The sequence below is a fragment of the Carassius auratus genome, unplaced genomic scaffold (genome assembly GCF_003368295.1).
Source record: "Carassius auratus strain Wakin unplaced genomic scaffold, ASM336829v1 scaf_tig00022598, whole genome shotgun sequence".
NCBI classification, from domain to species: domain Eukaryota; kingdom Metazoa; phylum Chordata; class Actinopteri; order Cypriniformes; family Cyprinidae; genus Carassius; species Carassius auratus.
The window spans coordinates 1-106,561 of record NW_020525201.1 but is presented as its reverse complement, the minus strand read 5'-3'; the positions used below and the strand labels follow the sequence as shown (position 1 = coordinate 106,561).

The following is a 106,561-nucleotide window of genomic DNA, read 5'->3' as shown; positions in this document are numbered from 1 at the left end:
TGTGTGTGTGTGTGTGTGTGTGTGTGTGTGTGTGTGTGTGTGCATGCACATTCTCTTGAGGGAAACTCCATGGATTACTGGATCCTCACGATAAGGAAGTCAAATCTGAGAATTCACCTCAAAATACATTTATCGATTCAGCTGTTCTTTAATGTCTGTTATCTGGGCCTATATGATTTTAATTAGTTAGCTCAGAGGAATTGAAAAATTAAAAGTGATTTTTTATTTTATTTTATAAAGATTTCAAGCTCTGTGTAACTCTGAAGATAAGTGTCAATGAGTGCACCAGCTATAAAAATGTATATGCATCTGTCTGGGAAATGGGATTGTTGGTCATTTTTGTCTATCCAAGCATTTATCCAAGCAGATAAATTAACTCCGTACTAATTGAGTAGTAAATGTTAGTCTATGTGCATCACAGTGTTCTAATCAGGCGTGACGCGCAACAAGCTTTTGCTTAAGTGCAAGAAAGGTTTTGTGCCATAACCAGCAACAATCTATAGCACATATTATAATGATTTCAGCTTTGCCATCACTAAAATAAATAGATTTAAATGAGTACTTCAGTACTTGATTACTTGTGCATGTGTGTTTATGAAACATTCTAATATGCTTGTGTATGTGCATGATATTCAACTATAAGTATATTTATTTGTGTGTGTTTCTCATTACAGGAGCATGGTATTCCAGTAGATCAGGGATATGCCGTGGCACCTCATCATTCTGGTGTGTATCCAGTCCATATTCAGCTTTATGAGGCTGGAAGAAAGCATGGGGCATACGAATGACCAGCACTGAGGAATACCCACACCTCAAACCTGCACGCCACCGCAAGGGATTCATTCATAACGACATCATGGTACGGTTCAACACATCTTTACACCATACAAAAATCTTTTAAGTTTTTGATGTAGAATAAAATGCATTTTTCCTGGGATCAGTATCACAGGAAACAATACATCAGGTACTTGAAAGACTAGTATCACACAATATTTATATCAGAAACTGTAATTGTTTAATATTTAATAATTGATTTCTTCCAAATTGATTTTGTACAAGATCCCTCCTCAATGCCTGATTAAAAACGTAGTGTGTTATTATAATCTTTATTTCTGACTAACCAAAATATCTTTTCTTAACCTATTAGTGCCATGCCAGCAGGTTGAGCTGTCAATAACAAGCTTACTTAACATACACAGAATCAATTAATGTGGGCGGGCTGCATTTCATGCTTTGCAGGAGGTTGTATAGATTTGTAATCTGCCAGAGGTTGCTACGCAGGTAGTGTAGTGAAAATGCAGTGAGACTTGACTAAAAGAGACTGCCAAAATACAAGCAACAGCTAGCATAGCAAATCAATGAAACACACACACACACACTCCAAAAGAATTAATGATGACACACTGGGACTGAGATGAAATAGCCCATAGTGCATTAACCATAGCCCAAAGCACAGATTTTGCATAGATGTCCCCAGCCGCAGCTTTGAAATCAGTTTTTTAAATAGCTTTTTGCTGTCTCTGTCTCTCATTTCTGGTTAAAGGCCTCAATGATTATCTGAAGATTCATTTAAAGGGATAGCTCACCCTGAAATGAAATTTCTGAAATAAATCATTTACTCACCTTTATGTAATGTAACCCAGATGGCTTTCTCTCCTATGTGAAACACAAATAGAGATGTTTTATTTCACTTTCAAAAATTATTATTGTTATTTTTTAGATTAATATTTTATTTTGAGTTCCACAAAAGAAAGTTTTATAATGGGTAAAAAAAATGTCTTCCTGTTTTCCGGTTCCTTTAATTAAGATACATTTATAAATAGAGCTTATTTTGAAATAACCCCCTAATCATATATGACAACATGTCTTGAAGTCATTAGATTTTTCTTACCCAATTGCCAAATTGATTTTGTTGAGGTCAAAGCATAAACCTATCTACATTTTGTTAGATATATGCTTCCAGTAAGAAAAGCAATTTGCCAACTTTTAATCTTTTTTGCAATTTTAGAGAATTGGATTGTTTTAAGCTGTTTTAGATATTTTACTGAAAAAAAAAACACAACTCTCATGAAACAGCAGCAATTAATGCACTCTTTATTTGGTTTTATGAATACTTGTGCCTTGTTTGTGAAGTTCAGACAAACAAATTAGAGTACTCTCTTTTGTTAGAGCATCAACACACTACAACATGTCCCTTTTTGTTCTTTCTAGTGAATTAGAGAGCTGTCATATTTTCTCATTCACAATACAAAAGAACAAATGTTGGCAGGCCTAGTCAAGTCAGTTTTGTTTTTACATGCACTTTAGATGTCATCATCATCTCTTGCTTTTTAAGAGCGTTTTTAATCTAGCTAAAGACAGATGTTTTGCAGCAGGTGATTGTGAGCCCAGATCTGTCTTTTTATTTAGTGCATGCACCAAAACAGTTTTGGGTCAGTCGTTCGGACACCTGCGACCTAACGACTAGCATAACAGGTCTCAGATCAGAGATCCAGAGTACTGAATCCTGATGAGTATGGATCCGTGGAGCTATGAAGCATGTCAGACTGTTACAGTTCGGTCTGGCTCCGCAATACAGAAAAGTCAACATTGCCCCATAGAACTGACTGCTCCTTTCACAAACCACAATAATATACTGACAGGGCAAGTTACATTCAGTGAGAAGAAAGAAGAGGGAAGGTGGGTGGAAGGACGCATGAATAGAGTTTCATAAATTCTCCAGACATGCTGGTTTGACAGAAAGTTTAGTGTGTTTGCACTAGAATTGAATTTTAGTTTTTTTTTAGATTCAAATATTAAATCAAGACCAAATGCGTGCAATACAAGTTTTCTATGCCCGTCAAGTGTATGTAGTTTCAGCAAAGGCACGAGTTAAGTTGAACACGCGTGCCACACAATAAAACAGAGAGAGATGTTAAAGGGGGAAAGGCAATTAAGTTTAAGGTAGATGGAAAGATTGGAGAGGGTCCCAAAGATCTGTTCCAGTTTAATAAAGCAGTCCGAAAACAAGCACATGGGTGATGAAAGCTCTTATCAGTGCATTAGAGCCCAGTGTGTTTGTGGGGGTGTTAATGTAATAGATTTAGCTGTTTTAGCAGTTTGCTGGAGGAGTCTAGCTGACTCTCTGATTTACACACTGTTACACTGTTGAGAAGTGTACTGTGTTGGTCCTTAGAAATGTACTAGCACCTCTCAACCTGCCCCTCTCTCTGTCCGTCATGCACAGAGCAAGTATGTGGGACATGCACTTTACTGTTCAGAAGTGTGTGGTTGGAAAGATTTTCTGGAAAAAAAAAATCAGAGAAAAAAAAAAAGTTTTTGAAAGGGCTCACACAGGCTGCATTTAGTTGGTCAAAATACAGTAAAAATTGTCAAATATCATTACAAATTAAGATTTTCTTTAAAATATTTTAAAAATTTATTTATTTCTGTGATGCAAAGCTGAACCTTCAGCATCATTACTCCAGTCTTCATTGTATGAAGACTGGAGTATGTGTAGAAATTCACATTGTAGAGTGGCCTTTTATTGTGGCCAGTCTAAGGCTCACCCGTGCAATAATCATTCTGTCTAACCAGCATCTTGATGTGCCACACCTGTGAGGTGGATGGATTATCTCGGTCAAGGAGAAGTGCTCACTAACACAGATTTAGACAGATTTCTCAACAATATTTGAGAGAAATAGGCCTTTTGTGTTGAGAGAAAAAGTCTTGAATCTTTGAGTTCAGCTCATGAAAAATGGGGGCAAAAAATGGGTTGTGGGTTGAGATATTAAAGGAAAAGTTAATTAAAAATGTAACCCTTGTTGTTTAGTCACCTTCAAGTTCCAAGCCAAATATATTTTCTTTCTTCATCAAAATACAGGAGGAATTCTGAAGAATGAATGTCTGTCTTTTCTACAATTATACTGAATAGCAACTGGCAACTTTCAAAGCCTCAAAAAGTCTAGTTTCCAATCTGTTCATCACACAAAACTATTTCATAACTTTTCTATTTACAATATAAAACACAAGGAATTTCATAGACTACTTTTATGATATTTGTGTGGCGTTATATTGAAACCCGAAAGCCTCAGTCCACATTTGTTGTAATTACATTGAAAAGAGTGGCTGTTTTGTCGAAACACATGTATATAATGTGTTTTACTGTGACTGGACGAGTATGCTAGAGAAAAGGAGACAGCAGTTTTTGTGTTGTTGTCAAGCAGTAATTTTGTCACATTGAGTCACAGTATATTTTTTTTATATTCTCTTTCTCTTTTATTCTTATCTGTCTTTGCCTGTTTGCCACATATTTTATTGAAGCATTCAGCTTTTTCCCACTGAGACATGATCCTGTTTTCTTTGACTGATTTAGACAGAAAGCGAATGGATGAATATATATGAAGTTGTCTCCACACAACGCCAGAATAAATATACATTGATATGAGACCTAATAAAATGTCACGTGTAGAACTGAAACGGGGCAGTATTACATGATGAACGACAGAGAGGTTTATCAATCCACCATTAGAAGATTCATAATGAGGTTTCATTAGCAAATACAGAGTTTGGTTTGCACTGTATTGACTGCAAATCTTTGTTGTCCTAAACTGTGTGTGTGTGTGTGTGTGAGCAGGTGTTGCCCCGTCAGACATGCGGCTTATTCACACACACCATCTTCTATAAAGAGTATCCAGGAGGCCCTAAAGAACTGGACAAAAGCATACGAGGAGGAGAGCTGTTTCTGACCGTCCTGCTCAACCCTGTGAGTATAAATCACACAGACGCTCGCTCACACACTGCTACTCCCTGTCGTCTCCGCTCATTTCATTCTATCAGCCTGTTGTATTGTTTTTCTCTGTCTTATTCTGTCCTCATGCCCCCCTCCTCTGTCTCTCAGGGTTTCCATGTTAGTGTTGCTTATAGATTTGTTCTCCCAGCATGAATCACTGTTCTTATGCTGAAACTCTGCTCTGCTTGAATCAGCAGCGAAATGAACAACAAGAGCGTGTGTACAGTCGTGTATATGTGCTGTGTGTTTCTACATTAATTCAGTGCTCCTCAACTAGTGGGTTGCGGCCCAAAATTGAGTCACAGAACTATCCTGATAGGGTCATGAACTGCAGGAAATACAAAATAATGCATAAAACAATACATAGAGGTTATGAAATTTTAAAAGGGAAAAATGTTCCCATGTATTTTGCTATAGATGTCAAAGGTTGTGCATCCAATTTTTCCAATTTTTAAAGTCCATTGTAGTCTATTACAAGTCATTTTTGTAAAAGAAATAAAGCTGAAATTTAGCAATGTTGTAACTAACTAAAATCTTTCTAAAGGGCTAGTTTACCCAAAAATGACTCTCATAAAATCCATGATGTAGTTGACTTAATTTCTTGAGTAGAACAGTAAAGAAGATTTTTAGCTCAAATCGTGCTCCTTGGTGATTCAAAATTAATACACTTGCAGATATAATGAGGTCTTATGAAGTGAAATATTCGGTCTGTGCAAGAAACTGAACATTATTTACAACATTACTACAACTAGCTGTAATCCTGAGCCTCGGGCAATTCATTTTAACCAATACATTTTGGTGGACTTGATCCAGTTCACCAAATCAGACTAAACCATCTGTTGATTAAGATGAGTTTATTCTCTTTATATGCTTTAGACATCCACTAAACACATTATTATTTGATGCTTTATTAATATATATGTATATGTTATGTAAACAAACTAGTGAGTTGAAACAAAGAACCAGTTTGCGGTTTTGCCAGAGGCTCTGGATTACAGGTAATAATGTTATAAATAATGTTCAGTTTCTTGCAAAGACCGATTATTTCACTTCATAAGACCTCAATATATCGTCAGGAGCCACTGGGATTCATTTTGTGTTGCATGATATGCTTTTTTGACTCTCAAAGTGACAGTAGCTGATGAATTGAATCTTATGAATCACCAAGGACCATGATTTTGGCAAAAAATCTTCTTCTAAATCTACTAAAAAACTACTGTTGTACTCAAGAGTACAGTCAACTACATCATGGATGACCTCAGGGTGACTAAATTAATAGCGCATTTTCATTTTTGGGTGTACTGTTCCTCTAAAGTTGATGTACTAAAATTGCAAATACTAAAACTGAAAAACAAAAAAGAAAATCTAAATGGAAATACTTTATAAATACTGCTAAAATAGCACTGGTTGAGTTGCTACTGGATGTCTAATGTAAAATGTAGAGCATTAATGGATACTGTAGATGGGCTGATGAATAGATGCTGTATGTATTGTGGACATGCTCGCATTAACATCCTGTGCATTCTTCATGGGTATGAGGTATGAAAATTTGATGTTTAAAGAGTCTCTGCTTGTTTGTTTGTGTGAAAGGAGCATCAGAGTGAACCTTCTCCTGTGGCTAAAGGCCATTACTGACTGTTGACTCATTCCCATGGTACAGCACTGACCTGAAAAACAAGCTGAATGTAATCAGAGATTGTGTGTGTCCTCATGTTCGCACAGATCCTGATCATCTGTAATGCCAGCAATAACAAACAACCAACAGAGACGGGGGGGGGGGGGGGGTGAACATAGGGAGATACAGAGGTGTGAAGATATAGTATATTGTAGGCAGTGTGTGTGGGATGAGATTGTTCCCTTCACACTTACCTTGCCAAACCAACTATGTGTGATGGTTTGTTAATAGTGTGTTAACTGTTTGTCTGGATAAAAGAAGAACCGATGAGAAAGAGATATTGGCAATCATTTATATTCTTTGTATAGTGGATGTTATTTAATTGTGTTTTTAATTTATATTTTATATTAATTATATTCATATATTTGATTGTAATTATTATATATTTTATTATTATTATTATTATGCACATTACCAGTAACATGATCACACATCTGTCTTTCTACATCAAACTCAAAGTCATCACATACATATATTAATCTGACCGTAGGCTCTCTGATTTATTTATCACAGCCACATTCTTCTGTGTTAAGATGAATCACTGTTAACACGAAGACACAGCACTACTTATTAATGACACTCTTCTCTTCTCTTCTCTTCTCTTCTCTTCTCTTCTCTTCTCTTCTCTTCTCGCATCGATTAAACATTTTATGGCAGTGATAAAAATGTTATTAAATAGAAAGAAAAACAAAAACATTGGTAAAACATTGATTGAAAAAGGAAAAAAATTCCACCAGACTCTCTTGTGTTCTCTTTGTCTTCCTATCCAGAGGGCTTTAAGGGAAACTCATTTATCTGCCCATTCATTATTGAGGTCCTGAAACGAGGCATGTGTGTGTGTGGTGTGCTTGAGAGCATGAGGTTAACAGAGCATAAGATCGGTTACAGTGGGGAGAACACAGTGTTTTTGACACTCCATTTTACCTCATTTATGCCCTTCCCTGAAAACAGGACAGTATGCATGGGGCATCTTTTATAGGGATATCTTAAACAAAAATGTACATTCTGCCATTACTTGCTCACCATTATGTTGTATCAAACCCATATATGTTTCTATATATATATATATAATTTAATTAGCATACAAAAAAAACATATGCATTGCAATCCTTTAATTTTTAATATTTGACATGTTTGTGTGCTGCTATGCTTCCCTGTGTTTAATAAGCAGCGTGTACGCTCTTTAAATAACAAAGAAAAAACATTGCGCCAGACTTTAGACCAGGTTTGAGTTGGTCTATGGCACAGTCTATTTTCAGCTTTCATGTGCCTGAACACACCTCTTTTTTAGACCAGCACGCCCATGGGCGCACAAATGAGCGCAAATGCATTTGCTAATTAAACGACGTGGCACTGGATGGGAAAATGCGAATGGTGCCGGATTGAAACTAGCAAACACACTTGCGCTGCGCCTTGCGTCGCATTTCACCGGGTGTATTATAGGGCCCATGGTCTCTCAAGCTTTTATTTTGGCCAAAGGCTGCAGGGTGAACTTTAAAGGTGTGCTGTATTAGATTTATTTATTTTTTTTGACTATACCAAAGCAAAAAAAAATACCATAATGTGTTTGCAGATATTTAGGATAAAGGCTTAGTTCACATACTTGTTTCTCTGAAGAACAGTGCTTCAGCCAGTGGTTCTACTGTAAAATGCTCATTCTGTGACGGAAAGTCTGTTTTTGTTTTGGTCTGTGTGATTCCACCCACTGCCAGTTTAACCAATAGTATTTCAACACCCCGGGTTGCCAGTTGGTTGAAAACACAACCTATTGCAGACATTGATGCCAGCAAACGAACTGGGTCAGAGGTCGCAGATTCTAGCTGACCTATAAAGTTTTTGTCATCCATCTAAAAATCTCTGTGAGCAGAAGAATATTAAAATACAGATAAATCAACTCAGTGTAAGGCTCGTTGTCTAACATCTTTGGTTTTGCTTGCATCTGGCAACCTGTGAGTGCCGAGTCTGAGGAGGTGAAGAAACAACTCTCTCCAATATTTTTATTTGACTGCAGTACCCATTACAACCTCTAGCTGTTAATATTACAGTACATACTGCAGTTTCTGTGACAACAGGTTTACAAACACTTTTCCAAAATCACATTAAACTCAAGGCACATGCAGGGATGGAGTTCGCTGCAATTATTGTGAAAATGTTTTGTGTGTAAAGGCCAGATCATGAGCTGTTCATGTGTAAATGAACACAGTGCCTCACTTTACTTTGAAACACACAGAGATACAGACTATACTTATTTAATTAAATCAAAGCCTTTTGGATTTGATACATACACAATAAAAATAGAAAAAGAATACTTAAAATATTTCTGTGTTTCATACGTTTGGATCAACATGAGTGTGATCAATTTTAATTTTGGGGTGAATCGTTCCTTAAAAAGCAACACAACAAATTATTTAACATCATGTATGTTGATATCAACTTTCCATTATCCTGATAATGCATCGTCAAAGAACATGCAGCACTGAGAGAGAGAGAGAGAGAGAGACTATGCACATAACTAAGCAGTTTGTACAGGAAATAGAAGGGTGTCAAATCAGAGAAAAAGAGAAAGGGAGTATGTGTTTGTAAGAGAGAGAGCTTAAAGAACAAAAAGAGAGAGAGGAATGATGCTTGAGGACAAAATTTTCCAGCTGGACTCTCTTGTTAAATGAGCCGATGGGTGTGTGTGTGTGTGTGTGATTCTGAGTCTTATTAAGCTACACTATCTTAGGGAAAGCTAGTAATACATACACCAAAATGGTTGTTCAGCACCATCTTTATTAAATAAAATGTCAATACATTTAGCACTGAGAGGAACAGTTGTAGAATAGACATCAGAATATACAAACATGCCCTTCTTGTGTTGCTGAATTGTCCAGTATTTATGCATGAAATGCAAAATCATTTTTGAACCTTTTTGATCATAATGGAAAAGCATGATAAAATTCCAAGTTTTGTGAAAAACATATAGCTTTTATTAGGGAGGTCACAAATGAAGTGAATGTCAGATTTTTCGAATGAAACTGGTTGATCTACTTCACAGAGTCTCAGTCATTCCTTCATAAACCAAACTGAGCAGTGATCTGGTTGCAGAAGTTAACAGTTTTGCATCAACTATTCCTTTAATACTGTATTCTGTCTGTGTGTGTGTGTGTGTGTGTGTGTGTGTGTGTGTGTGTGTGTGTGTGTGTGTGTGTGTGTGTGTGTGTGTATGTGTGAGTGTGTTATTGCCATTGTCAGGCCAAGTCATTATAAGTACATGTGACAATCGTGTAGCACCAGTCTGAACAAGTAGGTCAAGATTAATACTACACAGAACAGAAAAAGAGATCAGGTTGGATTTTGCAGGTGTGCTTGTTATGGAGAAATAGAACAGAATAGAATATAGTATAATAATTGTAGGTTTTCTGTTCAAATTCATTGTTATATATATATATATATATATATATATATAAGAAAAAAAAGTACACAACGACTGTAGTGACAGTAACCTCTCGTTATTATGCCCCTTGTGTGAACATCACATCCTAATTTAAGTAACCTTACAGAAACGTCAGCTTGTAATGCTCATAGTCACAGTGAAAGGTGAGCAGTGGTAATTGGAGTCTCTCATCCTCTGTGTGTGTGTGTGTGTGTGTGTGTGTGTGTGTGTGTGTGTGTTTGCTGGTTAAATTTTCATGACTTTTCTAGGCTAGTGATTTATAATTCTGTCAGGTCCCGAACCTCTTCCAGAAGGAACATCTGTTTGGAACCCTTTAGATCCTCTCAGTGTGTGTGTGTGTGTGTGTGTGTGTGTGTGTGTGTGTGTGTGTGTGTGTGTGTGCATGTTCAATAGGTAGTCCAAATTTAGCTGTTAAATGGTGGCTTGTGCTGGCATTGTTAAGTGAGTGTTGGACAAGCAGGATGGATGCTTTTGGACCTGAGATCCTTTAAGGATGCTTTTTTTCTTTTCTTTTTTCTTTCGTTCACTCTCGTTTCTTCTTGTTGCTTGCTCTCTTTCTTTGCCCTGGCTGCTAACGCTAGGTAAAATGAATCATATATGGCTGTGTGTGTGTGTAGGGGTTGCTGTTTCCTGGTGTCTATTTCACAGAGCTTATGTGTGTGTTTGTTATTAACCGCTGAAAGCGCAACATAAATCATATCTTGATCAGTCTGTTTGAGGTACAGCAGAACTTGCTCAGTGGTCAGATTGATGTTGTACATACGGCAAAAGCCTGTGTGTGGAGCGAAGGCGAACATTCACCACAATCCCACCAAAATACTTTATAATGCATGACATCTTTTTAATATCACGGGTCCCATTCATTTTCCCCTGAGGGTTAAATTGAATTCAGCGGCTGCGAGTGTGTACGCGAGAGTGTGTGTTACACCGGTCCGGCATAAAGCATGCCTGTGTGACAGAAGCTGCTAAACTTGTCTCATTATCCCATAAATATTCCCCGCCCTGCTCACGGTCACCTCGCATCCCATCCATCAATCAAAGCCATTGCCGTGCCGCCAACATATCCACAGCAACCTTCTGAGGGAGCAGCACTTAGGCCCTGATACAGAGTCCATTACACGCTCCAACCAGATCCTGGCTGATTATAAAACACTTTCAGCTTACAGGAGACAGTGTGTTCTAATGGATCATGGTCTTTTCTTTTACCTTAGATCTAATAAAACTGATATATAATACAGCAGATCTCATTTCAGGATAAATGTACGAGTTATGTGGAAAATAAATTGATGTCAGTGGGTGAAGTTCTTTGTGGATGCTTAGTTGGCTTTAAAGACTTCTGCTGGATTTTGCTGGTTCATGTGCCTCTGCGTTTATTAAAGATTATTGATTTAAACATCACATTTTATTATTATATTTCATGTATATATAATATTTATATTATTGTTAATAATAGGATGGCCTAACGGTCTCTATCCTATACTACTCAATGCACCTGGACGAGTGTTGTTTCTCCCATAAAAACGTTGTCCTGTGTCGGGTGTGTTGTAGCGTCAGCTCTGCCTGGCTTTGCTGGGAGTGTCTGTTTTAAACTAGGCCACATATTCCCTCTCCTCTCGCAATGCAACCTACTAAACCAGTCAAGCATATTAGAGACCCAATAAAACTTCTTCACTCTTCCTTTTTCTCTGTCTTTCCCTCCTCGCTCCTCGCATCTTTTCTCTTCTCTCAGCAGACCCTTGTTAATCGTATTGATTCTAATCTCCGCAGACACTGTCCGCGAGTGACCTCACTCTAGTGGATTACATCAGAATTACAGCTCCCCTCCACATCAAGTGGACGCATCCGCTGGGTTTACCTCATTTGAAAGGCCGCTGATCGGCTTGCAGTAATTGAATGTGCCCCAGGGGTGCTCTGAAACACCCAATAAAGGGCCCGACGCAGGAAATCAGCACACCCTAGTGCAGCGTATAGCCTTTATCAGAGACTGCCACCGAACCAAATGATCAACATTACTGCAACATCTGCTGGGCCGTTTACAACACATTTGACAAATAAAATCATGCACGAGTGTGACTAACACATTTTTGTGGACAAATGTGGGTCGGTTTGTAATTAATGCTCTTATGAAAAAAGGGTGTTAGTATAATAAAGCAGCAAAGGTTTAAAACTTGAGCATTAATGTACACAATACTTCCACCTACAGGAAACACTGGGGTGTTACAACTATTTCACTCTGGGTTTTTATGTTAGCAAGTATGTTATAGTAGCAAAGGCTGCTGTTTACTTCTGACATGGACTTACTTATGAATGAATGAAAACTGTTTCTCTGTTTCTCTGTAGATCAGTATATTTATGACCCATCTTTCCAACTATGGGAACGACCGCTTGGGATTGTATACGTTCACTAATCTGGCGAACTTCCTGAAATGCTGGACCAACCTGAAGCTGCACACACTTCCTCCCCTGCAGCTCGCGCACAAGTACTTCACACTCTTCCCAGAGCAGAGAAACCCACTCTGGCAGGTCAGCTATGAAAGAGATATAGACATTATCTTATTTTAATTTACTTTCATGTTTAATCAGATTAGCACTGAGTGTTTTTTCCTAGTTTGACGAGAGAACTGATTATAAAAATGTGTGCTTTTTTAAATAAATGTATACTCTTATTCAACAAAGATGTGTTAAACTGGTTAAAAGTGACAATAAAAACTTTATTTAAATGTGTATATATATATATATATATATATATATATATATATATATATATATATATATATATATATATATATATATATATATATATATATATATATATATATATATATTTGAAATAAATGTAATCTTTCTATTCATCAAACAATCATCCAATCATGGTTCACACAAAAACTTTAGCTAGCACAGATCATGTGACACTGAAGACTGGAGTCATGATGCTGGAAATTCAGCTTAGCCAGAAATAAATAGAAAAAATTAATCAGTTTACAATAAATCATTGTCATTTCTTTCAAAAACATTTAAAAACTCTTATGAATCCCATTTTTTTTGTTCGTTTTTTGGTTTGTTTATTTTTGTTTTGTGTTAATATTGTTGTACATCGATCTACTCCATTTATCTCAAGTGGATGCTGAACAATGAAAAGCCACCAGAAAATGAAAACACTTGGATTTATGTGCATATGTGCAATATGTAGCATATTTTTGTTTGGTTGCTACAATTGTTTTATTTTGAAAAGATTTACATCTTAGCCTAATACAGTTTTACAATTACTGAATTAAAAAGAAAAAGATTTCTGATTGTTCTGTTTTCAAAATAAATTTTGTACATCATGTGCAAATTGATGACATGTAGACATCAGCAGTAACAATTGCAGACTTACTGTCCATCCTGAAAAACAGACCCTATATCCGAATAGGGCTCTAGAATATGTATTAATATCTGTCATATGAAATCTGAAGATGATCTCAATGATTCTTCATATTCTGTAGGCATCGAGATGCAGACCATGTCGAGTCCTCTGTCTCCATGCTTCATTTATTGATGCCTGATCTCATTTATGATGTTGTTCTTCAGAACCCATGTGATGATAAACGGCATAAGGACATCTGGTCCAAAGAGAAGACCTGCGACAGGCTGCCCAAGTTCATGGTGGTCGGGCCTCAGAAAACAGGTAATTCTCTTCTTCTGATGTAAGAGCATGTTTCTTTTTAAAGGGCTTCAAAGTCGTCAAAATGTGCGTGTGAATCTCCTCGCTTTGCTGTTCCCCTTGATCCTGCTTCACATCTCACCTGGTGCTGCTGGAAATGATGAAAGTGCAACTACGGGCTTTAGCTCTAGAGGAGAACAATACAGACACGTCCCCAGAGGGCTAGCGGGGTAGAACAAGGGAAGAGACAGAGCGCTGTTTTGGGGCTGTAAGATTTTGATTGGTGTCAAGACACTGTCTTGTTAAACACTTCTCCTCTCTGGACTTATCTTCTTCTTCCCTGCTGTATCGCAAACTCACAACACACACACACACACACACACAAAAATCCATAAGGTAAATGGTGTATTGATCCCATGTCTCTTAGTTTCTCTGTCTGTGGGCTGAATCTCCAGGCCTCGAATATTTCTCTTCAGTGCTATCAGCTCCACATGTAATTTCATCATTAGAAGGGGAAGGGCTCGTTGATTTACTTCCCCTCCTTCTTCCTTTCTCTCCTGCCCTCCTCCTTTCTCTATTCATCTCTCTCTCTCTCTCTCTTTCCAGGCACAACGGCGCTCTACCTCTTCCTGATCATGCATCCCTTCATCTCCAGCAACTTTCCAAGTGTGAAAACATTCGAAGAAGTTCAGTTTTTCAACACCAACAACTACCACAAAGGCATCGACTGGTGAGTGTGAAGTGTGCACCAGGCATGTGTTTCACTTTCTTTTGGAGGAATACACAACGGTTGTCACATGATTGTTTAATTGCAATTAAGTAGGTTATGCACAAATAATTAAACATGATCTTCACTGTTTTGGAAAATATTCTATGCCATGTATTGATCTGGAGAACAGTAGAATATGGTTTCTTTTCCAAGAAGTCACATTTTATTTCAAGGATCAAGTTTTCGCTATTAACCATTAGCTATGACTTTTGCCTCAGTAAACTCCTAATTTGCTGCTTATTAATAGTTAGCAAGGTAGTTGTTAAGATTAGTTTTGGGGTTGGATTAAGGGATATAGAATACGGTCATGTAGGATAAAAAATGAATATGTGCTTTGTAAGAGCTAATAAACAATATGCATGCTAATATAAGCAACTAGTTAATCGTGAAAATTGGTCCTTGAAATAGCCAAATGTAATTATAATTAATATTATTTTAAATAGAATTGTTAAAAAATAATAATTTAAATAACTATTCCTGATATCTATTCTAACTTAAATTCATAAATTGTTCTTACACAGGGGAGCAATTCTACTCACTGAGAAATTAAAGTGCTTGAATATGTTTGTGGCGTATTTGAAAATTTAATTTCTTCTTCTGCTATTGTCCATTTTTGTAGGTCAGTGGATTAATGTATGGATCCACCGTATAAAGTATAAATTGTTAAATCTAAAATCTAGTATTAACGTCTTGTGGCAAATGGCTTACAAGGGGTTCATAAATTATAAATATTTTGAATAGTTTTTGTGGGCCAAATTGAAGTCATGTAGTGTTTTTTTACTTTGAAAAATATATTTAAAATAAAACAACTTTTTGAAATTAATGTGTAAGATGTGTCCACTGACATGCACAAAGCCCCCTATGAATAAGTCTCCATGACTTATTAATTCATGGCTACATTTGATTTATTTGATCCACAATTTTAGGTAAATTCGTGGCTACGTTGTGCTAGTTTGTTCCCTTGAGGAACAAATCAGTGTAACTTGGCCATGATTTATGTAAAACTAAGGGAAACAGTAATAAATTCTTAATTTGGGGCACAAGGTGTAAAATGTACTTGGTGGTTAAACAAGATTTTCCTTTTTCTTTATCTTGGACAGTATTATTTGTCATTGACCTAGATATATTCCTGCCACAAGCACTTTTCATAAATTGGTGAGGAAAAAAATCTTCCATGGCAAAATCTCCCACTGTAAATGGCACCTACTGTAGGCGTGTGTGTGTGTGTGTGCGTTTGTCTTGTGTGAGTTTTCTCTGACTCAATATACCTCTCTTCTCAAAGGTACATGGAGTTTTTTCCTGTACCCTCTAATGTCAGCACAGATTTCCTGTTTGAGAAGAGTGCAAACTACTTTTCTTCAGAGGAGACGCCCAAACGAGCTGCCGCTCTCTTGCCTAAAGCCAAAATCCTGACTCTGCTGATCAACCCTTCAGACAGGGCATACAGCTGGTATCAGGTATGACTCTGACCAATCACTAAGCACAGACTAGTAGAACCGCACAGTCAGAGTTGTGTGGATGTGTGAAAGATCCCGCTGTACAGCACAACAGTCAATGCCACTGGTCATGTTTACATGTTTTCCAGTATTAATTAGGATCACATTTTTTGTTTTTTTAGCTAGGCCGCTTGAAATAAATTCATCAAGTGTGATTAAAATATAAAAAGTGACTATTCATCTATTTCAAATAAACGCTGTTCTTTTGAACTTTCTAGTGATCAAAGAATCCTGACAAAAAAGTATCACCGTTTCCACACAAAAATGAAGCATCAAAACTCTTTTTATCATAGATAAAGAATAGGTAACACCTATTAGATGCTTATTAGCATGCATATTACTAGATTATTAGCCATGTATTAGTGCTAATTAAGAACATATTAATGCCTTATTCTACATCCCTAATCTTACCCAATACCTAAACCTAACAACTACCTTACTAACTATTAATGAACAGCAAATTAAGAATTTATTGAGAAAAATGTCATAGTTAATAGTTAACAAGTGTTACCTATTCTAAAGTGTTACCGAAACTTTACACATCAGCATATAAGTATGGTTCACAGAAATAAATTAAAATAGAGTAGTAATTTGTATCGGTGCATATCCAGATGAAGATCATTCTGATTGCATATGTGACAGCTGTGAAAAGTCAAGCTGTCAGACAAATACATCAGAATACATGAAACATTAATGTGATAGGTACATGAGGATGAATGTGCTGTGCAGAATCACTAAAATGCATCTTAATAGATGCAGACAAAATAAGCATGAATCACATATTATTACATAAAGGAAAAAGATGTGTCTTACATGCATGAGTTTTAAATATAAAGGCAACACAAATTCATCCATAAAGCAATAAAGGGAAAAAGGGGTGAGAAGGGAGCTCAACTACCTGGGCAGACGTATAGAGGACAGTGTATTTTCTTACAGCATTACTACACATTTGAACTCTTGCAGAATAGTATACATAGCGCTTAAATCCATGAAATCATGTGTTGTGTGTATGCGTGTTGGTGTGCTTGGTGGATTTCCGTAGGAAGCAAGCGTGCACATGTTCATGTGTGATATTGTGGAGAGATTGAATATGTGTAAGTGTGAGTGAGAACATCACTGGGTGTAACCGCATGTTAGAGTTTGTGTGAGGGTGAAATCTCATCAACAGCGTGCACAGGGGGCACAGCATGAAGCTGCTACCACACCACACATCAATTGTATTAAAAGAATAATATTGAAGATTAAATACAGTTTAAGCCCTGTACATTATCAAGCTTATTACATGGACATGAAATTTAAATTTGAGTTGAAATTGTTATTTAAATAATCTTTTTAATATCGTATCTTCTTAATCAGACTAGCAACAAGACAGGCGGCAATATGACCGTTATACAAAAGTATTTGACCAGTTTGTAATTGTTGACCAATCGGAATCAGAATAAATATTAATGTTTAAGTCACTGCGCAGTTGGGTTTGGTTTTTAACATAGTTGTAATTTCACTGGCAGCATCAGAGAGCTCACGAAGAGCCGGCAGCACTGCAGTTCAGTTTCTATGAGGTGATCTCAGCAGACCAGCTGTCTCCACCTGAACTGCGCTCTCTCCAGAACCGCTGTCTCGTACCTGGACTCTACGCCACACACCTGGAGAGATGGCTCACATACTACCCTCCAAACCAGGTAACCAATCTGGACCAACACTGGTATTTTGGTATTTACACAGTACGTTTTCTGAATTTTCTACTTCCTGTCTGTCTCCTCCTGCAGCTAATGATAATTGATGGACAGCAGCTGAGGAATGACCCAGCTAAAGTACTGGACGAGCTTCAGAAATTTCTGGGTGTTACTCCCTATTACAACTACTCCCAGGCACTCACGTAAGGGTCACACACACATATCTTTTATATCAAGGAGGGGACCTCCCAGATTTACATAATTGCAGTCATTCTGTAATATGTTTAACCTAAAGTCTGTTTTTTTGCATTGTACATAAGCTAAATAAGTAGACTGTTCTAAAGTGTCGAGTTAAGGTATTTCTTTTTTCTTTTTTTTTTCTTTTTAAGAAGTTTCTTGTGGCCAGCACATCTGCATTTATTTACAGCAAAAACAGTAAAATGGTCAAATATTGTTACAATATAATATAACTGTTTTCTAGTTATATTTTAATAAATAATTTATTCCTATGGCAGAGCTGAATTTTCAGCATCATTACCCTAGTCTTCAGTGTCACATGATCCTTCAGAAATTATTTTACTATGCCATGGTGCTTAAGTTATATTTATTTTTATCAATGTTGAAACTAAATATTTTTGAGGAAACTGATGCTTTTTCAGGATTCTTTGATGAACAGAAGTTCAAAAGAACAGCTTGGATTTAAAAAAAGAAATATTTTGTAGTGTTATAAATGTCTTTACTGCCACTTTTGATCTTTTTAATGCAGCCTTGCTGAATAAAACTATTACATTTATGAGCGGTAGTATGCAAAATTTAAATCACTTAAACTATTTTAAAATGCACAGGAATGGCAAACACGAACATGCAAATCTCCAGTAATTCAAAAATGAAATCACTTTTCCAACTCTTTATGGATTTAATCTTAAATGTGTAAAGATATTTTAGCCATGAGCCTACAGTCATCCACTGGTGTTTGCACCAACATTTCTGTGAATGATGTTGTTTCACTTCATTACTGATATTTTGCTCGTTTCATTTTTTTTCAAATTAATGAAAAGGTTATAATGTCAAATTCAATAAATGCATTTACACTGTACAAGTACAACACATATTTAATAAATTGCATGCGTTAACTTTGACAGCCCTACAAATAAAAAAGGTTATTTTATGCAGCTGTGTGATGTAGGTCCAGAGAATGTCGTTTTTTAGGTTTAACTATCATAGTGGAAACATTTGGTCTGCACTTGGATACACAAACAAGAATATCCACACGCACACAGATGGACACAGGCTCATCCAGAGATACGATACAGGATCAAGCCTGTCATCCATGCTGTCCCTGATCCCATGTGTTTGAGAATCAGCGGATAAAACGAGGTGACAGATCCGTGTTCTGAGCAGTTGATGCCTGTTTAATCTGTACAGAGCCTGAATGAGATTAATTGTGATCATCTGGCTGTAGCCATTAGCACATGATTAACTCTCCAATTAAAAACGCTCGTTAGGCATCTGACACTGGTTGTTAGATTGCTCATAAGGTGTCTTGTACATTTGAACAATTTTGAAAACATAATAGGAGACAGAGAGGAAAGAAGGAATGTCGTTCATTGTTAAGCATGCTTGTGAATGGTTGGAAACCCACCGGTCAGAGGATGAGGTGACGCCTTGTCATGATTAATAATTTAAATTTAGATTATTAGCACTCAGCATGTTCAAACTGTAAGAAAGATCTTGTGACAAGACTTGTGTAACTTGTGACTCAAATTGATTTCAGACATAGAAAACGTCTGTCACAACTCTCATTTTCTAACACCTTTTAAAAGAGAAGTTCTTCTGATGAATAAAAAATAAATTAATAAAACAGTCAGCAAGTGTGGCAAAATGTCAAATTTGGACCATGTATATAAATCATATTGTACTATAATATATTTGATGAAATTCAATTGAATGAAAATTATATTCACTCATTTCAACTTTGAAAGAGAAAATGATCAAAATGAACATTATATAGTGCCTAAGTAAACTGTTCCTTTAAATAATGCATGCTATTCTATATTATAAAAAATTAGAAAATATTATATATAAAATATTTCCAGTGGCTCCTGAACCAAAAGGACCTCAAATGCATTGTGTTAAAAAAAAATGGTATTTTGAAATGAAGTAATGGCTGTATCAGATTATCATTCTTGATATAAAATGCCAAAACATTGAACTCAGTATTACCTGTGTGTGTGTGTGTGTGTGTGTGTGTGTGTGTGTGGTCATTCTGTGAGTCTCTGCATGTGTTCTCTATCACAGACAGCTCCATCAATCTTTGGCTTTTATTAATAACCTCCCTCTGTTTGAGTCTTTCTCACTTCATCTCTCCACATCTCCTCTCTCTTTCACTTACTGTCACTTCTTTTTGTGGCTTCACTTTCCTCATTTGGTATTTTGTTTCAGTCTTTCAGCAGTTTTCTTTAGCTCTGCCTGTCACTCATCATGCATGCCATACATCACTCTCTCTCTCTGTCTCTCTGTTGCTTTCATCCCTTTTTCTTGGGTACTTTTGACCTTGCTGACATTTAAAATAACCATCTTAAAACATACATTTTACACTCACAATTCACTTTTTTTGGTTAATTTATATCTTTTGTATCTTTTTTTCGCCATATTTTATTTAATGTCTCCACTAACAATGCTCAACAGGTGTTATCTCCATCTCATATGATGTATTGTGTTTGATAATGGTCTGTGATGGAAATTACATTTTAAATGTTCTGTTTTGGATAAAAAACTAAAAATTTAAAAAAAATCTAATCAGTCCTCCAATGGTGCATAATATATATAAAGAATCTTCTTTGAGCAATATGTGTTCTGAATTTTTCCAAATCACATTCGAATGCATAATTTGACAAAACTACAGATGATTAAATATACTTTTTTGTGAAGATTTTTAAACTTTTAAATGGATATTAATTATAGTACACTTAATAATGAAATAGCTGTTTAATTATATTGTCACCTTTGAAATAACAATAATATTTTAAGGGTGAAACCAAGGTTTTGAAATTAAACTTTAACCTTCAGAAAGCAAAAAAAAAAAAAAGCTCTTTGTTTTGAAATACATAAAGCTCTTATGTTCTCTATTCTCTCTGTATGTTCTGGTACTGAGATTAAACCAAGAATATCTGAGAAAACTGTAGAGCATGAAAGGGAAAAATAAATTAAGACAGACAGACAAAGAGAGAAAACAAAACAAACAAATACTTTGCCACATATTTTATGAAGTTCATGTTTCAAAATACCTTCTGCTTGCTGCTTTGTCAAAGAACGAACACAGACACAGACGCACACACACACTTTCTATCACATTTAGCTGAGAGTGGTTAGAGATTGCTGATTGGGAGTTGTTTGTAGAAAAAAATCTTTTAGATTGTAAAGCGTTCTCAATATCTTCACAGGTTTGATCCTCAGAAGGGCTTTTGGTGTCAGCTGTTGGAAGGGGGCAGGACTAAGTGTTTGGGGAAGAGCAAGGGCCGCAAATACCCGCCCATGGACTCTGAGGTACCACCTAACAACAGTAAACTCTGAGCAAAATGAGTCTTTAATCTTTAATGATTGCAGCTGTGCTATAGAGGCATGCCAACACTGAGCAATATGGGTCATAGAGAGAGAGAGAACTGTCTAACATGTCTGTAGCTCATGTACTGAATAACTGATACCTGAATACTGAATACTGAATAACTGATACCTACAGAACAACTCGGACTCTCGCTTCATGTTTCTCTATTTTTTCTTCTCTAGTTTTCCTCACACACACATACAAGAAAATTCTTACATTTACTCAACCTTGTGTCATTCTAAACCTACACTCTCAGAAAAAAAGGTACAAAAGCTGGGGAGTTACCTTTTCAAAAGCTAAACTTTTGTAACTAAAGGGTTTATATTGGTCCCTTGAAAACCACATGTTAGTACCTAAAATGTGCATATTAAAACCCGAAGTGTACCTTTTGAAAAGGCACTGTCCCAGTGATACAGTTTGGTATGTTTTCAGTATGTGAAAAATAAAACATAAAATTGCGTTGTCTTTCTGTGCTTTTATTTTTGGATGCAAAATGTTTTAGCAAAATGTATTTTTGATAGTGTAAATTATTGTGTTATTGTTAGACTAACAGTGCTTGTTGGATAAAGATTAACAGAGACAGGCTGACCTTTATGCAAAATGGATATGCAATACTTTCTAATATTTACAAATGAAAATACAACCATAAGATAAAAAAATATAAAAAAATGCATTACATATAACACACTGAAAAGATGTTAAGAAGATTCAAAACTATACTTTTGTGTTAGTTTAAAGTGCATCATTAGTTTAGTACAACTTGGATTGTGTTCTTTTCCTGAAGCAGTTATTTTTCAGATGCATTCACAACACTAGAGTATATCGATTTAAATGGTATTGTCCAATTTTACTTGAAAATATATATTTAGTATACCGCCCAGACCTAAGCTGAACTAACAACATCCAGTCAATGGTAGTCAACACAGCACTGTATTTGTTTTATACAGGTGTGCACCTAATTAAAAGCTGTTCTACTCACTAAAATATGTGTTGTTTTTACTCTTTCCTTTTCTAGTCACGAGTGTTTCTCTCCAGATTCTACAGGGATCAGAACATTGAATTATCTAAGCTGCTGCACAGACTGGGTCAGCCGCTACCAGCCTGGCTCAGAGAGGAACTACAGAAGGTCAGGTAGCCCTAACCAAACCACCGCTCCTCTGGGTCAAAGATCCGGATTCAGCCCTCAATGGAAACTGGAAACTAGAAACTTGAACAGTACTCAATGCCACCTACCTGCAAGCTTGCGGAGCAAAGGTCAAAAATTCAGCTCACCGTTTATTGGTGCCTCTGGAAATCCAAACAAAGCAGTATGATGTTTCCATGGCAGCATGAAAATTCTGTTACAGAAGGTCAGATTTTTTTTTTTTTTTCGGTGAGGTAACCGTGACCCTTGAACTTCAGATGCAGCTAACGAAAGACTGCATGAAAACTGTAACTGAAAAAAAAAAAAGTAAATGTCCACAAACTTCCTCCTATATATACTGTACGCTCCCCAATCAGACACTGGATATAAAGGTACGGCTTTAGATTTTATACGTCGTTACAGAGAGATTTAGAACTGCACAACCACTGTTCATAACCTCACTCTTGCAAATATATCAGTCAATCAATATATCAGTGAAGATGCAAAATGAATATGGAGAAATAAAGAGCACAGTCAATTTTTTTTTTTTTTTTTTTGCGTCAGCTTTCAATGGAGTGATGTCATTGTGATGTCAATGTTTCAGTCCACGTCCCAATTACTGTTGTTCTAGACACACTGGCATGAAGAGCCAGAATCATTTCAGTCTGTGTGTGTGTGTGTGTGTGTGTGTGTGTGTGTGTGTGTGTGTGTGTGTGTGTGTGTGTGTAAGCCCTTGTGTGAGTGTGTGTCTAGGCATATGTATGTAGCCAGGTAGCCTTAGCCCCGCCCACTGCACTGCAACTGGTTGGCTGATGGATTTGAAGTGTGACTTTTATTTTTGAAAACAATTTGCCTCAATAAGGTAAGAAAGTGCTTTGTGAAATATGTAAATAACTATATATATTCAATAAACACTGGAGAGAGACATGTTTCCGTAAAACTGTCCTTGCTAAGTTCTGTCTCTGCACATGATATATATATATATATACATACAAAAATGCATTACATATCACACATTAGACAAGAGGTCAAGAAGTTTTAAACAGTATGCTTTTGAGTTAGTTTGAAGTGCTTAATTTGAAGCAAATCTCACTTGGTTTTTGTTTGTACTTTATCTATATAGGGTTAGGGTTAGGTTAAAGGGTTAGTTCACCCGAGAAGGAAAATTCGTCCATCTTCTACTCATCAGAGTTATATTAAAAATTGCCCTTGCTCTTCCAAGCCTTTCAGTGGGGTTAAGCGGGGGTTTGTTGTCAACAGTTCAGAAGACGTGAAATAAAGTGCATGCATTTGTAATAAAACGTGACATTTTATTACAGATGCATGTAATATTTCACGTCTTCTGAACTGTTGACAACAAAAACTCACTGACCTCAATTGAAAGGCTTGGAGGAGCAAGGACAAATTTTTATATAACTTCGATTTAATTATTCTGAAATAAGAAAGTCACATACACCTAGGATGTTTTCGAGGTTGAGTAGAAGATGTACACATTTTCGTTGGTAGGGTGAACTAACCCTTTAAGTTACCTTACTGTTAGGATGTGTGTAGTGATCATGTTTTTAATTAAATACCTCCCTCTAGTGGTGACAGGCTGTACTAACATAGAAAACAAGGTATTACAACTATAAAATAAGTCAGTGCATCTGATCTGGCTGATTCTTCAGTTGAGAGTCTTGCTGGTATTGGCTATAAATATGGAGTGATTCTTCATGAACGCTGGTTACATGGGTCCTTTGCTTCACATGCACATTCTGGGGCTGCAGGCGACACTATAATATAGTTCAGATTATTACAGGCAGTGGTTAGCATTAGGACCCCCAGGGGAACATCTTTAAGCTGGAAGTAAGGTAACTCCTGCAAAGTGGGGGTGGCAAGCAAGGGACACCTTAGTAACTAAAGATTTTATATTTTTTTACTGTTTCCAGAAATAGACTCACCTCACCTACACTCTTCTTACTTCACAATATACATCACCAGTAGTGTGCACAGACCAATGGAGGGGCAGGGGAGAAGTGGCATGACAAGAACACAGTCGTGTGTGTCCCTCGGTAGAAATTGGGACCGAAAGGGTACTTTTGTGTTGGTGATTAAAGGGGTGGGGACTTGAAATTACATCATGCAAGAGTCTCCATTAAACCTTACCCCATTTGTTCAACATTTGGTTTCCGTGCTTCATTAGGCTGTCAAAGTACTGATAAGGAGACAATCAGAAACACATTTATGAAAATGCCATTGTACGTGCTTTATTATTAATGCAACACTGGGCTTAAATAAATCAGTTTTAAAATGCATAACAGAAGATGTGACGAGCATGATAAACAATCGACATGCTGTTTTCTCAAGCTGACAGTGTAAGTGTACAACAAAGAAAGCTGAATAAAAAAAGATTTTATTCTTCTGACAAAAGATTTCTGATTACCCTTTCTACGTGGATTCTTAGATGTGCTAAATGATGGTTCAAATACTTAATAGTGTAATGGTTCTTGTAGACAGAAGACATTTGGCCACACACTTTTAGACTTAATGGATTCTACGTGAAAATCTGTGTTCGTGCAGGTGGATCCAATCTGATGTACACAAAGTTAACAGAAGTATTTGAATTTCCTGTTTAGGTATTTGAGTATATGTTTTCAGGGTAGTCAGTATTTTTCAAAAATGTAAAAAGTAAAAATTGTTTTGTCATTGAAAATCTATTTTAATAAAAGTATTCCGTTTTAAAATGCACTTTGCACAGTGAGGTACAAACCCCCAAAATTATTAATTTCAGTAGGGAGGAGGACACATCTTTTAACCGAAAAGTCATGACTATGGCATTAACGCACAAAGTATGCCTAGACAAAATGGAACTTGTAGTGTAATTATGTTTATGCATGACTACAACACACGCCCAAAAGAACCTCCTCCAATAGAACGACCTTACTAATTATTCAAATGGCATGCAACAACCAATGGCAAGTCTTCAGCAGCAAGCTTCTTCAATAGCGTTTTGGATGTAGCATTATGTACAGATAAATCATATAAGACAGGTTTTTGTCTTACATAATTCCTTAAGCCTTTATTTTTGTGAGTGTACTTTTCAGCTTTCCAAACTCTGCAATGTGAACGCTGTCCCTGGTGCTCAAAGAGTCATGAAAAACAAAACCTTTCTATTTAGATTTTTTATTAGCCTACGTATGGCATAGAAGTGCTCATTATAGAGGAGCGCATTACCTTCCTCTATAATCAATGAAGTTGACACTGCACAAATAATCTTTCTATTATTAATTTATAGTCTTTATTATAATGAGATTATATTCGCGAAAAAAGCACAGAAACAAAACTCCGGCGTTTTGGCGGGATTCTCTGATTGGCCATTGAGTTAAAGGCAACAGAGATGTGTGTATATATTTGTGATATTACTAAAGTAAATGGTCAATTATTTCTAACATAGTCTTTGATCCTAATGAAAAGTGTAGCTGCAGAAACTAAGAAACTAGAAATTAAGAAACTAGAAATTAAGAATAGTAAACATATAATTGGATAGTTCCACGGTTTTGCCATGAGGCTGTTATTGTATTTACAGTACCTCAAGGTGGCGCTGTAACACTACTCTCAATCTCAATCACTGTAACAAATCTCTCTCTCTCCCTCTCAGTGAATTTTTTCATTCACATTTACTTTAAAGTAACAATGTTTTCTGCTTCTGGAAGTAGTGAATGAATACTAACAAACACTCTATGAAATGCATTAATGAAAATTAATTTCAGTCTATCCCATGATATGGTAAACTTTTCTCCATAGAGATGAGCTCAAAGGAAGGGTGTATCTGAAATGCAGCGTCAACACACACATACACACAATGGACCTGTAACTGTTATGTAAACAAAGGGCTTTCTGAAAAGACTAACTGTGCTAGCACTGCGCTGTCAGGTCTGTACACACTGATTCAGATCACTGTGTGAACAACAACACAGCTAGCTCGACTTGATAATAGTTTAGCGAGTGTGTTCAGAAAACCTAAAGCTAATTCTGTCAGATATGGATGTGCATGCACACAAACACACACCATACTGTATAGCCACAGACTATATGTAAATAAAAATATTTAAAGCAATTATCAAATATTTAATGCTTCAAACTGAATTGTAGCTTGTGATTTTACGTTCCCCTAAATATTTACAATTGTCTGTTTTGCTGTTAATGACATTGCAGTCCTCATGAATAGTGCACATGACTTACAATTTAGATAATAATAAAAGCAAAGGTGGGGGGGGGGTAACAAAGTAACAGTTTCGACATATTTCATAGTACAGTTTATTAACAAGAGATTACAATATGACTGAATGATGTATTAGAAAAAAAAAACATGAATTTACAAAAGCCTAAACTGCAACACCTTATACAGCAAAATACAAAATAACAGCTTGTGGTTGATCAGGGGTTTTATATACACAGACCAATGACGAATTGTGTTAAAAAGGGGGATGCAGTCTGTATAATTACTATGCTCATTAATTATTCTTATAGAAATGTAATATACATAGATCACAACACTAAAACAAGGAGGTATAAACCGCTTAGCACAGCACATAATTCCCTTTTCCCACAATCTCTGGCTTCTGGACGTGAGTGTGAAACTGCAAGAATATCAAGCAAATATATGATGTGCTTTTTTGTCCTGATGTTAAGATACCGTGAGCCTCAGTCCAGATATCATCACGAACATCTCATCTTTAACAATTGATGTCATGGTTCCTGTGGAGAATTACGATGTCATTTAATGTGTTGATGAGGTGATGTGGTCGGCAGTGGCCTGAATCATAGATCCTTGGCAGGAAATCAAGAATCTTCTAAATTCAGCATTAAAGTTTGAAGTGATTTCAAGCCATTGGAACATTCCTCAATCTGCTATGTTTCAAACTGGAAAAAGACTCTTCCCATTTTACATGTTCAGACACTGTCTGTCTCTAAATGTTATAAAATATAGTCACAAACATATGCTTTCATTATCACACTTGCAAAAAAAAAAAAATTATAGTAATAATTATAGTATAGTAATAATCACCGTTGTGGTCTCTTCAACCTAGAAGTGCTTTCATAAGAAAAGACAAAGAAAGAAAAAGAATAAAGACGTGGAATAATGCCAATTTGAGACCTATTGACTTGCCACTATTTTGATGGGCACAACCAGTTTTTATTTTCTGCCATTTAAGACTAAGGTGTTATGAAAATGTTTTTAACTATTATCTAGAAAACGATCTAAAACCAATCTGTTTAGCTCTAAGGCTTCTTACTATAAAAGTGTGCTTCTTTTTTCTGCCCTCATAGACAGAATGTCAGTTACAGGTTGATTTTTCAGAGTCCTACTTGCCAATGATCTTCCTGATCCAGGGCATGAAGGCTGAGACTTTTGTGTAGACGCCTGGTGCGTCTTGTAGTCGACACGCGTGACCCCATGATGTGACCCCATATACAACCCAACTTCCGCCAGGTCTCTCACACACTAACGGGCCGCCGCTATCTCCACGACAGCTGTCCACGCGGTGGTTGTTGTGGGAGGAGCCGGCGCACAGCATGCGACTGGTGAACTGGTCTGAATAGCGCTGCTCACACTGACGCTTGCTCAACATGGAAATCGAGGCTTGCTGGAGAGTTCTTGAATATGCACGACCTGCGAAAAGTAAAAATCCAACAGGTCAGAAAGTCCTCCATTCTTTTGAATTGAAGTCTGGAGTTAATCAGACTTAACTGTTCATTTATGCAATGGAGTGTGTAGTCGCTTTCCTGTCAATGTCATCACACACTTCATTCATCCCTCTTTAGAATACTTATACTGAGAGAAAACACAGGTGATTTACAACACAACGTGACCATTAGAATGAAATCAACATGTCACATGATAATCTGTAGTCGCTTAAAACTGACATTATAATTGCACCCAGTATGGGTCCTTGATGATTTCCTCATGTTCTCTGATTAGAGCGCTGTATGGATGTTACTACTGTCATGTATGTCCTTTTTGATGAGACTAGACAGCTGGACAGATGTTGCCGTAGTCTTCTGTGTGTATATCCTTGTGAAAAAGAAGTGTGCCTTATTGTACTGAATGTGTACTTCAACACTAAGAAGTATTGATTTATTTTACAGTCCTGTTCTGCATGTACTTACTATGAACTTTTTATAGTTATTATAATAACTGTGTAATAACTACGCATTAACCCTGAACCAAATCCTTAAACCTAATCATAACCCATGTAGTTACCTTATATCATCTAGTTCTTTCTTAGTTAAGTAGACTGCAAGTACATGTACTGTAAGTGTAAATACTGTAAAATAAAGTGCAACCATATATACAGGTGCATCTCAATAATTTAGAATGTCGTGGAAAAGTTATTTTATTTCAGTAATTCAACTGAAATTGTGAAAAGGTGCACTTGAAGTAGTTTAAGTCTTTGGTTCTTTTAATTGTGATGATTTTGGCTCACATTTATCAAAAACTTTTAAGTAAGTAAGTAAACTTTATTTATATAGCACATATCACAGATAAATCACAAAGTGCTTTACATATAGCAAATTAACAAACTTAAAAATTAGAAACATCATACAAAACATAAAACATATTAGCTCAGTCAACTGAAAGCTTGTCTGAATAAAAGTGTCTTTAGCTGTTTTTTAAAAGAATCAACAAGGTGATTCAAGAAGAATAAGGTGTAAGCGTGTCTGCGATATATTGGGGGGTCTGTCCATGTAATGCTCTAAAGGTTAAAACTAAAATTTTATAATTAATTCTAAATTTTACCGGAAGCCAGTGGAGAGTAAATAAAATCGGAGTAATGTGTGCCTTTCTGTTGGTACCTGTTAAAAGCCTGCCTGCAGCATTTTGCACCAATTGAAGACGGTTCAGAGAAACATTGTTAAAACAAGTAAAAAGAGAATTACAGTAATCTAACCTTGAAGAAATAAAAGCATGAATGATCATCTCCATGGTAGCTTTGGGCAAAATTTTTCTCAATTTAGAAATATTTCTCAAATGATAAAAACAGTTTCTGACCAACTGTCTAGAATGACCATCCAGAGACAATGATTGGTCGAACAAAACACCCAGGTTTCTTAGGCTCAACTGGATGGATGAGTCTAAGGAACAGAGGTGTTGTTTAATTTGAGGTAATTTTTGTTCTGGAGCAAAAAATTTTACCAAAAAGGTTTCCTGAACCTTCAAAATGGTCTCTCAGTTTGTTTCGCTAGGCTACACAATCATGGGGAATACTTCTGATCTGACCAACCTGTCCTCCAACCAATACGCTCGTATAGGTCGTTTGACCAAATCCCTGAAATACGACCCATCAGAGCGTATACTACAATTGTGTCTCTATCGACAAAAGGTCATTTTCATATGAATGTTTTGTACTCTTTTATTTGCACTCTGATTTGCGTTTCGTGTAGCTAAGTTGGTAAATTATTGCGTTATACCTTGATATGTAATCATGCTATCATTCGATCCCAGGAAACGGACGTACACGAAAATGTACATGCTCAATAAATCATAATTTAGCATGATTTCTGTGAGGGTTAGGTTTAGGAGTGGGGTTAGGTGTGGCCATTCGAACGAATAAGCCACTTAGTAAAATATGTAGGAAATACTGTGAGATCGGTGTAAAAAGCCCACACCATTGCATTTAAATAAATGTGCATTTTGATTGGTAATGACGTTATACGTCATTTCATGACGACAGATGCAACGCGATACTGTCATTATTTTTACGCCCACTAGAGGGCACTTAATTTTAAAACGTAAATATAGGTCGTAATTAGGTGCTTGCACAAACGACCTATATGGTCGTTTTTTGTTGGACAGGCTCGATCTGACAGATGTCCAGAAGACAGTCATTGACATCCTTCAAGAAGACACACACATTCAATGCCAAAGAAGCTGGCTGTTCACAGAGTGCTGTATCCAAGCATGTTAACAGAAATTTGAGTGGAAGGAAAAGTGTGGAAGAAAAAGATGCACAACCAACCGAGAGAACTGAAGGTTTATGAGGATTGTCAAGCAAAATCGATTCAAGAATTTGAGTGAACTTCACAAGGATTGGAACGAGGCTGTGATCAGGGAATTTGCTGAACAACAGACAATGTCTGAGGTGTCTTACCTGGGCTAAGGAGAAGAAGAATTGGACTGTTGCCCAGTGGTCCAAAGTTCTCTTTTAAGATGATAGCAACTTTTGTATTTTATTTGGAAACCAAGTCCTAGAGTCTGGAGGAAGGGTGGAGAAGCTCATAGTCCAAGTTGCTTGAAGTCCAGTGTTAAGTTTCCACAGTCTGTGATGATTTGTGTTTTTTGAAAACCAAAGTCACTGCACCCGTTTACCAAGAAATTTTGGAGCACTTCATGCTTCCTTCTGCTGACCAGCTTTTTGAAGATGCTGATTTCATTCTCCAGCAGGATTTAACACCTTCCCCACTGCCAAAAGCACCAAACGTTGGTTAAATGACCAAAGTGTTGGTGTGCTTGACTGGCCAGAAAATTCACCAGACGTGAAACCCATAGAGAATCTATGAGGTATTGTCAAGAGGAAAATGAGAAACAAGAGACCAAAAAAAAATGCAGATGAGCTGAAAGCCACTGTCAAAGAAACCTGGGCTTCCAGACCACCTCAGCAGTGCCACACACTGATCAACTCCATGTCACGCCGAATTGAGACAGTAATTAAAGCAAAAGGAGTCCCTACCAAATATTAAGTACATGTAAAGTAAATTAACATACATTCAAGAAGGCCAATTCTAATTTATTGAATAGGTGTTTTTATTTTTTAAATGTGAGCCAAAATCATCACAATTAAAAGAACTAAAGACTTAAACTACATCAGTCTGTGTGCATTTAATTTATTTAAAACACGCGTTTCACAAATTGAGTTGAATTACTGAAATAATGAACTTTTCCACGACATTCTCATTTACTGAGATGCACCTGTGTGTGTGTGTGTGTGTGTGTGTGTGTGTGTGTGTGTGTGTGTGTGTATATAAACTGTACTTTCATACAATATAATACAAATAAATAATTTATAACACAATATAGTACATATTACTGTATAAGTAAATGATGTTAGCTGTTAATATTTTTATTATCTCTCTCTCTCTCTCTCTCACTGGACATCTAGTTGGAGAAATTTATAAATGACATCATTTCACAGCTTCATAATCTCCCAGAACACTAATACACACACTTTTGTGATTATGAAGATGTTTCAATGACACTCACGCCATGTGCTCATGCATAAACCAGTGCTTACAAACACTGTTAAGCTAATGCACAACCTTATTTGCAAATACGGCCAGAGATACAAATAATTACAAAATGTCTGAGATGGATGATGCCTGATTGTTGCAGAAAAACAGATGTTTTACAGAAAAAATTATCTACATGTTCAGCGAAAAAGAAAATCAGAAATGCAAAAGCTGTTTTATCTCATATTAAGCCGTTTCCATACTTGTTGCCTAAATACAGATGTGTATTGTTCAGGTTCAAGTGAAATGAGTTTATCCGTTAAAATGGTGAACTTTGCACTCTAGACAACTTTGTAATAACACATTAGTAATCCTTTGTTACATTACATTATGTCAGGACAAACATTTTGTTGTAAAACGAATAATTCTGAATCTAAATACTGAATAGATGAGCTACGTGCAAGAACACATATGTTCTTAAAGGAACAGAAACATTTTTTTTTCGACCCCACTGTTTTTCATTTTATGGATGACAGCAGTTGGTACATTTTTCAAAGTATGTTCTTATGAGTGCCACAAAATAAAGAAAAACACACAAGTTTGGACCAACATGTGAGTAATAACAGAATTTTAAATGCATTTACATTTTTGGGGTGAACTTTTCTTTAGTCTGAGGCCTTTTGTGGGGGGAAAGTGCACTTTTAATTGTATTAAATTTTACTAAACGTGCCCTTTCTGCTGTTCTTCAAATCTTTAAAGACACTACCTGCAGATAATATAAGAATGAAATAAAAGCCCACTAAAGTGTACATAAAGATTACACTTTTGTGACTGCTTCTAAACTCACTTAAGTACACAAAGGAGCACTTTGTGATAATGTCGAATTAAACATTCAATATTACATTTAAAGTAAATATTACATTTAAAGTAATATATTTTAATATACTAAATTACAATTTCATCATTACAAATATTAGTTTTTTAAATACATGACATACAAGTTTCAATATAAATTACATTAAGATATATTTTAGTTTACATAAATGCTTGTCAGTACATTCACCAGTACACTTGTATTCCATACCATATTCAAGGACAACAGAAGTAATTATAAAATTACATGTAAAGATATACTTTAGTTTTACATAAGTGATTAAAAAAAACTCAAAAACAATATAAATTTATATTATAATGCACTGTCATTTAATTGAATTGATTAATTAACGTGCAGTAAATTGGTGTCCAAAAACATTACATAGAGTTAGCACGTATTGGGAGTATATTATTAGCAATCTTTTTAAAATTATGCTGAAGTGCACTTCGTTATCTTGAGCACTTATAAATAAATTGATAAATAAATAAATAAAATGTTCTAATTTGGTTTACTTTTGAAACTCAGTACTTCTGAAACGGATCATGCTTTTCGTGATTTGCACATATTTTGGGTAAAAGCATCTGTTAAATTATTAAACTCAAAAATGACATCACATAATTTTACCAAAAGCTTTGAAACTGACATGTCCTGTTTGCCTGTCTGTGGGTGAGAGTGAGGCAGTGAGAGAGTGATTGTTTCAGACAGAACACAGAACGAAGGTTATCACTGTCAGCTCAGCTTTCACACTGTCTGATCACATCTTATGCCTGTCAGCCTGCACGATACAGTGGAGCCAAAAACACCTCTAATTTACACACACCGCTTTAGTTCTTGGTTTAAATATGCACAAAGCATCTTAAGCGTCTTCAATTGTTAATGTCTCAAATAGTTATATCTGAATCAGATCTGCACGCATTTCTCTAGTTTTAAAGATGTATAGAAAACTGTATGAATGCATGTGTGTGTTTCATGGCATCTCCAACCTGTGTCGCCCCAGCCTGTGATGAAGCAGTTGGCAATGCCCTTTGGCGTTTTTTCCCTCTTCATTGGCAGGCAGGCGGGCAGCACGGAGCGGCTCAGCGTGACGCAGTGGCCCGGGACACCCCGGTGAGCTCGGTGGCCAGACACACGCACCAGTGCCAGGTCGTAGTCATTGCTTTCAGAGCGGTAGCGTGGGTGAAGGACGATCTTCTCCACGCCATACTCTTCCTCATACTCCTCAGGAACCAAAGAGTGATAATCACCCACACGAACCTTATACAGCCCAGAGCTGTTACCGTATCTAAGAAAGAGCACATACCAGACCCATAACTAAAGTGGTAAGACCTCACTAACTGCCCAAAAACATGACTAGTTTTTAACAGATGGTGATTAACAGAGCTGTCTTTGTACACTTTAAATTTGTACCATATTGCTTTTCATTTAAACTTTCTACAAAAAATATATTAACCAGAAGAAACTTTAGCACCAGATCTACTATATCTGAATAATATCTTATGTATCATGTGACACCAAAGACTGGAATATTGATGCTGAAAACAGGAATATATATATATATATATATATATTTTTTTTTTCCTTTACTGCATTTGTTTGATTAAATAAATGCAGCTTTGCTGAGCATATAAAACGTGTAAAATATTTAAACATCTTAACGACCCCAAACTTTAGTGTATATATCAGACAATAATAGATATTTGTGCAAGCTTATTTCTTTTGTTCTACATCTAAATTACCTTTGCCATCATCCAACACTCACTTAATGTTAAAAACACTAATAACACTGTTTAATGTATTTTTCAAATCTTAAAATTAATATCTGTTTTCAAACTGTGCATTCTGCAATTGTTCACTTGTGGCATTTAAAATGACTCATTTGGGGTTTTATTTTTCATTTATTTAGGCAAAATAGAAGAAAGAGAGAGAGGGCACGCAAACACAAAACGGTCCGCAGACATTATCAGAGGATGATTTATGACTTCTTGATGTGCCACTCACAAATGCCCCTAAATCTATGTATCTAGGTTTATACAGCAAAGTTAAATAAAATGTTTGGACCAGTAAACTGAGATTTTAAAAAAATTTAGCTTACTTTTTTTTTTATATGTGTGCATTCTTTTATCAGACTTTTATTTTATTTTTTCATTTTTAAGTTTATAGTTCAACAAATGACTTTTAAAATCACAATTTTAAATGCATTACTAAATTATTATTATTATTATTTTTTTTAAGATTAACTTTAAGTGAGTATAGTTAATCTGACAAAATGTAAAAATAGGGAAAAAATTGCTTTCACAATGAAATATCTCATTTCACATGATGCGAAAATAAAATATCTCTATATCCGGCCGATAACTGGTAGAGCAGTTCAGTACTCTATGAATCGGTGGCTCACCACACATTTGCTCTCTAGTCGAGCTGGATTTGTTGACAGATCTCAAACTCTTCTGTTGTACATATGGCAGTTCCGTCATTAGCGCATGGCTTTCCAAATCCTTTAACACCACTCCGGTTGAAACCCCAGAGTTTAATTAATGTTGAACAACAACTGGGCACACAGCATAAAAATAGTTAAGCACTAATGTGTGTGTGTGTGTGTGTTTGTACATCCTATTTTTGCACAAATGTCATGTATCTCTCCGTAAACTCGGAAGTGAGAGACTAAAGGATCTAAAGGATCTCAAATGATTTAAAACAACTGCTATGATGTTCTGCATGCTATTAATTGCATTCTTGAAAAAGTGAGTGCATGTGTCTGAGGAATAAGAGGGAGGGGGCCACAAAGCTATCTAGATTTATAGCTGTGTGTTTGTGTGTGTGTGTGTGTGTGTGTGTGTGTAAGGGAGAGCATATAACGAGAGGAAACTTTAGCAGTAGTCTGATGTCATGGATCATATTTTGAAGGCTCAGTGCTTGGACTGGTTGATAAAAAACAGATTCAATCTTACTTAAAGCGCTCGCACTGCCAAAGTATCTACTGAGACCCTATTTTTTAAATGAAACCTTAAATGGTTTAGGAAAGTACCAACAAACATTTTTCACAGTAATGTGGAAGTACAGCACAGGTCTGAACTGAACTGAAGACAGATCATTTAGGTAATTATGGGAAGCAGGAAGTGTTTGTGTGGACATGTTTTTATTATTTTTTTCCTATTATTATTTTTCTTCCTTAATGTGAATAGCTATAACATTTTATCCTTTCGGTAAAAAAACTCATCAAACGATGCATGAAGGGTCTGTGGCTAATTGCATGTAGTGTAATTTTGGGATGGATGGGATGTATCATTGCCTTGCAACAGAGAGTTGAGAGTTTCTCCTTATCCATAATATCTGACAATATAGACAAATGTGGGTTATCTTTTCTACAAATACTTTAAGCAAATGATTTAGTTTGCCCAGAGTGCTCCAGAAGAAGAACGTCCAAGAAAGGCACTCCACATTTGTGTAGATTTAAGGAAAAGAGAGATGTTTCCAAAATATTTGGAATAGCAAATAGTGGAAAAAATGACGGATGAAGTCAACCACACAAATGACTTCATTTACTCGTCCCTGATGTTGTTCCAAACCTATGAGTTCTGTTAAACATAAAAGCAGATATTTTTAAGAAGGTGTGAAGCCAAACATTTGATGGTCCCCACTGACTTCCATTGAAGGAAAAAAAAAATACTGTGGAAGTCAATGGGTACCAGAAACTGTTTGAAATTCATACAAGTTTGGAACAAATTGAGGGTGAGTAAATGATGGCAGAATTTGAATTCCATTTTTCTGTAAACTGTAATTTTCAGCTTTACATTACATTTTATTTGTAACTAAATAGGAATGCCTTTTAACATATTGAGAGACAAAATGAAACATTTAGCAGAAATTTAGCTTTTACTGTAACTCAAGCTGTTTGAGGTTTTCTTAATATAATAAATTACATATGGCATATTGTAAAAATTAACTTGTAGAATTTGTGGAGCCCCACTAGTACTGAGTTAAAAAGGGTTAACTGATAAATTGTTTAAAAGACTGTAATCAGAGTTTACAGTGAGTTATTTTACTACTTCATTGCAACAGCTTCCTACACAATCTGGATTCTGCTAATTGTTCCTCGCTGTTATATTTTGTATTATTGTATAATCGCTTTTGTCTTTTATATGAAACATACTAAAAGGATATAACTGACTGGAAATTAGTTTTCAGAAAGAAAAAAATATATACAGTATATTTATTACATAAGTATGTAATTTAGTTTCAAGTATATTTATTTAAACTTTGTTTTAATGATGCTTAGAGAATTTACTATATCTAACAATTTTTTACAACAAAAAGTTTCTAACAAACTATATCTGTATATTACTTAATCGGATATTTTTACGCTTTGTTGTGCAACAACAGAACAGAAAGGAGATTCCTTATATACAGTGTCTTTACTGAATAGAAAAAAATGTGGTTAGCTTGCTCTGCATCTCACTGAATTTTAATTATAAATCAACTAATTTGTTTTGCAGCTGGAATGATTAATAGTGTTTATTTGCAAGTCACAAAAAATGATTACATAACTAGACACAGAATACCGAGGAAGTGTGGGAAGAAGCTCTATTGTTTAAAATGGACAATTTGGAAATATGTTTTGTTTGTATTTCAGGCTATTTCGTGTTATCTAGCAGTGTGAGTCACAGTGGAAAACTGGAAACGCAACAAAGAAGTGTGTGTATATGTTTGTGTGTGTGGGTAGGAGGGTGGATTTTATGTATGCTTTGCAGATGTGATAGAGAATGAAGATGTACCTGTCCATATTTCTGTTTGTGTGTACCTCTTAAAGCAGTGAGCAGAGGTCAGCATCCAGCAGCTGCTGATCAAAGTGGCTCCACAAACCAATCGTCCATCGGCCTGAGACCCTCGCAAGCGCACAGCTGCCTGCCACGGCCAGCCCCCACTACACACACACAAACACAATCATTCTCTCATTCCAACCACATATACAATTATTCTCAAGCATCGTTTGTTATGTCAAAGATGTTTGTATACATTTTGTCCCTCTCTGCTTACCGTAGCGAGTTCTCCCCACCTATTATTCTCTTCTGACGGGTTTGAGAGGGTCTTAGACCACACATGGAGCCCACTGCCTCTGCAACATAATACAAACACAGATTTCTATAAACCATGCGTGTCACGAAATCTGTTAGGAACACCTGCCTTGGTCTTATTTCACAGACAATCAAAAGAAATGAATAAATATATATATTTGATGAAGCCTAGAAATCTCCTTCTTATTACAGTAATGTATTTATATTAGGGCTGTCATGTTAGATTCAATTATTTGTAATCTAATTAATTACATGATTTGGCATCTAACATCATCTGTAAAGCATGCATACTCTCACATTTGAGAGTTTGAGAGTGTGTGTATGCTTAAATTCATGCAAACGTCTTGGAAATGTGCTTTTCCAGGTTTTAAGCACACACTTTTAGGAGTTAACTGGAAATCTAAGCAATGCCAGCTTTTCTCAAGTAAAGGATTTGAATGTTGATTGGTGCACTTTTATATGCTAATGACATTAATTCGGATTCATTTATGAGGCAGAGATCTGGGAACAATTTCAAGATCTTTCACGATTTATAGATTTCACATCTGGAAGACAGGTGTACACATGTTTTTTGCCATATGTTCATTACTCTGAATCACACATACACACATTTGAGAAAAGATGCTTTTAGATCAAATGTAGGATGGTTTCTACACAACACTGTATAAATGAGGCCCTAAGAATGTATATTTTACAGACCATCAATTACAGTTAAGTCAGTGAATTAGATAATGTTCATTTAATCCTCCTAACATGAAAATTCCATATGAACTTCTTTTCTTTCAGACAGGATGTTTACGCTGCTCTTTTTCAGACACTTAGAGCAAATCCTACTTTTTCTGATGCTATTAAACCACCCCAGTTTTTTAATTATATTCAGGGAAAATTTTGGTTAAATATCCATTTAAACCTTGCCAGTTTCACATCATTTGTATGCTGGATGAAGAAGAATGTCCCACCTTTGACCTCGGGAGAATCCTTCTGTAATCCATAGTTACAAATAACACCGGCATCTTCACTATGGCGACAGTTGTGTGTCCCAAATGGTTGTTTGATACAGTCAATCAGCGAAAGCTCCTCTCCTGTGCACTTTATGTTTTCTGTGTGAATAGGGCCTTCACCTTCTCCAAAATATGCCATTACACGAGCTTTAGCCAGCCCACTGTACAAGAATGACAGTAAAAGATACATTTCATTACATTTTTGTACTTTTCAAAATTGCTAACATTTTTCCTTTCTTTTTTCAGTAACTGATGTAATGCTAAAATATAGTTGAAATATTAGTTGAAAACCGTAACTTAAAATACTTCAATTAAAATTCGACACTAAAATAAAACAACTATGGTGCAGTATGTGCATTGACAGCTAGTGGTTGTAATTGGTACTGCAGTACAAAAACACTGGAGAGTTGTTTCTCCTCCCAAATCCTCCTCAGGGTTGCCAGATTGAGGAGATGAAAGAGGAACAAGTTAAATAGTCAACGGAAAGCAAAAGTTTACTCTTGTCAACTTCCATACAGGTGTGTTGAGGCATGTCATCCGAACCGGCCCTCCAGGACCAAGTTTGATGACTCCTGACTTAATCTGTAAATTGATTAGATTATTTTTTTGAAATAGTTTGTTAGATGGTTTCGATGGCTGCTGTTTTCCTCCAAATGGCAACCCATGCTGTTTAAATACTGAAGACAATTAAGTCTAAACTTTGAAAACTAACTAACTTTTTTCAGGCCAATATCAAAGTTTGTCATCAAACCTTACTCATTTAGTTAGTTTACTGCTTTATTTTATCAGGTAATCTGATTAAGATTTCTGAATGGCATGACATGACTCAACATAAGAAGTCTGCTCAGATGACCCTGAAATGTTGAAGTCACCTGTAACCCAGCTGTCTGCACACCACCTCTGCATCCCGATCCGTCCATCCGTCATCACAAACCGTTCCCCACTGGCCACCCACCAGGATCTCGACACGCCCCTCTCTCTCATTCTCTCCGCCCACCAGTCTCACAGGTACACCTGACAGACAGGTAAAACTAAATATATGAATGCATTTAGCTTTGATTAACAGGTGGCAGTGCAGCGGTTAAACATCTGAATGGATCTGATTAGCTGTAGGTTTAAAATAGCAGCTGACTGCTTATATAATATATATATATATATATATATATATATATATATATATATATATATATATATATATATATATATATATATATATATATATATATATATGCATGATATGCTATGTATAATCTATCAAAGAGGCATAGTTCACCCAAATGTTAAACTTCTGTTGTTTATATCACCCTCATGTCAATTGAAATCTGAATGCATTCAGAAAAGAAGATATTTTGAAGAATGTTGGTAACCATACAGTTGACGGTTACCATTGTGTTTTTCACGTAAAATGGGAGTCAATGGCAACCGGCAATTGTTTGGTCACCAACATTCTTCAAAATATCTTCTTTTGTGTTAAACAGATGAAAGAAACTAGTACAGGGTTGGAAAAGCTTTAGGATTAGTAAATTATGACAGAACTTTCATTTTTGGGTGAACTATCCCTTTAAGGAATGCAGATGAGAGACATAAAATTGCCAAAAATGGAATTAGCAACCATTTCAGAAAATATTTACTGAAGATTCAAATTATTTGGAATAACAAGGATGTCAGTAGATTTTGAAACAGGTGCCAGTCATCCAAAACTGATGAACTGTGCCAAATATCTCTAGTTTAAACCCAAGAAGTCAAGTTCAGAGACATAAAAAAAAGACATGGCCCTGGAGGGACAGTTGTAGGTTTCCACTCATGGAACACCTGTCTCCACTTACACATAACACTGATGCAGACACACACATAAACACAATCAATCATCAGCTACAGAACCGTCAGCAACATCAGCGACACTCTCTGTGCAAAATAAAAGACTTACTAACCACACATTCATACACATCTGCAGCCACAGTTAATATGAATTTAACAGCAAAATCTGTTTATGAAACTGATAGCTCTGACTCTAAATTCCAATCGGACACGTAATTTATGCATCAAAATAATTCAATCTTACATACATGAACGTGGCAAGTTGCTTTGTTCCGTGAGTAGCATGCACAGCCTACAGGCTTGTATTATTTTCCATTTCCATTTTGATTATTATTACTATCGCCTGAGTTTACCGTAACTTAGTGCAAAGCTTCTCATGGCTTATCGCTCTGCTACATATTCTATATGTTAACAAAACATAGAGCTTTATGACCATCTGCAATACTAATCATTCCTAAAGCTTGAAGTTCATTTCTCACTTGTCAGCAGTAATTCTATAACTTTTTTATTAAATAACATTTATTTCATAATGCCTTTGGCACCAGCGGCACACACATGAACTCACATATGACATCCATACATGCTGAAATGTTTTTTTCAGATGGTCTCAAGTTGTCATCAGCTCTGTCTATGAGACGGCATGAAAACACTGTGAAAATCACACTCAGGAAGATTTTATTTATTTGGACATGTTTCTGCTGAGTGCATGTCGAGAGTGAGAACCTGAGTGTTTGTATATATACACTGGCCATCCATCTTTCATTCTCACACACTACTACCATTCAATGGTTTGGAGTCGGTAAGAAGTCTCTTGCTAACCAAGCCTGCATTAATTGGATCAAAATACAGTAAAAAATAATATTATAAATTAAACTGAGTGTTAAATGTTAAACGAAGCTAAGAATATGCTGAGATGTCTGTTTTCCGATCATGTGGAAATCTGAGTTTTGTGGTCAAAGACCTTTATGGATTCCATGTGGCTCACAGGCAAAAAGGAACTGAATTTTTAGCTCATTCAATGAAAAGCAAACATTATTTAAGCTCTGAGAGTTTCCCATAGATCCACACTCACCACATTTTCATAAAGCCATCAACTTGACAGGGGAAGCCACAGTATGTGTGTGTGTGTGTGTGTGTGTGTGTGTGTGTGTGTGTGTATGCATGTAAGATGACTTCAAGACACAAATCAGGAGGAAACACTTAGTAATAAAAAAAGAAATACAAAACAAATTGTCCCCAAAAGGTAGCTAAATATGAAGAAAAATATGGGTACATCCTCAATAGAAAAAATATAAGTGTACGTCTAGTCTGTCTAGTTTGTTTATTAATTAAAACAAACATGACAGAGTGTTTCACATACACCCATTTCGATGTATTCCCTTTAGATTTGTGTGTGTGTGTGTGTGTGTGTGTGTGTGTGTGTGTGTGTCCATATTAAAGAATACTGAAATGTGTTTGATGAGAATACTAAAAACCAGTCTTCTCTTCTTTATATTATACACAGACAAACTCTCATCTGAATCCCTGTGAGTAAGATGAATTAAACAGGGAGATCTGCTCTATAAGGGAGTCTCTTGAACACATCGGCTGCTCTGTCCAAAGTCAATAAAGTTAAATCAGCCAGAGAGTGCAGGAAAAGGACCACAGCAAGGCATTTACACATGAATAATAGTATGTAGTGTGTGTATGTGTGTAACTGACACACTCCTTACCGGTTCCCAGTTCCAGTGCTGTCACTCATTCTCTTACTCACACTCTGTCTGTTCCTGCTGCTCATAAAGATCTATTACACACACACACACACACACACACACACACACACACACTCACACACACACACATTCTCTTTCTCTATCTGCTGCATTTTACAGAAGGGTTCTAGGATAGAGGAGAAAAGTGAAAAAAAACTCACAAAAAGAGAAAAGCAGCAAAATAATGTGAAAGAACTTCTTCAGTAACAAGTCGTACATCCGATATTTAATTTGCAGTGATGCACATGAATGGTTAACTGCAAAATAAGAATCTGGATATTTATTGTAGATTAAGGCAGGAAAAATGTATATATAAAGACACACATACAGCATATATTTTGAAAATATTCACGTGTATATACAGTATTTATATTCATATAAATTAAATCATATGTAAATATTTTTAATATATAAAGTCACATATTTTTCTTAAATATATACATGCATGTGGGTGTATTTATGTTTACCTAATAAATATACACAGTACACACACACACATATAATATAGACATTTCAAATATGGCCACCGAGGGAAATGACTTGCCTTGCCTTAAAGGGACTTTGGTATGAGGCAGTGTTAAAGTGTGTGTGTGTGTGTGTGTGTGTGTGTGTGCGTGTGTGCACTTACTTATATCACTTTTGGGTACATTCACCAGAATACACACCAGTAAACTGAGGACCACCCAAAAATTGAGGACATTTTGTATGTCCTCATTTGTTTGACTATACAGTGGCATTCAGCATGCTCTAAAATGGTTTCCAGGCTTAAAATCTCACTTGTCCCAAAAAATCACTTTTAAGTGATTTGTGTACCTGAAGTGTGTATGCCCCCCCACTAAAGTGTGTATAACACAGCGCCCTCTAGGAGTACTGCACTTCCGGAAAAGATACACACTTTGGGGATTCTGGCCAATCAGAGCGCAGGAAGCCGCTATGGGAGCGGGACTTGGTGATCTGACCAATCAGAGGCCAATACGTCATCAATAAAGATGGCGGAGGCAAAAAAACATGTTGATTGTGAATGAATTGACAGATAATCCACATTAAATTACAGATAAATTCCCAATAATTAGTATTAAATAAGATTAGACCAATATGCATTGAGCAGCAGGAGCTCTCGCGATTCATATTAGCATGTTTTACTTTTAATCCTCGCGTTTTTCTCTCGCATCAGAGTCTGCTCTGTGTGTGTGTAAAGATCGCGCTGCCCCGCGTCACCATGACTACAGCACTTACATCGGATATTAATGCTGTAGGAACGAGTTTGACGCGGGAAGGGACAGACACATTACATCATGTGAATTTGAAAAGTAACATATTTCCTTCCAAAAGCGGAGGGGCAACTGTTTAAATCTGTTATTATGGGTGTGGTGATATTCATCTGAGTTTGTTCAATAAAAATATACAAGCAATTAAAATATGTGAAAACAGGCAGATTCGCTTGCTTTTATAAGTGATGTTATTTGTTTTAAGTGTTTTCTCCAACTTTGCGTCCTGCCATTTCCCTGACAGCGCAGCCAGGCCCCTCCCCCACCCAGAGCACGCGCGTCTGTAACCAGAGCAACACATTCACTTACAGCAAACAAGCAAACATTCTCTTTATGTTATATAATATTATATTATTTTATATTACATTATATATTATATTAATTATATTACATTACATTATATTCCTTCATTTATTATATAATTATATTATATGACATTACATTGCATTATATTACTTTATATTATATTATATTTTTATATAGAGGAAAGAAGGTACAGCAAACATTTATATTCTATTAATTATATTTGAAGTTTTTCTTAGTCGCTTTGGGGCATTTCTCAGATCACGACTAAAATTCTTATTCAACCTCCACGTTATCTACTTACTTGTGCACCTCATAAAAGCAATTGCTCATCATTTGAACAAATTACAAATGCAACTGATTATGTACACGTTTTATCTGTTTCTTACATTATCAATCGCTTATGCCATGTTGATCAAAATGTATGGTTCTCTGCTGAATACTCCCAAGTCTTACTCCCCAAAACATCTAGGTATTAATTCATTAAGTCATTAAATGCAGAATAGTAGTTGTCAAGCAAATTTTCTATACACTTCTATTAGACATTTTTGTCCTGAATTGTTGAATTGCAGAGGTGAATTCTGATTTTCACTAATGAAGGGGAATGTAAAGCATTCGATCATCCAATAATCCACCAGTTCCTTAAAATAGCTCAGAGTGCATCTCATTAAGCTTCCTCTGAGAAGCATACAGACAGAGCACAACACAACACAGTGTTACACACTCTGGTAATTTAAGAACAACAAGGTACAAACAGGGTGAACAGCATGGAAGAAGTAAGTATGTGTGGTGGAAGAATACAGAGGTAAAACAGAGGAAGAGGTAGAAGAGGACAAGATTCTGAAGAAATAAGGGCCACTATCATGTTCTCAATATCATGACTTTATGGCCGAAGCGGGTCAAAAGGTGAGCTGAATGTTGGGAGAACAACCGTGTGTGTCCTTAGTCATTAAAACATTTGAACAGGTGTGCTTCTTCTTCTTTTATTGGCGGTTGGCATACCAATTTGGTGCATTACCGCCACCAACTGTTTGGGGTGTGGAGCTTCAATGCGGATTTCTACTAATATGTATTGAAAAAAAATATATAATAATAATAATAATGATATATATATATATATATATATATATATATATATATATATATATATATATATATATATATATATATATATATATATATATATCATTATTATTATTATATATTTTTTTTCAATACATATTAGTAGAAATCCGCATTGAAGCTCCACACCCCAATATATATATATATATTCTTGGTTATTCTTAAATTCGATTAAATAAGTCTGTTTCTTTAAGGTATCTCATGCTGGCCATGCTGATGATTTTGATGCAGAAAAGGAAAGTAAACCCTCTACTGATAAATGTGTGTAACCTAATTCTTTAACTTGTTCTAACAGTATGATTCGTTCTGTTCTGTATGCTTCACATTCTATTAATATATGCTCTACCGTTTTCTCTCCTGTCACAATTAATGCATAGTCCTTGAACAGGTGTGCAATCACACAGTGTTCACTATACTGTAGTCGTGCAATACAGCATATTTACATTATATATTACAGCAGTCTACTTGCATTTTACATTGGCAACTCCGGTCCTGGAGGGCCACTGTCCTGCAGAGTTTAGCTCCAGCCCAGATAAAAACTCACCTGCCTGTATATATCTAGTAATCCTGAAAACATTGATTGCCTTGTTCATGTGTGTTTAATTAGGGATGGAGCTCAACTCTGCAGGACAATGGCCCTCCAGGACCGAAGTTGCCTATCCCAGAGGCATAATGTAAAAAACACTTATACAAAGTATACAGGTGCTGGTCATATGATTAGAATATCATCAAAAAGTTTATTTATTTCACTAATTCCATTCAAAAAGTGAAACTTCTATATTATATTCATTAATTACACACAGACTGATATATTTCAAATGTTTATTTCTTTTAATTTTGATGATTATAACTGACAACTAAGGAAAATCCCAAATTAGAATTTTGTGAAAAGGTTCAATATTGAAGACACCTGGTGCCACACTCTAATCAGTTAATTAACTCAAAACACCTGCAAAGGCCTTTAAATGGTCTCTCGGTAGTTCTGTAGGCTACACAATCATGGGGAAGACTGCTGACTTGACAGCTGTCCAAAAGATGACCACACCTTGCACAAGGAGGGCAAGACACAAAAGGTCATTGCTAAATAGGCTGGCTGTTCACAGAGCTCTGTGTCCCGGCACATTAATAGAGAGGCGAAGGGAAGGAAAAGATGTGGTAGAAAAAAAGTGTACAAGCAATAGAGCTGGTAAGTCCCGCCCCTTCCGTAAAACCCAGCTGGACCTTAAAGTTGAAAAACCGTCAATGCAAGTGAATGGGAGAAAATAATTATTTTCTGGTCCCGTTTGAATTGTGCCATGAATGTGAACAGTGACAGTATATGGTATGATTTATCGGCTAGCAGTTGTGGAAAAGACATAACGAGAAAGACTACATGTCGCCTATGTGACGTCACCCCATAAAGTTGACTTACCTGTGGTTTTCGCCAACCTCAAAGATTTTGTCCTCTCCCTGAAAGAAGGTGGTGAAGTGCACCAAAGACACAGCCATGTTTAGCGGGATCCGTGAGCTAGAGCCATGTGCTAGTGTTGTTGACGTTTCAAACATGTCGAAAGCAGCAAAGAGTTGTAGTCCACAAAGTGCTGTCACAAAAAGTCTACCCCTATCAAACTTCTACCTGCTAAATTGTAACATTCTTCACACGAAAGATTATATAAAAAATTCACAGACAACATATGTTCACATTCATGTCACAATTCAAACGGGACCAGAAAATAATTATTTTCTCCCATTAATGAAATTAATCCCATTTGCATTGACAGTTTTTCAACTTTGAGGTCCAGTGGGGTTTTACGGAGGGGGCAGGACTTACCAGCTCTATAGGGATAACCACATCTTGGAGAGGATAGTGAAACAAAACCCATTCAAAACTGTGGGGGAGATTCACAAAGAGTGGACTGCAGCTGGAGTCAGTGCTTCAAGAACCACCACGCACAGACATATGCAAGACATGGGTTTCAGCTGTCGCATTCCTGGTGTCAAGCCACTCTTGAACAAGACACAGCGTCAGAAGCGTCTCACCTGGGCTAAAGACAAAAAGGACTGGACTGCTGCTGAGTGGTCCAAAGTTATGTTCTCTAATGAAAGTAACTTTTGCATTTCCTTTGGAAACCAAGGTCCCAGAGTCTGGAGGAAGAATGGAGAGGCACACAATCCACGTTGCTTGAGGTCCAGTGTAAAGTCTCCACAGTCAGTGATGGTTTGTGGGGCCATGTCATCTGCTGGTGTTGGTCCATTGTGTTTTCTGAGGTCCAAGGTCAACACAGCCTTATACCAGGAAGTTTTAGAGCACTTCATGCTTCCTGCTGCTGATCAACTTTATGGAGATGCAGATTTCATTTTCCAACAGGATGTGGCACCAGCACACACTGCCAAAGCAGTACCTGATTTAAGGGCCATTGTATCCCTGTTCTTAATTGGCCAGCAAACTTGTCTTCTATGGGGTATTGTGAACAGGGAGATGTGATATGCCAGACCCAAGAATGCAGAAGAGCTGAAGGCCACTATCAGAGACACCTGGGCTCTCATAACACCTGAGCAGTGCCACAGACTGATCCACTCCATGCCACGCCGCATTGCTGCAGTAATTCAGACAAAAGAGACACAACTAAGTATTGAGTGCTGTACATGCTCATACTTTTCATGCTCATACCTTTCAGTTGGCCAGCATTTCTAAAAATCCTTTCTTTGTATTGGTCTTAAGTAATATTCAAATTTTCTGAGATACTGAATTTGGGATTTTACGTAGTTGTCAGTTATAATCATCAAAATTAAAAGAAACATATTTGAAATATATCAGTCTGTGTGTAATGAATGAATATAATATACAAGTTTCACTTTTTGAATGATAGTTCACTGTTATATTGACAAAATGACAAAGCATTTTGACTATCATGTTTGTAAACAATGACACAAGGACTTGTCATTCTGATGGCACTGATGTTCATTGATATTGTATTAAGGATATTGAGCAAGTTACAGGCTTTGTTTTTGTCTGGGTTTGTACCAATTGTTTTGAAAAATGCACTCACTGGTTTGCAAATCTTAAGAATTATTCAAGAAATGATATATATATATATAGAGAGAGAGAGAGAGAGAGCAGTTATAGTCATACAAAAGAACAAAAAGTGTTTAAAAGAATCATGAATTAAGCTGGCACGTTTAAATGTTTGTTAACATATTTATTTGTTCTTACTTTGATTTTATAGCCCTAGCCCTAGCCCTAGCTGAGATCTGCTTCTGCTGCTCATACTGTGATCAGCCGCCCTTCCCCACAGCACTCTCTGATCGCGCGCGCCCTTCCCCACAGCACTCTCTGATCGCGCGCGCGCCCTTCCCCCACAGCACTGTCTCTGACTGACTCGCTGCAGATGAGATGCTTGCATATCAGCCCTGCTGTGGGTTTGCAGACTTCAATTGACTGTTTTGATTAATAAATGCTATTACAGTTTTTTTTCAATCGCTTACAAGCGCTTACCCATACTTTAGATACTTTTTCTAAACTCTTAACACAGACTCACACCTACAAAACACAATTGGCCAAGTGGATAATTTTCTTCTCAAAAACACATTTTGTTAAATATATACTAAATCTTCATTTCAAAATAGAACACATCTTTCTGTCAACACACCAACTTTACCAAAACACTGGAAATCTGACTCAAAATTAAATTATTCTGTCAAAGAATAACACTTGTTTTCACCTCAAAAGGTACATGCAGTCAAAGTACACCAGGTTTCAAAATACTGGCTATTGTTGACATTACAAAACTGCATAGACTTTTCAGTCTCAGTTTTACAGGTATTTGCATGCAAAACATGCAATTCACTGTTTTACACTAAATTTCTTGGTTAGGAACTGTATGTCCAAATGTACAGTAATGTTTACATTCAAAAGCATTCCAGTAAAAAGCTATTTTTTTCCTGTACTGTTTACTGCAGGAGGTACAGTAAAACCGAGAAAACAGAAAAGCTTTGAGAGTATTGCTTACAGTGAACAAAATATCCATCTCACTGCTCCTGCTCTTCTCCCTGGCCCCCTTGCTCTTACTCTTCCTCGTCCATACATTACAGTGTTTGTCTTTTTCTGTTTCCAAAAATATTACTCTTAAAAGTCCTCCTTTACTGTATTGTATAAGTGTCTGTGTAATAGAAAAAAATAACCCCTGCCATTGAGTCTAAGCCAGATTGGAATCAGCTGTGGTTGGCCCAATTTACACAACATAAATCAGCTAAGATAAATTGTTTTTGAACTGGTATCATTGCAGAAGCAGAGGTTTTTATACTGTATCTAAGGTTTGGAACATTGTTTTTGCTATTGTGGGATGTTGTGTGTTAACATTTGTAAATACTACAAAAACGATCCATAATTTTGTTGGGAGGTATAGCTTGTCTGTTCAGTAAATGTAAGCATTGTGGAAATGTGTTCAATGACTCCATATGTGTAAAAACGACATGAAATGTGTGAATGGTATGGCCACAATAGACCGATGCTGTGCTAATTGTGTTTAGAGTTTTGAAAATACGACAACTGCTTGGACAAATGCTTGTTAGCGACTGAAAAAAACTGTAATAGAAAATAAGATGTCTGTTCAAGAGATCTAGGTTGCTCATTTAGACAGTTGTGAGCTCTTGTTTACAGCAGACCTGCACGTTTTGAATATTCATATTTGTAATCCTCTTAAAAGCTTTATGATGTGGTGTTATTTCAGAAAATTAAGTACACGTTGGGTACAAAGTGTTTAAAAGAATCATGAATTAAGCTGGCACGTTTAAATGTTTGTTTACAGATTTATTAGTTCTTACTTTGATTTTCAACTATAGCCCTAGCCCTAGCTGAGATCTGCTTCTGCTGCTCATACTGTGATCAGCCGCCCTTCCCCCACACCTCTGATCAGCCCCTTCCCCAACTCTCTGATCGCGCGCGCGCCCTTCCCCCACAGCACTGTCTCTGACTGACTCGCTGCAGATGAGATGAATGAATGAACTAACAAAAGTCTTGTGAGCTCTAGTTTACAGCAGACCTGCACGTTTTGAATATTCTTATTTGTAATTCTCTTAAAAACTTTATGATGTGGTGTTATTTTATAAAAATAAGTGCACACCGGGTACTTTTTGCTCTTTTAAACCAGTGCTTGTACGGACATGCGCACTGGTTCGTAGTTTGAGGTGGGTGCTCGGTTAAAAAGTGATCATGTGCTCTGTCCACTAGAAAGACTAACTTCATCACATTTTTTTTTAAGTTTGAAGAAACAGTACTGTGGTTAAAACAAATATCATTGCCACCAGATAATTTTCTATTAGGCCAAATAAATGTAGTCACAATTTCAACGTGAACTCCAAATACGTAACTACGTCATTTACGCAAGTCAGCGACGGTGGTGTTTTCCCGGGAAATGCAGACACGTGACGATGGAACGCGCGAAACAGACGACAAACAACCCACCAGGAGGAAAGGTGAGATCAAGACTTGTCCTGAAAATGCATGATAACTAAATACATTGTGTAATATGAAATATAGTACGATGTATGTTTATTTTAGTGGTTTAATTATTTTTTGTAATAGGGTTTTATTTACTTCTCGATTGTATTTGAGTTTGCTTCTAAGCCTGTGTCATTTGATGATTTGTTGCAATAATGAAAACAAATTGTATATATAAAATTGACTATTAAATATAATTTTGTTATTTTTCATATAATAGTACTTTAGGTTCTACAAAGTAATCAAGACAACCGAGTCAGTGGTAGTTTACTAAATCATTGTTTTTCTCAAAAGTGTTGTAAAATATCAACAGTAATTTGAAATAATTCATTCTCATTTTTAATTATCATTATTTTATATATTATATTTTATGTAATACATTATTACATTATTTGCCCCCGAATTGTTTTTTAGTGGAATGTTTTATTTTAATAATTTATCTTCACTGAGATGAAATGACCATGAATTGATACTTTATAATATGTGTATTTTGTTTCAAGCTCCAAAGCAGACAAAAAGCACATTAAAAATAGTCCATATAAATCTATATACTTTAGCTCTTAAATCAAATATAGATTGACATCAATTGTGGTTACAAGACACACAAGAACCAATGGTTTTTGGCATTAATGACATTTCCATTTTAAAAAAAATATATATAATATAAAGATTTGTTCCACAGAAAAACACAACACCGGTTTGGATATGAGGGTTAGTATGTTAATTATGTGTGTTTTTGGTGAACAATTCCAGTAAGATCAACAGGATTTTTTAAAATATGCTTGTTTATTTCATTCACCTTATATTTATTTGTATTTATTTTTTCCAGTCATTTCAAGAAAGAAAGTCGCCATGCTGGGAAATAAAAGACGTAGGAAACCTCTGCAGGATGCTGAGCATCACATTACCTGTAAAACTGACAAGCCTGGGCTTCGAGAGCAGTTCATCAGCAAATATAAAGGCAAGTATAAATGACTAAGCAGTTTAGTAACTAATAACTAGGGCTGGGGGATATGGCAAAAAAGTTATCATGATAATTGTTTTATATTAGTCGATATCGATAATTATCACAATAAATGTCAAATCTTTATTTCTTTCAAGTTTAAAGGCAGATATTTGCTCCTAAGTGAAAGTTGTAGAAACCAGAGCATTAATTGTGGTTTTAAACTACTCTTTATTGTCAGAACATATCATGACAAACACTTGCCAAACAGGTGAACATTTCACAAATCTGAGGTAGAACATTCAAACATTTGTTATTTTTCCTTAACAAAATAAATATATTTATTGGAAAATGTATTTCTTAGTTCCTGGATGTGCTAATGGGGGATATTGTTTCAAGTCTTGAAACAGGTTTGTGTTGCCTGACTTTGATGGCACGGATCTTCAGCACAGTTTACAGTGCAGGCAGCAATATTAATATTAGATATATTTTGTCTCAAAATGCATATTTGACAATGATTTGCAGCAGTATTAGATTCAGTTAGGAGCAGATTTACTATGTAAAATTTATGTTCATTAACAAAAACAGTAACATCTTTTAAAACGACCTCAATTTTATTTGGTAAAATGTAATATTCTGACTGTTTGAGTTTTATTAAAATTAACCATTGGTCATCCAGTATCATGCATTTAGATCATGATAACCACAAAACCAAATACTGTAACTATTTTATTAATCCTTTAATACATTGTTAGCGATTGAAAAAAACTGTAATGTAGACAAGCGCTTACCCATACTTTAGATACTTTTTCTAAACTCTTAACACAGACTAACACCTACAAAACACAATTAGCCAAATGGATAATTTTTTTCTCAAAAACAAATTTTGTTAAATTTATACTAAATCTTCATTTCAAAATAGAACACATCTTTCTCTGCACACACCAACTTTACCAAAACACTGGAAATCTGACTCAAAATTAAATTATTCTGTCAAAGAATAACACTTGTTTTCACCTCAAAAGGTACATGCAGTCAATCAAAGTACACCAGGTTTCAAAATACTGGCTATTGTTGACATTACAAAACTGCATAGACTTTTCAGTCTCAGTTTTACAGGTATTTGCATGCAAAACATGCAATTCACTGTTTTACACTAAATTTCTTGGTTAGGAACTGTATGTCCAAATGTACAGTAATGTTCACATTCAAAAGCATTCCAGTAAAAAGCTATTTTTTTCCTTTACTGTTTACTGCAGGAGGTACAGTAGAAATATGGTATGATAGAACAGAAAAGGTTTGACAGTATTGCTTACAGTGAACAAAATATCCATAAAACACATAAGAGCATTCTGAACAAAAAAAACAACAACAGAAAAAGCCCAGAATAAAAAAGGAGGGGGGGGGGGTAAAATAAAAACAATCTCTCACTGCTCCTCTCACTGCTCCTGCTCCTCTCACTGCATCTCTCACTGCTCCCGCTCCTCTCACTGCTCCTGCTCCTCTCACTGCATCTCTCACTGCATCTCTCACTGCATCTCTCACTGCTCCCGCTCCTCTCACTGCTCCTGCTCCTGCTCCTCTCACTGCATCTCTCACTGCATCTCTCACTGCATCTCTCACTGCTCCCGCTCCTCTCACTGCTCCTGCTCCTGCTCCTCTCACTGCATCTCTCACTGCATCTCTCACTGCATCTCTCACTGCTCCCGCTCCTCTCACTGCTCCTGCTCCTGCTCCTCTCACTGCATCTCTCACTGCATCTCTCACTGCTCCTCTCACTGCTCCTCTCACTGCATCTCTCACTGCTCCTCTCACTGCTCCTGCTCCTCTCACTGCTCCTGCTCCTCTCACTGCTCCTGCTCCTCTCACTGCTCCTGCTCCTCTCACTGCATCTCACTGCTCCTGCTCCTCTCACTGCATCTCTCACTGCTCCTCTCACTGCTCCTGCTCCTCTCACTGCATCTCTCACTGCTCCCGCTCCTCTCACTGCTCCTGCTCCTCTCACTGCATCTCACTGCTCCTGCTCCTCTCACTGCATCTCTCACTGCTCCTCTCACTGCTCCTGCTCCTCTCACTGCATCTCTCACTGCTCCCGCTCCTCTCACTGCTCCTGCTCCTCTCACTGCTCCTCTCACTGCATCTCTCACTGCTCCTCTCACTGCTCCTGCTCCTCTCACTGCTCCTGCTCCTCTCACTGCTCCTGCTCCTCTCACTGCTCCTGCTCCTCTCACTGCATCTCACTGCTCCTGCTCCTCTCACTGCATCTCTCACTGCTCCTCTCACTGCTCCTGCTCCTCTCACTGCATCTCTCACTGCTCCCGCTCCTCTCACTGCTCCTGCTCCTCTCACTGCATCTCACTGCTCCTGCTCCTCTCACTGCATCTCTCACTGCATCTCGCACTGCATCTCTCACTGCTCCTGCTCCTCTCACTGGGCCCCTTGCTCTTACTCTTCCTCGTCCATACATTACAGTGTTTGTCTTTTTCTGTTTCTGTTTCCAAAAATATCACTCTTCAAAGTCCTCCTTTTATTGTATAAGTGTCAATGTAATAGAAAAAAATAACCCCTGCCATTGAGTCTAAGCCAGATTGGAATCAGCTGTGGTTGGCCCAATTTACACAACATAAATCAGCTAAGATAAATTGTTTTTGAACTGGTATCATTGCAGAAGCAGATTTTTTTTATACTGTATCTAAGGTTTGGAACATTGTTTTTGCTATTGTGGGATGTTGTGTGTTAACATTTGTAAATACTACAAAAACGATCCATAATTTTGTTGGGAGGTATAGCTTGTCTGTTCAGAAAATGTAAGCATTGTGGAAATGTGTTCAATGACTCCATATTGTGTGAAAACGACATGAAATGTGTGAATGGTATGGCCACAATAGACCGATGCTGTGCTAATTGTGTTTAGAGTTTTGAAAATATGACAACTGCTTGGACAAATACTTGTTAGCGACTGAAAAAAACTGTAATATATATAATATATATATATATATAAAACAATCCAATATGTATATCCCACATTTCATGGTGCAGTTAATATTATTAGGCTAACGTTACAGTAAATCCGTAGTAAATGGTGGGAATTTGTAGACAAAGAAGCCTTCTGACTGACCACAGTGTTTCTCCTGTTTGTCAGCATGGTTTAATCGGCCTTTAAACTGGTTTAAATCACTGAAACGTGTGTTCTTGGCTGAAGTCAAGCGCTTCTCACTGGATCTGATGACAGAGACCGATCAGAGTAAACTCATCTGCTCTAGTGAGCTCGCGAGTCATGCTGCGCTGCCGTTTGGACTTTGAGCCGAGCGGATAAACGGTCCGTGTGGCACGCGGGTCAAATGAGTTCGGTTCCGCTTTTGCCGCATAAACATTATCGAACATTTATCGAACTCTGGATATCGTTTTATCGAGAAATTATATCGTGATAATTATCATTATCATTTTATCGCCCAGCCCTAGTAATAATGTTAATCTACAAAACTGAGAATTTAATGTAAGGCAAGTCATATGGTTGTTAGGCCACAAGTTAAACAGTACTTTATAAATATATATATTTTTTATTGTGCAGTCCAGATTCCTGAATAGAGTTCTGCTGGCATGAGCCCTAACTGTACGTACACACAGCCGCCGACTTGAGCTGCAAAGAAGCTCTGGCCGCCCTGTCAAGGACGCTTGTCAAAAAGTACGGGGAAGCTTGTCGACGCTTTGGCCGCTCTGACATAGCATGGAGAAGAGAAGTGTCACAACATAAAATGTAATAAACAGAAAAAACAAGCAATACACTGAAGAAACCATTTATAATGACAGAATTATTATAACCGTTTTGGTCACATTTGTTTGGGAAGAAAATAATAATTAGCTATTATTGTTATATTAATATTATATTTACTTTAATGTAATTGGTCAAATTGGTGTTACCGTGAGCAAATTAATTGCATTCCCGCTTAAAACGAGCGCTCGTAAATATTTCAAATCAAAGTTGAGCTCATTCTCAAATGTGTATCACTGTCGGATAATCGTGAAGTTGTTGTGTTTGGTGCTGCTTGAGAAGACATCGGACTCGGAGATTTTGGGTTCATGACACCCTCCAGGGCCGTTATCAATTCAGAGAGTATCACCGGCTGGTGCAGCAGCTGCGGCTCGATGACGAGAGGTACGTCCAGCGGAACTTCAGGCTGGACACAGTTTGATAGCGTGTTGATAGAACTAATGTTTTGGTAGGAACGAAAGTTTACATCGTATGTTTCTCCCGAATCAGCCAGCGCGAAGGACGTCTATATTCCGATTGGTTGCTGCGTTTTGCTGCTGCTTGCCGCTGAACATAGCTCATTACCATAAAGTTGAGCTACTTCAACTTTCAGATTGACGCTCTAGTCGCTCAAAACGCCATGCCAAGGAATTTGACGCTCCTTGCAGCTGAGAGAAGCCAGCTTCCATTGAAAATGAATGACTTCCGGTAACTTTGGAAGCTCAAGTCGGCGGAGGTGTGTACGTCGTACAGTAAAACAAAGCAGTTGCATTTTTGCACTTCTGGTTCCATCAACCCAAAGTCAATGTTTATTTGCACATACATAACCCAATTATGCATAATAAGCCAACAGTTCTGGTGGTCATGTAAACGCAGACTAAGGTAATCATAAACGGCATAAGCATAAACCAATCGACACAGCTAGATGTTGTTCCAAACCCGTAAAACCTTCGTTCATCTTCGGAACACAAATTAAGATATTTTTGATGAAATCTGAGAGCTGGATCACTCCTCCATAGGCTTCCAAGGGACTGAAACTTGTTGGCCCAGAAAAGTTATAAAAGAGATCGTTAATATAGTCCAAGTGACTACAGTGGCTCAGTCTTAAGTATATCAAGCGACGAGAATACTCTTTGTGTGCAAAAAACAACAAAAATAATGACTTTATTCTACTATTAATTTCCTTCTCTTTGGGCCACGAGTTTTTTCACGTAGTAAAACTGTGCAGTGGGTCTGTGTTACACGTCACCACGTAGGCTCACTATTGGCCGACGCTGGTCATGTGTGTGATGCATGTGACGTGCAACACAGACGCACTGCACAGTTTTACTACGTGAACTCACTCGAGGCCCAGAGAGAAGGAAATGAATAGTGGAATAAAGTCGTTATTTTTATTTATTTTTTGCGCACAAACAGTATTCTCGTCGCTTGATAAACTTAAGACTGAGCCACTGTAGTCACTTGGACTATATTAATGATCTCTTTTATAACTTTTCTGGGCCAACAAGTTTCAGTCCCTTGGAAGCCTATGGAGGAGTGATCCAGCTCTCAGATTTCATCAAAAATATCTTAATTTGTGTTCCGAAGATGTTTTACGGGTTTGGAACAACATGAGGGTGAGTAATTACTGAAAGAAATTTCATTTTTGGGTAAACTATCCCTTTAACCTGTGTTCTGTGGCTTATTGAAGTGAGCATGTGTGATGTGTGACAGGAAAGTGTCCTTATTGTGGATTTAAGCACATCCAGAGAGAGCAAGTGTTTTCTCTACCCAAGAAACTCTTAAAATGTGTTCTCATCTCATGCAGAGGTGGTACAGTCAAAATCCTGCATCCGATACTGGATGAGAGGAGAATATGAGTCTGTAAGATTCCCACTGATATTCTGGAATACTCTTGGGCTTTATTTAACATCACAAGTGACATGACATATGAAATACACAAAGTCAGATACACATATGGTTTGCTTTTGACGTCATTAACCTGATTTACTTATAAAGGCACACAATCAGTCAAACATACATTACAAGAATGTAGAAACATTATATATATTACACAAGGATATGGATTTTCTATAGGGTTCTAAAATCCTATAAGGTTTTTGTGGAAGGAACTAGGTGAGGTGAACTACCGGGTTGGCCTGTAAAAATACGTCATCACTGCGGCACTCTGTTCTAAACAATATATAGCCATGATCATATTGTTTGTGTAAGAAAATGTATGTAATTTTAACTGTATAATTTTAAGACTTAAAAGTATGAAAAGCAAAGCATGCTTTGAGATTAGCCTGGCTGACTATTTTCCTTCAGTAATATCCCTTCTACATCATATAATGTACATCATATGGTAGAGAACTTTTAGTAAGAATCAAAATAATATTTGACATTAAAGAAACTGAAGCTAATGTATTTCTCCTCTTCAGGGCGTGGAGTTTTCACCACTGGAGCTTTTTTCAGAGGTGATTTTGTTCTTGAATACAGAGGTGAACTTCTGAGTTCACAGGAGAGTCTGGACCGAACTGGAACACTACACTGAAGCTGAGAACACGTTCCTGTTTGATTTTCAGTGGCATGGCAAAAATTGGTGGTGAGTACAGAACTGTTGGATTGATGTAGTAGGTATGCTAAAATATCTGGAACTGTAAGATACTTAGTTCATGCCTGTAGTTCTGTTCGCTCGTTTCTTTTGGTCCGGATACGCTTAGTGTTCAGATTGGCATTTCTATCGTTGAACCTAAGTTATGATTGACCAGTCTGTCCTTTTTAGGGTCACATATTACTGTTTTTGGTTTATTTACATGTCTCTGGTCCATGTTATGTTCATATTTCATTTGAACTGCACCAGAGTTCATTTGGAAGCCAACTGAGACCCTTCTTTTCAGCGTCTCGGTCCGCTTGTTTGGTCGCACCAGGTTTCAAATAGCAGCTTTCACATTTATTCAGATGAACCACATTAACAGCCTAAAAAAACATGCCAGATGTGAACACACCCTAATACTTCAAATTCACCATGAACTGACATAGAGTACGGAGTGTAGTTTCTTTGAGTCATCAAAAAAAATTCCCCCTGTATTCCCTAAAGAGAACAACATGGTAACTTTTAGATGCTTTTATCTGAGAGCTGTACATTACCATACATTGCAGTACACTATCATATAGATCAGTGGTTCTGGTCCCTCCTCTGCAGATTCTGTAGGTCTCCTTCACCTGATGCACTCAGATGAGTTCATAGAGCCATGTTCTGATGATGAACTCCTCATCTCAATCAGGTGGATTAAAACACCAGACATACAGCATATGCAGAGCGGTGGGTTCCCAGGACTGGGGTTCAGAACCACTTGTAAAAATAACTGTACATGTCTAGCATATATACTAAGATTATAAGTATTGAGTGTTCATTTTATGTTTTTATAGCATGGATGCATCTAAAGAAGACTCGTCTTTGGGAAGACTTGCAAACGATGAGACCAGAAATCCTACTTGCAAAATGAGAACCGTTGAAGTGAGCAGAAAACCTCACCTGTGTCTGTTTGCTGTACGAGACATTCTACCAGGAGAGGAAATCACTTACAATTATGGAGACTCAGATTGGCCATGGCGAGTCAAGGTACTATCAATAAAATGCTAAAGAGATTGATCAGTAATTCATGATAATTTTTTACTCTAATTCTGATTAGTTACCATGTGATTGTGGTCTCATATTTCTCAAGCCTTTGAATAAAGCATCAGCAGAATCCACTGATAAAAAGCCAGCCAGCAGTTTGCGCCTGCATAAATCCGTAAGTCCACTTTAAAACATCTGTATCATTATTCTATATTATTGACTCTCTCAGCATAGAGTTGTGTGTGGAATGATATATAAAGTATAGGACAGCTAGAGGAATGAACATTAACAAGTTTTTTTGTCCTTTACAAATATTCTGATATTTTGATATTAACTGGTTTCTTTTCTGACATCTAGCCCCATTGTGCAGCTTCTGTTTCCTCTCCTGAACTGGACAAGGTAAACAGCAATGGTCCTCATAAGCAGTCAGGCAAAGCAAGAACATCAAGGAATAAAACGGTAACCATCTTAAACATGCAGCAACTATCTACTGATGTTTACTGCCAGCTAGTTAAAAATGCAATAAGTGATTTCTGAGAAACACTTAATATTTGAAATCGACACCCAAACAAACACACCCCTCCCTTCATTGCTCCGCCCCCAAAATAATGAACACGCAGCACAGTCAACAACTATTAGCTGGTGCTCAGGTGTTCAAATAGAAAATATCTTTATTGCTGGCAAACCATAGAATGGTTTGGTTTTAGTTGATTTGTAGGTGCATATCGACTTCATCCAGCACCCGTGTCATTTGAAATGTATTTATGTACTCACAATTAAAAAAAACAAACAAGAAATTATTTAACGCTTCAGTCCTAGTTTTTCGTCTTTGTCGCCATTTCTGTTCGAAATCTGCAATTGCAGTCATTCGTGGAACTATCAACTTTACATGGGTTGTGCTTTGACACGGCACAGCGCGAATGAATCCTATGTTTTGAGGAGAACGTGCTGCTGTCAATCACATCGCGTCGGCGTGGATACTGTCATTTGCAATCACAGATTTGCTTTTTGGAAGTATGAGTCATGACCAACAGAAGAATGTTCACTGGAAAATGACACCTGAACAAGTAACATCCACTTTTGTTCTGACCAACTAAGGGGAAAAAAAGCATTGCAGTAAATCGCGCTGATGAAAGGTGGGGTATGTGATTTGCAAAACGGCCGGCAGATTTTGAAAATACACAACTCCTATGGTCTTACCTTCTTTCCTTTGACTCCACCCATTCGAAGAACATGGACATGATGGGGAGGGGGTATGGTACGACAGTTTGATTGACACAGTTACTGTCTAATGATTCTAGGTAGTTTTGGAAATGATTGGCTGGAGTTTTTCGAGTCCTGCCTGTTCCACAGATGATTAAATTGCTTACTTTTCATTTCAGTGCTTCTAACTCAGTGGCTGTAAGTGGGTTAGGAATAGGATTTCAAGTGATTTTGAAAAAATGGACAAAAAAGAGAATTACATACCCCACCTTTAAATCTAACAATCGCTTATCAATTATCATATCACATCAAACCGTGCAAACTATACTTTGTTCTCAAATTGTTAATGTTAACAACATCAGCATTGTGTGACTACATTTAAGGCCCTTCAGATATTTATCCTTGTTTTCGTGTGGGCCAGGCGGCCAGTCTCTTTTTTTCTGTAGCCACTCCAAAGTCCAAGTCACCCACGTCACCTTCAACCTCGCCTGTGCAGCCCTCATCATCCTCGCCTGCCTACAGAGGAGGAGAGTGCATCAACAAAGCTGCTTGCGAATGTGGCATAAAGAACCCTGATGCACTGTCATCAACTAGGCTCAGGAAACACATAGCAACCATGTCTAAAATTCTTAACCTTAATGAGAATGAAGCAGACCAACTGGCTGATTTCCTTGGTCACGATATCAGAATCCACAGACAGTATTATCGGTTACCAGAGGGAACACTGCAGCTGGCAAAAATGAGTAAAGTCCTAATGGCCATGGAGAAAGGAACACTGTCTGACTACAAAGGAAAGAAACTTGATGACATTGAAATCGACCCAAATGGTATGAGTATACATGCTATGTGTGTATCTGTGCTGTACATATTTGCAAAACAATGTATATATTCATGTCACAGATGCTAGGTATAAGCAATAAAGTGTTCATTTTTCGTTAATTAATTATTAAGAGCAACTTGAGGCCCAAGGTGATTCCATGTCAAGTGATGAGGAGGATTCCAGTGACCTATCTCAGACACCAGCACCAGTACAGGCTGATCAACCTGTTCAATCTGAACAAGCTGTTTCACAGGAGGATCAAGGTAAGAAAAATCTCTACATTGCACAAACAACAATAATCAAATAAACATGAATTGGCTCCATGCAGCAATATCCAGACAAATTCAAAAAAAAAATTATGCATTGGGAACACAATCTTGATTTGCTCTTTACTCACCAATTTAGTTGTAATGAGAATGTGTAATGAGAATTTACTTTTTAATTATTTCATAGGTTCTTCAAATGCTCCAAAAAAGAAATGGGAGGACAGTGAGGTAAAAGCAGTAGAGAGACACATGATGAGTTTCATCAAGACATGCAAAGTTCCTGGTAAGCAAGACTGTGAAAGATGCATTCACGCAGAGCCAGAAGCTTTGAAGCAGCGAACATGGACTGGTGTGAAAAATTATGTGCGGAACAGGATCACGACTCTTAAAAGAAAGGGTGGTTTGTAGGGAGGCACAAACACTTCAGCACTTTGCACATTATGCTCTTTTTGTAGGAAATGGAGCTAAATTAAAAGAAATGAGGATAAAGGTGTAGAAATATTTTGTGGATGGAATGAAACAGAATATAAAGTGAAAAGTTAGAGTATAAGAAGGTTAATGAAGAAGTAGAGGATAGTAAGAGTCAATTTTCTTTGTTCAGTTACAATATAGTTGGATGAAATGTCATGTTAAACTTTTTGATATTTCTGTCATAGAGGGAGGGGAGAATGTAAAGATGATAAAAAAGGGAAGAGTGAATAGCTGTGCTGGACATGGGCTATGGCTGGATGTAACTGATTGGTGAGAGTTGCTGTGTGCAGACGAGAGAAGCTGAAAACTGAGATGTGATGTCAGACACTTTCTGCTTCCTGTAGTGATGCAGAGCCAGAAGCTTTGAAGCAGGGAACATGGACTGGTGTGAAAAATTATGTGCGGAACAGGATCACGACTCCTAAAAGAAAGGGTGGTTTGTAGGGAGGCACAAACACTTCAACACTTTGCACATTATGCTCTTTTCGTAAGAAATGGAGCTAAATTAAAAGAAATTAAGATAAAGGTGTAGACATTAAAATTAAGAGACGCTCGCGCTGTTTGCATACTTTACCACAGCTGAAGTAGAAAAAAATGCATTATTTTACAAATACACAGATATTTCGGAGACATTTTCATTCAATACATGCACTGCTTGATACAGTGTCTGTTTGTACAAGAATAAAGTTCAACATAAGCCTAAATACAAACGTAAAGCGGGAAGAGAGAATGTAAAGGGGGACGTTAAAGGACGTAAAGTAGAAGAGCATGTAAAGGGGACGTAAAGAGGGAGGAGAATGTAAGGGATGTAAGAGGAGGAGTAAGAGGGGAGAGAATGTAAAGGGACGTAAAGAGGGAGGAGAGAATGTAAAGGGGATGTTAAAGAGGGAGGAGAGAATGTAACTGGGACGTAAAGAGGGAGGAGAGAATGTAAATGGGATGTAAAGAGGGAGGAGATAATGTAAAGAGGGAGGAGAGAATGTAACGGGGACGTAAAGAGGGAGGAGAGAATGTAAAGGGGACGTAAAGAGGGAGGAGAGAATGTAAAGAGGGAGGAGAGAATGTAAAGAAGGAGGAGAGATGTAACTGGACGTAAAGAGGGGAGGAGAGAATGTAAAGGGGACGTAAAGAGGGAGGAGAGAATGTAAAGGGGACGTAAAGAAGGGAGGAGAGAATGTAAAGAGGGAGGAGAGATTGTAACGGGGACATAAAGAGGGAGGAGAGAATGTAAAGGGGACGTAAAGAGGGAGGAGAGAATAACGGGGACGTAAAGAGGGAGGAGATATGTAAAGGGGACGTAAAGAGGGAGGAGATAATGTAAAGGGGACGTAAAGAGGGAGGAGAGAATGTAAAGGGGACGTAAAGAGGGAGGAGAGAATGTAAAGGGGACGTAAAGAGGGAGGAGAGAATGTAAAGAGGGAGGAGAGAATGTAACGGGGACGTAAAGAGGGAGGAGAGAATGTAAAGGGGACGTAAAGAGGGAGGAGAGAATGTAAAGGGGACGTAAAGAGGGAGGAGAGAATGTAAAGGGGACGTAAAGAGGGAGGAGAGAATGTAAAGAGGGAGGAGAGAATGTAAAGGGACGTAAAGAGGGAGGAGAGAATGTAAAGAGGGAGGAGAGAATGTAAAGAGGGAGGAGAGAATGTAAAGGGGACGTAAAGAGGGAGGAGAGAATGTAAAGGGGACGTAAAGAGGGAGGAGAGAATGTAAAGGGGACGTAAAGAGGGAGGAGAGAATGTAAAGAGGGAGGAGAGAATGTAAAGGGGACGTAAAGAGGGAGGAGAGAATGTAAAGGGGACGTAAAGAGGGAGGAGAGAATGTAAAGAGGGAGGAGAGAATGTAACGGAGATGTAAAGAGGGAGGAAAGAATGTAAAGGGGACGTAAAGAGGGAGGAGAGAATGTAAAGAGGGAGGAGAGAATGTAAAGAGGGAGGAGAGAATGTAAAGGGGACGTAAAGAGGGAGAGAGAATGTAAAGAGGGAGGAGAGAATGTAAAGGGGACACAAAGAGGGAGGAGAGAATGTAAAGGGGACGTAAAGAGGGAGGAGAGAATGTAAAGAGGAGGAGAGAATGTAACGGAGATGTAAAGAGGGAGGAAAGAATGTAAAGGGGACGTAAAGAGGGGAGGAGAGAATGTAAAGAGGGAGGAGAGAATGTAAAGAGGGAGGAGAGAATGTAAAGGGGACGTAAAGAGGGAGGAGAGAATGTAAAGAGGGAGGAGAGAATGTAAAGGGGACGTAAAGAGGGAGGAGAGAATGTAAAGGGGACGTAAAGAGGGAGGAGAGAATGTAAAGAGGGAGGAGAGAATGTAAAGGGACGTAAGAGGGAGGAGAGAATGTAAAGAGGGAGGAGAGAATGTAAAGAGGAAGGAGAGAATGTAAAGGGGACGTAAAGAGGGAGGAGAGAATGTAAAGGGGACGTAAAGAGGGAGGAGAGAATGTAAAGGGGACGTAAAGAGGGAGGAGAGAATGTAAAGAGGGAGGAGAGAATGTAAAGGGGACGTAAGAGGGAGGAGAGAATGTAAAGAGGGAGGAGAGAATGTAATGGGACGTAAAGAGGGAGGAGAGAATGTAAGAGGGAGGAGAGAATGTAACGGGGACGTAAAGAGGGAGGAGAGAATGTAAAGAGGGAGGAGAGAATGTAACGGGGACGTAAAGAGGGAGGAGAGAATGTAACGGGGACGTAAAGAGGGAGGAGAGAATGTAAAGGGGACGTAAAGAGGGAGGAGAGAATGTAAGGGGGACGTAAAGAGGGAGGAGAGAATGTAAAGAGGGAGGAGAGAATGTAAAGGGGACGTAAAGAGGGAGGAGAGAATGTAAGGGGACGTAAAGAGGGAGGAGAGAATGTAAAGGGGACGTAAAGAGGGAGGGGAGGAGAGCATTAGGCTTGTTGGACTTCATGCAGCGCTGCACAGAACGATCAGCGGCTAACTTGAGCAGTTCTTGACGGTTAGTACTTGTGTCCGACTTCAGACAGCGACGCCCGTGACTGTGCCATAAGGCAACAGAGTACAACTAGAGTGATTGGAGAGCAGGAGGACTCAGATAGAGCAGATTCTCTAGAGCGACTCACGAGCTCTGATGATGACACAGCTAATCCACGATTGGCAGAGTACACTGCTTGACAATGATCACGTGTGTTTCATTTTTCTTCTCACACCTTCAGTTCCACTAAGGATCACATCTGTTCTTTATAACAGTAAAAGCTCTTTTCATGTAGTTGCGATAGACCCCACTTCACTGGTATTTAGGCTTATTTTGAACTTTATTCTTGTACAAACATTAGTGCATGTATTGAATGAAAATGTCTCTGAATTATCTGTATTTGGAAAATAATGCGTTTATTCCACTTCAGCTGAAGTAAAGTATGCAAACTTAGCCTGAGCATCACTACAGGAAGCAGAAAGTGTCTGACATCACATCTCAGTTTTCAGCTTCTATCATCTGCACACGGCAACTCACCAATCGGTTACATCCAGCCACAGCCCATGTCCAGCACAGCTAATATAAGGGAGGAATAGAGGCAGTAAATGTAAAGAGGATAAAGAGAGGGAGGAGTAAAGCGGGTAAAAAGAGTGAGGAGTAGAGTTAAAGAGGATAAAGAGAGGGAGGAGTGAAGAGGGAGGAGTAGAGTTAAAGAGGGAGGAGAGAATGTAAAGGAGGAAGTAGAGAGATTTTGAAGAAGGGTGGATGGAGGAAGTACAGAGGATAGTTGGGCACTGAGAATCATTCCCACCTCCAAGTTAATTGATTTTTCATTGTTGTTCTTTAAAAATTTTTTTTTTGAAGTTCTGTCATTAACTGCAATGTGCACTTTCAACACAATGTGTCCAAGACTGTTAATATTAAAGAGTCATTTAATCAGAGTCCCCAAAGAGTCATTTAATCGGAGTGTGTGTGTCACTCGAGTCCCCAAAGAGTCATTTAATCGGAGTGTGTGTGTCACTCGAGTCCCCAAAGAGTCATTTAATCGGAGTGTGTGTGTCACTCGAGTCCCCAAAGAGTCATTTAATCGGAGTGTGTGTGTCACTCGAGTCCCCAAACGGTCATTTAATCGGAGTGTGTGTGTGTCGCTAGAGTCCCCAAAGAGTCATTTAATCGGAGTGTGTGTGTGTCGCTAGAGTCCCCAAAGAGTCATTTAATCGGAGTGTGTGTGTGTCGCTAGAGTCCCCAAAGAGTCATTTAATCGGAGTGTGTGTGTGTCGCTAGAGTCCCCAAAGAGTCATTTAATCGGAGTGTGTGTGTGTCGCTAGAGTCCCCAAAGAGTCATTTAATCGGAGTGTGTGTGTGTCGCTAGAGTCCCCAAAGAGTCATTTAATCGGAGTGTGTGTCGCTAGAGTCCCCAAAGGGTCATTTAATCGGAGTGTGTGTGTCACTCGAGTCCCCAAAGAGTCATTTAATCGGAGTGTGTATCACTATTTTTATTTGTATAGAGTTTTTTTGACAATTACTACACTTTACAGAGGAACATGCCTAATGTCTTAAAACCCCAGTGTGTAGCCAAAGATGACTCTGGTGAGGAAAACTCCTTAAGATGTTTTTGTGATAATGATTAGTTTACAGTCGATGCTAAATTAACTAGAGGGATGCAGATTCGGTCAGTGAAAGGTTCTCTGCCATGAAGTGAAGTCCGTTTTATTTCTATAGCGCATGATACAATACAGATGGTTTCAAAGGAGCTTCACACACATAAAATAACTTGCAAATGTCAACAATTATGAAATGACTAATGTAGAGCTGTTTTGCAGTTGAAATTAAAGACAATAGTGTTATTATTCAGCTCAATTCTGTTCATCTTTTGCTTCTGATAGTCAATCAGTCAAGTCAATAACATTTCTGAATGTTAATTGTCATTCCCCAACTGAGCAGCCAAAGGCACTTGATCTCAAGCTACAAATCAGACAAAACATGTAGGCTACCCATTTACAGTGATCTTGCTGAAAAGAAGAAACCCAGTTTACTCTCTCACACCTGTATCTTTGCACTAGCTTGATTTCACTGTCCAGTATTGGAACTTTGAATTGTAATATTCTACTTCTGTCTTCTTAGGATAAATACTATATACCATCTCAACAATGTCCTGAAAGTATACCTTAACCAGAGTTTGTGTATCACCATGGTCCTCAAAGTATGACTTGATCAGAGTTTGTGTTTAATGTCCCCAAAAGCGACATATAAAATAATGTCCCTAAAGTGAAGGTAAAATGTCAGGTCTTTAAGGAAGGCTTTTATTGATCAAATCAAGTGATATTTGTGATGACAGCTTCTCCAGAAGTACAGTCATATCTTTCTTTAGTCTCTAGACCCTTCAGAAAGGGGTGTCCCTAAAGGTAGGGTTTCCAGTCATACGTCCTCACATTGTGGTTAAGTAGGTATGTGTGTGTGTGTGTGTGTGTGTGTGTGTGTGTGTGTGTGTGTGTGTGTGTGTGTGTGTGTGTGACATATCAGGACACAACTCTGTATAATGTCATGGGTATGACACAGGTATTACAAGAATATGGTGACTTATGAGGACATAACCCATGTCCCCATTTTTCAAAACGCTTATAAATCATACAGAATGAGTTTTTTTGAGAAAGTAAAAATGCACTATGGGATGGACCCACTTTTCACAAAGCAAATGTGTGTGTGTGTGTGTGTGCTCCTGTTTTTGTGACATATCAGGACACAACTCTGTATAATGACATGGGTATGACACAGGTATTACAAGGAGAGGGTGACTTATGAGGACATAACCCATTTCCCCATTTTTCAAAACGCTTATAAATCATACAGAATGAGTTTTTTTGAGAAAGTAAAAATGTTTCCTGTGAGGGTTAGGGTTAGGGGTAGGGATGGTGAAGGGCGATAGAATATACAGTTTCTACAGTATAAAAACCATTACACCTATGGGATGAACACACTTTACACAAAAACAAACATGTGTGTGTGTGTGTGTGTGTGTGTGTGTCAGAGCTCTTACTGGTGGGCACTCCATGCCTGGAGCGTTGGGAGTTGCAGACAATGGCTACGTCTTGGTTGTGAGTGCAGTCAGGTTTGATCCAGCCCCTCCGGCTGCACTGTGTGACTGTGGGCTCTTTTCCTATACACCTGACATCACCCAGGAGAATGGGACCCCCCGCCACCCCGAACCGCCCTGCTGACACACTCTCCCCTGATCTGCATCAACACAAACCCAATTAGCAAAATCAGTCAATAATCAATCAAAAAACCTTATTATGCATGTGTCTGTGTGCTACCTGAAGCCCAGCTGCCTGCAGACGACCTGCGTGTTGGTCTGTGTCCAGCCTGTGTCACAAACAGTCCCCCACTGACCTCTGTAATGAACCTCCAGTCTCCCTTCATAACCCTTCACACCCCCAACCAGACGCACCGCACCATCTGAGAGAGAGAGAGAGAGAGAATGAACATCTACAAGTCCTTCAAAACATGTTTTAAAAATGTCTCATCAGGAGTACATGGAGTACTGTATGGTTTAATAAACTGAAATGAATCAACTCATAAGTCACACACTCGAGAATCAGACTATGTTGCTCTTGAGAAAAAGAAGTCCACTTGGAGTGTACTTGAAATCATGAACGTATATTTTTTTTAAACTTCTTGCAGATATAATATTAATGAAATATAAGGCCTTAAATGAGTATGTTTTCATTATAAAGTGTACTATTTAATAATAATAAATTAAATGTTTTCCTAATTTATTTAAATACATAGCATACAAAATTCAATATAAACTAGATAAAAAAGTTCGTCAAGACAAACTTTAAGTTGGCTTGAGAAAGCCTGGCCAGAAAGTTTAAAGTTTAAAATTTAATTTTAAGTTAAGTTAAAAAGTTTGTTAATTGCTATGCAGTTGTTAGGGTGCCCAGAGTGGTTGCTAAGGTGTTGCCATGCGGTTGCTAGGGAACCCATAGTGGTTGCTAGGGTGTTGCCATGCAGTTGCTAGGGTACTCTGAGGCGGGTGTTAGGGTACCCTGAGTGGTTGCTAAGGTGTTGCTATGCGGTTGCTAGGGTACCCTGAGTGGTTGCTAAGGTGTTGCTATGCGGTTGCTAGGGTACCCTGAGTGGTTGCTAAGGTGTTGCCATGCGGTTGCTAGGGTACCCTGGGATGGTTGCTAGGGTGTTGCCATGCGGTTGCTAGGGTATCTGGGATGGTTGCTAGGGTGTTGCTATGTGGTTGCTAGGGTACCCTGAGTGGTTGCTAAGGTGTTGCTATGCGGTTGCTAGGGTACCCTGAGTGGTTGCTAAGGTGTTACTATGTGGTTGCTAGGGTACCCGGGGTGGTTTCTAGGTTGGTTTGGATAGTTGCTAGAGTGTTGCTATGAAGATAGATAGATAGATAGATAGCTAGATAGCTAGCTAGATAGATGAGTTTGAATATATATAGATAGATAGATAGATAGATAGATAGATAGATAGATAGATAGATAGATAGATTAGAAACAGTCAGATTATAGATAGATAGATAGATAGATAGATAGATAGATAGATAGATAGATAGATAGATAGATTAGAAACAGACAGATTATAGATAGATAGATAGATAGATAGATTAGAAACAGACAGATTATAGATAGATAGATAGATAGATAGATAGATAGATAGATAGATAGATAGATAGATAGATAGATTAGAAACAGACAGATTATAGATAGATAGATAGATAGATAGATAGATAGATAGATAGATAGATAGATAGATAGATAGATAGATAGATTAGAAACAGACAGATTATAGATAGATAGATAGATAGATAGATAGATAGATAGATAGATAGATAGATAGATAGATAGATAGATAGATAGATAGATAGATTAGAAACAGTCAGATTATAGATAGATAGATAGATAGTTTAGAAACAGACAGATTATAGATAGATAGATTAGAAACAGACAGATTATAGATAGATTGATAGATTAGAAACAGACAGACTATAGATAGATAGATAGATGAGTTCGAATAAGTTTGAATGGGTTAGTAAAAGTACATAGAAGGTTAGTCTGATTGAGTCTAATGGGCTTCAGTGTGTTTAGATTTGAATTTTTGACAGTTGGAGTTTGACGGAATGTTCAGTTGAGCAGAGGCTTTTCAATGCAAGTCTATGGGAGTTTTTATGATTTTTAATCTTCAGTTTTATGAAAAGTATAAGTCCGATCAGTCTAAAAAGATATAGCAACTAACTTCAGATCAGTCTGAAGAGCTGGGCTGAGTTTGGAGTCTGTAGAGTTAAAGCTCTAGGAGGAGTAGCAGTTGAAAATTTTAGTCTCAGAAGAATAATAATAAGTTTAAATACAATATCAGTAAGTTGGCTCTCTCAAGCCAACTTAATTATATAGTATATAGTATATTGGAGTTTTCCATAAATGCTTATCAGTACATTTGGCATTTCAAAGACAACATATGTGTCATGATGTACTTAAAAGTCCTACTTAAGTGCATTAAAAAAACCTTCTAGAGTTCAAGAAATTGCATTTATTCTAAATTTAAATTTAAACATCACATAATGTAATAGAAGTGTAGTCTCACACATGTTTGTTCAGGTGTATGTGTATACCTGTGAGTGGGAGACAGGACACTCCAGCATCCTCTGTGTGGTCACAGTTGTGCTCCCCCCAGGCGGTTTTTGGACACTGCTCTATGGAAAGCTCATTTCCTGTGCAGCTCACTTCATCCAAAAATACTTGCCCTGAGCCTGCACCGAAATATGCTCCCACCCAAGCCTTAGCAATGCCCCTGAGCACATCCATCAGAAAGTATTATTTTAAAAAACCAACACTTTAATTGAAAATTCAAATCACTGAAATTCCATACAACTCAAAGGAAGTGAAACAACTGCTGTGTTGAAAACAATTATTGCTGCCATCGAACATGCCATTTTTTCCAGCTGATCTGGAGTCATTCGTTTACATAGTCATTAGAAAACCAGAGGGAGCTGTTTGTGTGTGTGCGGGTGCTTCTCGCAGCAGGTGGCTGTTAACGATCCAACTTCCTGTTGAATCAAGTGACAATGTCCAGTATGTGTATTATGTATATTATGATTCAGATGAGCTTCTTCTCATACTGAAGAACTTCCTTTGTGAAAAAGTGCAATAAGGAATATTGAATATAAACTTAGTACTTAGTGGTATTTTAAATGTATTTGCAAAAAAAAAATAATACTTGCAGATAAATTTACACACTTAAGACTCTTAACACACTTACAGTAAGTACTCTTTTAATCCCCCATGAAATCATGAATATGTTAGCCATAAGGTTATCTATAAGATCAAAACAATGACAAAATTTTCATTTAGAAGTTGTAAGCATTCAAAACTTAAAGTCTCACACTTCCTGTAAACAATGGTTTGGAATTATTGAAGAAATCATGGTTATGGAAGAACTTACATATATTTTAAGAATGAAGAAAGGTGCTTTTAAAAGGGACAGGGAAAAGTGGTTGATTTATAAAGAATTTAAAGACATCCTCAACTAAGTAAACATTAATGGCTATTAGAATGATTAACCTCACCAAGTTGGCTTTGTTGTTTTTTTTTTTTGTTTTTTTTGTTTTTGTTTTTTAATGGGGGGGTTAGCTCATATCTTTTTAGGTATGCAGGTATATGATGATTGATATTTAAGAATATGCATGGATATGTATAGGTATAAAGCTGTCTATGCTATGTAGCATACATTTGCAATGTATTCATGCTTAATTCCTTCTCCTCCCTTCTCTTAATATTGTTTTTCTATTAATTGTTCATCCTGTAAATCAAAAATTAAAAATAAAATTGATTAAAAAAAAAAAAAAGTCTTACACTTCCACAAATACGGATCAACGATTTTGATGACATCACCCTGAACTTCAGTTTCACAGCAGATTTTCTGTCCAATCAAATGCTCTCTTGAATCCAAAGCGTCCCGCCCCCTCCACTATAAATATATGCTGAAACTGTGGCAAACACCACTAACGAGAAGAAGAGATAACACCGATGCCATGCACCATTATAAATGACACACTTTTCAAACTATAAATCCTCAGCATCATTATAATCACTGTTTTGCTTTAGTAGCAGCTAAATATTGAATATAAAGGGCTAATCTGTTTGAATATGGCTGACATAAGCTGTCAAATGCAGCTTTACCGAGCTCAATGGCTCTGGCCAAAGCTGTGATATAAACAAAATGCTATTGGCGGTTTAAAATTGGGGGTGGGGCTGCTCGATATATCCCACCCGGTCTTCCTGTTTCAGTTGAAATTACGTCAACTCATAGAATAACACTGCGTGTTTCACAGGACTTCAGTTGATCTTTAAAAATCCACTTTCTAATAATGTCAAATTTTGTTATAGTATGCTTTTGTCATGCTTTGAAGTAAATTTATTTGGATGTGAACTCATTTTTTAAAGCACATGTAAAGTACTTGATTTTTTTTTTAATTGTAGTGTACATTTAAAAATATATATATTTTTTATAACACTTACATTTAGAGAAGCAGAAAATTCTCAATATGTGTTTAAGTCCTACATAGGTGGGTCAAAAAAGTACTCTAAAGTTCGTCTATTATAAAATATTTATAATTATAATACATTTTCATTTAATTGCAATTAACATGCAGTTAAGTGCCCAAAGACATTGCATTCAGTGTGCTCTTAAATAAATTGTTTTAAAGTATATTAATGTTTTTCTTTTTAAAGAGCCTGTTCATATAATATAATCCAAATTTATAATAAGCAAACCCAAAGTTACAATCCATGTCACAAAACATGGTGATAGTGTAATTGGCTGTTTCTTGGTGTTCTCTTACACTTGCAGTAAATGGCTAATAATTTAGGACAATGAGAGCAGAACAGAATTGTTTAATGTACCTATTTTTTTTCTTACAGAAATTGTGCATTAATATACGTTTCAGCCCTGAAGGATAAAATCACTCCTTGATTCAGTCTATTACAATTGTTTATGCTAGTATATACATCTTTTTTATTTAACGACCTTCACGTTGATTTGCAGGCAAAATGGGTCACTGCATTACACAGCAGGAAATGAAAGAGAAAAACAGCCTGTAGGTGTAACACTCCAAAATCTAATTGTTTCAAGTATGCTAGAGGGCTGCATTAAGAGTGTGCTATGAGATTATCTATATTTATAATTCTTTCTGTGATTAATAGGCAATCAAGCACAAAGTTCAGCAGTCAGTAATCAGTGAAAGTTAAGAGGCAAAAAACGTGTGCTCAAACCTACACATTTTATTCAACTGGAGTTTTTCCACTCAATAGAAACCCTTCACATGAGTGATTATTATGCAAACTCACACACCTGCAGAGCTTACTTTTGGGCACCATTTGTTACGCCCGTCACCGCCGGTATAATCAACCTGATTCACATCTTGATCTTTCCATTCCCTCTTTCTGTAATTCCTTTCTCTCTCTAAATCACCCTTCACGCCTCTTTGCCCTCTCGTTCTGTGTTCCTCTGGCTCTCATCCTCTCATTATCTCCATTTTCTGTCTGTCTCTCACTTTCTTACCGAGAACAAGAAAATATTTTCATTTTTTATGCAGAGAAGACACTTTACAACTCTCTTTGCCACTATCTGTCTAAAACTCATTTATATATAGCTCCAATTTATTTATTTATAATTTTTTGAGATGTCAATTCAGTAATTAATTAATATGAATTCCTAATAATTAATTAATTATGAATTATTAAATATCAAAAATAAAATGAATAATAATGCATATAAATTAAATACAAATTGTATTGTCTTTCTTTTTATCATCAAAGTTCAAAACAAAGCAGTTTGTCATATCCGGTTCGCGAACGAATCATTCGATGTAACCGGATCTTTTTGAACCAGTTCACCAAATCGAACTGAATCAAGAACCGGTTGCATTGGTTTTCGTGAACGAGTCAGTCTTTTGTTCATTATCTGGCTCGCCTCGGTGTTCATCTTCAGTTCTCTCTTCACAGCAGTTCAGTCAGTGTACTGTTTGAGTACATGCATTACTCCGGATATTGGTTTGTTTGAACTCAGAGGGAGTGTCAGACACATTAAAAAAGTTAACAGCTTAAGTCATTTGTGGATTAATGCGTATTGGAGATGCGAACCGTTTAAAACGATTCAGTTCGATTTGGTGAACTAGTTCAAAAAGATCCGGTTGCATTGAATGATTCGTTCGCGAACCGGATATGAACCAACTGCTTTGTTTTGAACTCTCTCTCACAACAGACACGGAAAAGAAGACAATGCTGAATAAAGTCGTAGTTTTTGCTATTTTTGGACCAAAATGTATTTTCGATGCTTCAAAATATTCTAACTGACCCTCTGATGTCACATGGACTACTTTGAAGATGTTTCTCTTACCTTTCTGGACATGGACAGTATACCGTACACAGCTTCAATGGAGGGACTGAGAGCTCTCGGACTTAATCTGAAATATCTTAAACTGTGTTCCGAAGATAAAAGAAGGTCTTACATGTTTGGAACATCATAAGGGTGAGTTATTAATAACATAATTATGATTTTTGGGTGAACTATCCCTTTAACAGCCCTATTTACTACACTATTTACTGAGATATTTCCTATCTGAATCGATCTGATTTGATTACTTCTAAAACGACTGAATTGAATTTGAAAACCAAAATGGATACAGTTGGACTTTGTATCTGTTTTTAGAGCTGGTAATTAAATAATTATAATTAATTAATTCAGAATGATTAACTATTTAAAAAAAAATATAATACAAATATATTAATATTTGTTCATATTTATTTGGTCAGTTAATCAGCATATCATGTAATTCATTCGATTTTTTTTTATCTAAACCGCATGCATATGTGGTATGAAATGTGATTCAATGCATTGCATTCCAAAAGTAAGATCAGATTTCAAGTTTTTTTCATGCATGTAATAGCATACAAATAGCACACTAGTGTCTACAGTCATGTCTGAATTCATACATTCTCACGAGTGACATTCACTATGTATTGAATGCCAAGAAAGCACATACATGAATGTTGTGTTGTCTGATGTGTCTAATGATTCCAGTGCCATGATAAGAGTGTGTTTTTCTTTTCTTCATATATGTGTACATATAGATTCAGTCTGCATGGATATGATTTCATTACCTACAAGACGTGAATAGGATCTGAGTGTGTCTGTGTGTGTGTGTGAGTGTGGGCATGTTTTTGTGACATATCAGGTCACAACTCTGTATAATGACATGGGTATGACACAGGTATTACAAGAAGAGGGTGACTTATGAGGACATAACCCATGTCCCCATTTTTCAAAACGCTTATAAATCATACAGAATGAGTTTTTTTGAGAAATTAACAGTGCACAAAGTTTCCTGTGAGGGTTAGGGTTAGGGGTAGGGTTGGTGAATGGCGATAGAATATACAGTTTCTACAGTATAAAAACCATTACGCCTATGGGATGTCCCCACTTTTCACAAAAACAAACATGTGTGTGTGTGTGTGTGTGTGTGTGTGTGTGTGTGTGTGTGGGTGTCTTACCCAAACCCCAGCTGCCTGCAGACCACCTCAGCATCATTATCGTCCCACTGGTCATCACACACAGTGCCCCACTGTCCTGCATGATACACCTCTACTCTGCCCTCATACACTGACGGCCCACCAGACAGACGAACTGGGATGAACACTGAAGCTAAACACACACACACTTCAATTATTTTCTTGAGAGTGTTTATTTGTGATTATATGCATGTTTATGTACAGATTGTGTGAGCGTGTACATACCCTCTACTGGCGTGCAGGAGACAGCAGCCGCCTGATGGTTAACACACTCTCCTCTGTTCCAGACGGTGCGCCTGCACTGCAGAAGGTCCTCCTCCTGTCCCTCACAGCCCACAGACTGCCAGTGAACTACAGACACCACCAGACGGGACAGAGGACTCACACGGGCACGCGCTCTATAGCTGAGACAGAAAGGCACAATAGTGTCATTTTTGATTCATTTGATTTCTTTACTTGAGTCTTTTCCTAGCTATCAATATATTTATTTTTTACAGTGTTTTAGCTGTTCTGTAAATGGTAGCGAACATGTGTTGAACTCAGAGGGGCTAAGATCCTAATATGATGGTATGCTGCTCATGAAACGTGATTTCTGATTATTGTTGAATATGATTATTGTTATATGTTGAAAGCAGTTCATTTCAATATTTTTGCTTTATTAAATATTTTTGTTGGAAAAAAAAATTCAGGATACTCTGATGAATACAAAGTTCAAAAGAACGGCATTTATTTGACATAAAAATCCGTAGTAACATTATAAAAGTCACTCTTTAAAAAAAACTTTTGAAACAATAATGAACAACATTAAGAGTCTTAGTAGGTTTAATGTTATTTATATACTATTTAATAGTGTGCAAAGATACATACTGCAAATATAGTACAAGCAGTGTTGTGCCTGAACGTGTTCATTGAACGATAGTTCATGAACTCGTTCATATTTTGGGTGAACGTGAACTGAACGTGCTGTATTAATGTCTGATGAACATTACTGTCAACTCGTTCATTCTGGTGTCTGTGAACGGCACGCTCTCTCAGGTTAACTTTGTTCAATAGGGTGCCAGATTTCTATAAAGACTTCCAGGCGAAAACCCGGCTAAAACACACCGTAAACGGGTTTTAATATGTAGCGTAAAAACACCCAATCTGGCAACACAAGCCACCAGTGTCGCACCTCCGTCCACCGCATGCGTGACGCGTCATCAAAAAAAACAAAAAAAAATACAAACCATGGAGGCGACAGCAGCATGTAGCAAGAATGCGTATAATCATTTAAAATAAATTTTATGATGTTTATGACAAGGTCGGTGAGAATGGGAGACAAAGCAATAAAGCAACAAGGGGGGAGTGCTGTCCCCTCAATGCTAATGTAAACCCTGGTTGGATAAGGATTCAAAATTGGATATGAAGATGAAATCTGACGCATAGCTTCATTGTTAAAACTGATAAAATAATTGCTGTCTGTGATTCTATATGGGCTGTTGCAATAATTTTGAAAAATAATAGCTCGCAGCAACATATGGAAAAAAAGAACTATGAACTAGTTCATTCTGTGAACTGTGAGAACTTAGTTCAAAATTTTGTAGTTTGAACTATGAACTGAACTAGTTCATTTTAAAATTTGTGAATTGAACTTTGAACTAGTTCGTGTAGAAAGTGAACTTTCCCAACACTGAGTACAAGTGATATGACAGTATGTTATCCACACTATATGTATGTTTGTGTATGTGTATTGCCTCTGTCCCAGCTGTCGACACACCACAGTGGCATCTCGCTCATCCCAGCCGTTACTGCAGATGGTTCCCCACACACCATTCAGATACACTTCTACTGTACCTTCCAACTTGGATCTGCCTCCCTGCAGTCGCAAAGAACCTGTAAACGCACACAAAGTCAAAGGGTTAAACATGAGAGTGCTGTTGACCTTTGACCAAAACAAACATTTGGTTCCATTGGTCTCTGTAATTTTGATAAATGTGCACATTACAAATGTTCCCACAGTTACACAGCAAGATAACATTAATCCAAGACTTGCTTTATGTGATGACAGAGGAATGCTTTCAACTCTACATGAGTTCTAGTCGTTTCTATAATAAATGTGTGTGTGTTTGTGCGTGTGATACTACAAATTACTGCAGCTATAATGTGTGTCATGAAAACAATGTGAGCTATTGAGTACAGCAGTACAATCAGGTCTATTATAAAACTAGTTAATGCAGATGAGAAAAACTTTTTTTCAAAATACATTCTAACCATTCTAACTGGAATATTCCCAGATTTAAGTATATTAATTTGCAGTTGTGTCTCAAAGAGCTATTTTTAGTTTTTGTATATACTCTGGCAAGTTTTGGATGTGAATAAACTTCGTAATTCAGAGATAATAACAACCAATTTAAAGTAAATTACTAGTAATTCAAGTAATTAATTTTTAAATCATTTGTAGCATGCACCATATAAGATGTATTAGAATTACCCAACACCTAAAATTAAATACATAAAATATATCAATGTAAATTTGCATTAGAATTTTTTAGATTGTTTTTCAAAATTTGACCACAACAATATGAATATATATCCACTTGCTACTGGAACAGACGTCTGTGTGTGAAAGCCCTTTTCATGCATTAAGTGTTTACAGTATGTGCAACCCAGCTGCTGCATTCACAGCTGTAATAAATCACACACAGTACACACACACACACACACACGATGGCAGCACGTTCTTCAAACATTTCAGCGCTTCAAAACATTCACAGAATGTTTGGAAAATGATATGCGGCTGATGTGCTGGAAATATCAACTAATAAAATACCAAAATATTTAAATAGACTCAATCGGTTCCCATTTAATATAAGACATTGAGCAAATGTTAACATTCAAAGTGCTTTGAAACTAATACTAGTAATATTGGAAAGAAAAAAATGTCAAAAATAGTAAATATGGAAAAATTATGGAGAAACTCAATTAATCATTTATTTATTTTATTTATTTATTAATAATTTTTGAAGCCTATACTTAAATACAGAAATGTAATTTTAAAATCGAAGTTATTCATTGGAGTAAAAAGTGACACATTGCTCCAAGTCTCTCGTATACAGTAAATTATATTATGTCTTCAAAGCTAGTTATTCTCTCGTGTCGTCACAAAAGTCATACTTTTTCAAATACTGTCTGACTGTCAAGATAAACCGTAACAGCGCACGGACTCTCTCTCTCGCGCGCGCGCTCCAGCTGGGAAGCTCGAGACCTGCAGGAGACTCGCTCGTGCAAAAATTAATAACTTCTAGAGAGCTACCGTTGCAACAGTAATGACATTAAATTACACAGACTGCTGCTGGAGACGGTTGTCTCAAAGTAAAACGTCCCAGTGCGCCGGAAAAGAGCGCTCGCTTTGTTCTCAGAGTAGGTGCTACCTGAGACGCGCATACCTTTCCCACGCGTGGACGCATTGAAGTTTGGACATGTCGTAGCTTGCTTGCGTGCCCTGCACTGGTTTAATTCTGAATCAAAGGTTTAGCAGAAGATAAACCGAAAACAAACATTAAACTAAGGTCACCCTTAAGAAATCTTGAACCCAATGCGCCATTGGGTTCAAGATTTCTTAAGGGTGACCTTAGTTTAATGTTTGTTTTCGCGCGTGCAGGTAACTCTTGAAAATGAAACACACTTGTCGCGCAGATTAGGCTATAAGTTATTATAAATGGCTGCTTTTACAAATAAGATCATTCTGTCTGGTACATACCTTGCTTGCAGTCGCAGTAGCCCCAGTCAATGCGTCCCCGGTTGTTTGTGAAGAAGCACCAGGGTCGAATTCTCGCGTCCGGGTTTCGGCAGAAGCTATGATCCCCAAGTCCTTTCCCCGGATACCGCTCTATAACACCGGGCACATCGCTCCAGTTCATGCATTTCACGCCTGACTCGGTTGACTCTATGGATCCCTCGTAAAAGCCCGCTTTCCCTCTGCTCTGAATACAGTCGGTGAACGGAGAGCCGTCACTGCGCGCGAGGAGCAGCAGAGAGCAGACGGTGACGAGAAACCGACATCTCACATCCATCACGATCAACCACTGTCAGCATAACCATAACAACAATTACAGTTCCTCTCCAGTCTATGTGGAGACATGCTCCTTGAGTGATCTCATCTTGTCTTTTGTCTGTTGCCGGAGCAGCTCGGAAGCGGATCAGTGAAACAGAAAGCGGGGAAGCCCGGGGCTTAACGACTCATGCATCATTAGAAGTTTCACAAAAGAAGATCTAAAGCAATAATGATGTCGAGTGTCAAGGTGCAGAATATCCCGTATAGTAGATATAGTGCAAATAAATTGTAAAAAGAATTCCACTGACAAGTTATCTCAGTTTCAGTCATCACTGTCGGTGTGAAATCTTGTGTTCATTCATGCATTCAGGGAGAAGAGTATTGACCAGCAGCCGAGCCCAGGTCATGTCTGCCCTCTTGTGTCAGTAAAATATAACCAAGAGTCACTGCTGCATATGTCTGTGTGTAGGGCTGTCATTTTGTAATAAAACATCTGTTCAAAAGCGTGTGCTCAGTAAGATTTTGAAATAATTCAGTAGCTACTTGCATTCAACAAGGATGCAAACTGATCAAAGATGACAGTAAAGAAATGTATAATGTAACAAAAGCTAATTATAAAAAAATAAAAATAATAAATGCGGTTTTCTAACTTTCTGATCAGCAGAGGATCATGAAAAATGTATCAGTTTTGACAAAAATATTACACTGAATCAGCATAGAAAGATTTTTAATGGAATATGAATAATAGGTTGGAATAATAGCATGGAATAATAGCTATTAAAAATTCAACTTTTCTGTATAAATGAATAAATATATTAAAATAGAAGACAGTATAGAACACAATTGGCATAATTGAATATGAATAAAAGAAATGGAATGGAATAGAATCATATAATAACGTCTTTAAAACACTAAGGATAAGTGAATCTAGGATTTTTTATAAAATAATTTCTTAGATACAAAATAGTATGTAGAATAAACAAAATCTAATGCAAAGAAATAGGAGGTAAAACTGAAAATTAATGAATGTGACCAAACTGGCACAGAAATTGTTTTCACTTTGAAATTAAATGTGAACACTTTAGCCTACTAGTTAGGCTTTTTTCAAAACATTTACAAACTTCCAAAAATGTCATAATACAAATCGAAACAACAACGCAATGGAAGAAACATTTTAATGAAAAAGAAAGTAAATAAAAACAAAAACGCTAGAAAATGTGCATAAACATTATATTTTACAAACAAAAGTCATTTATAAATTTAGGAAAATTGTGGATGAAATATTTCCCCAGTAATAATAATTATTAAGCGGAATGTAATTAATCTTTTTCAAGTATCAGAAGCCGCTTACTGACGTCATAGTATGCGTCTAGCAGCGTGATGATGTAAAATACGCGCGACGGCTCCTCACGTCGAGGTTTTCAATTCAATTTACCGCTCAATTGTTTACACCAAATAATTGTATCATAAATAATCTCCCTGGAAAATACTGTTGACATGAACAGCCGGCTGCAGGAAATACGTGAAAGACAGAAGCTCAGACGGCAGCTTCTTGCACAACAGGTGAAGAAACACGACTTTTCAACGCATAAAGCCAGTTTAAATGTGTTCGCGGGGTTTGAGTACTGCGATTGTGCTTTATGAAGTTAATGTTTGTTTCTCGTAGCTCGGCGCAGAGAGTCCCGACAGCATCGGTGCTGTTCTCAACAGTAAAGATGAACAAAAAGAGATCGAAGAGACCAGAGAGACGTGCAGGTAACGTAACAGACACATGTTTGAAAACGTGATATAGAAGTAAGAGTATAAAGACAGAATTAAGTCTTCCCCCGAAATGATCAAAGTAGGGCAGTGTTGCAGTAAGCAAAGGTTACTTTAAACTTCTCAAATCAGAACAGTGCTAGTAATGATGGGGATTAGTTATCCTTTGGTATGTATTGTGTTTACTGCAGGGCTTCGTTTGACACGTCACTTCCTGTTGCTAAAAGAAAGTGTCTGACTGAAGGTGAAGACCCGGAGGAGGATGTGGAGGAGCAGAAGGTGAGTGAGCACTGATCAGCTGTAAACCTGAGTGCTGTTTAGATGAGATCAGGGTAAGGCTGTAGATAACTGATCCTGGATCTGCTGTGTGATGTTCCAGGAAGATGTTGAGCTCCAGCAGCAGCAACAGCAGCAGCAGCAGGAGGAGAGCGGGCCGTATGAGGAGGTGTACAAAGACTCCAGCACCTTCCTCAAGGTAGATTTAAATGCTTTTTAAAATAACAACTATGAAGTTTTTTACAAGCCATGGTGACTCTTTAGAATAATGGTCCATAAGTTAATGTTAGTTAACTCTTTTAGTTAACATGATCTAAGCAAGAACAATCCTTTACAGCATTTATGAATCTTAGTTGATGTTAATTTCAACATTTACTAATTCTTTATTCAAATCAAAAGTTGTGCTTGTTAACATTAGTTAATGCACTGTGAATTAGCATTTGCTTACAATGAATAACTGTATTTTCATTCACAAAGATTAATAAATACAGTAATGTGTTGTTTATTGTTTGTTCATGTTAATTAATGAATTAACTATCATTAACTAATGGAACATTATTCAAAAGTGTTACCCAAGCCATTTTTGTTTTTTAAAAAGCTCATGATAGTAACACTTTTTTTGATTCACAGGGCACTCAGAGTTTAAATCCTCACAACGATTACTGCCAACACTTTGTGGACACAGGGCATAGACCTCAGAACTTTATCCGAGATGGAGGTAAATATTCCTATGGATCATTGTTCTTGTGTTTTTCTTCCTCTCTCGTATCCAGATGTTAGACTGTGTCAGTTGTGTTCTCTGTTGTGCTTCAGGATTGGCTGACAGATTTGAGGAGTACCCAAAACAAAGAGAGCTCATCCGACTCAAAGATGAGCTCATCGCTGCCACCAACACCCCACCCATGTAAGAAAACCTGCAGTGAGACAATGCCGAATAAAACCGATGCTTGAGACCTGTCTAATAGACCTTAGTCAACTGTTCTTTAACAACAAACCGATTGTTCAGCTGATAAACAAAGTGTTTTGAAAGTTTTGAAAGTTGTAAAAATAACATGATATAGGACTTTTATACAGTGCTGTCAAGTCTGCAAGTCTATCCCTCAACCTTTATTTTCATCCAAGTTAAATTCTGTGTAGCATCGAAGGTCTGTTATATGTCTAATTTGCATGTATTTCTGAATATATAAATGTATTTTGTATGTCAGGTATCTGCAGGCAGATCCGGACACGTTTGATCTGAGAGATTTGAAGTGTAAATTTGACGTGCTTCTGATAGAGCCTCCACTGGAGGAGTATTACAGAGAGTCAGGCATCATAGCCAACGAGCGCTTCTGGAACTGGGATGATGTGAGTTCTAGAAATGTGCATTGGAAAACATATGGAAATGGATTTCAGTTATACATACTTATTTTACAATTATACTTTTTTTTTTTGTATAGATCATGAAGCTCAACATAGAGGAAATCTCATCTATTCGCTCTTTTGTGTTCCTGTGGTGTGGTTCAGGGGAAGGCCTCGATCTTGGCCGAATGGTACATATCTCACAAACAAATACAGTCACTGTCTGTGAGAGTGTTACATATTTGAACATCTCTCTCGCTTCTCTCTCAGTGTCTGAGGAAATGGGGCTTCAGGCGATGTGAAGACATTTGTTGGATCAAGACCAACAAAAATAACCCTGGCAAGACCAAAACGCTGGACCCTAAGGCAGTCTTCCAGAGAACTAAGGTAAAAGACTGTCCTGATTGGTTTGTGCAATGGGCAAACCATAACAATAAGTTGCTACTAATTAAAAACAATTTGTTTTGTGTGTGCATTCAGGAGCACTGTCTGATGGGTATCAAAGGCACAGTTAGACGCAGCACAGATGGCGATTTCATTCATGCCAATGTGGATATAGATCTGATCATTACAGAGGAGCCAGAGATGGGCAATATTGAGAAGCCAGTCGAGATTTTCCACATCATTGAACACTTCTGCTTGGGCCGTCGACGGCTGCACCTGTTTGGCAGAGACAGTACCATCAGGCCAGGTTAGATATGCCCTACTTCTACTAAAAGAAATAGTTGATCATAAATCATTATTTACCCGCCTTCATATAGTTCCTGTATGATATATTCTGTGGAACAAACTTTAAAAGTGATAATACAGTGTCACGTCACATCTATTGTATTATATTATATTATATTATATTATATTATACACTACTGTTGAAAAAACAAACAAAAAACAAGTGAGGCTTGTAAGATGTTTTTAATGTTTTTGATTATTTTTTTATATCTCTAATTCTCACCAATGCTGCATTTATTTGATTAAGATACATTAAAACACTAATTTTGAGAAATATCATTAGTTCAAAATAACGGTTTATATTTTAAATTCTAATTAATTCCTTTGAGGCAAAGCTGAATATTCTGCATCATTACTCCAGTCTTCAGTGTCACATGATCCTTCAGAAATCATTCTAAGATGCTGATAAAGATGCCTTTATCCTTTATCACATTTGGTTTTTCAGATTCCTTAATAAATAGAAAGTTTAAAAGAACAGCATTTATTTGAATAAATCTTTTTGTAAATGTATAAATGTCTTCACTGTTACATTTGATTAATTTCTCTGTGCTGAGTTAAAGTATTAATTTCCTAACTGACCCCGATTGCTAGTGTACTGATCTAGCTCTGATCTAATGTTGTGCATGATTTCAGGTTGGCTGACTGTGGGGCCCACGCTGACCAATAGCAACTTTAATGTGGAAGCGTATGCCGCCCACTTCAGTGAGCCCAACGCTTACTTATCTGGTTGCACTGAAGAAATCGAGAGACTCCGTCCCAAATCCCCGCCTCCTAAATCCATGGCAGAGCGAGGTGGGGGTTCACAGCGTGGAGGACGGGGCGGTTCCGCTGCAGGAAGAGGAGATCGGGGTCGGGAGAGAAATCGGCCAAACTTCCGTGGAGATCGAGGGGGATTCAGAGGCCGTGGAGGTCCACACCGTGGATTTCCTCCCCGATGAAAATGCACAACACGCCAGCTTTGAGACTGGTAAACAGAAAATGTGATGAGATTTTTTGTACCTAAAAAAAGGTGTTGTTGCTTTCAGTGGGTATCATTTTGTTAGCGTGTTAACTAAGAGCGTGATATTTGTATGAATATTATTCAACCTCAATTAAACCCTGTTTTCATTTTACAAAACTTTGAGAGGATTTATTTTTAATTTTTTGTATTATTACTGTTGGTGTTTGTTTTTACATTTGGACATTAATTGAACCGTTTTTTTTTATCTCTCACTTGAGCATCTGCTCCTTCTGTGTGCACACTTCCTGTGTGTCCTGTGGAGTTTTATGATCAGTGTCAGGAGCTTATTGATTCTGTCAGCAGTGACATGTAGAATTAGTGGTTTGCCGTAAATAAAGCCGACCTAATTGATGTTTTCATGTTTTGTGGTTTGTTTGTTGTGAGGAGCTGCATCATTAGAAAAATAATACATTCTGAGTCCATAAAGGATAGCTCTAACTTTAGACCACTTTGCACCCTTTTTTTTCTTAGTATTGATCAATAACCATTCATGCTATAAGCATGAAATAACCTGTTATCTAAGCATTAGTGTTGTTTTCTGGCATGTTTTTGCAATGTGAAACAAGGCACACTCATCTCAATTTATAATACTGTCTTTATTTCATGCACCTTACATTCACACACCAGTCAGTCAAAATAAATCTTTACAATGACAGCGCATCAGAGACTTTACTATTAACTAACACTAAAAGTATTTTATAAAATGTTACTTGGAAGAAAATGTTATGTTTAAAAAAAAAAACATTTGATTTAAACTTTTTGCCAAGACAACAGCTGTTATTGTGATTTTAAGTACTAAAATAATGAGAACTAAATGAAATAATCAATAAAAAAAAATACTATATACACATAAAAAGTGACAAAACAAAATTGCTATAACTAAAATTAACGTGAAATATGCTTTTTTTTTTTTTTTTAAATCCAATTCAAAAACTATAAAAGTATTTCAACGATACTAAAACAACATCGTCTGAAATCAGAGTGAAGCTGAATGACCTGCAGTGTTACTGGACACACTGATCAGGTCCTGAGATGGGGGTTAATCAGGATAAAGAAGTGTGTATTTTTAATTACTAATTACTAACTAATTACTAAGTGTATTTCTAATTAATAACATTACTAATTCATTGAACACATTGAGGTGTACACACCCCCACACACATTATTAGTTAAGCAGTCTCTCATTTTGTTTCCACTGTTTGTTCCACTAATCTGGAGTTAAAGCAACTAAGGATTACTTCCAAAGAGACCGGACGATCTCATCACTGATTAAAAGTCAACTGATAACAGCATTGACCAATCAGGTGCTGCCTGGGTGGAGCTTAATTCAACCCCGCAGCGGATTGGCTGTCATAGTTTGTATTAAAACCGTCATCAGCTGATGATGATGATACTGTATTATCAAAGTCTGAAATTTGGTTTACTCACAATTACAAGACTTTATCACATAGACAAATAGACATACAGGACCCTTACAATCACATAACAAAAAAAAAACCTATTCAAAGCTCCGGTATTTCATTTTTGTGTTGATTTTTCATGATGTACAAGCTGTATTAGAGCTGAGTTCTTCAAATTGACTGGAAAGTTCTGACAAAGATCTCTGTAGTTTGTTTCGGTGCTAATGTGATGGTAACAGAGGGAGACTGGACTTAGATCAGCTTTGAGCCCAAAGCAATGAATCATTCAGCGTGATGAATGCAAAAATCAGACTAATTGTGTCTCACTGGAGGCAGGTGTGTTGAAGTGACACAAGATCTCTTACTGTAAACCTGAAATTCACTGTGAGACAAGAGAGAGAGAGAGAGAGAGACAGAGCTCCTAATTCTCACATTCTGTTCTCATATTCATACCTGTTGCCGAGCTGACTGCGCTTAAATTATGAGAGGTATGTATTACAATTTCATTTTGAATAATTTGATCCACTTCAAATGTTGACTACTATATACTGTTCAAATGTTTGGGGTCAGTAAGGTCATTAACATGAAGAGATCTCTTAATCTTAAGGCAGCATTGATTCAATCAAAAGGGCTATAAAACAGTAATATTGTAAATTATTATTTCAATTTAAAAATCAATGTTTTCTGTTTGAATACATTAACAAAATGTAATGTATTCCTGAAATCAATCTGATATGCTGATTTGGTGCTCAAGAAACATTTCTGATTATTATCAACAACAAAGAATGCAGGATTCTTTGATGTATTTAACTTAAAAGTCTTTACATGATTAAATGTACTTAGTCTTTACCGTCACTTTTTATCACATTCGACCTTTACTGAAAAAAAATAAATATTTATTTAAAATATAAAAAGCGGACAATAATATATGTACAGTAGATTTAAAAAGGCTACATTGAAAAAGTCTCAAATTTTGGAATTCAGAGAAGGAAAGATATATGTAAATTTCTGCTGTTTTTATGCACAAGTTCTACTGGTGTCAAACCTCTAGATCCTTACACTCACCTAAAGGATTATTAGGAACACATACTAATACTGTGTTTTACCCCATTTCACCTTCAGAACTGCCTTAATTCTACGTGGCATTGATTCAACAAGATGCTGAAAGCATTCTTTAGAAATGTTGGCCCATATTGATAGGATAGCATCTTGGAGTTGATGGAGATTTGTGGGATGCACATCCAGGGCACGAAGCTCCCGTTCCACCACATCCCAAGGATGCTCTATTGGGTTGAGATCTGGTGACTGTGGGGGCCATTTTAGTTCAGTGAACTCATCATCATGTTCAAGAAACCCATTTGAAATGATTCGAGCTTTGTGACATGGTGCATTGTCCTGCTGGAAGTAGCCATCAGAGGATGGGTACATGGTGGTCATGAAGAGATGGAGATGGTCAGAAACAATGCTCAGGTAGGCCGTGGCATTTAAACTATGCCCAATTGGCACTAAAGGGCCTAAAGTGTGTCAAGAAAACATCCCCCACACCATTACACCACCACCAGCAGCCTGCACAGTGATAACAAGGCATGATGGATCCATGTTCTCATTCTGTTTACGGCAAATTCGACAATTCAATTAAACAGAAATCGAGACTCATCAGACCAGGCAACACTTTTCCAGTCTTCAACTGTCCAATTTTGGTGAGCTCGTGCAAATTGAAGCCTCTTTTTCCTATTTGTAGTGGAGATGAGTGGTACCCGGTGGGGTCTTCTGCTGTTGTAGCCCATCCACCTCAAGGTTTTGCATGTTGTGGCTTTACAAATGTTTTGCTGTATACCTCAGTTGTAAGAAGTGGTTATTTCAGTCAAAGTTGCTCTTCTATCAGCTTGAATCAGTCGGCCCATTCTCCTCTGATCTCAAGCATCAACAAGGCATTTTCGCCCACAGGACTGCCGCATACTGGATGTTTTCCCCTTTCACACCATTCTTTGTAAACCCTAGAAATGGTTGTGCATGAAAATCCCAGTAACTGAGCAGATTGTGAAATATTCAGACCGGCCCGTCTGGCACCAACTACCATACCACGCTCAAAATAGCTTAAATCACCTTTCTTTCCCATTCTGACATTCAGTTTGGAGTTCAGGTGATTGTCTTGACCAGGAACACACCCCTAAATGCATTGAGCAACCGCCATGTGATTGGTTGATTAGATAATTGCATTAATGAGAAATTGAACAGGTGTTTCTAATAATCCTTTAGCTGAGTGTATATAACTGTATGCTGTATATTATTTTACATACAGGGTAAAAATACTATGCATACAAAATATTTTAAAAAGTCTGAATCAGATGCCAAAAGGACCCCCAAATATAATGATCCCTATAGTTTAATTTATGTAAAAAGTCTACATTATACTAAGTGAGAAAATATGTTTAGAAGTCAAATAATTGGCTTTTATATTGTCCCTGACTGACGCTAGTTAAAAGCTGGACTAAATAATGTGTTTATAATAATCTATAATGTATAAATATATTTAGTTTTACATAATTGGCTCTATCAGAATGGTTAAACAGACTCTCAGCTCCACACTGGACTCAGATCTACTTGACGTTTACTTGGCCCGATGAGAAATGTATGTACTCAGTCTCATAAAAAGAGGTTCACTGCAGTGCCCACAGAAGGAATCGACATGGAGGGTTTCCCAGACTCTGTACATTCATGCTGCAGCTATTTTCCAGAAAACTCATGTGGAGAAAGACCTTGCTCACCGACTCATTCGCTATAGGTGCTTCTGTCCCAGAGGTGACCGTGACGGTGATGATGATAATGATGATGATTCTGGAGTTGTTGGCGATGGAGACAGAATGAGCTCTGAGCAATTAGAATTAGAAGGCACAAGAATCTGATGTGTCCACTTCATCTGGGTTGGTTTTTTTTTTTGCGGTGTACAGTCACTGATGTCAAACCTCTTGTGGCCCACAAATCTTTAACATCAATTATTCAGTTCCTCTTGACCCAAAGGTGCAGTTGGAAACATATGGAGAGTCATATATTACTGTTACCCAGAATTCCATTGTTCTTTTTTTACAGTACAGAAGGCGAGAGTTTTCCCATTTTATAATGTTATAGAGAGATTGGGATTGGTTGTCAATTTTTTCTTGTGTGGTGGTCCCAAACACTAAAATAACCCTAGGTGCAAATGAAATGTTAGTTAATTTGGTTAAAAACCTAATTTAATGCCATAGAATTTCTGAAAAATATTGTAAAATATTTATTTTGATGTAAAATGTATTACTTGTAACTGTTATATTTTTTTTTCTGCCTTTTTTAAACATTGTTTGCATTTTCCACATATTTACGATTTGGGGACAAATGAAATATTTTCAAAATTGCCCATTGAAAGACACATATTAGCCACTTATTATAAGACATCTGTTAATATTATTTAATGGACAAAGGCTTTTTTGTATTCTACTAACTAACAAAGATGAATAAATACTGTTACAAATGTCTTGTTCATTGTTAGTTCATGCTAATGCGTTAACTGATGTTCACTTATATTGTAAAGGGTTACCAAAATAGTTTTGTTGTATTGTTTCTGAAGCTTTATATCAGAAAACATTGATTTGAAGGGAATAGACTGACTTTTGGGTTGAATACTCTCCATGTTTCTTGTCATTTCTTCTCTTCTCCCCTCGCCTTCCCCCTTGTCTTTCCATTACTGAGGTCCTGAATCAATCATTTGGGAATGTCTGGTCACATTCTGGATGAGTTTCTTCTTGTAGCTTATCTTCCCCACAAAGGTCTCTGACTCATTCTTTTACTCTCTTCACCTCTCTCTCTCACACACACACACACACTCACACTCTCTCTCTCTCTCAAACTTTTTGCTTAGGAAGGCTTTTTACTCTTTTATTTTTTTAAGGACATCTATTTGCTTTTAGTGCTGTCGGGTCAGACTTCAGTTGACTGACTGCTGTAACACTTTAATGGCTGCGCTGAACTGAGCATGAGGTCAGTTCATACTCAGTCAGTTCTATCATCAGAAACAAAGACAACAAATGATTTAAATGTATATACAAATCCGACTTAAGCTAGTCAATGTAACATATTATACAATATATTAAAGGAGCAAAACATTTTTATAGTAATTTTTTTTTCTTGAAAATCTTAGAGCTATAGTAAACAATTTTTAAATAATATAATAAATACCTTTTAATGCATAAATTAATAAATTTTCCTCTGCAAACATTTTGTAAGGAAGAATATTTTAAAAGTCATCCTGAATGCTGATTATTTTCATTTTAAAAACTGATGGGATTCATTTAAATAAAAAAAATATCATTTCTATTTAAAGTCAATTTGTATTCATTTTTAAAATTCAGAAAGCAAGTCTGAGTTGGAATCCAGCTATTTTTGAATTCAGTTCTCAGCAAAGCTGTTGTAACTCTCACCATCAGTTTTGCTGTCGGGTATATGGATGCATTTTTTGCTTCCCATTTTAACTCTTCTTTATTACGCTGTTGTATTATAACTATCCTCTGCAGTATCAGAGTCTCTCTACTGAAGGAGATCCTGACTGACAGCTGCTGTTACTGTTCTCAGCAAATGACTCACATCTGCCCTTTGATCTTGATATCAGTGTTGACTTTGATGTGTTTGATGGTGAGTTTAGGTGTATGGCTCTTGTGGTGGTCATACTCTGTGACTTCCTTGACAGGAAGTTCCAGTCCAGATAACCAATTAAAAGAGCGGAGGAGGGACTTATAAAGGAAGTCAGTCAGGTGGAGGACAGCCTTTGTAGGTCGGTATGTGCAGGTCTGCCCTTTTATTTTTATTTTTTTTAAGAGTGTCTCCTAGACATCAATGAGGTAAACAGAAGAGCATGTTGAGACCTTTGCTAAAGTATTTTCTGAGGAAAATGCACTCAAGAGATTTAGAAATGATCTCAACAATGTCTCATATTGCCCAAAAGATTTCAGTGGAAGCCAGTTTCTACTTAAAAGTTTAAGAATAAAAAATAAATAAAATAAAAAATCAAAATGGGTATTTGCTACATTGCTCATTTATTTCCCTTTTTAATCATACAACAGAAACAGAATTTCTATAAATTAAAACTCACACTCTTTCAAAGTGAGAATGAGAAAACAAAATGTGGTTCTATTCATTTCTCTGCCCTCTTTACTGAACTTATTTTGTATCCATTTATTCATGTCTCTCTCTCTCTCTCTCTCTCTCTCTCTCTCTCTACTGTACAAAAATAATTTACTAATTCATAATTCAATTTCAAATTATAAATGAGGATTTTTTTCAGTAAAAAAAGCTAAATTAATGGAGACAATATAATGAATATTTCTTAGTAATCACAGTTTATTTATTAACTTGAAAGAATTTCAGCATCAACCTCATTAGTTTACTGTTTTGTGAGGAAAAATCGAAATTACTGATCAAGATGATAGATAGATAGATAGATAGATAGATAGATAGATAGATAGATAGATAGATAGATACATAGATAGATAGATAGATAGATAGACAGTGCTTGAGAACGCAGACTGAAGAGCAAAACACACACACACACACACACACACTGTCCAAGCATTAAGTCTTTCCTGTCACACATTACTAAATGTAAGGATTTAAAGTTGCTGTATCCATGGAAACAGCATTTAATCCACGCAAAAGCAAGTTGGGGAAGGATTATGTGAATGTTTAAGTTATGAGAAAATGGATATGGATATGAACATCTCTCTCTCTCTCTTCATATTTTTCTCAGGTTGGTCAGTCCGGGTTGGGACGATGAGGAAGAGAAGTTTTTCAGAACTCAGGCAGCTGACGTCACAACGTGTGATGAAAAGAGTTGAGAACGAAAGCAAGAGAGAAAATCAAATGATTTGTAAATGACAGGTTTTGTAACATATATAAAGGGACTTATACCAGCTATGATGACATGCTGGGATTCATATGCTGCGTCTGTATCTAAACAAGCGTGAAGGAAAGTGTCTGTGCCAGTAGAGTTGATGAGAGCTCTCTCTCACACACACACACACACACACACACACCGCTCTCGTGCAGAGCTTGATGCATTGCTGTCCTAAATACTGGCAGTGTATCTCCGGTTCACACTAAATAATGAACACACGTGTCTGATCACATTAGCATCCACAACAAGACCACACACTGCAAGAGAAACAAGGCTGGAGCTTCTCGTGTGTGTGTGTGTGTGTGTGTGTGTGGGTGTGAAAGCTTGCCTTTGCCCTTTATACAGCATATAGACTGGGGCTAGCTGTCACTTTTGTACCACAATGGATAGTTGCACATGTTTGTTGTTGTTTTTATTATCACATTTAAATAATAATTCATTGAACATTGGCCCCAAAAGCTTTCTTTATCACAATCTGCCATTAATCATTGATGGTAAAATAACTGTGAAATGCTAAATGAATAAATAAATAAAAATCAGGTTAAATAAAATTAGGTCAGTAAGATTATAATATATATTCTTTAAAGAAATTAATACTTTTATTTGGCAATGATGCATTAAATTAACCAAATGTGGCAGTAAAAACATTAATAAAGATTTCTATTTCAAATATATATATATATATATATATATATATATATATATATATATATATATATATATATATATATATATATATATATATATATATATATATATATATATATATATATATATTTAATATATAACTCCACCTGTCATCAGAACCCCGGGTCAACACACAGGTCCAGACATTTGTCTCGAACGAGAGTCTGTCAAACCAAAAAAAGGACGTCAAATCAGAAGACAAGGAGGAAATCCTGTCTAGAGAGCCGATTCTCCCTCCCATTTATCTGCTCAAACCACATTTCTATCTCATTTAATTACAACAATATTTAGTTTCTTAATTTCTTATAAGGATGTTTGTGACATTTACAGTGTTGGGGGGTAACGTATACAAGTAACGTGAGTTATACGTAATCAGATTACTTTTTTTCAAGTAACTAGTAAAGTAATGCATTACTTTTTAATTTACAAGAAAATATCCGAGTTACTTTTTCCCCATTTATTGATTAACAGCTCTTCTGTCCCCATGTTGAGAGAAATCAGGAGTAAGATGTCACTGTCACATCAACATGGATTAATGAATGAGATCGTCAGAAACAGATTCAGTTTTCCTCATAATGAATAAAAACAGTGAAATGCAACTCAGAATGTGATGTAAACCTGCAATAATTAAATGTTAAATAACAGATATTTATCCCATTTTATTAACCAATGTCTTTGGTGCTGACCTTCAATGATTCAACTCAACCATACTAAAAGCAAAAAGGACTCTAGATAATCATTTGTGCAAGTGTGTTGAACGTTCTTTTGTGTTCTATTGTACAGATGTGAATTTACTCTCTCTTCAGCCTGAGACTTATTCATTTATTCATTTGGTGTGAAAGGGCTTATGTTTACCAAAAGTATCATTTTAATATTAAAAACAAACAAGCAAGCCCTGCCCAGACTGAAAAAGTAACACATAAAAGGTAACTAAGTAATGTAATTAATTACTTTTTTTAGGAAGTAACGCAATATTGTAATGCAATTTCTTTTAAAAGTAACTTTCACCAACATTTAAAATATTCCATTATTGCAGGTTTGCATCATATTCTGAGTTTGCCTTTCACTGTTTTTATTAATTTTGATTAGGCTTCTTATTAACCAAAATGTCATAATTCAATCTTCTGGTGAAACAACATCTCTGGTGACGAATGTTTGACTTCTCCCAACGTTTGATCGGATTAAACCTCTGATTTAAACATATCAGCCGGTCTGCCTCCATCATCCAACTAACAACCAATGGGTAGAACCAAGTCTCCATCCTAATTTATTCTGATAATCATATAATAATAAGTCATGATATGGAAGAAAATATATTTAATTGTGACTTTAGTAATTATGCCACTAGAGCTTTATTGGCACAAAAAATACTGTAAACTATGAATATCCAATGTGTACAATTTTACTAGTACAAAACATATGATTTTTTGAGAAATGCAAAGCATGAAGGTCCACCCCCTAAGCAGATTTCACCACAACAATTTTAAAATTTAAAAAACATTCAATAGCTCACTGAGCCATCTCTTACTAACAGACTACAATTTATCAAATTAAGGAACAGCCAGAAACACTTAATGTATTTTGTGATATGCCATTTATTTTCACAACATTTTACATTTATATGGTGTACAAATTAGTGTAGAGCAGAGAAAGCCAATGTTTCCACATAAATGTGTGTTTGAGTGTATTTCACAAGTAGTGTTAATTCTCAGTTTGTTAAACCTTGTGATGAGGTTTCCCCTGATAATCGTCGATCAGAGTGATTCACTACTCTTGGCTAACATGAGAACGATGATTCTACGCTGAATTATTGTAATGGACTACATTACCCATAAGCCTCCTCCCTCTTTCCGGTTTTGCGCATCACAGCTGACTTTGCCAGTTGCCACTGAATTCATTTTGAAACAAACTGCGAAAAAAAATTCAAAAGAAAACAGTGAGCTGTGTAAGACCCAACATCACAGAGTGAAATTCACATGAAAAAAAAACCCATCATGCACTTCTTCAAAGCTGCAACAGATAATAAGAGGGGGAGACTGATGGGGTGCAGTACCCAGGCAGATTGATTTGCATCAGGTCATATTACCATCTCAATACAGATGACACTTATTTCACCATCTCAAACTCTGATAAGCTGCAGGGTGAACGCGGAGGCCTTGTGTGGTCAGGATACAGGAGAAACGGTTCTAGTTGAGCTACCTAAACATCTACATACTGCCCAAACTAACGTGCTCTAATTTTGGTAAAAATCTGATTGGAACAGTCTTGATGAATGTGTCTGTTGAGTAATTTTGTTTAAATTTACTTTTTGGAACATACACAAGATGACCAAATGGATGCCTGATATGATATAAATCATACAAACCATTAATTGGACAGTATATACATCCTAGGGCTGCACAATTATGACAAAAATCCTAATTGTTGATTATTCCCTTGAAATTGTAATTGCAATTATAGAATTTATCTGAATTTACACTGAATGATGTTTATACCACTGTTTAATGCAACTGCGTGCTGTATTTTCTTAAGAAAATAAACAAGCTGAAAACACTCAGACTGAAAACATTGTGCTTTTTCTATAGTATTAAGCCTAAAATGTAAATTATACATTGATTAATTGTGCAGCCTTAATACATTCTACTTAATATTTTATGCTAAAAATGTTTCAATGCAAGACTCTATAATTGTTTTGCTATTGTAAATATGCACTAGCCACGTCTCACTGTTTTCTTAGTGTCTCGTGCATGGGCACCGTGTTTTTAAAATGCCTCAAGCTATAATTCATGGACTTTACACAGTTATTGAACCAAACGGAATCAACTAAAGCTGTTTTCAACTAAATAATCACTATTATCTTTTGAGATCTGCTTTCATTTTAAATCTGATTTAAAACAATCTGTATAGCATAAAGCGCTATATAAATAAAACACTTAGAAATGTGTCTTGAGAGCCTACGTTTGGTGCCACATTTTTTAAAATGCATCATGTGAGTGAAGCGTCCAAAAGGAGTTTGATTGTTTGATTTTATGCACCTGTTGCGAATGTAATAGTCAAATATCCAGACATACTTTTGAACATATATTGTATACTAACCTATGCCTACGTCTAATGTTGGTTTGGGCAGAATGTAAAGGTCCTACAAGGCCTCTCAAATATGTTATGATGGCAGTCAGCGTCTGAGATACACGGCTCTTTGAGGGTCACCAGAGTAACTGTACAGTGATTTGAATTGACATTTCTTGTTTGATTTGTTGTTCAATACACGTCTAAGCATATGATACATCACAATGAAACCAGTATATACCGATATAAAATAGAATAAATAAAATAAAAAATATCATTTCTGTTCAGTACAGTTTTTCTTCTTAAATTGTCGCAGGACATGCAAGGCAATGTGTCTTTTTTTCTTCTCAAATCTTCCTCAGAGCGAAAAGAATGCATAGATAGACACTTAAAAGTTCACATCTCCTCCCCTAGAGCTAGCTCTCCTAAAAATGACCATTAAATAAATTTGTATTCACAATCTCTACCATCTTTCACTCTTCTTCTTTTCTTTGTTTCATCAGTTGGTTTATCTACAACACATACATGATTATTTTTACAGTATGGCCAGAATAAACGAGGTCAAGAGACATGCCGAGGCAAGTATGATCAAAATAAACAGAAACCAAATAAAAGTTTCTGAAATTTGAAAAATAAAGCCTTATGATATGATGTTTGCTATATATAGATACTATATGTACACACATAAGTGACTCTTCAAAACCCTTGTGAAAGAAAGGGTAAGTCTAGGATTACAGGTGGTACGCCAGAATAGGTTAAAAAAAAACCTTTGTGAAGCACAACCAGGACATGTAGAGCCACGGATGAGACATGGATGGATGCTGGAACTGAAATAGCTCTTTATAGACATTTTTCACTAACTTGGATGTGCTGGAGATAGTTCCTATTAGTCGGGTATTTTTGACTTTCAGTCACTGGAGAGCCTCTGGAGGAAGCAAGCACTACGCTGGGGTTCAAAGCAGAATTGACACGACTGAAGCGTCTTACTCTAGGCAAAGTTATTCCCGCCTCCTGTATTTCTCTCCATGAGTAATTCAGTTCTCTTCCTCAACATTCTCTTTCAAAAAAACAAACAAAAAAAAGGCAATTTCACATTGGAAATATAAAAGCACATTCAAACTTTACATCTACACACTGAACAGGTGTTGTCCTTCCAGCTGTGTCAATGCAGAGCAAGTCTATGGGATGTCTGTTGTTCTTTTCATATTGGCATCTTTTCCAAGCCTCCTCATCAACTTCAGGTGAAGATGAACGTGTCAGCAGAGATTCTTGAAGAAAACTAAATCATTTGGTGGAAGCCACAATGTTAATCTAAAAAAAATTGAATTTCCTACATTGAAAAGTGCAAAGGAACATTACTTGAAGTCGAACTTCCAACTTGCGCATTGCATTGTGCCATTTATTATCCTTTGGATGCTAGAAGACTTCATTGTTGACACTGAACAAATGCACTGCTAATGTAGTGTTGTTCTGTTGCCTTAAGGTGCGGTCACATTTATCTTTGTTCCAATAGGTATCTAAATTGTTGATATGAATTTACTGTGTTGACCAATAGTAGCTTGGTATGAAGGTGACTTTTATGCAAGTTGTGCTTCATACGTCGCTGCACTACTGACAATTAGCGACGGACTGAAATGTCGCCAAAATATTGCCGTTACCGCATCTTTACAACTCATCTTTTGAACACTGAACACTGGAGCACCTTGTCCAGAACATATCTAGCAGGAAGTCCATCATCCAACTTTGAATGGAACACAGAGCACAGTTCCTCTCATCCAGCCATTCTTCTCTCGGGATGATAAAGAATGATACAAAAAATAGCTTTTATGACACTTCTGAACATCCTTTAGCAAATGAAGCAGCATCAAGCTCCTCTACACACCCGCACACACTTATGCTCATGCAACGGTTATGAAGAAGCTCTGTTGAGTGTAGCAGCCGTGTTTGTTCTGTTGAATTGCACAAATCTCTTTAAGCAGGCTTTGTCCAGATAGGGTGGTTCTTCTAGATGGGCGGAGCCTGTTGGTTTCAGTCATGCCGGAGTGGCGTGGCTTCCCATGCAGATATACACATGACGGACATACTGGTGACGGAACAGACAGGCTTTTAGATAGTGGACTAGGTGTATGTCAGTGTATTTTCTTGGCATCTGCTCATTTCATAATTTCTTGTAGATTTCTTACGGACTGTTTTCACCCTCGAGTTCTTCTTCATCTCCATCATGTGACTGGACAGGTATGTACAGGACATTCTGATAGTTTAAGCATGCAGAGCGTGACGGTGAGTGTGCGTGCTCGTGTGTCAGATCACTGGTTGAGCTCAGTGACCGGTCTCTTCTGTTTGAGCGTGTCGATGAGGGACAGAACTCCACGTTTGACGCTGGTGGAGACACGGCGTGTGACTGAATCAGCAGGAGGTGCCTGTGAGCAGGCTTTCTGAGACGGAGGCCGTGCCACCAGACACTTCTGATACCTCAACTGCACAGAAAAGAAGAAAAAATGAAAAGAAACAGGCTTGGCCGGTTAAGGTCTTATTTTGAAATTCAACATGAAATATGATAATAAGCAGAAAATGTATTAAATTAATTGAAATGATTGTAATATCAGGCAGCAACATTACAAAACTGAAACAAGTGAAGGGGTTCTGAATACTTCCAGAATGCACTGTATTTTATTACATTTTCTTAAGGCAGCTATTTATAGCCATGTACTGTTATTAATATTTATTCAAATATATATATATGAATGGCAGTGAATATACAGTTTTTGAAAATTATTTATTTATTTTCAAGAAACATTTCCTATTATTATCGTGTGTTAGTAAATGTCTTTATTGTCACGTTTGATTTAATGCATACTACCCTAATAAAATCCATTTCTCAAAAAAATTATTACTGACCGCAAACTATACATATTCAGCTATGGAAAAAACAGAGACCGTTTGAAAATTCCTACTTTCTGCAGATTTATGATTTATAGATATGTGTTTGAGTAAAAAAAAAATATTTTTGTTTTATTCTGTAAAGTACTGATGACATTTCTTCACATTTTTTAAAATAAAAATGTTGTCATTTAGAGCATAAATTGACGATTGGTCAAAATAACAAAAATGATGCCATGTTTATATTTATTTTTAAACAACAATACCAGTGTTTTACTTTGAGAAGAGTTAACAAATCAATATTTGGTGAAATAACCCTGATTTTCAAAATCACAACAAATGAAACATCTTATTTTGACCAATTGTCATTTTTTGGGAAATAATGGTCTAAATGACCATATATATTTTTTTAGATAAATGTTATCAGACCTTTATAGTATAAAACAGATTATTTTACTCAAACCAATACCTAGTAATCCAGTAAATCAATATGAAACTGAGACTTTTCAACTGGTCTCTTCATTTTTCCATAACTGGATATTCATTCAATAGGCTGAACATTTCTGAGATATAATTTTTGCAGCTATATTGTCCATCTCTGGCCATGACATTAATTTGGTTTCATTATAAATCTATAGTGCCCATTTACATTTGATGTGGTGGAGAAGTGTATGTCTGGTGTTATAACTCACCATGCCACTGCCTGAACAGCCTCTGACACACTGCCAGCGTTGGGATCACACCAAAACACATGACACTCAAAGTGCTGGTTCCCAGAGTCCATGATGAATGCAAATGAATGCACATCTTTCCCAACGCCCATGAATGACAGAAAGCGCACACGACACTCCACTAGGACCTCCTCTTCCTCCTAATTTAGGTTTTGACACCAAGAATCATACATGAGTCAAAAGATCTAGACACAAGAAGTTGTACTTTAGTAAAACACAGCTACTCTGGCAGGATGTTATTAGGTTTATGAGATGAAAGGATGTGTAACTGCCTTTTCTTTGATGACTGTGACTGTTGCGTCTGCTACATTCAGTTTCACAGGAATCCAGTCTTCTCGGATGGATGATGTCATCAAACTGTCTATTGCACCGTTGAGAACGTCCATGCCTAGAAAACAGTGACATCTGACCTTTTAAAAGCATGTATGGGGCCAAGAAAAGCTATGCAAACCTTTTGACTTTATCTGGATTTCGCCATAAACTAGCCATAATATTAGACCTGATCTTCAGCTAAGTCGCATCAGTAGACAAACACACTCTGCTTAAATGTAAGCTGGAAGTGATCTCCCCAAAACCTAACCGGAGTCGGGAGACATCTAACCTGGAGTCCAATCAATGAGACCAGATTGGAGGTCAGACTCACCTTGCCCTATAAAACAATGGTTGCAATGTTCGCTATTCACAAGACACTTTGTCTGAAATGAACCATCCCAGAAAAAGAGCTCTCCAAACACAGAAATGTTGACTTACATAAAGCTGGAAAGGGATACAAAAGCTTGATCTCAAGAGAGCAATGCACACAAGACATCTCAATAATATCACTGTACTAAAAGTGCCAAATGTCTGACAGTTGTGCATGGCTGATTTGGTGGAAGATCAACCAGCAGATTTACATACTTTTTTTTTGCGAAAGCTTACATTGCTTTTTTAATAAAAACAAAAAGGCATTTTTTGTTAGTTTAAGCAGATTGTTGTTAGACTTTTTTTAAGATCATATGAAATTTTATGACCAATTTATTCAGAAATTCCAGAATTCTGGGAAGATTGTATTTAAATATTGAGTATTCTGGGAAGATTGAGTTAAATGTGAAGAAAAGTATAAATATATGCATAATCATATTATTAACTCTTTCTCTGCCATGGACTGAATTTTCCATCTTTCAGTTTTTTGGCTTTTATATGGTAAGAGGTGAAGAAACAGCAGAAAAAAGTGATCGGTATGTTAATGCACATGCATATGTAAAATTAACGCAATCACACATTAAAAAGCAAATAAATCAAATTTACATAATGTTACTGAATGAAATGTCAGGAAGTGCTATAGGACTGTGAAGCTTTGGATGTGTTGCTGGAAGCAATAAACTCTATCTATGTTTTGATCATCGTTCTGAATCCAACCTGTACTTAGCCTGACAAAAACATGATTTCTCTAACCTTTTTGTTCAAAATATTGCTTTTTTAATTAAACCTACCCATATTAAAGTGTTGATAATAAAAGAATGCATAAAGCTACAATAAAACCTTTTTTTTTTAAGCAGAGGCTCGGTTCTTTCTTTCGACGTTGCATATTCAGATATTCAACAAACTAATCTGGGGGTCAAGGAAGTTTTGTGAAAATTATCAAAAACACTGACAGGGAATAAGAAGATAGGAGAAAATGAGAGAGCACATGAAAAGAGTGAAATACTACAAATGAGTGTGATTGCTCACCTATAGGTCTGGCAACCGGCATCATGCCAACATATAACACTGGAACTTCTGCACCAGTTCAGTCTTCGGTGTGGGGAACTCTGCTAAGGGTAACAGACAGCACACACATTAACACACACCTTCTATTCAACAAAGAAGAAACACACATATAAGCATGCTGTGTTACCTTGTAGCGGGACGTCGAGCCCAGAATGTGTTCTGTCCTGTAGTGATCCTCCAGCCATAGCTTTGGCATTCTTGCGCTCTGCCATGATCTATTACACAGAAATCGAAACTCATTAAACTCCCTGCCCTAAATCAGCCGCCTAATCAGAACCTGAACCCGGTTTCTTCCTTCTCAGCTGTATTTTATCCTTACACACAGACTTAAGACTATCAGTGGTTTTCTCTGCAATCTAATATAGTTTTTGCATTTTACAGTTTGAATGGGCCGTTTAGGATAACTTTGTGTTGGATGTTGTTTGTGTAGTGTGCAGTTCTCACCCTGGAGCAGATTTCGTGCAGACTGGTGGCGATGGCTTTGGCAGGGGTGTCACAGCGGAACACATGGCATTTTAATATCCGGGTGTCCTTATCTCGCGCTACATATGCAAAATCCCTGCATGCACACAATTAAAATGAAACAAGTTTAAACTTATATTTAAGCAGCTGTTTAAAAACACAGTTTATAACCCATATAATTCACATAATCTGTCATATTTCCAAAAAGTATAGGTAAAAAAAAATGAACTAGGGCATCATTTTATTTTGTCCATAGGAAAACGATTGGACCCCAAAAAGTTACATACCAAGTCGAGAGGTCAAAGGAATGATTTTAGTTTTATGAAATAAATATGAAGACAATTATATTTTATTTGGAAAAAAAGTGGACAATAAGAAAAGTAATGAGCATTTTGAAAGTAAGAGTCCACTTTGATTTCATGTTGACTTTGAGCACATTTTTTTATTTCTTTAATGAAAACAACCATATTTCATCAATAAACAATGCAGATAAACAGACACATGATTATAAACAAAAAGAGTTGTCAATGTGAGTTTGTGTATATTTCTATGCAAAGAACTGCACTAACAGAGACAGTCACATTTGAGGCAAACAAAAAATGGTGTAAATATAACCATGTATAAAAATGCACACACATCAACTACTATATGCAGGTGCACGTGGCTATCTAAGATAAATGAGTGTCTCTAAACTTACACCTTCAGCTGTATTACACACATTCTTTATCATTTCTGCTAAAAATAAACTATAATGAACAAAATGTCCAGGAAGAGTCTACAAAAAGGCTATGATGAGATTACAAGTAATAAAAGGGTAAATCAATTTACCTCTCTCTGAGTCCCGGAAAGCAGTCAAGTAAAAGATAATAAAAAAACATTATGAGAAAATACACACAATGAAGCCCATTAATGAAAACAAGCCAAACAAATTCCTGCATAAATCATTCACAAGAACGGTTTTTAACATAAAACTGTTACACTCAATTTAATGCAAAAACATATGTATTATGAAGGATTGACAGAAACATGTTCTGATGTGTATAGTTATTTCAGAGCATTACTAATGGCAGGATGCGTATCTCAAAGACAATGGCTGGAACATGCTGTGGGGAGATTTTAGCAAATCAAATCCAAGCCCCAATAATAAGCATGTATGAAAGAATCAGAAAATAAGAGGGAAGAGAGAGAAAATGAGACCAGTAGGTGTGACAAATGAATTCAGACATTTATCATGATGTATGTAACACCTTAAAACATGAGATTCAGTGTGCAGCCAGTAAGAAACATGAATATGTAACAGTGTGATAATTAGAGATTTAACAGACTGAGAGAGAAAGAGAATAAAACCAGATGAACTGAATGCACTCAATAATGTCCAAGATGAACCCCAGGCTGTTTCAAAACCTGTTAAAAATGGGCTTTTTAACAGCACCTCAGCAGCATTCAACTGGAAAATGTGCTGGAGGGTCAAGGAGAAACTACAAGGAGGTACAGGTAACAATGTTAATGGACTGAGAACAGAACCAGAGGTTCCCCATAGGAATTTGAAAAAAAGGCATGTGTTCTAGTTTGTGTAGATGTGTGGGATGGTATCAGAGGATCCGATCTGAGGGAACATGCAAGGAAGTTGCAGTCTCTTTCAAATGTAACCTGTTTAGTGACGTGAAGATCTTGCTGTGACCTACTTTAATAAACGAACACACAGTACTCCACAATACGATCCTCACCATAGTCAATGACAACACATACAGTGCATCCACAATTCTCTACTGAAATCTCCTCCTCCTCCTCCTCCTCATTCACACCATCTGGAGAAATTCCACCCACTCCACCTTCTCACAGTCCTAGTATTCCTCCCATCTCACTCCAGTACATACTTCAACTGAAAACTACTAAACAACAAATGCCATGCTGTAGAAAATATGGATTAAATGTATTTGATGGGTACTATCAAAAATTAGGTGAATTACAGAGTAATAATGAAAAACGATGGACAGGAAAAAGAGAAAAATACTCACATCTATTAATTCATGCGTTTTTCCCTGTTTTAACATTATGCCATACCCCTCTTCTACAGATTTTCACCTCCTCGTCTCATCCTCTGCTCGGTTGAAAAATTGCAACGCACCTCTCTACACTCAATCTCTCTCTTTTTTTATCCGCTTCTCATTTTCGCTCTCTCTCTTTCCATCCAATCCCAGCATTCCTTTTACCCTCCCCCTCTCGTTTCGCTTGTCGCTACGGTAACCTCCTCCAGGGTCTTGGGAGGAAAAATTTTACTGATGGGATTAGTGGTGTATTAGCATAGGAGGACAATTATATCATATGCAAACACATACGTCACACCTGCGGACTACACAATAAATCCCCCCCCCCCCCCCCCCCCAAAAAAAAGACTGCCTAAAGCACATGATTCCAGTTTAGAGAATATGAAGAGTGCCATCTACTGGTCAGAATGTGGTACTGGCTTACACTCAGTGAGGCAAAACTGTGATTCAGCATCCCTGATGAAGTATGCTGCATTCCACCCCTGCATCATTCACAACACACTCACTAACACACAAAACCAGTCAGCTCTTCTGGGACTAAAGCAAGAAAGCTCTTTAGTGTGTGAGAGATTCATATGCAACTTTTGGATGACCTCACAAACACTCTTCACATACCGACAGCACCTATAACACTGGATTAAACTTTCAATTAGCACTCTCTCTATCATCAATCTTTTATTCTGTCCTCCTTTCACAGGGTGACTTCTTTAATCCAGAATCATTATATAGTGACCTTTCGCTTGAAGGGACCGGAGGAGTGTCTCGATATCAGAATACATTAACAGAGACATCTCTTGCAGAGTTTCATAGATAACGAGCACATGAGGAAAGTCACAGGTGCAGAAATGCTGACGCTTGCAGATCTAAAATCTCTAATTAAAATGAACTGTGAAGAATTCACGGCACGTGCTTCATGCATATTCTACACTCAACAGTCGCAATATATTGCTGATGATTTTGCTAGTGATATAAAATTAAGAAATGTTCTGTGCATAAGACAACTGTCAGTTTAAACTATTACCATTACCACTTAAAATGTGTACACAATTCTCTTTTAGAATATTTAAATGTTCTAACAAAAAACTAATAAATACTGCTTTTCTATTAAATACTGATATTTATTACTATGTCTTTTTAATATTGGTGCATATATATGAAAATAAAGATCATAATTCCTCCATAATGATTATTTATTGGAAAAACGGTGAGGAAAACATCTATTGATGACTTTTACTCTAAGTTCTTGCATTTTGTCCATTTTGAGTTTTTTACATTTAATGTTTTTAAAATACTTTGCAACACTGGCTGAAAAAAGTACACTTTTAGAAAGCCATCTGAAAATTTGAAAGGGTGAAAAAATACTGAGATATAATAATTATTTTTTTAATTGATAAAAAGAACTTCACTTCAGTAAAAAAAAGGATTTTAATGATAAAATGTACATCCATTCAACATCTTTTGTCGGTCAGTTTGATTTTTGAAAATATTGATCTGATTTAACTAGGCAGAAACTGCTTAATCTAAAACAGTGCAGAGCTTCGAGCCAACATTCAGTGGGTCACAGAGATTAAACATTATTAGTGTTGATAGACCACCAGTCAGCCGAACAGGATCAGCAAAGTAGAAAATTAGCTCCACGTAAATAAAACTCTGATGATGTTTATGGCAGCTGAAAGCTGTAATGTTTAACTCTTATAAAATCGCTTCAACCCATCTGTGTGGTTTTCCAAAAGCATTTTAGGAACATTTCCCACACTTTCATAAATACAGAGTGAGTTAACTTATTAATCATTCAGTTTTGTTTCGGTTTATCTCTGTCATTTATTAAACCATTTCATACACCCTTCATCATTTACCATGTTTTCCTTAACTAACCCAACCAGTGCATACCTTCCATTATCACGCCCGACGCCCCACACACGGATGCTTGCGATTGGCTGAGAGTGTAGAACGCTTCGATCCATCGGGTCAACCAGATTCAGCATGTTATTCTCCAAAATGAGGTACATATCCTTCCCCTGGACACACACGCACAAGAGTGTTCGTATTAGAAGGGTTTCCTTTCAAAACCTTCTGAGCTTTCTTGCCATCCACTGCCTTCATAGACAGCTGCCTTCATAGGCATCACAAAAATAGCACTGAATATTTTAAAACTATGTTTTTTAGTACTGAATGTATGTGTAATTTCTTGCAACTAGCACAGTACAAAAAGAGCACACAGTAGCTCCTTAGCTGTTGCTCAGTTAAAAACATCACACTATCAAAAGCAGAAAATGCATGCAAAAAAAGCACATTCAAATAACCTATTTTTTTGTATTGAATGAAATGTATTTTATAATTCATGTCATCTCAAACAAAGCGCACTGCAAGTTGACTACTGAGTGATGTCTAACATGCTGATAAAATGATACTTGATAAACAATTAGGTACAGGTAATATTGTTAGCTATTTGTCAAAATTGTCAACTTGATTGTCAAATCATTGATGCTTTGAGTATTGGATAAAATATTATAACCAATATTTCTCCTGCTCCACACTTTTCAATGAATTTTTCCATGAAGAATAAATGCAATGCTGCCTTGGAATTTGACCAAAGAAAAGGTGCACCTGTGATGCCTTAAAATACAGCAACTCGCTGGGTTTTAGAATCAATGTCACAAGCTACTATGAGCTCTAAGGATGCCTGTGCTTGTATGTGTGTTGAAAGTAATGAATAAATGATCAGATCAGAAAATAAAAGGCAGGAGGAGAACAGAGGCTGTGTCCTGTCACAACACATTAAACTCGCTTTCTTCCTCTTCCTCTTCTATTTTTCTGCATGACATTTTCAGTTTTCCCTCTTTTCTTTTGATTCTTTCTTGTCTCTTTTAGGTCTTATCTCCCTGTTTCTACCTTCCCTTTTTCAAAATGACGTTTAGAAACATTGTGTGTATTTTTGCATGAGTTGGTATTATATGTGCCTTCCTGTGTTTAGACTATAGTGCTGGTCTAGCTGGTTGTAAAACTGGTCCACCAGCATTGGCTCTTGTAAATCTTGTTAGTATGTGTGTGTGTGTGTGAGATAGGGTGAAGCGGTCTCTCACCTCTCCCCAGATGCCCACAGTGTCTCGTATATCATTCTTGCAGTAGGACAGTTGACGGATGCAGTTGTTAACAGCGACGCTGCTTTTACCCGGAGCCAGATCCTCCTCAGCCATCTCTACCCAGCCGAGAGAGCGCACAGCAAAACACTGTAATAAACAGAAACCCACTGATCAATCACAAAGACTACGGGACAACAGCTACACACGATGAAAATGAAGAGCGCAGCAAATATATACGACATAAGGCATAACAAAACAACTCGCAAAAGAACAAGCCCAGTAATATAGTATTGTGTTTATCTATTACACACATTCCATTATGTCTCATATCTTACTTCTCTATAGTGAGACAAACTAGACTGAGGAAACACCTCTTACATTTTCACATTCCATCTTCTAAGAATAGCTGATGTTACCATTAGTGAGAAAGAGAGAGTGTGTTCATATAAATACACACACACACAACTCTTATAACAGGGTGCTGAGATCAAAAGAGAGGACCCCTCATACTGGAAGAGCTATTCTTTCATCTTTCACTCATTCACTTCCTCCTTTCTCATCTGTATCTCACTCCCAGTACTCTGAGAGCAAAATCATCCATCATTCAGTCTCTCTTCCTTTCTGACAATATGTGACAAGGGGCCTCTGTTATAAAAGTGTTTGTGAGGGCGAGAGATTAATAACAGGCAGAATGTTGTCCTGCTCTTTCAGTTTGAATTTAACTGCTGTTGAAAGATCAGATCCA

At 37.0% G+C, this 106,561-nt stretch overlaps 5 protein-coding genes across 7 annotated transcripts; 3 read left to right on the top strand and 2 right to left on the bottom strand.

Moving 5' to 3' along the window:
• Positions 1-674: 674 nt before the first annotated feature.
• On the top strand, positions 675-23,125 carry LOC113077424 (bifunctional heparan sulfate N-deacetylase/N-sulfotransferase 4-like; the record flags this gene model as incomplete). Its single annotated transcript, XM_026249838.1, is given in 11 exon segments — positions 675-756; positions 759-859; positions 4,616-4,744; positions 12,223-12,405; positions 13,453-13,549; positions 14,132-14,255; positions 15,577-15,751; positions 17,299-17,469; positions 17,557-17,666; positions 20,907-21,009; positions 22,083-23,125. Coding segments are annotated over 11 exon segments (1,395 nt in total), but the record flags the coding sequence as incomplete, so codon positions are not given.
• A 3,347-nt stretch (positions 23,126-26,472) lies between these two features.
• Positions 26,473-79,058, bottom strand: LOC113077426 (neurotrypsin-like). The gene is made up of 13 exons (XM_026249840.1): positions 78,390-79,058; positions 76,384-76,522; positions 74,876-75,054; positions 74,633-74,783; positions 69,694-69,872; positions 67,379-67,520; positions 67,102-67,298; positions 39,217-39,358; positions 38,303-38,505; positions 37,306-37,384; positions 37,070-37,192; positions 33,255-33,553; positions 26,473-27,843 (listed from the first exon to the last, which is right to left on the bottom strand). The coding sequence occupies exons 1-13, from the start codon at positions 78,700-78,702 to the stop codon at positions 27,536-27,538; spliced, it is 2,454 nt and encodes an 817-aa protein (XP_026105625.1). The 5' UTR covers positions 78,703-79,058; the 3' UTR covers positions 26,473-27,535.
• LOC113077427 (uncharacterized) lies at positions 49,520-61,452 on the top strand. 3 transcript variants are annotated; one of them, XM_026249842.1, is made up of 6 exons: positions 49,520-50,060; positions 50,768-50,796; positions 50,915-51,046; positions 60,005-60,410; positions 60,535-60,666; positions 60,857-61,452. In XM_026249842.1, the coding sequence occupies exons 1-6, from the start codon at positions 50,000-50,002 to the stop codon at positions 61,075-61,077; spliced, it is 981 nt and encodes a 326-aa protein (XP_026105627.1). In that variant the 5' UTR covers positions 49,520-49,999; the 3' UTR covers positions 61,078-61,452. The 3 variants fall into 3 exon arrangements, with proteins under 3 accessions (XP_026105627.1, XP_026105628.1, XP_026105626.1); XM_026249841.1 differs by lacking the exons at positions 49,520-50,060; positions 50,768-50,796; positions 50,915-51,046 and adding exons at positions 58,177-58,383; positions 58,487-58,555; positions 58,738-58,839; XM_026249843.1 differs by lacking the exon at positions 50,768-50,796.
• A 989-nt stretch (positions 79,059-80,047) lies between the features above and the next one.
• On the top strand, positions 80,048-84,144 carry LOC113077429 (N6-adenosine-methyltransferase non-catalytic subunit). Its single transcript, XM_026249844.1, has 11 exons — positions 80,048-80,246; positions 80,350-80,438; positions 80,633-80,720; positions 80,821-80,916; positions 81,348-81,435; positions 81,531-81,621; positions 81,923-82,064; positions 82,157-82,249; positions 82,329-82,445; positions 82,539-82,749; positions 83,421-84,144. Exons 1-11 carry the CDS (start codon positions 80,181-80,183, stop codon positions 83,723-83,725), a joined length of 1,386 nt encoding a protein of 461 aa, XP_026105629.1. The 5' UTR covers positions 80,048-80,180; the 3' UTR covers positions 83,726-84,144.
• Positions 84,145-93,373: 9,229 nt separating this feature from the next.
• Positions 93,374-105,984, bottom strand: LOC113077425 (amyloid-beta A4 precursor protein-binding family B member 2-like). Its single transcript, XM_026249839.1, is given in 10 exon segments — positions 93,374-97,340; positions 98,436-98,614; positions 98,747-98,862; positions 100,185-100,226; positions 100,229-100,267; positions 100,351-100,438; positions 100,668-100,782; positions 101,514-101,519; positions 104,624-104,751; positions 105,817-105,984. Coding segments are annotated over 10 exon segments (831 nt in total). The 5' UTR covers positions 105,931-105,984; the 3' UTR covers positions 93,374-97,336.
• Between the last annotated feature and the right edge of the window lie 577 nt (positions 105,985-106,561).

Coding starts and splice junctions, on each gene's coding strand:
- LOC113077429 (XM_026249844.1), top strand. CDS start 80,181: ATGAACAGCCGGCTGCAGGAAATACGTGAAAGACAGAAGCTCAGACGG. Junction 80,247..80,349: donor GGCAGCTTCTTGCACAACAG/GTGAAGAAACAC, acceptor TGTTTCTCGTAG/CTCGGCGCAGAGAGTCCCGA. Junction 82,750..83,420: donor AGACAGTACCATCAGGCCAG/GTTAGATATGCC, acceptor GCATGATTTCAG/GTTGGCTGACTGTGGGGCCC.
- LOC113077427 (XM_026249841.1), top strand. CDS start 58,192: ATGGATGCATCTAAAGAAGACTCGTCTTTGGGAAGACTTGCAAACGAT. Junction 58,556..58,737: donor GTTTGCGCCTGCATAAATCC/GTAAGTCCACTT, acceptor TCTGACATCTAG/CCCCATTGTGCAGCTTCTGT. Junction 60,411..60,534: donor CATTGAAATCGACCCAAATG/GTATGAGTATAC, acceptor TTAATTATTAAG/AGCAACTTGAGGCCCAAGGT.
- LOC113077426 (XM_026249840.1), bottom strand. CDS start 78,702: ATGGATGTGAGATGTCGGTTTCTCGTCACCGTCTGCTCTCTGCTGCTC. Junction 74,784..74,875: donor CTCCTGCACGCCAGTAGAGG/GTATGTACACGC, acceptor GTGTGTGTTTAG/CTTCAGTGTTCATCCCAGTT. Junction 37,193..37,305: donor GGTGGGGAGAACTCGCTACG/GTAAGCAGAGAG, acceptor GTGTGTGTGTAG/TGGGGGCTGGCCGTGGCAGG.